At 53.2% G+C, this 141,483-nt stretch overlaps 1 protein-coding gene across 1 annotated transcript; it reads right to left on the reverse strand.

Moving 5' to 3' along the window:
• Positions 1 to 67,952: 67,952 nt before the first annotated feature.
• Positions 67,953 to 118,109, reverse strand: VWA5B1 (von Willebrand factor A domain containing 5B1). Its single transcript, XM_081144470.1, has 23 exons — positions 117,956 to 118,109; positions 117,334 to 117,502; positions 106,191 to 106,355; positions 104,272 to 104,424; positions 102,737 to 103,007; positions 100,733 to 100,878; positions 99,829 to 99,960; positions 99,079 to 99,203; positions 96,224 to 96,400; positions 92,115 to 92,225; positions 90,136 to 90,338; positions 89,566 to 89,680; positions 87,993 to 88,178; positions 84,598 to 84,781; positions 83,648 to 83,838; positions 79,667 to 79,868; positions 78,861 to 79,175; positions 76,587 to 76,724; positions 74,018 to 74,149; positions 71,823 to 71,897; positions 71,118 to 71,187; positions 70,457 to 70,574; positions 67,953 to 69,006 (listed from the first exon to the last, which is right to left on the reverse strand). Exons 3-23 carry the CDS (start codon positions 106,327 to 106,329, stop codon positions 68,500 to 68,502), a joined length of 3,690 nt encoding a protein of 1,229 aa, XP_081000596.1. The 5' UTR covers positions 106,330 to 106,355; positions 117,334 to 117,502; positions 117,956 to 118,109; the 3' UTR covers positions 67,953 to 68,499.
• Positions 118,110 to 141,483: the final 23,374 nt, after the last annotated feature.

Genomic DNA, 141,483 nt, shown 5'->3' on the forward strand with positions numbered 1-141,483 from the left:
GGTCCCTTAGGCTGTAAAGTGGGTGATGCCACTCCGTTGTCTACAAGTGTCCCTGGTGAAGTCCTGGGAGTGAGTTGTGCAGCACCCTCCCTGTTCCCTAAACAGTTACGGGATCGATGGCAGTTACAGGGCGGATGAGGGTGTGGTCTATACTGCAGGCCTCCTTTTTTTCTAAGTCTCTATAAACCTGCTACGCCCTGGCCACGCTGCTCCTTCCAGGATGTGAGCCTTTTTATGCCTCTGCACTACTGCATGTGCCGTTCTCTCAGCCTCTCGCCCCTTTCCATCCAGCCAAATCCGCCCCCCCCGGGTTTCAGCTGACGCACACCTCCTCCAGGAAGCCTTTCCTGATTCCCCGCGACCTGAATTAGGTGCCTCACTCAGGCGCCTGCAGCCCTGTTGCTTCCCTCTGTCCAAGCACTCGTCCCACTGTGTGTCCTGGCTGGTCTGCCCTCCTCCATCGGACTGTGTGTATCTTGGGAAGCACTGGGGCTCTCTTACTGTCTCCACTTCCCCAGGGCTGCACCCAGATGCCTGGCAGGCAGCCGCGCCTCAGGGAATGCTATCGAATTAATGTAATGATAATAACCATCTCTTGCGTATGTAGGGCTCTTTTCCAGTTTCAAAAGCCTTTTTATGACGGTCGTCGTAGGATCCTAAGAGAACTTTTCATCGGAGGCAGGCAGGGTTTGCGTGGTGTTTCCGTTTTGCAGGGAAGAAGACAAGCTGGAGATGAGGCGTGTTCCCCGGAGGCCGTGGGACAGGCGCTCTGCCGCCGCGGCCTCGCCCGGCGCCGGCCTGGGTGTGTTTGGTCCAGGGTGGGAGCCTCCTCAGAGTTCAGATTCTGGGCTTTCTGTCTTGGGGGGGCATGTGGAGAGTTGGGAGGTAGGAGTCATTGCTTTCTAGTCCTTTGTGCGGTGGCGGTGGGGTGGGTGCGGTAAACCTGCTCTCTGAAGGGAAACAGTGGGAGGCAGTGGCCTTCTTCTGCGAAGGTTCGAAGGTTCGTTCACCGCTGTGCTGGTGATGGTATAGAACCCCGAAACTTCAGGAAAAAAGGTCTCCAAACTAGGGGGTGACTAAGTAAACTAGTCACCGATTAGGATGTTTAGCAACCTCAGCTCTTGCATATATATATATATGTGAGAAAATAAAAAGCTGGAAGAAATGGTCGATGGTGTTTTCTTTGGGATGAGATTAATGGATGATTTTTACTTTCTTTTTTTCTACTTCCCTGAATTCTCTAAATATTTTACAGTGGGGATGTATTACTTTGATTATGATGAGAGGATAAGCTATCCCCCCAAACCACAATAGTAGGGGTCACACTCAGGAACACTTTCCTTTTGGACTCAAGAGGGGTGACCGCAGGGAGCTGGCCCCATCCTTAACCCCAGGACACCCTGAGAACACACCCAGGTCAATATTTTTCTTTTGCCTGAGTGGGCAGCTCCCAGGTAATCTTTTCCCAAACAGATCAGGCTGTCCCTTTCGCCTCTCACCTGCTTGATTATCACTTTATATGATGCCTATTGAAACATATAGCCGAGCTGTTTAAATACCCACAGCCATAAACTGTCTTCACCTGATGACAACGAGAATTCCCCAGGCAGGGAGCATCACCGATGAAACGAAATCATTCTGACCACCCCTGTCATCATCACACGCTCCCTCAATCCGGGAGACAAGGGCATTTACGGTGAAGGAAGCGCCAACTGCTGTGTAAGCGGATATGGATTCTGTCAGTCGCTGGCCAGGCCGGCAGCCTGCCAGGGGAAGCCCGCCAGCGGCCAGCTGGTCGGCAAACGGCTGTGCTGGGCGCACAGTAGGTGTTCAGTAATTACTCCTCGGCAAGTTCAATTGAAATTTTTTCTTAGGTGCTGCCTACAAGCGCGACTCTGTTCTGGGGACTGTCATGTGTCCTGGTGAGAAGATGGGGTGCTAAAGGGTGGTCTTCATTTTTAGGCAGTAGAGGCCCATAGATGCTCTCAGGCCCTTCTACTGAGAACATATGAGCTGGGCTTTTGGGATAGTGGTCCCTGACCTGGGGGTCTATGCTAGATGTCATTGTTTCTCCTAATCCTTCTTGGGATATGGGTTTAAATGACCATGATTAGCATCATTGCAATGTTTTACAACCTCTCACCTATCTATCCTGTTTTCCCATCCATCCATCCATCCATCCACCCATCCATCCACCCATCCATCCATCCATCCATCCATCCATCCATCCATCCATCCATCCATCCATCCGTTTTCCCATCCATCCATCCATCCATCCATCCGTTTTCCCATCCATCCATCCATCCATCCACCCACCCACCCACCCATCCATCCATCCATCCATCCATCCATCCATCCATCCATCCATCCATCCATCCATCCATCCATCCGTTTTCCCATCCATCCATCCACCCATCCATCCATCCATCCATCCATCCATCCATCCATCCATCCATCCACCCACCCACCCACCCATCCATCCATCAGACTCTAAGCTCAGATTGCCTGGTTTTAAATCATTTTGTGATCTGGGAGGCAGACAGATGACCAGACACTGAGGGTCCTGTGGGTACAGAGATGAGGGGTCTGACACCCAACTGGAGCCTCAGAGGAGGCTCCATATTGGGTACCATTATCACTATCACCACGATGACTGGGATTCCTTTGACCAGTGGTGGGGCCCCCATCAAACGGAGTCATCAGCAAAGCTGGCATATTCCAGGGACGGAGACGGGCAGGATGGCTGGGGCCCAGAGACTAGCGGAGAGGCCAAGAAGAATCTGAGATGGCACAGGAGCCAGAACAGGGAGAGAGCTTCGCAGACCATAGTTGGATTTGGTTCTGGTCTCAGCAGGGCAGGGATGTGGCATGATTTAAGCTTTTGAAAGCTGGTTGGATGAGGGACTATGGGGGATGGGAAAGACTGGAAGTGGGCGGGGGGTCCTACAGTGGTCTAAAGAGGAGATGATGGTGGCCAGAAGTGGGGGAGTTAGCTGTGAGAAGAGAAGAGGTGTTTGGATTCTGGGTCTATCTTGTGGATAGAGATAGGATTGAGGTGGGTTTGCGATGAGTGATAGAGAGGTATTAAGGTCCTCAAGAATAACACAGTTATTATCCTGAGCTCCTTTGGTTCTTGCTTCTGGAAAGGCTATACTTTCCCTATGGCTTCCTTGCTAGTGGCCCCAGTCCTCAATGGCTATGACAACCCCTCCCTTGTGTTCCCTCCTGTCTCCTTCAACCCAACATACAGGGCTGCCCCCTTCACCCCCCACCAACATCCTGTGCTTTTAAGATGGGGAAAGGCCAAATGAAATCTATCTCCTCAAAGTCTGGCTCTAATGAGAGGCAGAGAAAAAGGACAATCAAAGCAAGAACCAGCCTGGGGGGAAAAAGAAAATATTTTTATCCACCCACCCTGCAAGTTCCCCTCTGGCTCCGAGAAGCCTCAGAAGATTTCTCTCCGAACGTATGAGTAATACCCGGTAAAAACGCTGTCCTCCGAGCAGAGGGAGAAGACGGAGTGGTTCTGTGTTTGATTAGAATTTATTTCCAACCTGCAGCCTTCCTGGTGCCAACCACCCATGCTTGCTCTCGGCCCCTGCAGAGCTTGGCGGCCAGAGAAGCAAGGTGAGGCAAGAGGACCCAGGGAGGAATAGGGAGTGAGGAGAGGAGAGGCCAAGGGATCTGCAGGCTCCAGAGAACTTCCAAGCGTCATGTTGATGGTGGGGACAGGGAGAAGAGGTGTGTTCTCCACTCACTGCCCACAGAGAAGGGACAGCAGGGTTGCCAGTCTAGCATAATCATGAAAAAGAGCTGGTTGGATTCGCTGGGGTCAGGGGAGGGCCGGTAGACTGGAGCAGGCAGTCAGGCTTGGCTACTTGCTTGCTGTGTGATCTTGGGTAGCTCATGTACCCTCTCTGGGTCTCAGTTTCCTCATACGGCTTCGACAGGCTTTTAAAGACTTTGGTGGCTATGAGTTTAGACAATTTCCACATGCCTGTCTGGGAGCCAGTTTGGTTCTCAGTGAGTTGGGTTGGGGGAGGTTCCCCATATGTCAGGCTGAGGAGTGATGTGGGGCAGAGGGGAGGGGCCATGGCAATACTGGAGTATTAAGACTTTGGGGCAAGGACTCTCTTCTTTTTGGGGGGTCATTTCTAGAGGACTTGGGTAAATCACACCAAGTGACTTCATTCATTCATTTATTCATTCATTCATGATTCATCACAGGCTGCATGCCTGATGTTGTGCTGGGTTAGGTGAACAAGACCTGGTCCCTGACCTCGCAAGGCTCTCAATGTGGATGGTGCAGTGTGCTGCTGAGGCCCCCGCTTCAGGACCGAGGCACTCACCCTCCAGTTTCCAGGAGTGTTGCCTGCCGAGAGCTCACTGCTGAGAGCCTCCTTGGGATTGCCCTGAGCCCAAGGCAAGGTCACAGCCCCCTGGCTTCAGTGTGGGAGAACTTGAAGGGCGATCCTGCCCCAGAGCTCCAGATTGTAGCAACTTCAGAGCAGGTCAGCGTCTCCTTCTGCCTAATCCTACTTCCTGCACCCCTCACAGGTACTTTCCCAAGAGCCCCCCGATGAAACTCCTGCATCCAGACCTTCATCCAACAGGCTGTTTATCAGAAGTCTGCCCGAGGACAGCCCTTTGCCCACACTATCTCCTATAGAACTCCCAACAGCCCTTTGAGGGACACACCATGGTTAAACCATTTTACACACAAGGAAACTGGAGTAAAGAGATTAGCTCTCTGCTTGCAGCCTCACAGGGTAGTAAATGGCAGAACTTGGACTTGAACACATGGTACCTGACTCCACAACCGAGCTTGTAACCACCCTCTGGAGCCTGGCCCATCACCAGCAGTCAGCAAAGGGCAGTAAGTAGTCGTAACTTTCCTGCCCGGAGAGTTGGGCTGCGGATGGCTCTGGGCCGTTGCCATTTTCTCTAAGACCTCGCATCCCCTCGCCCTCTCCCCATCTGGCCTGCAGCCGAGATAGTAGCAGCAGCCGCAGTCCTCGTGAGCCTCCCCTGCAGCGAGCAGGGAAAGCAACACCTCCCTCGGCCGGCCACCCACTCTCCAGCTGCCATGCCACACCATTGCTACTGCTGCCAGGGTGGGTGTCTGCCTGTGTGCCACCTCACATGTGGTTGGTGCCCCTGGGGGAACTGCAGGCAGAAGAGATTTGGAATTAGATTTCGCCTTACCCCAAATCTGAGACCCTGGAGGCCGAGGCTCTGGCTGGGCCAGGACCTGTGATAAGCAGTTTGAACAGAGACCTGGCTTGAGTCCCAGTATGAGACCCCCGCCCCCCCAGGCCAAAGACTCAGGAGGGGTTCCTGCACTCCCCTGGGCTTCGGTTCCCCAGCCAGTGGTGGGCAGTGGACCTCTAAGGGCCCTTCAGAGAGCATGTAACGTAGCTCACATCCATGTGGATGGCCCACCCCCTCTGAATTTCCAGAAAGCCATCTCCTCAGTCACTGGGGAAGAGCTTTACGATCTGCCAGCACCTCCGCAGACATGGTCACGTCTGAACCCCTCAGCACGGCTGTGAGGTCGGGTGATCGATCGCTCTCCCAGGTCAGATGGTGAATGGAGGCTCAGAGACCCAAGGGACTTTGCCTCAGGCCATTCAATCTTTGAAATCTCTTGAAATCCCTTCATTTTAAACTACAAATAAAAATGTCTGTTGCTAAATATCAGAACTGAGAGCTTAGAAATCATCTTGAGGGATCCTTCTGTTTGACAGGTGGCACCCTGAGGCCTGATATCCCTCCCAATCCCTGGTGGCGCAATGACCGGTGGCAGAACCAGGACCAAGTCTAGGGCTCACTCAATTACTCTTGGTTGGGTGTTTTTCAGATTTCATGCCATGAGTTATTTCCCATTTAAGACTAAAACCTAAACCGCCAATGGGAAGGCCGATGCCACCCGAGCTTGTGGGCATCTGGTCCGTTTCTGACCTGTTCGCGGGAGATGACTGGGCCTGTCTCACCTTGTAACAGCTGCGGGCGGGCGCGGTGGAGACGGCTTCGTGTATTTATTTTCCTATCACGGTAGCACAGGCGGCCCAGGGAGGAGGTGACGCTGAGGAGCAGGGACAAAGAAATGTGTGTGTTCTGGCAAATTTGGGGAATTAACTCTGAGGTTGTTCCAAGGAGAAAATGATGTTTTGAATCAGGAGTTGTTATACATCTGAGCTCACTGCCTTTTAAAGAACACCTCGTTTACTTAAGTGTTCTGTGTACAGATTTATTTATGCCCGGTTCAGCTTCAAGAAGGACCCGAGTGGCTGGTTATTTAATTAGATTGTGAGTTCCTTGAGGGCTGGAACTACCTTCATTATCTCTCCTCTTCTGACCGGCTAAGTAACTCCTGCTTAACCCCACTGCGTTTCCCCCAGCTGGATTCTATGCCTCTCTCTGCTGCAGCAATCTGTTTCTGTGTCTTTGTTTTCCACTGAATTGTGAGTTCATTGTTGACTGGGATGATGTATGGCACATTTCAGTATCCCACCTAACTACCTACCCATCCATCCATCCAACAACCAAATATCCATCCAGCCATCCATGATCCATCCAGCTCCACAATAATCTATTTATGCAAGTATCCATCATCCATCCATCCATCCATCCATCCAACCACCTATCGATCCATCTGAAAACCAGGAATTGAAGCCGAGACACATCGGTGTGCGGGCTGGCCCTCTAACCACTGAGCACACTGGCCAGGGCCCTTGGAAGCCTTCTTGACCAAACGCAGCTGACTGCTGGGCTTCTCCGGGCCCTCCCCCGCGCTCCCTACATCCCCACACTCTTTATCTTGGATTTCCATAATCTGTTTCCTGTCTTCCCCACTGGGCTGGAACTCCCTGGGGCCAGCACCCTGCTTAATTTATCTCTGCGGGAATGTGGGGAACGCTTGCGAAACAGATGAAGTTAGGAGAGAGTCCGCACCCCCGCACGGCCGGCAGTAGCTCGGAGGGAGAGGTCGGCTGGCCCGGGAAGCTTCTTGACTTGGATCTTGGAGGAAGGAGCGATAAATGAGCTCTTACTGAGCAGACTCTGTGCTGGGCACTATTCTAAGCACTTTGCACAAAAACTCTGTGAGGTGGGCGCCAGAATTCTCCCCATTTTACAGACAAGGGAATAGAGGTGAAGCAGCGTACCCGATGCACAATTATTAGAGGCAGAGTTTTGCCAGACTTGTGTGTGTGTGTGTGTGTGTGTGTGTGTGTGTGTGCATGGCCCATGGAGGGGGTCAGAAGTGTTCCAGGCCAGAGCAGCTGGTAAACCTGAAACCTTTTTGTAGGTGAGCCTGGGCAACCCAGTTTCCTGAGGAGTTTTTGGGGACGATGTGTTGTTGGTCACCCCCGAGGGTGACAGGTGGGTGGATAGCTGTTGGGAGATGTGGACTTGGGGAGCCGCAGGCTGACGTTAGAGCCCACTGATGCTCTCTGGAGTGCAGGTTGGCCAGAGGCTAATTAACAAGCTCTGCGAGCTGGGAGCAACCCAAGCAACCCAAGAAGAGAGTGTCTCAGGGAAGGGAGAGCACAGAAGAACATAGCACAACGTCTCGAGGAAGGAAGGACATGGCTGTCTTTGGAGAAGATTCTCTGATGCCTTGGCTGGTGTCTCCACGTGAGGAAATGCCAGGGATGCTTCCTGTTGGTTGTCCCCTGGCCGTTTCCAATCCAATCCCTCCAAAGAATGCAAAGGACTAAGCTTTCTAGGGAGGAAAGTCGCCCTCCCCCCTCCCTTCTAGCCTTCCCGAGAGGATGATGGAAAATCCAACTGGGAGAGGGCAGGAGGAAGGCAAGAGGGATGAAGTCATGGAGAACCGGAGGCTGTTCCCACTGGAGTCAATTGCTCTGCATGGTTTTTAATTCTTCCTAAGACAGGCAGGTGATGCCTGCTCCAGCTGGCTGGGTGCTGGGGCTCCTTGGTCCTCGGGGGCCTGTGGCTCTGATCCAGTTTGTGGCTCTGCCCAGCAGCTGGTGAGGTAGGACCGCAGCAGAAAGAGGACAGGGAAGGCAGGGACAGTGGGAGCCCCGAACCCCATCCAGGGCCAGGGCCTGCTGAGTGGGTGTTGGGTGGGGCCCCAGGAACAGCCCTGATGAGGGGCGTGGCCAAGTCCCAACTGCTCCCAGCTGGACTTTAGTCACTGCGTCAACAAAAGCCTGGCATCCAAAAGGTCCAGACTCACCCCAAGTAGACTCAAAGCAAGGGCATGGCTTGCCCAAGGGAAAGTGGTAAAGCTGGCTCTTAAACCCGGGGATCCCCTTTTTCCTTGCTTGGTCACGTCATTAGGTATAATTTATATACAATAAAACGGGCCAATTTCAAGTGTACAATTTAATGAATTGTGGCAAATGTGCACAGTTGTGTTACCATGACCGCGGTAGTGACACAGAACGCTTTCATCACCCTCATGGTCCCCCCCCCCCCCCCCCCCCCCCCCCCCGGCCCAGGGAGCCACTGATCTGCTTTCTGCGACCGCAGTTCTGCTCTTTGTAGAATTTCACACGGATGGCGTCATATGGTCGTGTCTTTTGTGCCTGGTCTCTTCCGCTTGGCACAGTTATTTCGGGACTCATCCGTGGTGTTGCTCGTGCCAGTAGTTCATTCCCTAGCGTTGCTGCAGCGCATTCCAGCCTATGGAGGCATCGCATTTTGTCCATCCGCCCGTTTGCGTCGTCATCAGCAATGCCCGAGGGTTCCAGTTCCTCCGCGTCCTCGCCAACCCTTCGGCCCAGGCCTCCCGCCCCCAGACCCAGGCAGTGCCGAGACGGGGAATTCAAGAGGGCTGGTGGGCTGCTGATCTCTGTGAAGATCTTGGGCTATCAGAGTAACAAGAACCGTCAAGGGCAGTTAAGCTCTGCGTTGCCGTTTACAAATGGAAAAAACAGAGGCCCAGAAGGGAAGGGACCTATACTTGTCCCAGAGGGATTTGGTGCTGGTAGGGCTGGGAGAGGGCAGTGGAGTGGGGTGGGATTAGGAGCGGGGATTTTGGAGTTGGATGAGCCCCAGATTCTAGCCTTGGCTTGCTTAACCAACAGCGTCTCTGAGCCTCCACTCTTCCTTCTGTAAAATGGGGACAAAAACAACTCCATTGTTTTTGGGGTTAGACTGGGAGGATTAAGTGCCTGGAGACTGATAAATTCAAAGGACATTTATTTAGCACCTACTATGTGCAAGGCACTGTTCTTGGTGCAGGGGATATAGCGGAGAATGGGAGAAACAGTCTATGCTCTTGGAGCTTACAGGCAGCCGGGGGAGATGTTATAAATATGGAAATGACACCAATAGTTATAAATTGTGACAAATGCTATTTTGAAGGGGCCAAATTCTCACGCGCTTAGGACCGGGTGATCAGAGAGTGTGTCCAAAGAGACGATATTTAAGGTGGGACCTGAATGATGGGAGGTGGAGGTGGTGGAGTTCGGGGAGTAGGACTAGCATATGCAAAGGTGCAGAGCTTGGAAAGTTCTGACCGTGTTTCAGGCACGGAGAGGGCAGTGCCACCCTGGTACAGAGATCGGGCAAGAGTGCTATGGGGGCACAGAGAGCTGGCCGGGGGCTTGGTTGTGCTGGGCCTTGCAGGGGCCTGGATTTTACATGAAGAGCAGATTTATTTTAGACCCAGTGAGTGCTGGCTGTTATTTATTCTTCCCCTTATTTTCCATCACTCAGGGGTCTCAATTCCCAGTTCAAGCCTCTTTCCAAAAACCGAAAGTGGGCAGGTGCAAGGCTGGGGTCTGTAGCCAGCTGAGCCTGGGCCCACACCCGGACCTCACCAGCAGGCCTGGCAAGCTGGGTGGCACCAGCTGGTGGGGTGGGGGTGAGGGGGAGACCATCTGCTGTTCCCTATTGTCCATCAGCCCATTGTCTGGTCCACGCCCTCTGCTCTGAGGACAAGGGTGACAATGGGGGAATGTGATCTTCGGGGCTCTTGTTTCCTGGCCTGGCTCCTCACCCCCACGATGACACCAGGAGAATGCCCTCCTGGGGCGGAGGCAGGGGCTCTGCCAAGCGGGAGGCAGCACCGCACGGATCCTTCATCATCTCCCTGGCAACCGCAGCTGCCAAATTGTCAGTTGGAGGGTTTTTTTTTAGCATCCGGGTGGGGGTTTTCTTCTTGCATCCCCCCGAAGGGTGGGGTGCTCTTGGCAAAGGATCTGCTTGCCGCTTCCTGAGGACCCCTGCTCCTGGCCTGGGGTCCATGGGTGCCCCAGGCCACAGGGAGCCAGTGCAGGAAGCAGCCAAGTCAGACCAAGCACATGCTGAAGATGCCAGCAAGACCGAGGCACCAAAATAAACTCCAATGATATTTGAGAGGAAGCTTCAACGTTGTCATCATTTCAAAAATCAGAACGTTGTTAAACTTCTTTGTGCTCATTTTATGTTTTAGCGTTATTTTTACTTGGGCTTAACACAGTGTGGGGGAGCAGCAGGGCACTATCTTCTTTTCATTGCTTTGAATCTTGAAAAGTCTGGACCCAGCCCTGAGGGGGCATGAAGGGAGGGGTGCAGACCCCTGGACAGCGACCCTCTCATGCCTCTGGTGGACAGATTCAAGCCACACAGGGCACCTCTCAGAGCTGGCTTGTTAGCAGCCTGCTCTCTGGTGGTTCAGAAGCCAAAGGGGCCAGAGAGTGATAATAATGGCTGATGTTTATTGAGCATTTACTATGTGCCAGTAATTGCCTTACATATGTAACTAATTTAATCTTCACAACAAATCCAGGAGGTGAAGGCTATCATCATCATCACTCCCGTTTTATAGATTGGAGCACTGGGTGCAGAGACGGTAAATTTATTGCCCAAAGCCACACAGCTGTCGGGTGACCGAACTGGGATTTGAACCTGGGCGGCTGAGCTCTGTGCTCTTATGCTCTGATTCTCAATCTCTCTCTCTCATTCTCTCTGTCCCTCTCCCCCACTCCCCCCACTACTCTGATTCCTGGTGGGGCTCGTGCCCAGCTCCTTTTTGGGGAGGTGAGCCCCACCCCCGCCTCACACCAGGCCAGAACTCTGGGGAGATAACACTAACGAACCGAGGCCCCTCTGCAGGCTGCCTCGCTGCCTTGGCATAGCTTGCACTTGGGAGCTAGACTGAGCGTCCTGGGTTTGTATCCCTGCTCTGATACCTATTGGCTAGGTGGCCTTGGGTAAGACACGTCACCTCTCTGAACCATACTCTCCCCTTCTGTAATCTGGGGTAACAATCATACCTTCTGCATCGGGTTGGTGTGAGCATTAAATGAGTTAGTATACGTCAGGCACCTAGAACAATCTGTGCCCCTTAGAATGCGCTCACCAAATGCTAAGGATGATTGTTATGACTGCCTCTGCCCTCCCGTTAGGGTGACATGGAGATTGAATAATGGGTGAAAGCACTTTGTACTCGGAAGATATGACACAAATGTCAGGGCTCGGTGTGACTCATAAATACGAAGTGTTCAGTCTGGATGGGGGGGGGCTCAGATGAGATCCATCCTTCCTGGGCGCTAATTGCCAAGTGCCAGCTCAGTAGGATGGTGGTGAGGGCACAGGCGGCTCAGAGGCAAGGGAAGCTGCCAGCCTGCCCTGCTCCCTGAGCTGAAGGAAGAGCCTTGGGCCAGGCCCATGGCAGGTTCCTTTCCCTCTCTGGGCCTCAGGCTCCTCATCTGAAGAATGGGTGATTGGAGATGGGCTGATTTCTACGCCCCCCACTCCTGCTCTGATTTTCTATGACTGATAGAATAAGGGGATGTGTAAAAATGAAAGCAGGAAATAGACACACGGTGTGGTTGATCAATTGCAAAAAATGTACCCAGCTCTTCCCTTTTCTCTGTAATCGCGCCATTCACAAAATGACTTTGCAGCTTCTCCCTGCAATAGGTGGAGTCTGCTTCTCCAGCCACGAGTCCGGCTGTCCTGGTGATTTGCTTTGACTGATGCAAAGTGGAGGGGGTGGCAATGCGCAAGTTCCAAGTTTAGGCCTTAAGAGGGCTGCAGCTTCCTCTCCCTCCTTCTCTGTCTCCTCGCTTCCCTCCCTCCTTTCTTCCCTCCCTCTCTCTCATATTCTCTCCCTCACTGTGACCCTTGTGACTAAGGCTAGTCAGCTGGAGGATGAGAGGCATGTGGCCCAGCCCCTCCCATCATCCCAGGCGAGAGTGAGGCCGTCCTAGGCTCTCCAGCCCCCAGCCCACCTGCCAGGTGTCAGCAGACACTTAACAAGAGAAACTGAGATCAGCTGCAACTGAGAAACTGAGCCTGGTTCAGAGCAGCAGAAGCACCCGGCTGACCTGCAGACTGGTAAGAGAAAATAAATGTTTATTATTGCTTGTCATCGAGGTTTTGTGGTTGTTACGCAGCATCGCCAAGTCAGTAGATAACTGATACACACGGGCAGTGGAAAAAAGCATGACTTTGCTCCTCTGTATGCCCTCTGCTGGGCCCGTTGCTGTCCTTGGGGCCAGGCAGGGGGGTTTAGTGGAATGGTGGAAAGCTTAAGTTCTGGATAAAGACTGCTTTGCTTCTGAAACAGTTTCTCCACTTTCTAGCTGTGTGACTTTGGGCAAGTTGCTTAACAGAGAGGCCCTGTTTTCTCTAAAATCTAGATAATCCTGGACTCCACCTCTGGGGTTGTATGCGGATAAAGTGAGTTAATACATGGAAAACATTTAGAAAAACCAGGCCCATGGTGTGGTTTTCATGGGTTTAAGGTCTGAAGTCAAATAAATGTGAGCTGGAATCCTGGTTCTACCATTTCCTGGGGTGTGACCTTGGCTCCTTTTTAAGCTGCCATGTCCTGATCCGTAAATGGTGGGTCCCATAAAGGAACTTGTGTGTATAAAAGGCTTGACCCGGGGCCTGACCCAGATGGTGCCTGAGAGATCTCAGCTGGGGTGGGGCCTCGCCCAACAGATCTCCCCTTTCCCTTTGCCCCCTCCACCCAGCTGCATCTGGTGATGCGGAATCAACCTCAGAACTGGATGTCCCTTGGAGGCCAGTTCCAGTTCAGCTTCCTTGGATTAAAGATGGGGAAACTAAGGCCCAGAGTGGAACCTGCCCAAGGCCACTCAGAGTCAGTGGCTGGAACCTGCACGTTCTGACCTCTAGCCTGGTGCTCCTTCCATGATGCTGGGATGCTCATGGCCTCAAGAAGTATGTGAGTTCTGGGCTTAGTAGCTCAAGAGCAGACCCTGCACCCTGTTTGGTACAGGAATCTCCCTGGGTGGAGAAGCCTCTCATTGCTCTTTCCCATGAGCCCATCCAGTGCTGCTATTGCAGAGGTCCCAGAGAGATGGGACCCTGACCATGGAGCCAACCACCTAGTAGGGTCAGGGCAGCAGGCTAAGATTATTTCCCTGGTTATCCATGGGGAAACCGAGGCTGAGGATGGGCCAGGCTCTGCCCAGGATGTCCATTTAGGTAGAGGCAGAGCCAGGCCTAGAACCCAGGCCTCCTGTCCCCAACTTGGGGCTTTCTGCTCAGCTCTTTCCCCCACCACCTGGACTCCTGTGGGTGTAACTGGGAGAGAAGACAGGAGTCAGGCGGGGTGGAGCCTGGCTGAGGGAGCCTCTTTGGGGCTGTCCTCCAGCCCCATTTCTGTCCCTGGTGATCATAGGGCTGCTGGCCTGGCTGTGGCCCAGACATTCCCTCCCAGGCCCTCTTGGGAATGGATCCCTGACCTTATTGTCTGTGTGTGTGTATGTGTCGGGGGGGCCCCAGCCTGCCCCTGTGGACCATCCTCCATGTCTTAGCTTGTCTCCAGGGTTCCCTGCCTCTTTCTGTCCCTTCCATGGGCTGGCCCTACACTGTGTGTGTGTGTGCCGCTGTCTGTGTGTGTACACATGTTCATTCTGTGTGCTCACTGGAGGTAGGTGTGTGGGCATGTTCACATAAGTTCCTACTGGGCCCTCTTCTGCCCATTGTGTGGGCCTCCTATGTGTGAGTTGTGTGCATAAGTCGTGCACAGCGTGTGTGCATGCCCTGGTGGATAAGGGAGCCCCTGGGGCAGGTCCAGGTTGTGCTCACACCTTGAGCACCTACTGTATACATTGTATGCACTGCCTGTGAACTCTGTGTGCACTTTGCATGTATGTGCACGTAGTGTGTGTGCACATAGTATGTGTGCACGTGGTATGTATGCCTGTTGTATGTGTGCACATTGTAGTCACACCACTTACCATGCACGTTGTGAATGCACATGGTGGTCAGCCTGAGAACCAGGGTTGGCTCTGAGAGTGGACCGGGGAAGGCTTCAAGGTTCAGCGTTGTGTGCATGTCTCGCCTGGTCCTGCTAGATCCTGCTTCTGTGGTGCCTGCTCCCACAGCTCAGACTGCCCCAGGGAGTGGGAATGCTTGTCGGGAGCTGGAGGCAGGTAGATCTCTTCGGGCTGGGTCCTGACATGGATGCTGGTGCCAACGAGAGACCTCAGCACCTGCCTCTCTTCCTGGTAGAGATGGGGGAGGCAGGTCCTGGGGGCCTCTTTTGGCCAATCTGCCCTTTGATTTTTGGCCCCCAGATCTTTTGCCTCCGGAACTCCTACTGTCTTTGAGGGTCCGACACATAATAGGTCCTTGAACCTCCAAGCAGGGAGTTGTGGGTTCTCGGAAGGCCCTCGGTTGCACCTGACCTCCTCTAGCTAGAGTGAGGAGCTGGGAAGCCTGGAGCGCAGGGCTGTTGGCATTCAGGTCCTGGGCCCTGACCACTGCCCCCCTCCCCCCGCCAGGGCACCTCCACAGACTTCTGAGGCCACCTGATTGGGTTGGGGGAGGGAATATTAACATCTGAACTTGCATCTATTCATCCATGTGCCCCTGTGTAATCTAGGCATAAAACACAGCACAGTCTCCTCACCCCCATTCCAGGGCTGCTATGGCAACGCAGAAGTTGGCTTGCCATCTGCTGCCTATAGGGACCTCAGGCCTTTGCCATGGTAGGAATTAGTGAGAGGAGGCACCTGACCTGTTCTGGAACAGCCATTGGCCACATCTGGCACCTCCTAGCCCTGGAGTGTTTAGAGACGATGCAGCATGGAGTCCCTCCAGCTGCTGGAGAAGACTGGACATTGAGAGAGCCCATGGTTCTCTCTGGGGCTAACCTTTGCTAGTAACATCCTCTCTCAGGAAGGGTCAGAGGCTCATTCACACTAGAGTGTACATGACTAACATCTTCTGGAAGGGCAGTGGGTTTGGGGGGTGTGTGGAAACTTGAACTTTAATCGAAATTAAAAGGTTAAATTATCAAGTTATTAACAGGGAGATTAGGCATGGGAAGGAGGTGTAGGGCTAAGAAACAATTTAAAACTCAGTTGTTGAGGTGGCTGGAGGTACAGTTGGGCAACTGCAAATCTAACTTGACCTTGGGTGCTGATGGCAGATGGGGAGGATCTCAGCCTCATCTGGCCTCCATCTCTGAGGCCTTTGCCACTGTTGGGAGCTGAGCTTTTCCTACTGGGCTCAGAGATTCCCCTACCCCCACTCCTGGCTCCTGTACATTTGTTTTCTTTGGATAAATGTTCTCTCTTGGATGCTCTATGCTTAGTGTGAAAAGAGCAGTAGGGAGGAGGAGAGAGTCGGGATTCCAGTAGAGGAGTGAAATGGGGGGAGGCTAGGATGGCATGTGGGGGGAGAGGAGGGAGGGAGGAAGAGAAGGAAGGGCTGAAGGGAAGTGTAAATGAGACCAGTTGCAGGGTCTGTTTGAATTACTGATCTGTCACCAGAGGGTGCGTGAGTGTGGGTGAGTGACTTCCCCCCCCGTGTCTCAGTTTCCTGATCTGTAAAATGGGTGCAATAAATTCCCAGCGTGGTTGTGAGGATTGGGGAAGATGCATGTGAAGGCCTGACATTGTGAGAGCACAGGATGATGCATGGAGAGGCCTGGCATGGTAGGAACATAGGAAGATGCATGCAGAAGCCTGGCATGGTGAGAGCACAGGAAGATGCATGCAGAGGCCTAGCCTTGTGAGCACTAGGGAAGGTGCATGTGCAGGCCTAGCATGTTAGGAACACAGGAAGATGCATGTAGAGGCCTAGCATGTTAGGAACACAGGAAGATGCATGAGGAGGCCTGGCATGGTGAGAACACAGGTCATGGCACCCCTCTTGCCCTCTGCCATGGATTCTGTGTCAGAGATGGAGGTTTCTAGACCTGACCCTAAGTCCTCACTCTTAGAATCAACTCCTGCTGGCTTGGGTACCACTGTCTGCCTGAGCGAGGACCACCTCCCGCAGGCCCTGGGCAGGTCCCACAGGCCTTCTGCTCACCAGGCAACAGGTCCACAGGCTGGGAGTAACCCACATAAATTGAGGTCAGTGTACTGTGTGGAGCCGGGATGCCGGAGGCCTCCACCTCAGGGGCCGCTAGCCCAATCCCAGGCCCAGGAACTGGGGCAGACGGGAGTTAAACAGGGGAGTCATTCTCAAGGGGGAAGCCCACCTCCTCCCCACGCCCAGCATCCCAGCGTCGAGCCCAGCAAGCCCTGATAGCACCCAGCTTGGCTTAGCAGAGACGAGAAAGGGTACAGACAGGAGGAGGAAAGGGGGGGGACAGGGCAGGATATCAAACCCTCTCCACCAACGAGCTCCTTTCTGTGAATTTCTAGCATCTGCAAATTTATTTCTGCCAGCAATTTACCTTTTCTGCAAGCCAGAGAAATCTGTTCTTGTTTATGAGTCACTGCTTTTTCGGAAAGACTAGAAAAAGAAGCATCTGCAGTGGGGAATCGGGCAGGGGGGTGAAGGTCAGGGGCAGGGCCGGTGAAAATGACCCCGGGCATAAAGTCTAATGTGCTCTCACTCCATTCAGCCAGGGGCGATTGTTTTGTTGGCTGGGGGCACATGGCTTTATTGAAATGCACAAAGTACCCTTCTTGATAAAGCAGACATTTCGTAAAGAAAGCTTAAAAGTGAAATCTCTAGCCCTGGCCTGTGTGGCTTGGTTGGTTGGAGAGTCGTCCCATACTCCAAAAGGTGGCCCAAAAGGTGGCGGGTGTGAGTCCTGGTCAGGGCACACGTGCAGGCTGTGGGTGTGCTCCTCAGTCGGGGTGCATACGGGAGGTGACTGATCCATGTTTCTCTCTCACATCAATGTTTTATTTTTCTCTATCTCTCCCCTTCTTCCTTCCTCTCTCTCTAAAATCAATAAAAATAAAAAAAAGTGAAATCTCTACTTGACATGATGTAACTAACAAACAGGAAAATAAGCTGTCAGTAGAAGCCTGTTAGAAAATGTCGAGCCAAGTTAGACGGGCCTGGGAAGGGGTTTAGCATTAGATCCACAGCTGAGGGCCGCCTCTGGGAAGTGAGGCTGGGCCACTAGCCTGTCCTCTGTGAGGGACGCTGCCACTAGGAGACTCCCTGGGCTCCTTCAGGGCTGCCCCCCTCCCCTCTGGGTTCCTCCCCTGGGAGCTTGTTGGAAATGCAGAGTCATAGGCCCCACCCAGACCTGCCGGCTCAGAACCTGCCCTGTAACATGGTGCCCAGGTCTGAGCACATTGCAGCTCTAGAAGCGCCATATGAACCAACCTCCAGGGTGGTTGAGAGGGTTAAATGGGGTTAAGGTATAGAAAGCACTTAGGCAGCACCTGGTCCGCTGTTATTATTACTGGCATCACGGTGTGTTTAGGATGTGCGCTCATTCAGATTCTTAATCTGTGTAAATAAATGAGTGCAGGGAGGACCAGCTACATAATTGGCAGGATCCAGTGTAAAATGAACTGTGGGCCTCTTGTTAAAAAATTAGATGGCAGACAGAGCCTGAAACCAAGCGCTGGCCCTTCTTAGCTTGGGGCCTGTGTGCCGCCAGGTCCCAGGAGGAAGCAGCTCTGAGCACAGGCCTGTGGACATGAACGTGTGTGTGTTTTTGAGGTCCTGATGATTCCAGGGTTCTTGTCTTTGGCTCATCCTTTTGATTTTGCAGACGAGGAGAGCCTGGGTGAAGGGTGCCAGAGCTGGGACTGAACGCGTCTCCCATTTCCAGGCTCCCTCTCCACCCACGGCGCGGGCACGTGTGCCGGAGCCCGCCCGGGTGCCAGCGACTTAGGGGAATCGTCAAGGACTCGCAGCTGAGAAATGTTCTCACGTTTGCACACTGCGGAGAGACGGTGGAGTATGTTCCCCCGTGAATCGTGGGCATCCATTCCCAGGGAGCTCTCGCTGCTCAGGAGAAGGGGTGTGAAATTTAATTTGCACTAATTATCCCAAAGTGAGAGGAGCGGGAAATGAGCTGGCGCTGCACATTGCACATTCGGCCCCTTCCAGCAGCTCCGGGTCCCCAGGTTGCAGTTTATTTATGTGCAAGAGGTGGTGGTGGTGGGGGGTGCTTTTACCATGGCAACCACAGCTGCTGGGATTTTGGGGTAGCTGGGCTGGGACCCAGGATGGGGGAGGGGAGGGAGTGAATGAGGGCTGGGGTAGGCCCAAGGCTTGTGGGTCCCTGTGATCTTGAGCTGCCATGTGCAGAGCTCCACTGTCTGGGGGGGTGGGGATCAGTGGGGGGAAGGAGAGGGAAGGCACTCCATCCTAGCCCGGTTTTAGCTGGGTGAGGCCTTTGGTGGGAGAGGTCAGCAGCTCGATCCAGGAGACCGATGGACTGTCTCAGTCCAGAGGGAGAGAACTGTTTCTTCAGTTTCAACCTATGCAGGGGTGTCCCTCTGAGGTCCCCAGGACCTAGTCTGCGCTGGAGGGCAGAAACCCAGAGGCAGCTGGCAGAGGAGGGGGTAAAGGAGGGACTCTGGGGCCAAGGACAGAATGCCTTGCCTGTCTCTTCTTGCTCCTGTCCGACCCCTTCCTCAGCTCTAACGTTCTCCCCCCATCTCCTCCGCTCACCCTTCCCTCTCCCTGCTCCCTTCCCTCTTTGCCCTTAGACTCTCTTTCCTGCCACCACTAGAGGGAGCCGAGGCACCGTGGCCATCCCTGATGTGTCAGCCTGGGGCCCCTTGGGGAGCCTGGAAGGGTGGGGCAGGGCAGGGCAGGGCAGGAGGCCCCACAGCACTGGGTCTTCTGCAGAGCTGGGCCAGTTCTAGCCCGTTAGGAGCCTGGGGCAGGTCTGGACTGACCTCAAGGGCAGAGAGTGTCACAATGACCTACCCCAACAACCTCAAGAGGAGGCGGCTCTCTTGGACCTGGAAGGAAGGAGCCTGAGTTTCCATCGGGGTCCCTCTTACCTCCTCTAGCAAGTCACATGGTCACCTCCCCAAGCTATAGCTTCCTCTTCTGTAAAATGGGGCGACCCACCCACCTTGTGAGGATTGGATAGAATAACATACAGGAACCTACACAGAGTAGACACCCAAATGGGAATTTCCTTTGCCTTAGTAGGTCAGCCAGTCAAACAATGTTTCCTGAGCACCTACTATGTGCTAGGGCCTCTGCTAGGCTCTGAAGGACAACCGGGAACAAGGTAGACACAGGGCTTATCATCATGAAGCTTTCAACCTGCCAAGGATGAAATGATGATATATAATTGAAGTTATTTTTAAATCGTAAATTCCGAAGTCATTATAAATGTGTGTAATGTGTTACAAAGGAAAAGCTCGGGGTGCCCTGGAATGCAGGGTGGGGTGTTGCCACGGGCAGCAGGAGGGCGCTGGCACTAACTCCCCTGTTAGTGAAGGAGCAGCAGGAAAAGGCGTCATGGGTGAAGCTTTGGCTAGAGAGCTGGCTCTGCCACAGTCCTGCTGTGTGACCCTGAGCAAGTCCCTTCTCTTTGAGGGTGTCGACTCCCCTTCGTGCAGTAAGGGCTAAATGATACTGAGGCTTCTTCCAGAATAGGAGGTCGGTGCTGATTCTTTCTGCTGCGGGTTTGATGTGGGGCGAGGCCCACAGGTAGCCCAGGCCCGCGTTCAACATCGGGGCGGCCCCAGAGGGGAGCAGTGATGGGCTGAGCCGCGACTGGGCTGCTAGGGGCTCTGGGGGGGCTGCACTCGCCTGTTTTGAGCCACCACCCCGCCTGCAGCTCCAGTGCCCAAGCTTGTTGAGCCGTTCCTTTGAGTTAGAGCCTTCCCGGTTCATGATTAATCCGGGCTTCTCACTGCAGCCCACCCAGAGCAGAAACTGAGAATCCAGCGTCGGGGAGTAGGCCGGGCTCAGACGTGGTCTCAGCTGCCCATCGAGGAAGGGGGTCCTTTAGAATGCCCCTGAGTCTCGGGGGTTCTCCCCTGAGCCGGGGGTCCAGATCTGTGAGGCAGTGGGCAGGGTCGGGCCAACCCTGGTGTCCCCACTTGTTTCCTCTCTGGGACCAGACTCCAGCCCTTGGCCAAGTGCACAAACTTCTGATTCTGTGGGAGCGAATCTAAGGTACCTACCTGGTCAGCATCCCTTCCTCCCCTCTCCTCCTCCCCTGCCTACAGACACCCTTTCTCCCCCAAATTGAGGTGCTTTAGGCCTCAAGACCAGAGGTTTTATTTTTAAGTCCTAAAAGTTTTCATTTTCATCAAAGTTATACATGCACATAGTTAAAAAAATTAAACAGTTCTACAAGGTTTATTATAAAGGTCAGCTGTCCCCTGACCTCACTCCATTTCCCTGACCCCAGGAAGGCAACCCCTTTGATTTCTGTTTCTAAATAACATGCTTGTATTGCAGCTTCTGAAATGTTCACTTTTTTGGTTAGTTATTTGACTTTTTTGGGGTAACAGTTTTATTAAGATATAATTCAGATATCCTCCAATTCACCCATTGAAAGTGTACAATTAGTGACTGTTAGTATATCCACATAGTTGTGTGACTATCAATCAATTTTAGAGCATTTTCATTGCCTCAAAAAATCCTGTATTCTTTAGCCATTCCTATTCCGCCATTGCCCACAGCCCTGGGTAACCACAGAGAGACTTTTCTGTCTCTGTGTATTTGCCTATTTTGGATATTTTATATAAATGGATCATGTAGTATGTGGTTTTTTTGTGTTCGAGGTTCATCCCTGTTGTAGCCTGTGTGGATCCTTCATTCCTTTTTTATGGCCGAATAATATTCCATTGGACAGATATGCCGCATGTGGTCTCTCCATCAGTGGATGGGCATTTGGGCTGTTTTCACCTTTTGTCTGTTGTGAATCAGGCTGCCGGGAACGTTTATGTCAATGTTTTTGCATGGCCGTGTTTTCATTTCTCTTGGATGTAGGATACCTAAGGGTGAAACGGCTGGGTCATAGGGTAACTTTTTGTTTAGACTTTTGAGGAACTGGGAGAACATTCTCTGCAGAGGCTGTCCCATTTTACATTCCCACTGACCAGCATGGTTTTCTTGAGTTATTTGAAAATATTTATAATAGCTGCTTAGAATTCTTTGTTAAGGCTGCCATCTGGTCCCTCTCACAGGCGGTTCTGCTGCTTGCTATTTTTCTTGTGTGTGGGCCAAAATTTCTTGTTTCTATGCATGTCTTGTACATGCTTTTGTTGGAAATTGGACTTCTGAAACAATGTACGGTAGCAATTCTGGCCTCCTTGGTGGACACAGCTTTTGAGATCATTGTTTGAGATTTGTTCTGGCCCTGAGAGGGCTCTGCTTGTCTGTCTCCTTCCCTGCTTCTCTCTGATAAACTAGTCCTTTCATGGTTCACCTTGTATCTCAAATGAATCTACCAGTCTCCTCTAAATAATTTTTCACCAAAGCCTCTATTTGGGAGAGCACTCTCAGTCTTTAACTTCCTCAAATTATGTTGTAAATGAATTTAGTTCTTTTGAGACACTTTTACAAGAAATGTTTTTATTGATTTCTTTTAGAGAGAGAGGAAGGGAGAGGGAGAGACAGAAACATCAATGAGAGAGAAACATCAATCGACTGCCTCCTGCACGCCAGCTACTGGGGATCGAGCCTGCAACCAGGCCATGTAACCTGACCGGGAATCGAACCCGAGGCCTCTTGGTTGCATGGGTTGATGCGCAGCCACTGAGCAACACCAGCCAGGGCTTTTGAGACACTTTTTGGGAACTCTCTCTTCTGTGGTCTGTCTCTCCCCTTGGGCCAGGTCTCAGCCAGGGCTCTGGCACCGGGAGGGGGGACAATGGCACTCTCCTCTCTGCGTGACAGCCCTGCTGTAGGAGCTGGGCACTTGGCGGAGTGCGCGCTGGCTGCAGCCTCCGGTCTTCTCAGCCTGCTTCTCTTGGCAACTCTGCTTTATGAATGAATCAGGGTGAGGGTGATGGGGGCCCCAGTATTTCTCAGCATGCCACATACAAGGTGGAGCCTCCCTCCCACTGGTGGGGGGCTGGGAAGAAAGGAACGCCATCTCTAAGCTGCACTGGCCCCCAGAACTTAGTCTCTGTAGCAGTAAACTGAGGCAGGATGAGAAATACTGATGTCCTGCCCTCCCTGGGAGCTAGGGGCAGAGAGCCCTGTGCTGTTGGCTGCCCCCATCTGATACTGGGGTGCCGTCATTCTGAGCTGGGAGGGGAGTGGGAGGAAGCGGACCACAGTTCAAATGCTGTTCTTACGGAGGTTTGTTAGGTTTTCTTGAATAAATGTTTCTTCATTTGCTGTATGCCCTTAGGACTATTTTCAGAGACTTTAAATGGTTGTTTTAAAAGAATTTTCAGCAGTTCCACCGGGGGCAGATCTGCAGAGCCACTCACGTTGCCTCTGCAGAGTGGAGCTCCAGCTCTTCGACTTGCCACTAAGGGAGATTAGGATTTAGCTCTGTGCTCCCTCCCCCACGCTTACCTCGCTCTTTCCAATCTCCTAGCCTTCCGATAGTGCTATGATATTTTCCCCTTCTCTGTGTTTTTGTTTTCTCCGGAATTTCTAATCATCTTTTAAACAATGTATCTTTGTTTGCTTGTCCTTACAACTAAGTCAACGCCAAGCTCTCGGCCAGTAGTGTGACTCTCCTGTCAAGGCATTTCAATGCATCAGTTTTCTATCAATTTCATCTTCCCGAAGACTTTTTCCAGAGCCTCTGACCTGCTGCAGGTTGCACTGGCTGCTTTCTGCACCTGGGGCACAGGTGTCATCCCGGAATCCTTCAGGATCAGCCGAGAGGATTCCGCTGGCTGTCCGCTGTGCAGGGTCTTCAGCTTCCCGCAACCCCTTTCTTCTGCCTCTTTCTTGGCTTCTTCCTTTGTTTTGCTGGAGCACGTCCTTCAGTGGTTCCTGAGGAAACACCCTTGGGTTGTCTGTTTTTTGAGACTTTGCACACCTGAATGTGTCTTTACTCTGTCTCTCCCTCGATGAGCTGTTTGTCTAGGTATAGAATTTCAGGTTGGAAATTATTTCTCTTCAGAAAATTTGAAGGCTTTGCGCTATTGCCCCCTGGCTTTCAGTGAGAAGGAAGCTACTCTCATGCCTTATCTTTTCAATCTGGAAGCGCAGAGCATCTTCTCTTGGTTCCCAGGGTGGTGACATTTCATGATGATGTGTCTTAGTGTGGGTCTATTTTTATTTATTGTGCTCCTCTGGGAGTCCTTAAAATCTAGAAAGCTATTCTTTGGGTCTGTAAAGGTTTTTTCTTTTTTGAATTATTTTAATTGATGATCCACTCCCTACATTTTTTATACTCTTTCTGGAATTCTCATTATCTGAAAAAGGAACTCCTGGAAAAGTCCTATTTTTTTTTTTTTTTTTTTAATTTCTCCCTGATTTTCCTTATCTGTCACTTTGGAAAAGCCAACCCTTATCTTCCGATTTTTCCTTTTAAATTTCTGCTATTACAGTTTTTAATTTTTAAAAGCTTTTTTATTTTGTGCTGTGTGTCTCTCTTTGGAAAATAAGACTCTTATTTAATTTCATGTTTGCATATCTTATGTTACCTCTCTGAGGATGTTGGCAGGTTTCTTTTTTCCTTGCTGTTCTTTGTTATCTACAAGTTGGTGTTTCCTGTTTATTTCTCTCTTTCAGGTCAGAGGCATTGTTTCATGTCTGGTAAGCTCAGTGATCTGTGCATATTTACAAACAGGAAAGTGGGAGCTGTTTGGGAGCCCTGAGCACACGGGTGGTTCTGGGGGCTTGTGCTTCTTTGCAGGGTGACCTGGCAGGGCTGTTTGGTGGAAATTTCCAAGGTTGGTATCTCTAGGGTTTCTCTAGGTGTCTTCTCCTTGATCCACCATGGTTCTCAGACGAAGCTCTTCCAGTTGTCCGCCTGGAGGGGGTGAGTCTGGCTGTCAGTGTCCTGAGCACAGGGTGATGGGTGGCTGGGGCCTGGACTCCAGCCTGCTCCCTGTCATCAGTAGGGGGCGTCTCCTGGACCGTGCCTGGTGCTGCCTAGTCTACAGGTGTCTGAGATCTGGGGTGGGAAGAGCTTAGTAAACAGCTCCAAGAATCCTCTTTATTCGAACTGCCCTTCACCCCAACTTCCAGAGGTACCTGATATGGCAAATCCTTGAGTTTTGGGGGGGATTCATTTTCCTGAGTCATTTTCCTCCATTATCCAGTTATTTTCCAGCTCCTGAAATTTTGTGGTTCCCTCCCCACTCTCCCTATCCTTCTGGACCCATACCTCAAACATCGAAAGAAACCCCTTTACTATTGTTTTCGCATCCATGCAGCGTGGGGAGCCGAAGCAGCTGTGTGCGCGCGGCCTGCCGTCTTCTCTTCTCGCCGCCTTCTCCATCCCAGCCCACGAAGATCCACGCTTCCAGTTGCTGGGGTCAAAACTGGAGCTCCTCTCTTCTGTGCCCCACATCTAATCTCAGCAAATCTTGTGAGCTCTAACTTCAAAACAGATCCAGAACTCGCGCCCCCCACTGCTACCGCCCCCCACGCCGTCTCCCACCAGGACACCGCAAGAGCCTCCGCGCTGGCTGCCCTCTCTGACTTCGGCTCCCGATGGCCTGCTCTCAGCAGGGCAGCTGTCACATTGGTCAGGTCCCATCACTCCTCCCCCTAAAGCTCTCCTGTGGCTCCCATTCCACTCTGATTCGAGCCCAGACCTTAACAAGGCCAGCAAGTGATGAAGCCCAAACACCTTTCCAGCCACACTGGCCGCCTGGCCGCCTCTCAGCACCCGGCCAGCTCCCTTCCCGCCTGTCCCCTCTGCCTGGACACCGCTTCCTCCAGATGCCTGCAGGGCTCCCTCCCTCCCTTCCTTCAGGTTACCGGTGAGCCGTGAGCCTTCCCGGGCCCCCTCCACCCCCCTTATCCCACTTGGTCTTGCTCTAGAGCAACTCTCGAGAGTGGACATATTTTAGCCCCTTGTTGAGTGATTCGTAGCTTATCTGCTCTCTAGAATGGATGCGCTTGAGGGCAGGGACTTAGGCTTATTTGGTTCAGAGCTGTATCCCCAGCACCTAGAACAATGCCTAGCTCAACACATTTGTGTCCATGAATGAGTGACTGACTGACTGACTGAACGAGTGCTTGCTCAGCCCTAGCCCTGCTCTGGGACTGACTCTGTTCTGGGCAGGGGATTTAAGGAGCTCTGGGTCTATAGCCCTTCATTCATTCATTCATCCACTTATCCATCCATGCATTATTATTATTGTTGTGAATATTAATATTCTACAGCTAGAAAGTGGCGGGGGTGGGGTGGGGGATTAGCCCTGGCCTGTCTGCTTCCAAAGCCCTGGCTCCGGAGCAGGCATGCTGCTAAGGCAGACCCTCCACAGGGCCAGGGAAGTAAGACTAAGACCCAGTTCCTTGCCCAGGAGTAAGAAGTTAGAACAGAGCCTGGCCCCAGGCTGCCTATGCTCATGAGATTGCCCCTGCTGGATGGATAGTCTCTTAAGAGGGTCCTTCAAGGTCCTACTCCAATGATGCCACCTCAGGGAAGCCCCCTAGGACTGCCCAGGGCAGAGTCAGCTGCTCCTTGCCTGCTCTGTCGGAGCTGTGAACATCCTTCTATCGGTGTGAGCACGAGAATGCTTCTGAGTTCTCTGTTCACCTCTAGTTGTGAGCTCTCCTGGGACAGGGACCGGGTCTTGTTCAGCTCAGTGTCTCAGGAGCCCAGGGCAAAGCCTGCAGCTGGGAGGAACTAAAGGAGCGGTTGAATGGAATGAATGATGCAGACTGGGGGCGTGGTTCAAATGGGGGCCCGAACTGGAAGACAAGCTCTGCCACCTACCAGCTGTGTGACCAGGGGAAGTTCCTCAACTTCATCTAAAAAATGAGAAAAATAGCCCCCCCATTCTGAGAGGACTCTGAGTTAATGAATGCAATTGCTTTGCACAGTGCCTGGCACAAAGTAGTCAGGTGGTAGAAATAAATCTCTGTTCTTAGGAGCCAGGCAGCCCCGCTCCAACCCACTGGCTGTGCACTCCCCCAACGGCAGGTGCCTCTACCTGACTTCCTCCTGGTGCCCCGGGCAGCTGGTTGAGATCCTGGGCCACCAGCTTGGCCTGCTGCCATTCAGAGATTAGCCTGCCTACGCTTAGTGTTTGCTCCAAACAGCCTGGCCCTGACACAGCCTGTCCTTGTTCGCTGGCCAAACTGCACACATCATCACAGGGGCACCTGAGGCCTGCCCTGGGGGCAGTGACGGGGCGGCAGAAATCAGATGAGGAGCAGTGCCCAGGACACCCCAAAACCAGGGCCACTGCAGGAGCAAAGGTGGCAGGGGTGATGGGGCAGAGACATAAGGGAGAGGAGGAGGGCTGATCCCGGGGCCGGCCTTGAGGATTTGGGGAACTCTGTACTTTTGTTGTGTTTTTAAAAATCAAAAAGCGTTTTTCTCTAACCAAGGCATGCAGATTTCAAATGCCAGCCTTCTTTGGCAGGTCACCAACTCCACCTAAAAGCAGGGTCCTTAAACTTTAAAAAAATATATATATCTTTATTGATTTCAGGAGAGGAAAGGAGAGGGGGAGAGAGAGAGAAACATCAATGATGAGAGAGTCACTGATCGGCTGCCTAACCCGCAACCCAGGCATGTGCCCTGTCCGGGAATCGAACCCCGATCGCCTGGGTCCTAGGTCGATGCTCAACCGCTGAGCCACGCCCAGCTGGGCAGCGTCCTTAAACTTTTAAGGAAAGGACCCTACAATTCCTTCTTTAATGTCTTGAGACGTGGGGCTGGAGCCAGGAGTGGGGACTCTGGGCCTAACAGACGTTCCCAATTGTGCATCTCTCCGTTACTGTGGTTAATTGTTAAACGCCTGACTTCCCTCCAACATGTCAGGGCCAGGTCTACTCAACTTTGTAGCCCTTTTGTGTCCAGCGAGATGCTTGCACGTATATACAGTTATGATAGTTATGTTTTAACAAGCACTTACACCGCTCCTGCAGTAGGTTTCACTATTCTGCCCGTTTTTGGATGAAGAAACAGGTTCAGAGAGGTTAAGGGGCCCGGCCAAGGTCACACAGTTGGAGGTGGCACGGCTGAGACCTGACCCCTTCTGAACCACATGGAGGAAGTTTGTTGAGTGACTGACAGTGATGACGTGCGGTGGTGGGTGGATGTGTCAACAGGAAAGGGTTTGAACAGCTCTGCCAGCTGCAGCTGTTTTTCAGGGACAGGAAGGGAGAGGGTTGGGGTAAGGCTTGGAGATCTATCAGAGATCCGGACTTTCTGGTGGGACCTGAGCCGCTCAGGCTGCCCGCGGTCTCCTCTTTGAATGGTAGGATCTGGTCTCTCAGGCGAAGGGCTCTCTAGCCCCGTGGTGGGGAAGCACCCTTTTCAGGGCCCAGCAGCCTGGGTGACTACAGAGCTCCTGCCCCTCCTCACTTCCTTGCTTTGTCGTCTCTCTCCCCAGCAATCCTGTGGAAGGAGCAGAGTTAGCCTGTGCCCCTTTATGTATTTGGTGAATGAATAATATAATTATGCCATTCTGGCCCTAGGGGGGTTTGATATGAGCTCATATTTCCGTCTCCTCTCCTGTTTCTCCCTGGCATATTTGTCAAAGCTAAGAGACCAACATTGGCACCTGACTATTAACTCAAGTCCAGCCTTCATTGGGGTTTCACCAGTTTTTCCACTTACATCCTTTCCTGGTTCCAGTCCAGGGCCCCCATGGCATGTAGTCATCACATCCCCTGGCCTGTGGCCATTTCTCGGTCTTTGCTTGGCTTTCAGGACCTTGAGAGTGTTAAGGAGGAATGGCTGGGTATTTTGTAGACTGTCCCTTCGTTTGGGTTTGTCTGACATTCTTTTTTTTTAAAAAAATATATCTTTATTGATTTCAGAGAGAGGAAAGGAGAGGGAGAGAGAGAGATAGAAACATCAGTGATGAGAGAGTCATTGATCGGCTGCAGCCTGCAACCCGGGCATGTGCCCTGACTGGAAATTGAACCCTGATCGCCTGGATCCTAGGTCGACGCTCAACCACTGAGCCACGCCCGGCCGGGCATGGGTTTGTCTGACATTCTTTCCGTGAGGAGACGGGGGCTTTGGAAAGCATGACACGGGTACAGTGCCCTTCTCATCACCTCGTGACGGGGGTACACGACTCCCACACGACATCGCTGGCGACGTGAACCCTGACTACTTAATTATGGTGCTTTTTTGCCAGGTCTCTCCTCCATGAAGGTGGAGAGCTGGCATTTAAGTGCTTAATATACTGAACACCGCTGTGGGTGTTAGCTCATTTAAGTCTTACAACCACCCTGGGAGGAAGATACTCTTACCAAGTCCATTTTAAGATGAGGAAACGAGGGCCCAGAGAGTTAAAGTAACCTGTGCGAGGTCAGGTAGTGGGTGCATCCTGATCCCAGCAGCCTGGCCTTGGAACCCGCGTTTTAATCACTGCATATGTCCGTCCTGGTCTAAGCATGCTCACTGGCCACCCGGAGTCCCACATGGCCTCTTCCTGTTTCCCCTCTGACCTCATCTGCTACCCCACGCCCTTCCGTCACTCTGCCCCAGCCACACTGGCCTCCTCGCTGCCCCCTGAACATGTCAGTCACACCCGCACCCCAGGGCCTTTGTGCATGCTTCTCCTGCGTTCAGAGTGCTCTGTCAGTCAGGTGGTTTTCCGGATTCGTCTCCCCCCCTTCAGGCCTTTGCAGAAAGGTTCTCTTCTCTGTGTGGCCTCCCCTGATCATCTTATTTAAATCTCCAACCCCACCTCCCAGCACTCTCTAGCCTCTCGTTTATTTTTTCCATAAAGTTTATCAGCGTCTGATACTGTTTATTTTGCTTATTTGTTGGTTGGTTATCTGTCTCCATCAACTAGAACGTGAGTCCCACGAGGAGAGATTTAGATCTGTCTGGTTCACAGCCAAACGTTTCTCCAGAGCCGGGCACAGGGCAGGTATTCTGGGGACAGCTGTGCACGGAGGCCCGGGCTTCTTGAACCCAGGATTCCTCCATCATCAGATCCTTGGTGAGAAGGTCCAGAGACAGAATCAGGTGACACACCATTGGAGACCTGCAGCTGACATTGATTCACGTATCAGCACCGCTTGAAACTGGGCTATTTGGCGGATTAGGGATTCCCTTACCCGTCCGATCCCTCGGCCCTGACATGTAAGCTCCAAGAGGTCTGTTTTGTTTGTTCTTGTGAACAAAATACACTTAATACCTTGCCTTGTACACACTAAAGGCTCAGTAGATGTTTGTTAGAAAACAACAGCTTTAAAAAGAGCCACTAGTGACATGGTTTCCTCTAAAATAATCTACAAATTATCCTCACGGTCAGTTCCTACAGACCCTTTCTCAAGGGCATCATAGACAATAGAGAGGTAACCTTGGCCTTGGGAATATGCCTTTAACCAAATTGCTCTCTCCTTTACACACACACACACTCTTACACTCACAGTGATCGTGGTGGAGCAACAGCATGTGTTTACATACAAATATCTTAGTGGCCTGACTGAGCAAAAGGAACAAACAGAAATCAGGTGATGCTCTGCAGGGGGAGTAGTGAAAATATTATGCAATTTAATGTATTTATACACAAACAGTTTGCTCTGATCGGAGGCTCTGGGCAAACTGGAGTGAGTCTGGTGGTGAGAGTGGGGAGTAAAAAAATAGAGATTCCAGCCCCACTGTCTGAGGAGGTCACGTGGAAAATGGGCTCTAGGTGCTTTTACAAGGCGATATTTATTTGGGGCCTACTGTGTGCCAGGAGGGGTCGGGCTGCTCTTCTGCAGGCGAGGTACAGGGGGCGGACTGAACGACCTCTCAGACACCTCCCAGGAGTCCCCCTTCCCCAGAAGCCCTCCCAGGCCCTTGGTTTCTGGGTCAGGTGCCCCAAGGTGGCTGCCCAGGGAGCGAGCCTGTGTCACTGTGAGCTGTCACCCTGGCCAGAGTGGCTGCACCACAGACAGAGGCCCAGGACTGCGTAGGAGGGAGGGGGAGGAAAGCAGGCGTGTCAGCCCGGGCTCTGGAAATGAAATGCCTTTTAATTTCATCGTCTGCTTTTCTTTTTCCCCTCTGTGATGCTGCCTGGTGCCAGGAGGCCCTTGGCCACCGGACGCGAATTTAACAAATGCAATAAAGCCTTCACTTGGCCGGCTGCTCGCGCCCTGGAGCTTGGCCGGCCTGGGAGACATGACCTCACCTGTGCCGAGGGCGGGACGGGGGAGGGCCAGGAGCGGGTCAGCCGGGTGGCTGGGACAAGCAGAGGCCGGGACACCTGCGCCGCTCACGAGGGGTGGCAGATGGTGCCTGGGGCAGTGTCCCGAGACACGAGTGAGGGCCTCAGCTCTGCAACTGACTCTTTGTTGGACCTCAGGCAATCCCTGGACATGCTGATCTTGGTGTTTCTCCTGTGAAATGGCAGGATTAGATTAGGTCAGTGGTTTATACATTTTTTAAAGCAGTGAAATCCAATTTCCTGAAGTGGAAAAGGCTGTGGGAGTCTTACCTTGAATGGCCCTGGCCCTTGGTCAGGACTCCCCTGACCTGTGTGTGTGTGTGCGTGTGAAATGGCAGGCTTGTTTCTGCCTCAGGACCTTTGCACTGGCTTTTCCTGTTGCATGAATATCCTTCCCCTAGAATGATCTGTGCAGAGCTGACCCTTCCTTTGTCTTTCAGGAGTCAGCTGAGATGTTCCTTCCTCAGAGAGCCTCCTCTGAGCCTGTCTAATGACGTCCTGCACCCCAGCCCTACTCTGCTGTGTCCTCAGCACTTAGCATCCTTCATGTGGTCTTATCTCTGTTAGCATGTTATGATGTGTTTCCCCCACCAGCTGACAAGTTTCATGAGGATAGTTTTGCCTCTATTCATGGCAGTGAGCCACAGGGGTGGTACTCAATAAACATCTGATGGCTGGATGAATGAATAAGTTCATGACTGTCTAAGACAAAGGGAGGTGAGCTTGCTCTGGGTTGTAACAGATATGGAGGGCTGCGTACCCCACTGGCGTTTCCATCCCTCCTGACCTCCCCTCCCATGATCTTTGAACCCCTCTCAATCCCCCCACTCCCGTTGGGGTGCCACAAAGCCCAGTTTGAAAACCTTCTGGACTAGATGATCTCGAAGGCTCCTAGCCATTCTGACAACCCACAGCCAACTCTGAAACAGCCAGGAAGTGCTGGGGCTCCAGAGCAGGGCAAGGTGTGGATGGGTTCCAGCCACTCCCGAGGAGTGGTCCTTAAACTGGCTTGGAGATTTAGAGATGCTGCCAAGAGCCTTTGAGGAGGAAGCAGAGTCCCTGGAGGTGGGGGGGGGGGGATTTTCCAGACAACCGTGAGCCAAACAGGTTGGCAGAGGTCAGGGGAGATTAACAGGAAATGCTGGACATGGCCGGCTATCAGAGGGCCTCGAACGCTAAGGTGAGTTGGTTGTGCCTGACTTGTGACGTGGCATAGGGGGTGGCGCTGACGCTCAGCAGGACGGTAGAATCCTCAGGGCCTTGTGTGGGGTGATAAAGGGAAGAGGGGAGAAATGGAGGCAGGGGCCTGGGGAGGAGGCTGAGAGGTGGGGAGGCCTGGACCCAGGCAGTGGGGATGGAGGGAGGGATGGGGTTCAGGAGAGAGGGAACTGAGAATAGAGCCTATTGGGCAGTGAATTTGTGTGGTAGGAAAAGAAGAGGGAAGAGACTAGGACAGCGCTGGAGTTTCCCACTGGCTCATGGGGGTGGTCCAGGCGTTGTTCTGATGACTGTGTTGGCCGGGATCGGGGGGCTGGGCTCCCCGCTGCCCCACCCAGGCCAGCAGGGCAAGGCTCCACAACTCAGCTGCTCGCTACCTCCGGCTGCGAGTTTGGGGTGGCCCTCCCTGCAGGCCCAGGATTAACGAGCTGATGGCCACCCAGGGGCCTTGGCCGAGGGTGGGATGACTCAGTGCCAAGTCATCCTCACTGCAGAGAACAAGACGCGCTGTGGAAGGCGGGGGGCGGGTCAGGCCGGGGGAGCCACCTTGACTACAGGCTGGCATGTGGTGGGCACGTCTGTGATGGCCTGCATTTCCTGAGGTATGAGGGCAAGGTCTTCATCTTCTCAACCCTGCAGGTTGTCCCCGGGTCCTCTTTTCCAACACAGTCCTCCCAGTTAGACAGAAGACCAGTTCCTGGGCAGAGTCAGCTCATTTAAGGACATGTTCTATGTCGGGCATGCTTTAGAGTTCGGGGGTGCTACCTGGAGACTGTGCCCAGAGAACCAGAAATGGAGGGTATTCTTGGGGTATCTAGTGTGCTTTGGATCTTGGGGAAAATATTTTGGAGTTTAAGGACAGATTTCGGAATTCCAGGCTTGTTCGGGAACTCTGGGCTCTGTTTCAGAATTCTCAAGAAGCCTGGGGTGTGTTCTGGGTTTCTGGACGTATTTCAGAACCCTGGGGCTCGCTGGAGTGCTGGGCCGGCTCCCCGTCATTCACCTCCGTGGACCTGTCTTATCGGATGTGATCTGCAGCTACACATGGTTACGGGGAGGCAGTTGCTATGGCAACGGTAACCACGGGTGTATCAGCTCCCAGAATTTACTGGGAGCCTGTGACATTTTCGCTGGTAGAGGACCGCAGTTAGCTTCGAGGGCCCGAGGAGCAGGGATCCCTGCCAAGCCTGTCTTTGTGCCTTTCTTCCCCGTAACCTCACATGGACTCCTTCTTGGCCGGGGATCTGGCTGCCCCACACTCCCTTGGACAAGTGAATATTTAAAAGCAGCCAAAAAGTGTATTCAAATCTTATAACTTCCGCCTGCCTTGCTCCATTTAAATGCATCGGCATCTTCGGTTTGCCCCATTTATCTGCCAGGAAAGTGAAGGGTAATTCCAGGAGCAGAGAATAAGTGCTTTTCCCGAGTTGCTTTAATCTCCTAAGTGGGGTAAGAAGGGGGGGCTGGGCTGCTTGCTCTATAGACTTGGCCCCTCAGACAAGTCTCAGGATCCTAAAATGCTGGAGTGCATCTGCTGAGACTGTGGTCCAGGGAGGGGAAGTGACAGCAGACATGTGGCAGAGGCAGACTGAAAGCCAGCTGGGCTCTCCCCCCGGGGGCTGTGTTCTCCCCAGTAGGGCACAGCCCTCTGCCGGCAGCTCCTCCCTGGGACTACATGAGCAGCTTTCCTGCCTGAGCCCCTGGTTCTGTCTACAAAATCACAAGCTGTCATGTGCGGACGATCCTTGAGAATCACCTGGGCTCTAAAGATGGGGAAACTGAAGCCAGTAGACATCCCTCAGGTGGTTAGTGACTGTCAGGCTCCCAGTTCCCAGCCCAGAGTCCTTGCTGTCACATTCACCTTCCACCTGTATGATTCATGCATCTATCCACCCATTCATCCATCCATCCATCACCCATCCATCCATCATCATCCATCCATCATCATCCATCCATCATCATCCATCCATCCATCCATCCATCCATCCATCCATCCATCCATCCATCCAAGAAGACATTAAGTACCTGCTGAATGCCCTGTACCACCTTGGGCTGAACATGGTAGGAAGTTCATGGTTGGGCCCCCTTCCTATGATCTGGGCAACCTGGTCCACCCCACCTCCCTCATCTCCCTTCTGTGAAACAGACATTCTCCCATCCAGAACAACACATGCCCATTCCTGCCTCTGCCCCGATGCCAACACACCAAGCTCCTTCTTCTCTGCCTTTTTGTGTCTGTTGTTCCCTTGCCGGGAATGCCCCCATACCTCCCAATTTATCCAAACCCTATTCGCCCTTTAAGGCCTGTGAAAAAGCTCCCCATCCCCTACAAAGCGCTTTCTCACCACCCCAGGCCAGCTGAGGTGACCCTTTGATGAGGAACTGCCCAGATGAGCCCCTATTTTCTGCTTTTCGGTTTTGTGCCAGTTTACTCCATAAGAGTAGGCCCCATGCTATTTTATTACTAGACATATCACACTGGTGATATATTACATTTGGGCAGTGACATGATGTAAAAAAAAATGCCATGAGATGTGGAATCAGACAAGGGGTCAAGCCTTAGTTTTACAGATGAAATGCTGTGTGATCTGGAGCAAGTTACTGAACCTTTCTGAACTGCAGAGGTGTGCGCTTTGGATTCATGAGACGACGCCTTTGAAAACTCTAAAGTGCGAAATAAACAGGAGAAGCCTTGTTCATTTCAGGAACTATTTTCCTCTGTGCTATGTGGGCTTATGGTCTTGAATAATTGCTGATAGCCTCGGGCGCAGACACCCTCCTCCTCTCCATTCCTCAGCCCCCAGGGGAGAGGCTTCCTCAGGGCAATCTCCCAAGAGGGATCTTGCTAAACAGCCTTTTGTTTTTAGTCTGTTCTCTCCAAGTAACATCCATGGCGGTGATGGAATAGGTAGGAATTTTTCCCCTCCAAGATAACTTATCTCAATTGACTGAGGGTGGGCCGTGGCCTGGACAGGCCTTTGAGGATTTCCCAAAGGGCCATGGCTTCCTTGGGGACAGCTTCCTGTCTGGGAACGTGGGAAGCACTTGGCACCGGACTCGCTCTCTGTGGGCTCCTGACTTTAATCTTCATGGTGTTTCTCTTTCCTGAACTTTGCTACCACACTCCCTGGGGGCCTGTGGGAGGAGGTTTATGCCTTGAGCACTTTTTTCCTTGCTGATTGATCTATGTTTTCCAGACAGATCTTTCCCTCACAGTGGTTCCGGGACAGAAACTCAGCCAGGTCGTTCTTCACCTCAACCTGCATCAACACACACATATGTGTCACATATGTGTCACACACGTGTCAGCCTGAGGCCTGCATCTGCATATGCCCACCGCATATACCCAGATGTGCACAGGAAGGCACATATTCAGGATGGGCATGCCCTGGCCTCGCCCGTCCCGGCAGGTACACAGCGCGTGTCCGTGTCCCCAGCCTCTGCTTCTGTCTTTCCCACTCGTAGCGGTGCCCACTCAGCTCTACGTGAGTTGTAGATTTACACGTGTGGTGGCACAGACAGGGGCGCTCTGTCATGGGCGTGCATTCACTGTGCACACAGGTTTGTACACTCACATGTACCTATCTGTGTAAACATGTAGACTCGCGTGCATCCACATGCCACCAAGACAGTAACAGCTGACGGTTACACACCTGCGTTGAGGCTGTTCATTCACTGAGCCCTTACAATGCCAATATGATACGTATGACAGTATTATCCCCATTTTCACGGAGGTGGAAACTGAGGCTCAGGGAGGTTAGGTAACTTGCCTGAGTTCCCACAGCTAGGGCATAGGAGGGCTGGGGTTAGAACCCAGGCGGTGGGCTCCAAAGCCCCACTCATAACCATACCTCTTGCTTGGGAATACAAGTCTGAACTGCAGGCATTGCAAGGGTTAAGCCAGCCCCTAACCCAGGCCTTTCCTTCTCACAGGAGTGTGAGTACAGGGCAGTTTTGCCCACGAACAGGAGGTGTGTGTGCACGCCTGCCCCGAGAGCATTTTAGCTCTTCAGGGGGCCAGCGCCCTGCGGCTCCTGCGTCGGCCTCTCTGCCACTGACCACCCCCCCCCCATTCTAGCTCTTTTCTCAAAGCCTGAGTCCCTAGGCCCAGCTGGGCCCACCAGGCAGGGAGTGAAAAGCCAGGCCACTCCCCGCCCCCTGCTCTGGGTCTTTCCAGGGAGTCAGGCAGCTCCTTGAGCCTCTGCCCCACCGTTCTCCCAGTCCTACCCTCATCTCCTCTTGTTGAGATCACTTTTGAGGACAGATTCCTTCCCCAGGAAGCCATCCGGGACCAGGCTGATGGGGTTTGGGGTCCCTTCCCTGAGCACCTACAGTGTGGCTTGGGATCTCCCTGGATCCTACTTCTGGCTCAGCTACTTCTCAGCTGTGTGACTTCGGGCAAGTTTCTTAACCTCTCTGAGCCTTAGTTTGCTCATCTGTAAAATGAGGATAATTCCGCCTACCCACGAAAAGGGCTAGAATGGCACCTAGAGCTTGGCCACTGTCACCATCATCACTCTTGTCTGGGCTTTGCTGGCATGCTGTGCCTGGTTTTTGTCAGCCTCCCCTGGCAGGTGGCATGCTCTATAAGGGCGGGACCATGACTTATTTCTCCTCTCCCAGGGCCTGGCTTGGTCCCTGGTGCATTTTTGATGCTGCTCGATGTTGATTGAACGTCTGAATAAAGGAGCCCAGTTCGTTCCCCAGGGGCACCAGTTCCCTCCATGGTGGGATAACCCCATCTCTCTGTCTTAAGGGGTGGGGGTGAGGCCTCCTGCTCTATGCCAGGGATGCAAAGTAGGGCAGGCGTCCCCAGGGGGGTTGCCATGGCAACAGGGATGGCTCTGCTCAGAGGCAGACACTCGCAGGGTTGGTTGGGAGGCATGGCGGTGTTGCCTGCCTAACGTAGGGAGGCAGGCTGTTGAAATGGCTTTTGAGCCTCAGTGATCAACTGTAAAATGAAGGTTGAGCTCCCAGCCTGTGATTAGGGTTGTATTTCAGGGGATCTAGACGGGAAAGGCTGTTGAGGGCTGCAGAGGGCCGCGCCAGTCTTGCCTGCTTTACGACCATCCAACCCACTGGCACCAAAACATCACAAGGGAAAGGACACCGCTTTACTCACTGCTGTGCTCCCAGCCCCTAAAACAGTGCCTGGCACCTAGTAGCCACCACTAACCATTTGCCAAATGAAGAATTGGTCAAATAAGAAGGTGGGGACACCCAACATCTAGAATTGTACCAGCCCCTGCTTCTGAGCTGTGGTCTACATTAGAGACCCCTTGATGCCACCTCTGACCTGCCTAGATCCCCCCTGCACACACACTCACACCAGGCCCCTGAGCGCCACCTCCTGCCCTAGTTTGAACTCTGAGGGCGGGCAGGGTCCCATGTGACCTTGGGAATATTGTCCTAGACTGGGATTCTCGGACGGGGCTGATGGCAGAAGCTCAGGGGGTGGGGGTGGGGGTGGTCATGGTGGGTATGAATAATACAAGTTCCCAGGCCCCTTCCCAGTCCTTTTAATCCGACTCTCTGGGGTGCATCCCAGCATTTGGGGTTGTAACCAGGTCCAGGGGGATTCTGGCGAGTGGCCAGGTTTGGGGACTCCTGCTCAGGACACAGCTGCCTGCAGTTGGAGGGGCTTAAAGGAGTCTCCCCAGCCAACCAGGGTCTGGTGCTTCCTGTGTGCTTGGGGAGACTGAGGTCCAGAGAGGGGCGTGCCTGGGCCCGGGGGGACCCTGGCGCTCCTTTGCCCTCGCCTCTCTGCTTCGGCTTCTCTCTCAGCGCTCAGGCGCCCACCCGGCCTGGCTGCTCCTGGGGGTTGACCGTGCGGCCCTGCACCTGCGCATCTGGTCATGACCTTGAGCGGCAGAGGAGAGGCAAGGCTACTGCCTCAGACAGGCCTGAGTTTGCGGCCCTTTTTGGCTTTTTGGGCAAGTGCCTCAGCCCCCTGAGCATCAGTCTCTTCCTCTGAAACATGGACCCAGCACCGCCCATGTCAAGGGGGAAGTGGCTTGGTGAGGAAGCTGAGTGTGGACTTGGCCGGCAGGGAGGACTGGCTTGAATCCTGGCTCCACTGGGTTGGCAGCGGTGTGACCCCAGGCACGTGGCTTCACCTCTCTGAGCTCTGGCGTCCTCGCGGAGGTCACTGTGTGGAGGACTGTGTGTGCGGGTGCCCATGCGGCACATAGCAGGGGGCTCAACTAGAATGAATGCCCTTTTAAAGAAAGGCAGGAAGGTGGGGGTGGTCCAGATGGCCAGCCGGGGCCACCCCAGCTTTGCCTCTGTACCCACAGGGTAGTCCAGAGCTGGGGCAGTGGAGGGGAGAGGTGTTTGTTTGAACAGCCAGAGATGCTGAGAGGCCCCTGGTGCCTGTCCGTTAGCCGGTTCCTGCTGAGTCGGAGGGAGCTGGAGGCTGCGGAAGCGATGAGCCATCGCAGCTGTGCGGTGCTTTCTCCGCCGAAAAGCAGTTTCCAACTCGTTACCTTAATGCATCCTCACAATAACCCTGGTAATTGTTAGCTCAGGGATCAGGCTTCCTGTTTCAGATGGGGAGATGAGAGCCCAGAGAGGTCAGCTGGCTCTGCCAAGGTCACACAGCACAGCAGCAGCCAGAGACAGGGAAGGTGGTGGGTGCCTGTCTTTCTAAACGATGGAGACAAGCTGTGGGGCATCCCTCCTGACTTTTTGCTAGCTGCTTGCTGCAGTGCTCTGATCCCAGATGTCTGAGTTCAAATCCTGTCTCTGCCGCTTGCTAAATGCTTTGAGGAAGTCACTAACCTGTCAGTGTGGGTTTCTCATCTGTCCAATGGGAAGGATAATAGTACCTATCCCACAGGGTTGTTTGGGGGAGTTGCCCAGTTAGTATGTGTAAAGCATGTGCCTAACCCATGGTAGGTTCTCTGTCTTATGTGTAGCTTTGCTATTATCTGATGATATGTGCCCTAAAGTCACATCACCGGTCTGGGCCTCAGTCTTTTCATCTGCCAAATGGGCACTTATTTTGTGCCAGACATTGTACTAGGCCCCTGAAAGTCAGGATTTCATTCAACCTTAGCAGCACCCCTGGACGCAAGTCCTTTTAGTCCCATTCTTCAGACAAGGAAGCCAAGATGCAGAGAAGCGAATGGACGTCTGGGGGCCGGTGCCTGCTGGGGGCTGGGGCAGCAGGAGGAGGAATCCCCCTCCCCTGGTCCCCTCTGCAGACAGTGACCTCCGTCTGTGCCCTGCCTGGGTGTGGGGCTCCAGTCCTGCCTGGGCCTTTCCGCTTTCCACTTCCTGGGGCCAGAGGGGAGGCTGGCAGGCTCTGGGCCATGGCGGGAAGGCCATTAGCTGGCCCTGGAACCCGAGGGCTGATAATTACCCTATTTCCATATGGAGGCAGCTCCCGGTCTCTCCCCACGCTCCAGTCTGCTCCCGGAGCTCCCATTCGGGAAGGAAGCAGCAGCAGGTTATGTAATGGGGAGTGGGTTATGTAAGGATGTAGCAGGCCCTGGTGAGACGGGGGGAACAGAGCGGCCCCCCAGCCTCCAGCAGAAGCCTCTGGAGCAGCGCCAGGCTCCTGCTCCCACTGCTCAGCTGCCCACCTGGGACTGGAAGCCGCAGCCGGGACCAGGGCGGGAGTGTGGAGGGCGAGGCGGTGGAAGGAGGCCGCGCTGGTGGGGGGCAGAGTCCTAGCTCTCTCGTGAATCGGACAAATCCCTTCCCCTCTCGGGCCTCAGTTTCCCTTTCTGGAAAACTGAGGAGGGGTGGCTTGGGTCATCTCTAGGCGCCCTCCCATTTCCAGGGGTGCTGTTTCTAGCACCCAGGTTCCTAGGTTCTGAGTCTCCTGCTATTGCCAGCTTGCTGAGGAGAGCGCGTGCCCGCCCCGGGCCCTGGGCCTGTTTGTCTAACAGGACAGCGAGCCCCGCTGTCAGCCTCGGTGGTGCCAGCTGTGTCTGGACTTTTTGGCTTCTGGAGAGTGGAGCCAGGACATCTCATCCCTCCTCCTCTGCTCCCTGATTGAGTCCTAGCTCAGACCAGCCATACCGCTTTACAATAACAGTGACAACGTGACAACTACCATCCATTGGCTGAGCCTTCTTCATGCATCATCTCACCTAAATCTCACAAGAGCCCTATGAAGTGTGTACTTTTATCATCTCTATTTTACAAATAGGGTCTGAGGTTCAGAGAGGGCAAGTGACCTGCCCAAACTCACACAGCCAGTCTGTGGCCAAGCCAGGATCTGATTCCAGGCTGTCAGACTCTAGGGCCCATGCCACTGTGAGCCTGCACAGACCTGGCCTGGTTCTCTCCGGAGACCAGAGAACTGGGTATGACCAGATGGTGTAAACAGCCCTGTTCTGTGGTCTAGGCTCTGAGGAATGTCCACCCCCCTCACTAGCCACCCCCGGGCCTCTCTGGACTCCCCCCCTTGTTTTCTTTGTGCCACCCACAGTGGCCACATTGGCATCTGTGAAGTGGGCAGCACAGCCTGCAGGCTGTGTGGGCAGTTGGCACCGAGGGTACATGGGCACTTATATTTTTAAATCTGGCTCTGGCCAATCTCTAAAGTCAGCTCAGACAGGGCCAAGGGATTTTTTGTGGACACTGCTGACCCTGAGTGGGAGGGCTGGGGGCAGCAAGGTCCTCAGGAGGTGCACTGAGATAGGGCGACAGGGCCCAGCTCCTGAGATGGGGATGGGACCGTGTTTTTTCTTGTGATGTTGGCTGGAGTTGACTGGTTATTGTCTAGAAGTTTTCTGTGTGCCAGGTTCTTGATCTCTCCTGGTCCTTTGGCTATGGAGAGCAAGTTTGTCTCCCTCCCTCCCTCCCTCCCTCCCTCCCTCCCTCCCTCCCTCCCTCCCTCCCCCCCCCTCCCTCCGTCCCTCCCTCCCTCCCTCCCTCCCTCCCCCTTTCTCTCTCTCCCTCTTTCTTTCTTTAAAATCTCCCAATGGCATTTTCAGGTTGCTGGCTTCTTCAGCACTCAGTCTGAGCTATATAAGACAAAAAACAAATAAAAACCGAAAAAGCTCAAGGAACTCACCGTTGCCCCCCCCCCCCCAGGTCCCTAGCCAGCCAGCCAGCCTGCCTTCTCTCCACCGCTGTCTGCTTACGCTGGTTTTAGCTGTGCCGGCCAAGGTGCTAGGCCGTACCCAGCAGGAGGAACTGGGAGAAGGGCATCTATTCCACTTTGCTTCAGAACCAGAAGTCAACTTGGGTCTCTACTGGGTTTTTAAAAAATAAGTAGATCTATTTTTATCTACTTGGTCAGAAAGAGAAACAAGCCTTGGTTGTTAGAAAGTAAAAAGGGAGAAATCAGTTGCACATGATTTGGCATCTGTCAGATGAAACAGAAAGTGACTGATTGTTTGCAGGGTTTCGATCAGAGGAGCACACCGTGGTTGGCATCCGGGATGTGTGACCAGGAGAGCAAAGCAGCCCGGCACACCCACCCAGCGCGGCGATACTGATGCAGGGAGAGGGTGGTGAGTGGACGAGCTGATTTGGACCTAGGAGAGAACAGCCCTGTGCTACCACCTAGCGGGAGTACAGACAACCCTGAGGTAGGTACCCTCACGAGGGTTGGGTTGGGGGGTCTCAGTGGAATGGGGGAGGGGGACAAGGGGTTGGGCATTTTGTATAAATGTGTAAATCCAGTGTGCATGGAGACGTGGAGGGATGCAGGCCTTTTGTTTCTTCTGCTGACCCTGGTCAGCTTCCTGAAGGCAGTAAGTGGTTGGGCTTATCCCTCTGCCCAACAGAGTACCTGGCACATAGTAAGTGATCAATAAATATTTATTGACTGAATGGACCTGGCACATAAGTGATCAATAAATATTTATTGACTGAATGGACGAATGAATGAGTGCTTATCTGTATCGGCTCACTTATTTCACTGGATGTTGTTGCTGACTGGAGGTTCCGCACTGATGGGGAACCGTTGGAGGCTTGCTGTGGGGAGCCCTCAGGGCAGCAGTGCCTAGGCTGCCAGGCTTAGAGGGGTAGGCCAACTGAGAGGGAAGAGAAGGTCAGGGAGCCAACAGTTTATATACCCACTGACCCATCCATTCACCTCCCCATCTAGGGTTGGGGCCAGATGTTGCAGGTTTTCATGCCTAGAGGGGTGGGCTTGTGAGAAAGAGGTGGGAAGAGGGCTATCATTTCTGCTACCCACCCATCCATCCATCTACCCACCTACCCATCCATCTATCCACCCATCTACCCATCCATCCATGTATCCATCCATCCATCCATCCATCCATCCATCCATCCATCCATCCATCTATCTAGAGTTGGGGCCAGATTGTTCATGGTCATTGAATGCAGCCTCAGGACTGTAGACTGAAAGCTATCTTTTGTGACATCTGTCAAGGAAGGGAGTTAATTTGCATGAACAGTCCAAGGTCATACCGGGAGCTAATTGGGGCTTAACCAAGGCTAGTCTGCAGATCCTGGAGCAAGTGGAGCCTGAGCATTTCAGGAAGAGATCGCTCTACTCCTTTATGCCAGTTTTAAAGAGATGGGGACCAGGTGGGACCCAGCTACTCTCATGAGCAAAACTCCTGGATGATGTTCTTGTTAGCCAGTTTGTGTTGACTCTGGAGTACAGGGCAGCAGGTGGAACGGTCTGGATTGGGGCTGTTCTCAAAAGTTCTTCAAAGGGAAAGTTAGGCTTCCTGGCATCGTTGTTGGGTTCAGGACTGAGTAGTAACAAATTCTTATTGAACGAAGAAATAATCTGAGAGGGGGTGACTTTCAGATGCTCCGGCCTTCAGTAGGGACCCCGCATTCCCTCTGCGTTCCCTACTCCCCATAGGCTGTGCTCGATTTCTCTCTGTGCTCAGCGTCTGCAACATCGTAGATGCCAATAATGTCTATAGAATGAGTGAGTGGACAAATAGATCCATTAGTCCTGCGTGCCCACTGTGTGAGCGGCACTGTCCTAGGAGCTGAGGGTGCAACAGTGGACAAGACAAGTACTGTCATCATGGATCTCAGTTTGGTGCTCAATGTATTTAAAAAACAAAAGTGAGTCATACGTCTTATAGGGCTTCCACTGCTGCCGTTGTTTGCCAAGGGTCTGTGCCATTTGGTGCTTGCAGGTGCCAGTGGGTGATGGTGTCTTGGACCCAAGGCCTGGTGGTTGTTCTGGGGTAAAAAGAATGAAGAAAGGGAAACACCAGCTGAGGAGTCAAAGTTGGTAGAAAACCCTAAGTGCTGTCTATTGAGCTTTTGTTCCATGTCAATGTGTAGGTTACCTCTCGGAGGTCTCCATCCTGGCAGGTGGGCTCTTTTATTTGCTCTGATTTATAGAGGAGGCGGCAGCTGGGACTCACCCAAGGCCTGTGGGGAGAGGGTGGTGGGGGCAGGATTTGAATCCAGGTCTGTGGCTCAAAGCCCAAGTTCTTAACCACTTGGCTTGACTGCCAGGAAGGGTGGAAGGGTGTGACAAGAGGGGTCTGCAGGAGCCGGGATGTGGCCATGGGGAACTTTGGAGAGCTGTCTTGAATGCTCTCACACCCTCTTGGCCTTGACGGTGAAGCTGTCATGGGTGATTTCAGGCTGAGCCACCAAGCCAGGCTCCCTGTTGCCTGCTCCCTGAGGAGGCCATTCTGCAACGCAAACGATGTCTGCCTACTCCCCATACAGATCCTATGCGTTTATACAAGTCACTGAATAAATGTTACATATTGTCGCAATTTCTAAATGCCACCCTGCTGATCTGGGAGCTGCAGGGAGGCCCTGAAGGCTCGGGGAGAGCTGTCAACAGCTCTGGCCCGCTGGGTGCTGCTCGGCTCAGGTAGGCTAGAGCAGCAGTGTGGCTGCTGCCCCCCTGCCACGGGTTCTGCTGCGGCTTTGAGGGTTCACCCAGTCCCAGCTGTTTGTGTAAATCTGCATGGACTCCTCCCCACAGCTGAAAGCCACCCCAGGAATTAGAGGCGACAATCATAATAAGACAATAACCACAGCCACCTCTCCCTGAGCACCTTCCATCGCCCAGAGCTTAATTCTCACAACCACCCCTGGTAGTTGGAACTTGGTCATCCCCCTTTTATGAAGGTGGAAACAGGCTGAGAGGTCACACAACTCACTCAAGGTCACCCTGCTTGTGATTGGCGGAGACTGCCACAAACCCAGTGCTGGCCGATTTAAATTTCCGGCTCTCAGTGTGATGCTGCGCTGCCCCCCACCTGCCGCCTCCCCCTGAGACCCTCGGCGGACAGCTTACTTGGGGGGGCAGCCAGCTGCAGGGGGTCCATGAGAACAAACCCAGGGGCCAACTTTCCATGTGTGCAAACGTCTTAGAGCATGTGTCCATTCGCACCTGTGTCCTTGAGATTTTGCACATGCCACATGCTCGAGGCTTGTACCATGTGTTCTGCATGTTTGCATCCTCGCGTGTGTTTGCCAGGGTGCAGCTGGGTGCTCTCGTGTCCCTGTTCACAGTGATCAGCATAGGTGTGCGTTTGTGCTAACGTACGTGAAGTGAGTACCTAATTTTTAGTGGGTGCTCACTCTGTTCCAGGCACGATTCTAAGTGCTTTCCAGGTATTGACTAATGTCATCCTCACGGCACTCCTAGGAGGCAGGATATCCCCAAATCATGGGTGAGGCTATCGAGGCACAGGGAGGAGGTACCAGGTGCCCAAGCATCCCTTCTTGTAACTACAGAACCTGTTTTCTTTATGCCTGCCCTCCCTCATTTTTGGTCCATGGGGCTTAGGCATTGGTCCCCCACCTGCTCTCCACCTGGGTTGGCCATGGGCCGGGGTGTGGCAAATCCGAGTCCTGGTGACTGGTTCCTAGTGGCCCCCGAGAAGCATCTGAAAGCGTGGCCTGCAGATGGCAGCATCAGATTCCTGGACCCCGGCTCCCGAATCAGGAGCCTGTGTTCACAAGCCCTGCAGGTGACCCTCCTGCACTTAGAGCCTGGACCTTGGGGTCAAACTGCCTGGGTAGGGGCTGCAATTCCAGGCCCATCACTCATCGGCGATGGACAAGTTTTATAAGCTTTCTGGGCCTCCGTCTCCTCATCTGTGAAATGGAAATAATAGTCCCAAGATTTTTGAGAACTAAACAGGTGAATACACACAAAGTGCCCAGAGCTGTCCCTGGCCTGCACCTAGTTGCTGGAGGTCATGTCTCTGTTATTGCTCAGGGTCAGGCATGGGACCCAGTCCTGCCCAATGAGCATCAGTCCTGAGACTTGCTGGCACCCTTAGGAAAAAAGACTTCCTGCTGAGATGGGATGTAAGCCTCGCCATGTGAGGGGAGGGGGAGCTTGCCTGAGAGTAAAGCAACCAGGAAGACAGTAAGGGGGAGAGGGGCTCCTGGGGACCGTTTTAGAGCCCCTGGGCCATGCCTAAAGCCACTGGACTCTTCCATTTCATAAGCAAATACATTTGGTTTTGGCTTTCGACACTTTGAGTTGGTTCCTGTCACTTGCACATGAAGAATCCTGCCAAGTGCCTAATCTGACCCAAACTTTTTCCAGAGAAGTGACTGGAGTGAGTTCAAGTCCAGACAGTGAGTTGGGGGCAAGGCTTGAACTCCTGACTCCCAGTCCGGCTGCTCTTCTGGGCTGTCTCCTGCTGACGAGGTCGCCCTGGGCCTCCCCTCCCAGCCCTGGTCGTGTGGGCTCCCTCTGGGAGGGCAGCTGAGGGCCACCCTTGTGGAAGGTGTCAGCACATTTCTCTGCAGCCTCCCTCCCTGTTTGCCTGAGAGGGGCAGAGGCACCTCCTCCCGGACCCTGGCTCCACCCGGTCGGCCTCATCCTGAGCCTGGGCACGTTAGCCTTGTGGGGACCTTCTGATGAGGCTCCTTGGCCTTTAAATGTCTTCGGTCTGCCAGGCACCCTCTGTCGCTTCCCCTGGGCCTCCTCATTGGCGGAGGCCCCATGCCCCAAGCCTGGAGATGGGTCGAGGTCAGAGGCCAAGGGACCTTGTGAGCAGTGGCATGTCCCTCCCCTCCCTCCCTCCCTCCCTCCCTCCCTCCCTCCCTCCCTCCCTCCCTCCCTCCCTCCCTCCCTCCCTCCCTCCCTCCCTTCCTTCCTTCCTTCCTTCCTTCCTTCCTTCCTTCCTTCCTTCCTTCCTTCCTTCCTTCCAGGTCCCTATAGGTGTGCAGCAGCTCAGCGGCCATTCTGTGCCTCAGCTTCCCCAGCTGCGCACCTCTGGCTCCTGGCTTCTTTCCCCAGCCTGGCCAGGCTCGCTCTGCCTTCTGCCATCGCCCCTATGGTTTTCCCTCGATCTCGCCCAGCTTCCCTTCTCCCATTATCCCCCTTCTGCCCCCAGCCCTCCCAGGTCTCCCCAGTTCAAGTTCTGACCTTCCCAACTCCCAAACTCCTCCAGTTTCTGTGTTTCTCAGTCTCCCTCAGCTACTTCAAATCTCCCAGCTCCCTTTGACCACCCATCTGACCTCTCCCTGTGTCTCCAGGCCTCCCCAGCTCACCCCAAAGTCCCCATGTCACCAGGCTTTCAGCCCTCCCCAGGCTTTCCTGATTTCTCCGTTGTCCCTGAACCTCTGTCCACCCTCTTCCTGCCTCAGGCAGTGGCCCCACACCTGCCTCTTCCTCCCCTCCCTTTCCTCCAGGTGGCCTGCTGCCACTTGGGTACCAGTAGGGTTGCCATGGGAACCACAGAGCTGCTTAGAAAGCTGCCATAGATCTAATCATGGGCTGTGAGATTTCAAGGAATAGCTCACATTAGGGAGGAAAGATCGGTATTGACAGCCGGTTAGGTTGATGTTGAGGGCGGAGGGAGGGGCGCAGGGACCAAGATGCCAGTGAAGGCAGGGCCCAGCCTCAGTGGCATCTGCGGGCAGGAGGCCAGATCCACTCAGCCCACGCTGTCTGCTGTCTCACTGGCCCTCTGACCTTCTGCGATTTTCCTAAAGAAAACACTGATGCTCCATTTATTCCCTCCTCCCCCATCACTCACATTCATTCATTCATTCATTCACTCACAAGCTAGGTCTCCCTTTTGGTCATGTTCAGCCGAGGTCATCCCAGTGCAGTGGGAGAGACAGAGCCTCGGGCAGGGCTCTGCTGGAGGGCACCGACGGGCTGTGGGAGATCCAAGGCAGGTGGGAGGTCCATGCCAATGGGGGACATTGAGGGGGCTGGGGGATGTATTTCACAGGGGGTTCTTGAGCTGAGTCTCAAGGAGGGATAGGAGTGTGTCAGCTGAGGAAAAGGTGAGGGCCTTCTGGCCTCGTCGGTTTTGTGTCTGAAGGGGGCCATGGAGCCTGTTTTTGAGTTCATTTGAGTGAGGCCATGAGGAGCCACTACTGACTGACATTTCCGCAGCTGTGCCAAGGATGGGTAGGCGGGGGTGGATGGGGGTGGGTATGGGGGGCATGGGGGGACCCAAGTCCATAGCACCCAAGTGCCCTGGGGTTGGTGGTCTGTGTTTCAGGAGAGCAGGGGGAGATGTTCCCACCTGCTAACACCCCTCCCTGCTCTTTAGCTGGGTAGAGCCAACGGGGGTTGGGTCAGAGCTTTATGGCCAGAAGGGCCTGACAGCTTGGTCTAGTCTTAGATGGCTCCCCCTGGTACCAGGTTTTCCGTTTCTCTCATCCAAGCCAGAAACTGTTTGTACATCATTTGCATACATTTGCATATGGTGTTGCAGGGCCCAGCATTTCACATGGAAAACACATTCATCTCCCGAGGGTGCTTGCAGCCTGGGTCAGAGCCCAGGTGTGCAGAGCCCAGGCCTATAAAATTCTTCCCTCTTTTGGCCCTTGACCCTCCTCTAGGGCACCCTTTCCTGAGTGCCTTCCGCCCTGTGGAGCTTGGACCCCAAGTCAGGCGGGAACGGTGTCCCAGTCAGGGAGCCTGGAGTCTCCTGGTCCTGGCTCAGCTACACACTTACTGTGTGTCTGGACAAGTCACTTTTCCTCTCAGTGTCTCAACCTGCTTTTATGTGAGTCTAGGGTTTACAGAAGGTCGGGAAGTGGAGGGTGTGTACCTGAAGTATCACATCATTCATTCATTCATTCATTCATTCATTCATTCATTCATTCACTTTCATTCATTGTGTGCTTACAATGTACCAATGCCCTCTGTCCTGAAAGGAACAAAACCAACCATGATCCCTGTCTTCGGGGAGTTTCAGGGAGACTGGCACTAATCAAATGACCACACAAATCAGTGTACAATGGCAACTGTGATAAGTGCTACAAAGAGACATGCATTGTTTCATGGGAGCCTGGAATTAGTCTGGAAAGTCACAGAAAACTTCCTGGAGGAAGTGCCCTTAAGCTGAGATGTTAAGTATAAGATGTTATCTAGGTAAAGAGGGGCTAGAAGAGCCTTCCTGGGAGAAGAAAAAGCGTGTGCAAAGGCCCTGGGGCAGGAAGGAGCAGAGTGAGTGTGCAGAAGGGGGAGGAAGGTGCTGTGTGGGAGTGAGAGGGCTGTGAAGTGAGAATAGAGAGGAAGTTGGGGCCAAGCCCGCAGGACCTTTCTGACCCACTAGGGAAGGTTGCCTTTAAAGCAATGATGCCTTCATCCTAAGAGCAGTGGGAACCATTCAGCTAGGATGTGATATACTCAGGTTTGCATTTGACAGAGTTGGCCTGGACTGTGGTGTGAGGAATGGGTGGGCGAAAGCAGGAAAGGCAGTGGGAGCCTGTGGAATTGCCCAGGCGAGAGAAAGCAAGGGCTCGGTCGGTCCTGAGGGTGGAGATGGACAGACTGGAAGAAGCTGTAGGATCAGCAGGCAGGTGAGGCTGGATGATATATGAGTTTAGGGGGTCGGTGCAGGATGGAGGAGGGGGTGTTGACATTGGCCTCCAGATTTCCCAACAGCCTTTGAGCCATTGGCGAACGTGGTAAACACGGGCTTGGGGGAAGCCCAGGTTTTGGGCAGAGATCAGGACTTGCGTTAAGGCAGTTGAGTTTGCATTGCCTTTGAGGCCTCCTAGTGGCAGCTGGGTAGAAGGGTCTGGAGCTCAGGAAAGAGGTGGACAGGGGTGCTGTGTCCCCCCAGCTCCCAGCCCCAGCCCCCAGCACCATTAGGAGCCCCTCTGCATTCAACACCTTCCAGATGCAACCAACCTCATCTATCTTTAGGTGAGTATTTTGACTTAGTTCTAATTCAAGGGCAGGTGGAATATTGGGGATTGTGATAAATATCTTCCCACATTATGTATGTTAGCCTTGCATCTTCCTTACATGGGGTCACATTTTCCACGCCCCAAGTCAGCACTCACAAAGGAGATCCAGGCTGGTTCCTGAGTGGTGCACACTCAGTAGGGTGTATTTTGGACCCCAAACCTTTTGAGTTCCTTGGCTTTTGTTGACAGTTTGTGGGGTGAGGGAACAGAATACTCAAAATCAGGACAATCTCAGAAAATTGAGGCTGTGTTATTTTCATGCTGTCTAGGAACTGAGAAACCAGAGGGGAGGGAGGGGGAAGGAAGGGCAAAGAAAAGAGGACCTATTATTTAGGAACATCTCCTGGATGCCAGACTTGAGGCTAGTTTTTGCTTCTTAATGGTATCATGCTATTAACTTCTCATAAAAGGGAGGGAGGGGTTAATCAGCCCATTTTACAGAAGAGAAAACAGAGGCTTGGCAGGGTTGATAACCTGCCCCAAGTTGCACAGGTACTTAAAGTTGGAGCTGGCTCATGCTCTTTCCAACACATCAGCCGTATGTGAAAGTGAAGTTTTAATACAGAGCACAGGAAGGATTTGTCTCTCTTAAGACTAGGTGCCCTGAGGGCAAGGAGTCACAGCCCAGCAGGCGCCCGGAGCTCAGCTGTGGGCTCTTTTGGGTTCCTGACAGTTCTGCTCCCCACCCGGTGCTCTGTACGTGGCTCTCTCGCCTCGCTCAGCCATCTGAACTCTCCCTTCACCTTCGGGAACTTTCCTTCCTGCTCCTGTTGCTCTTCTCCCAGTGCCAGGTGCCTGCCCACCCCCACTCCGCTGCTCCCCTCATAAAGCCTCCTTCTGCCCTCTACATCCAGCTCCTGGCCCACCCCTCCTCGACCTTTGTGACCCAGCTCAGGGGGCTCCTCTGAACCCTCCCTGGGTCTCCGGGCAGAGCTGAGTCCTACCGTCTCTCCTGGGCCAGGAGGGTGCCTAAGAGCCCCAAGGCCAGGTTCAAACCCTGACTCCTCCACTTAGCAGCTCTGTGACTTAAGGCAACTTACTCAGCCTCTGCTCCTCTGCAAAGTGGATCCTAACGGTCCTGACTCCACGGGCTTGTGGCAACATTAACTTAATGCGATGACAGATGTAAACCCTCAGCCCAGTGCCTGGCATGCAGTGAGCTCTTAATGAGCAATGCTCACTGTATGGCTCGGGGCCCACTCTTTTGCGAGTATTTATTTATTCACCTGTTTTCCCCACTGGGTGGGAGCTCCTTGGGCCTTTCTCTGATTTCAGAATTCCCAGCACCTATTGCAGGCCCGACACATTAAAGGTGCTTAGGGGACCTTTGCTGAATGATGGGATGGATCCTAGAGTCTTTATTCTATATATTTTGCTTTCCTTCTCTGCACCTAAGTTTTCAAGGTAACAACTGGGTTTCACGCTCAGTCGTGCCCTTCCCAGAACCTGGCCTGCACATAGTAGGTGCTCAACAAAGGTTTGCGACTGATTTCTTCACGCAACCCTTTCCCAGTGAGAGGAACCCAGCCTCTGACCCCCGCATGCATCAGCCGCCTCCTGGGTGTAATGGATACATATTTTTACTGCCCACGTGTCTCACTTCCCTGCCGAGCAATGTCTTAAATGGCTGTTCAGCCGCTCAAATGCACAAATATTCCTTTCAGGATCATCACCTTCACCTTTCGCTGCAGAACATGCCATAGGAGGCATCCCAAGCTCCTGTTGAATGTGGGTGGGTGCTTTCTGCTCCCACCGCAAGGGCAACACTTGAGGCCAAAAGGCCTTGTCAGGGTCCCAAGTGCCTGCTTTGCCAGGTGTTAGCTGGACTCCAAGGGCCGGGGGAGCCGATTCTGGGCTAACCTGAGCCAACTAGGCAGCGCTGTTTTCCCCATCACATCATTGTCTTCATCACTAACACTGCCACCAACATCACCATCACCTTAATGACCACCATCGCCACCAACTGCCACGATCACACTGCCGACCACGCAGCCACCATCACCACCACCAGCACTACCGTAATGAACAATGCTGTTAGTTTTGAACATTTTTAAGAGCTTTGCCTGTGATGGACATCGAGCCGGTCCCTCCCCGAAGCCTTCCCACACACACAATTCTCCCCCTCAGGCCTTGCCCGGCCTCGCTCACTGGACAAGGCCTCATCTTCTGCACGGGGGGGGGGGGGGGGGGGGGGCGCCTCCTCAGGTCAGCCCTGGCTCCTCGGGCCCCCACGGTGCTTAGAGCGAGGGGAGGCAGAGTGTGCCAGAGGACAGAGGACCTGGGCACAGGGCTCAGCACAGAGCAGGAGCAGAGGGAATATCACTCGGACAAACAGATGGAAGAGGACTTTGAAATAGGAACTAATGAGCAAGGGAAGGAATGCTGGAAAGAAGGGGGGGGAGGGAAGGAAAGAGCAGGGAAAAGCAAATGTGAAGGGAAAAGACAGGGGGCAGATGGGTTTCATGCTGTGTCCCCCAGGGAGCCCTGCTTCGCCCACCGGCAGAGCTGACACCTCAGAGCCTGCCCCTCTCCCCTGCCTGCTCCTCTCTGCCTGACACTCTGGCTCCCACAAAATACTCATTGTTCTCTTGCCTGCTCTGCTCCGTCTCTCTCTGTCTCTTAGGTGCCAAAAATGACGGAATTATCAGAGGTAAGGCATGTCTGTCACCAGGCATGGTGGATGGGGGTGCTGCTACTGGCTGATTCACAGAAAGATGCTCCTCTCTCCCTTGGTCGGGTGCAGAGGCCCACCTCGGCCTGCTGTCTCTTCCCCAGAGGAGCCAGAGAAAGTGGCCAAGGCTATTAAAATGCTGTCAGTGCCTGGGGCTGGAGAACTTCTTTTAGAGCAACTGAGGTCAAAGAATCCTTGGCCAGGGGCAGACCCCAGCTCGGGTGCTGGAAGGGCTGAGAAGTGGTTCAGTCTGCACCGAGGCTGAGGGGTGCAAACTCAGCTGGGCATCCTGGAGGAGCCCTATGGGCAAAACTCCTTGAGCAGGATTTCAGGTGGCTGGTATCTTGGGCTGGACATGGGCTGGAAGGACATGGGAGAGTTAAGGCCGTGGGCCAAGAGGCAGAGGACAAGCTTCAGAAAGGCTGCTGAGACCTTGGCCAGCCCAGGTCTGAGATGATGGCCACACAGAATTCAGCTAATAGTTGTTTACTGTGCACTTACTATGTGCCAGGTCACATGCTAGGCGCTCTAGTGGCCTTGTCTCATTCCAGCCCCACAGCAGCCTCTGACTTCACCATCCCCGTGTCAGAAACCTCTGCATGGACAGGTGAAGGAAGCCATTAACCATAGCTAGAAATGTCAGCCAAGGACTGTCAAACCCTGTTATGTCCCTGTCAAGGCCCAGTTTTAAAAAAATAACTTATTAATCTTTCTAGAGTATAATAAAACATGCTAGCTGTAGAAACTTTGGAAGGTAGAATTCAAAAAAGAAAATATAATTTACCCTAAAACAAGCATTTAAAAAAAAAAGCCATTAAAAAAAGAAATCACACAGGCATCTTGTTTGTCCTGTGTAACAGTCAGGCATAAGCAGTTTCCTCAGTGAGGAATGACACTCAGCAAATATCACAGTTATTGTTCTGGTTGGGGAGGCGTCCCCTCATCTTCTCAGCGATTCCCCTATGTTCAGACGTTTGGAGGGACTCCGTGTTTTTCCTGTGACACTGTGAAGCATTTCTCTGTGTTCAAGCATTTTCTATGCTTCAGGTGATTTCCTGAGCAGAGATTTCTGGAAGCGGAATTACTGGACCAAAGGGAGGGCTGCTGGGCAGTGGGGAGGTGGGAAGAGGTCCTGGCAGTCCACCCCGAGGAGGGTTTTTTTTCTAAGGGAGACCAGCTCATGAGGGAGGCTGGCTCCCTTTGGACTAACAGGTTTCTGACTTCTGGCCACAGGAGTTAGATGATCCCCCTCTGACTGTGTTTTCACCCTCTCCCAGGGGCTGGTGGGTAGGTGTTGGGGGACTTCCATGTAGTCACCTAGCTACTGGAGGCATCCACCTATTAGGAGACGTTGGGGATCATCTCATCCAGCACTCCCCACATTCCCACAGGTGTGCGTTTGCAGGTGGGGCAGCTGAGTCCCAGGAAAGACAGGTAACTTGTTGGGGTCCCTTGGCTTGATAGTGACGTCGCTGCTGCTGGAAGCAGGCCCCCCCATTCCCAGTCTATTGCTCTTTCCAAGATAGAGCTGCTTCTCATTTTGATTCCATACCCTGAGAACAATGAATAACAATTGCTGGTATCACGGTTACCATGGCAACATTGGCCCCAAATTCCCTCCCAGGGGTGCTGGGAGTGAGGCTTGTGCTGTGAGAGGCCTCAGGCTCGGGTGGGGCCTGACCTGGATGGGGCTGGAGTCCCTGTATCTCAGGCCAATGGGATGACATCACCCTGAAGCCCTCAAGGAAGCCCCGGGGCTGGGCCCCGAGCAGGGCCTGTCAACAATGCTGCTCCAATTTGGTGCTGATGCTCCCGTGAAGACAGAAGCAGGACCCATGGTTCAGATTATTTTTAAGACCGGAAGATGAGAGGCTCAGCTGAGTCCGGGGACAGACTGAGCAGCTGAAGCAGGGAGGGGCCGCTGGAGAGAAACCTTGTCATGTGGCAGTGGTGGGGGGTGACAGGCATTGGCTTGTTTGGGGAAACAGCACAGAAAAGTGCCTGGAGAGAGACAGCTGGGCCCAGAATGGGGTTCGGGGGATGGATAGAGAGGGCTCCCAAGACACAGCCCTGAGGCTCACAGGCAAAAAGTTGCCACTGTTCTGTCCCCTCCAAAACCAGCAAAAGAGCTAAATTCCCCACAGGCAGAGCGACCAGGCACTTTTGAGAGAGCCAAAGCCCCTGCCCCTGTCCCTGGTGCTGATCCGGGCCCTGCACTGAGCAGTGGTCCTGGGCCCAGACTTGCTGACCCGGCCGCTGGGGAACCTCCTGGGAGAATCCATCCGACGTCATTCCCGGGAGCTGCCTCTGGCGCACTGAGCCCGACCTCCTGAGTCGGCGCCCAGCTCCCCCACTCCTGTAAATCTGCCGAGGGGCGGTTCAGGCCCCCAGGCCCCGGGGGAGTATTTGTGTATCCCAACCCTAGCCCGCTTCTCCCATGGATGGTTTTTGAGTGATATTATTTTTTGAAAAAACTGTAATTTTGGTAGTCACAGGAAACAAGTTATTTTATATGTTTTAGATTAAGGAGCAGACTGGCGGGCTATTATTTTTACAGCAGTAGCAATCGTTTTCCATCTGGGAGCCTGGGGCTGCATATTTCCTCCTGATTCCATATTGAGGTCCTCTGAGGTCCACTCCATTCTCTCCCTCGGCCTGCAGGCCTGGCGGTTCAGGGTGTGCGGGAGTGGGTTTAATTATGTGCATGTGCTTTCTGTCCGCACATCCTACTGCTCCAGGCATGGATGAGATTCCTCTATTGCAGTATTTACTCTTCCAGGCTCTTCTCTTCCCCTCTGGGGCCCCAAGGAACATCCTCAGTGGAGAAATAGTCACACGGGACATTCTGCCAACAAAGATGCCAGTGGGACGGGGCCAGAGAGCTTCAGTAGCTTCTGACAACTCCCTCGGGCCCCGATGCCGTGGGGAGGGTGGATTCAGTTCCTCACAGCCTGCACCACCCTTTTGTCTGATTTCCCAGATGCCAGAGTGGCCGGTTGAGGCTGAGAGGAGGTGTAGAGCAGTGATCACAAGCACAGGCTTTGGAGTCAGACCCAGGTTCAAAGCCTGGCTCTGCCTGGGTGATTTTGGAGAAGTTGCTTCCACTTCCTGGGCCTCAGTTGCCTAATCTGTAAAACGTGGACAGCGCTATCCGTGCTTCAACACGGTTGATGTAGAGATCATTTGAGAAGATGGACGTCAAAGTGTCAACATTGTAAGTTATAATCATACAAGCAAATCTACTTAGATGATGGCAGGAAACTTAAGAAGGGCATTTACATTATAATATGATATTCTTGGTGTCCTGCAAACTTCCACTTCTCTCCCCCTTCCCTGGAAACCAGGTTCTAAGAATGAAGTTGAAGGTAGATGTTTGGGGTCATGGAAGGGCAGGGTTGTGTGTCAAACTTCTGCCCCTTTTAAGGCAAGGCCGCCCAATCCAGAGGGACAGAGGAAGCTGCCCCGGGGGTTGGAGCAGGTCACTGAGTCTTCCAGGCCCCTGGGGTGGAGGCCTGGGCTAGGGTGGGCCTGGAGCTGCTCAGGTCTTAGGGTTGGTCTGAGGGAGCAGAACTGAAGGTCACAAACATCTTTGCCTCTGTGCAGATGGAAAAATGGAGGCCTAATGCGGTCAAGCAACTTCTGAAAGCCACAGAGTTAGTTGGCAGCAAAACCAATGGAAGGAACCAGGTGTCCTTTGCATTGTACCACATGGCCTCCTGGGCACGGTGCGATGAGCCCAGCCATGCCTTTGTCTGGAGCAACAAAGGAAAAAGGTCAAGGGGACATGGGTTTGTTTCTGGGAAGATGGATTGGATTGGTTTTATGTGGCCCCAGGGGCAAGCAGCAAAGTGTAGGTGTTAGGAACTTAGATTCCGACATCAGACAGACTGAAATATGAATTCTGACTGTGCCATTCACCACCCCTGTGAGCTTGGCCTCCTAGAGGCTCAGTCTCTTCCCGGTGTAGTGAGACTAATGAGCAACGCCACCTCAGTGACGTGAGTCCATAAGAGCCAGTGGCAATACATGTGACACGCTTTGCTCCTTTTACAAGTGACTTTAGTCCTGTGTCTGCACATGCTAGGAAGTTGAGCCACAAAGTGGATCACGGCCATTCTGGTATGGCCAGGGGTAGCCGCCGCTGTATGTGCAGACTTCCAGTGATGGAAGGAGCTGCCTGTGTGATGGGGAGCTCCCCATCACGGGAGGTGAGCAAGCCTGGGCAGGGGTGCACGGAGAGGACTCAGGCATCGGCAGAGAAATGGACCCGCGCCTCTGCTGTTCCTTGATGCCCACTCTCCTTCTTCTCAATTCCCTGGCTCCTGCTCACCGGGGCCTCTGTTTTCCAAAGCAGCAAGCAGCCTGCATGGTAATTACTTTTGGACTTATTAAGCGTAATTATCCCCTAATCGCATACAACCAGTAATTACTGTGGCTGTTACCAGGGGCCTACCCATGCAGTACCGCCTGTGGCCTTGGGGTCCAATGCCCAGCTGGGGTCAGAGGTGAAAATGGGGTCCCTGCCATGAGGTTGGGGGGCTCAACTGAGATGGAGCTGCTGCATCCCCCACTGGGTGCTCCTTCAGCTTGGGCACCAGGCTGGTGGAGTTGCACTCGCCAGCCCCAGGGCCACTGGGGGCTCCAACCAGTCAGTGCCCTTCCAAGCGCTCCCCACCGTGTGACACTTGCCCATGCTGGCCCCTCCTCCTGGGACTCTCTCTCCTTCTTCCCTCCGGCCAACTACCCTCCTTTCTTCCCCTAATGTTTTTGAGTCTCTTTTACGCTCCTGACACTGTCCTAGGTACTGGAGCTATGGCGCTGTGGGGGCCGGGGGACAAAAGTCAACCTTCCACGGGACTTACTGCTCCTTGAGAGAGAGACAAAGAAGAATAGAAGGCAGGGCGAGTCGGGTGAAGAGGATTTCTTCGGGGTGGGGTGAGAGAGGAAATTCAGTTTCCTAGGATGGCCGTGGCTGGCCTGGTGGAGAGTGGGACACTTGGACAGAGACTTGAAGGAGCTGATGGGCTAAACTTTGGTGTTAAGGGGGAAAGTGCACCAGGCAGAGGAAGCAGTGCAAAGCCCTGGAGGTGGGGACAGGCCCCACGTGTCCGAGCAGGGGGGAGGCCAGGCCCCGGGAGCAGAGGGAGGGAGGGGGAGAAGTGGGGGAGGACGGCAGCCGGAGGGGAGGGGAGGGGAGGGGAGGGGAGGGGAGGGGAGGGGAGGGGAGGGGAGGGGAGGGGAGGGGAGTAGATTGCTATGGCCTGGTGGGCCATTTTAAGGATGGTGGTTTTTCATCTGAATGAAAACCAGATGCGGCCTAATCCGACTTGTATTTTTATATCTCAACTCTGTCGATAGAGACACTGTGGCGGTGGGGCTGGGGGGGGGGGGAGACCAATGAGGAGGAGCTGTTGCAACAATCCAGGTGAGAAATGATGGGGGTGCAGGCTGTACCACGTGGGGGCCATGGAGCTGGGAGGAATGGAAGGATTCCAGAAGCATTTTCAAGGTGGAGAGGACAGGGTGTGTGAGAGAGAGGGGCTTCGAGAATGACTCCGGGGGGTTTGGCTTCAATCACTGGAAGGAGGGAGCTGCCACCTGCTGAACTGGGAAGACTGTGGGTGAAGCCGACTTGGTGGGGGGCCGGCAGGTGTTTGGTTGGGGCACACGAAGGTGGTCTTAGACCTCCAAGAGAGGTGTTAGTCTGTGGTCCAGAGGGGACAGGTCTGGCGGGAGTGGGCATGTGCCAGCCCTCCACAATGGGTGGCACTTAAAGCCTCCAGGTTGGATGTGCTCGCCCCTGAGTGAGGAGAGGTGAGAAAAGGCCCACCAGGGTCTGAGATGGGGAGGGCCACGAGGAGAAGCCACCGGGGAAGACTGAGAAGGAGCATCGCTTCCAGGGCTTTCCTGCGACGCTCCCTCCCCTGGGCTCCTGCTCTGGCCCCCTCCCCAGCCCCTGGCGCAGGGAATCTCCCCGAGGCGCAGGCACTTGCCAATCTCCCAGCATCTCAAACGAACCAGCCCGTGGGCCCCGTGCCGCGCCTGCTGCCCGCGTAATGCGCTCTAATATTTATTTACATGCTTTTCAGACTATTATTTATTAAGGTATCGCTGCCAACTGTGCGCGAGCTAATTGCTCTTAAGTGCCCGCTCCCGGTTCCCACCGCAACGCCTTTGTGGAGGCGGAGCCCTGCGGCTCCAAACGGGGAAACGGGGGACCGGGCCCTCGGGGGTGCCAGGCGCGCGGGTGGGGGCGCGGAGGGCGTTGGGAGCGCGCACTTGGCGAGTCCAGGGTGCCAGGCGCGTGGGATGGTGGCCGCCAAGTTAGGGACTGGGAAGGCGGGCCAGGAGCAGAATTGGGAGCCTCGGAGCCTGGAGAGGGTCCCCCAGTGTGCAGGGCAGTGCTGAGAAGCGGGGTGGGGGGTGGGGGGATGGGAGGGTGTGTGTGGGGGTGTCTTGGAACAGACCCAGCTCTAGAGCACGAGGGGCGGTGCCTGGGGCGCAATTTGGAATCTCGGACGGAGGTGGGGGTACCCGAGCACCAGGGTCCGTGCAGGGGGACCACGGGGGGGGTGTCTTTGAGCAGGTGGGGGACCCCAAGCACAAGGCCGTGTGGGAGTGAGGTTCGGACGGGCCCACGCTCGGGCCTCGGGCGTCTCGCCGGCTGTGGGCGGACACCGCGTGGATCCGAGGGGGGCCGCGCCCCCCCCACCTGCGTAGGCGCCCCGCTTCCGCGTGTCTCTGGACGTCAGCAGCGGCCACGCGAGCCCGAGGGAGCGGTTTAATTGGCAGGGTTTTGGGTTAGGACAGATGTGGCTTCGCTGGGTTTGGAGGCGGGGTGGGGGCGGAGGGAGGGTGCAGGGGTGCGGGGGGGGTGCAGGGGTGCGGGGTGGGGGCGGAGGGAGGGTGCAGGGGTGCGGGGCGGGGGGTGGGGGGTGGGGGCGGAGGGAGGGTGCAGGGGTGCGGGGGGGGTGCAGGGGTGCGGGGTGGGGGCGGAGGGAGGGTGCAGGGGTGCGGGGCGGGGGGTGGGGGGTGGGGGCGGAGGGAGGGTGCAGGGGTGCGGGGGGGGTGCAGGGGTGCGGGGTGGGGGCGGAGGGAGGGTGCAGGGGTGCGGGGCAGTGGACTGAGACCCCGCCCCCCTGCTGGGTGCCCCTGGAGACCAGAGACAAAGGCAGGGGCGGGCGATGGCTGGGAGAGTGAAGCAGATGAAGCGGCGCAGAAAATACAGCTGGGCAAAGACAGGGAGATGGAGACTGGAGAGGCAGTCGGGACAGGGGACCCCGGGCTGGCTCGTGCCCACTGCCAGGCGGAGGCCTCCCCCTGCTCCCGGGGGCAGCGCGGCCCCATCCCAGGCAGCAGGCTTGGTTTCCAGAAGGAGCTAACATCTATTTAATTTTATTACGGTGCCGTAGGTACAGTGCCTGCCCACTCCCAGGCCTTTTTGGTGTCACCCTGAAATTTCTTGACTGGGAATTGCAGCTTAATAAAAGCCAGGGCACTGTGCCCCACCCCTCCCACCCCACCGCAAAGACTGACTGGAAGCTGGCTGTGCAGGGGCCTCCGGGGTCCCCCCTGTGAGCTTCCTGGGCCAAGCGCGTTTCTAAGGGTGAGCACATCGAGGTAGGCATGGTGACTTTCCAGACGGGCAAAGCAGGGCTCGGAGAGGTGGAGTGACTTGCCCAGCTAGTGGCAGCAGACGCCAGCCCAGAAACTCACACTTTTTCCACTACCCGGGGCCAAACCTCTGATTGATGTGGCTGTAATTTCATCAGGCCTCTGGCCCCAGGGGACGTTGTGGTGGTGGCCTGGGAGCTTTCTGGAACGGGATCCTGCCGATCTGCCTGGTTGGTGGTTGCTGAAGGCTCCAGGGGCCCAGAGCTTATTTGTCTGCAGTGGACCAGATGTGGCCATGCTGGAATCTGCTGTCTCAACGCTGGGGGCCTACGGCCCAAGGGAAGGTCCCGTGTCTCCAGCTGGCACAACCTCATGGGGGCTGGGGGCATGGTGTGGGCAATCCGCATTCATCCTGGAATGTTCTGGAATCAGGGTGTTAAACTTACCAACCTCAGAACTAGAGGGAACCTTGGCAGTTATCCAGCCCACCTCCCCCAGTTAACAAATGGGGAAACTGGGCCCAGAGAGGGCCGGGGACTTGCCCAGGGGCACACAGGCTGTGCGCCTGAAGTGACCCGTGTCTTCGCTGAATGACTGTTGGGAGGTGTGGCAGTCTCCCCAGCCGTGTCTGCTTCTTTCAGTGTCGGGGAATCTGGGTTTTACTGCAGAGTGGGGAGGCCAGCAAGATGTGCTTCCGGTTCCCCGCCTTGCTCCTGGCTCTTGCTCCCTAGTGCTCTCTGCTGCCCTAGGCCGCAGCTCCCCCCAGCCTAAGTGTCTAGCTTGTGGGTATCACCCCTCTGAAATCCCGTCTCTAGCCTTCACCCACACAAGGGCATTTTCAGAGGGGCCTTTCTGAAGACACTGCCTTAGAGTAGCTCTAACATGGGATCTTTAGGCGCAACGAGGGCAGGTTTGGGGGGACCTGAGTGACTTTGGTCCAGGCCCTATGCCTCCCTGGGCCTCAGTATCGCTATCTGTGAGATGGAGATGGGGTGGACATCTGGGTTTCTAAGCACCCTTTCCAGTCCTGACATCTCAAGACTGCCCACAGTGGGAGCAGCTGGGACCTGGGTCCCCAGGCCGGGGCCATCTGCTGCTTCCCCTCCAGGCGGCAGGAGTAGGGGCGGGTAATGGGAAAAGCGCAGTGGAGAAACTGCCAACACCTGTAGCCCCACTGAAGGCCTGTGATTCATGAGAGAGGCGGGCGGGAAGATGGGTCACAGATTCTTCAGCGTCTTCAGGCCCTGGCTGTCTTCCTGGGGAGGGACAGAAAGAGTTGGGCTATATTTACCTTCTGGGGATGGTGTGGGGAGGAGGGGACTTAGTGGGCAAGGGGCCGGTGAACTGGATGTCCCACAGCTGAGCATGGACAGCTCAGGAACAAATGCTCCTTCCCTTCCTCCCCTGTCCCTTCCCCTACCCTTTCTATACTTGGTCCAGTCAGTCTGGCCTAGGTACCCACACACGGTAGGTGTCAGGTGAGCTCACAGATAGAGTGAGTGAATGAAGGAAGGAAGGAAGAAGGTAGGTAGGTCTTGGAGTTCAGAGACCTGGCCCAAGAGTTGGGCAGACCTGGGCTTGGATTCTGCCCCCACCAGTCTCTGGCTGGGTGACCTTGAGCAGATTACTTAATGTCCCCAAACTTCATTTCCTCATCTGTAACACTACAGTGATACATCATAGAGTGTGAGGAGTGTGACCTGAGTCAGTGGAAAGACCGTAGAATCATATCTGACACTTAGGACTCCCCAAATTATAACTTCTGATGATTTGCACTAAAGATAGAATGATTGGGTCAGCCCCTAACCTTGCCCTTCAGCATACATTTACCGAGCATCTGGGATGGGTCAAGCACTGCTGAGGGCCCAGACGCAATTGAGGCCCAGTCTCTGCTCTCAGGTTGCGTGTAGTTTGATGGCGACACAGCCTTGAAATACCACTGAAAGTGCTCATAACAGCCATTACCGAGAGCACAAAGGGCTGTGGGAGAGGTCCGGTCTGCCCTGAGCTGCAGGTCAGGGAAGGCTTCCTGGAGGAGGTGGGCTCCACACTAAGCTTTGAAAGAGTTTGCCCTCGGTAAAAATTCACCACGGGCAGAGAAAACATGGCAAAGACATGAATGGCTTGCTTGGGGGACACTCAGAGTCCAGTCCCTGCTGCTATGTCACTGTCGGCCCGTCTTCTCTGACTGCCGTGGCATGAACAGCGTCCTCCCCGCGCTGTGACTCCCTTTCCCCCAACACTGCTTCATTTTGCTGCCCTCTCACCTCTCGTCCGGATAAATATTTACTCGATTGTGTGTTTCTGGTTTAGCTCTCTCTCCCAGAACACCGGCCCCACAAGTGCAGTGTGACAGGTTCAACTGTGTCTCCTGCCAGATTCATATGTTGAAGCCCTAACCCCCAATACCTCAGGATGTGACTATTTTGGGAGACAGGATCTGTACAGAGGTAATCAGGCTAAAGTGAGGTCATTTTAACCCGACCCGATATGACTGGCATCCTTCTAGAAAGGGGAAAGTTGAAGACAGACGCAGAGGCTGGGAGGGTGCCGTGAGACTGTGGTTATGCGGCTGCAAGCCGAGGAACCACCAGAAGCTAGGTGTGCGGCTTGGCACAGATCCTCTCTCACGGCCCTCGGGAGGAACCGGCCCTGGTGACACCCTGACCTTGGACTTCTGGCCTCCACAGCTGTTAGACAACACAGTTCTGGTGTTTAAACTCCCGGTCTGTGGTACTTTGTTATGGGAGCCTGAGCAAGCTAAGATAGGCACAGATTTTGTTTTTTATATTCCCGTCTAGAACAGGGCCCAGTATTTAGTACGGAGCACAGTTCACAGTTCTTGAATGAATGAACCTTGGGTGTGACATGCAGGAAGTGAAGGAAGTGAGAGCAAAAACCAAAATGAATAAGATGGTGAAGGTTTTGAATGCCAGGGTGAGGGTTTGGGCTTTCCCTCCACAGGCAGTGGGGAGCCGCTGAGGGTGTTTCAGAGGCTCCCTCCGGCTTCACTGCACAGGCTGGACTCGAAGGGGCCAAGTTGGAGGCAGGGAGGAATAGGGCAGGATTGAACTATTGTACAGGTAGAGGTGACGAGGGCCACTTCTCAGGTGACAGTGCAGATGGAGTGGAGGACCTGCAGAGGAGGCCAAAGGTGTGCAGACAAGGGGGTCTGGTGTCTTCAGTCTCTTCCAAGTCTTACCAGCTGCCTTTCTTTTCTTCTTTTCCCAAAGATCTTTTGTCTGATCCTTTGATCTTTTGCCTGATAAATCCCATCTTTCTCATGTCCAGTGTGCAAAGTTCATGGGACTTTGGGGGTATTGCAGATCTCTCCTTGAGGGAGTGGGGGAAGAGGGCTGTTCCCAAACTGCTCACTGTCTAAGGACAGGGTCCTAAAACAGATGCTAATGGAGCTACACTCAAGAGAGCGCACAGTTCAAATGGAGACAGAGCCCTGTTTGGGGAAGCCCTGGTCTGAGGGAGGTGATAAGATCTGTGCCACGGGAGAGTCCTCCACGCCTGATTGGGAGCTCCTATAAGAAGCTGCTGCTGAGAGGAGGCCTGGGAAGGCTTCCTGAAAGAAGTGGGCTTACATGAAGTTTGGAGAAGGAGGGGATACTAATATGGTGGAGAGGAGGAGGAGTGGGCAGAGCAGGAAAGGACCCAGGGGCCACCTTCTCCTTCCCAGTCCCAGGTGAGCTACCCTGGTGCCTGGACACACAGGTGACCAGCACAGCCTTTCAGTGGGCTAACTAGCCATCACGAACCACCCACTTTTAGCAAAGAAAAAAAACCCTGTTGACAGGGGACAGGAATAGCTTCTTCATTCCTGCTGCTCCTTTCCCCCCAAACATCTCAGCAGGCCCTGGGCCTGGAAGGCAATGCACACCCACAGCGCCCTCTGCTGGACATTGTCAGAACAGCACTGCAGGCTCGGCGCCGAGGCATTTGTGCAAGCAGCTCCTGGGGTCCTGCTCTGGGGAAGCCCGTTCCTGAAGCCAGGAATGAAGCACAGACAGGAACCGGGTCAGCGCCTGGGAGGGTTCATATCTGCAGCCTGGAGGATCTTGTAGCTTATGAGTAGTATAGGGATGGTTAGTTCTGCTTGGGTGCCTAAGGGAGTCATTGTAGTCAACTCCCCTGCCCCCAGACATCATCGGGGGCTTAGGAGCTGGGGTAACACTCTCCTGAGTATCCAGCCCCTCCACCCCTGGACTAGGAGAGGATGCCTCTCAGCAGATTACCTGTGTCTCATGATATCATGGAGGATGTGTGTCCCTTACTTCTGCCAGTCATGGATCTAGGGTGGCTGGACTTTGGGTGGGTGGTCTGGATGCTTCCAGGAAAGATTCATGGTTGGGAGATTCTAGGTGATGCTCAGATAGGGACCACGACAACTGCTGCTGGATGGCAGAGCAAGAGAGTTGCAGAGCCAGGCTGGGACTCAGCTTCACACGGGGGTTTCAGACCAGGATAAAGATTAATTGAGCCAAGGGAGCCCAGGTTTCCCAGGGGGCCGGCAGTGCCTTGGCAGAGACTGGCAACCATAGGACAGAGAGCTCAGGAGACCCAGAGACCCAATCCAACGGGCTCACTTCATTCTCTCCTTCTAGAGAGTTCCTGGAAAGAACCTAAGGGCTCTGAGTCCCTGCTTTTCACAGTGTGAGGGGCTAGGACCCTTATTGCCATCCCAGCAGGACACACACACACACACACACACACACACACACGACTTTTCCAGTATGCACAGTGGGAGGAGAGAGCAGAGAAGCTCATTTCTTACAAAGGTGGAGGCAATGCCGGCTCGTATATCAGTGAGGTGCTGACGGCACTCGGGTCCCCCAGCAGCGGAGCGCCGTGGTGGGGGTCAGGGAAAGGGCTTGTCTACTTCAGTGAAAGCCTTTCCCCAGCGAAGATCACCCGTGGGGGCCAAGCTGCGAACAGCATTTCCCTGTGACCTGTTTAGTCTCAGCCCGTCGGTTCCGACGGATTCCTATTAGGGCTGGTAGCACTTCGCGGCAATGACTTTGGCCTCGGGGGGGTTCCCTGTTTCAGTCACTGTTCTTCCTGAAGGCTGCAGAGGGCTGGCTGGTTTTGAGGAAACAAGGTAGGCTGCTGACGGCTTCCCAAAGGAGCCTTGTGTTTGATTTCGGGATCCGCGTGTGTGGGTTCGGAAACAAATCGGTGACTGGTGATGATTTTTACATCAACATGTTTTGTGATCACTAATTGCTTCTGAGAAAAATCAGAAATGTGGAAAGCAGCACCACCGAGACATTGTAACAGGTGCTGCCAGGGCCTTGCTTGGTCCCCGCAGCTCGTCCCCCCTCTGTGCGCGGGTGGCCACCTGCCAGCCCCAGCCCTGCTCTGCCTGGCAGCTTTCTTTAGTGGCAGGAGCCTGCCTTGCCGGGAGCAGGCCAGAAGTGCCATGGAATTAATGGCCCGGGGTGACCTTCACCCAGTGACCCAGTGGAGCTGGTGCACCCTCCACCATTCCTTCCCTATGAGTCCACTCTGCTGCCGGGGTTCCCCAGGGATGAAGGCGCACGCCCATGGCAATAACCTGCTTAGCAACACTTCCTTTATGGGTGTCCTTCAGGTCACTATCCCACTGCCTCGCTTGCCCAAGAGCATTTCCTGGGGTCACAAAAAATACACGATTTGCACCAAATCCTTATGTCAGGCTCTGCTTCTGGGGAACCACTGTGACCAACTTGTCCCAATTTTCCTTGGATTGCCCCAGTTTTCAAACTGGAAAGTCCCACATCCTGGGACCTCCCTACCTCAGTCCCAGGCAAACTGGGGCAGTTGATCACCAAGTCAGGCCACACAGGCAAGCAGATCACTGGACCGCTAGTTCGAAGGTCAAGTATCAGCTTTGAGAACAAAAGAGCAGACACACATATAATTTTGCCGTATCACCAGGTTCAAGTTTTTATGAGCTAAAAGCCTATATGAGAACAGTAGCCACCACTTACAAATAAGCCATTCCTTGGAGGACGGACACTCGTGCAGCCCCAGGGCATGATTTGCTAGTTATTGGTGCACTTTAGATGGCTGATGTCCAGGACTCCCACGATGTCTACCAAACTGGCTACTGGACAAAGAGGCGAAGTGTATTCCAAGAACAAGAAGTGTCACAGGCACTGTGGGGACATTGCGGGGGAGCAGGCAAGGGGACAGGGCAGCACATTATAGGCACTTGAGGCTCCGAGGGGGACAAGCACCGGCCATGCCACCGGAGCCAAAGCCACCTGGGCAAAGAGTGAAACTGCACTGCTTGCGTCACCACAGTTGACCACACAGGGACGAGGCGCTTTGCCTTGGGAAGCGGCAGTAAGCTCAGGACCACTGGCTCCGAGCCAGGAGGTTTGCAGCATGAACAGGAGAAACCTCACCTTGTTGGGTAACCTGGAGACGGTGCTGTTCAGAGGCTAAGGTCCCCAGGCTGGGGGCCAGCGAGTATGGGGGTTCAGGGAGCCCCACAGTAGGGGCTGGGGCCTGGCCACGAGATGCTGCCTGGATCCTGACCTCAGGGCAGACCTCTGCCGGGCAGATAATCCAGCTGCAAAACCCTGCCCACCCCCCTGCCTGGCTATTTTTACACTGGCGTGGGGCGCCCTGCAGATCGGGAACTCGCCCGTTCTTTCTTTGTTGGCTTCTCTAGTCCCTGCTAGATGGGTGGGGAGAAAAGCCCTCCCAAATGCCAAGGCAACGGACACACAGCCAAGAGAAGGGTGGCACTACCCTTCCCTTCCCCTTCCCAGGTCACTAAGGATGTGCAATGTGTGTGTGTCTGGGGGCCACTAGGAGACAGTCCAATATGCTGTAGTGAGGGGCAGCATTTGGACCAGGCAATGGCAGTGCTGAGGGTCCCACAGGTTCCCACCAGGCAGGGGCACAGGGCAGCCCGTCGCCAGGGTGGGCTGCACGCGGATTGGGGGAGACCGCTTTTCCCAGTTCCTCTCAATGAGAGTCCCTGCCAGGGAAGAGAAGGGAGACAGTAGCCAAGAGAGGAAGAAACGGCCTTCAAATAAGGGTCAGGATTGAGGCGAAACCTCCGGCAGCCTTTTCTGACAGCGGTTCAGGGGAGCCAGCTGGGAGGCAGGAAGGGGAAGCCTTGCTTTCTCCACCGCCCGAAGACCCACCAGCATAGTCTGCGCCCCACCCCTTCGTCGGTCACAGCAGCGGAGGATGGTGATGGCATTTGTTTTGTCCACAGGCCAGGGACAGTTGGGAAAACACACGTGCCGCTGGAAGCCGGTGCGGCTCATTTCCAAGACCAGCATCAGTCTGCCTAAGTGCGGGGCCCAGTTCCTCCAGGATCGAGCTGATCTCAGCAGAGGGGCCTCCGAGGGAGGCTGGTCGTGTTAGAGGAGGAGAGAGGCCCAGGAAGCACAGGTGACTTGTTCAAGGTCACCCAGACGATCAGAGCAAGTCCACGGTCACTAAGAAGAAAATAGCGCAGAGGCAGAGAATCTGGGGCAGCCAGAGTAGGGGGAAGCCTCCAGCTCCAGGGCACCCAGCAAGGGGGTGCCACTTGCTCAAACTAGTGCCAGGTGTGTGAGCCATCGGCCTGACAATCTTTCCATTAATGAGGGGCCAAGAGGGATTGCCATGGCCCTCCCTCCTTGCTTGGGCTGGGGCTGGGGCTGCATAGCTGCAGAAGTGTTATTTTGGTGGGGGGAGGGGGGTATAGGGAGGTGACAAGGCTGTCCTCACACCTGCTAGAAGCCTGGAGCAAGAGAGCCTAATGCCCTTATGCGTCTTGGTGGTGCTGACTTTGAGCCAACACCCCCCGCTGGCATCCTGTCCTGCCTGGGGTTGTGGTAGCCACTGACTTGGTGACTGCCTGGTGGGTTCCTGCCCGGAGGGCGAGAACAGAACAGTCAGCAGCTGAGGGGATTTTATATTGTCTCCAGCCCTGTCCCCTCCCTTGGGGAGGGAGCCCCAGCTTTTTGTGAGAGCCTCAGAGGAACTGGTGCAGAGGCGCCCCTGGGAGATTCTACAGCTGAGCAGGTGGTCAGGGAGGGCTCTGGGGGGGTGTGGGGTGTGGGGGGCAGGGTACCACTTCCACTTGGGGATGCCTTTTCTCCAGACTGGGGGTGTTCTGCTGGACCCCTTCCTTCCCTCAGCTCCTGCTGAACCCTGGGCACTTCTTGAGTCTTACTGAAGCTGAGACTTGCGCCAGAGTCCACAGTCCTCCACAGGCCAGTTTGATGTGTGGGACCCTCCAGATCTCCCAGGAGGGGGAAGTTTGTGCCAGGGCCACAGGGCCCAATGGGACTACTTGATGAGGCAAGATTAAGGCCTTGGAGAGAGAGGGGCGTGAGTGCAGATTCAGCCTGGGGTGCCTCGCTGGTGGGCTTCCTTGGTGAGGTCCAGACCTGCCTCCAGGGGAGTCTGTGGGGCAGAGACCACTGGACAGCAGACAGGAGGGACTCTGAGGCTATAACACAGATGTCACCACATGGTGTCACGAGGTGGGCCTGAGAGAGGGAAGTCCCCGGGACCTGTCTGCCTCGGAGCCGAGTCCTTCATTTCATTGAATATATTTCAAGTCTCCCGGCTGAAGCTGCTGCCCCAGGTGCACTGCAGCCAGGCACGGTTCCCTGTTGCAGAGAAGGCCCCTCGCTCAGTGTGACATGGCTGGACAGTGCCCCCCTGCCCCAGAATGCAGCTGACCCAGGGAGCCTCTCCAGCCCCTCAGCACAAGTGGATGGAGTCTGCAGCTCGCAGTTCTTGAAACTGCGCAAATTATTTAAGGTGTCGTCTGGTTTCTCCACTGACTTCTACGGCTACATCTATTCTTTTTGGGACTATTTTTGCACAGCCAGCCGCGTAATTCCAACACCTCGGCTTGCAGGGTGTCTCCCACTTGTCCTGCTCACACCCTCCTCTTAGGCAGGAAGTTACACATAATCCGCAACCAATACTAAATACACAAAGGGCTTCGAGGCCAGAGCAAAGGGCCCTGGTGACTCTTCTATAAAGTGCTGGGAAAGATGGTTCTCCAGTTGGTTTGGAAGCAGGATTTGGGGGTTCTGGACTGTCAGTATGGAGACAATGCAGCAGGCAGAGGTAGTTTCCCGGGCCCGGCCGCAAGCTCGTACACCTGGTTACGTGTAGTTTTGGGGTTCGCTCATCTCCCCTTTGATTTGAGGGGCATTGCCCACATGGTGCTCATCCAGAGGGAACCCAGGCTTAAGTATGTTTCCTCTCCACCCCCAGCGGCAGTAACCCCCCAGCAGTCCGCATGTCCAGGCAGAAAGGGGCTTTTGACCTTCTGGGTAGGGAAACTGAGGCCCAGACAGGGGACATGGTCTGGCCTTAAGTTGCACAGCTAGGTGGTAGCAAAGTTAGGATTGAATTCAGGTCTCTCGATGGCTGGTCTAGGGCTCTTTGTAACAACCACTCTATTGGCTACAGTTTCCAAAGCTCCCCCACCGGGCACACAGGGTCCCTCCCTGTCCTCCCCTGTCCCAGCCTCCCTCTCCCGCACTACACGTAATTCGGGTTGTAGCAGAGCATATTGAACTCCAGGCTTTCGTCCCAGTGCCGCAGGAGCACAAACAGCTGGAGGGCGGCGGCCTTGAGCGTGTCCCTCGAGCGACCCTCGGGCACCTCCTGCTGCTCCAGCCACGAGTTGGCCTTGGCGGCCACCAGCTCCCACTCAACGAAGTAGGACGCCGAGCTGTGCTCCAGCCACGCCAGCGCCACCACCGTGGCCCACAGCTTCCCTGTGTGTTCTGTCACAGCTCTGAGCTCCCAGCCTGGCTTGTCCTCTCCCAGAGGCTCCTCAGAGAAGGTGTCACAGGAGGGGTGCCAAGGCGACGGGCTGGGGCACAGCTGGGGACTGGGGGTCTTAGACTCAGGCTGGCGGGCAGTGAGGGACACTCGATGGCAGGTGAAGGGTGAGGTCCACTTGAGCTTGTCCATAGGGATATGGATGGCCTCGCAGAAGGCTTGGTTGAGCAGGAAGGCTCCGGAGGCCAGCTGCAGAGACACCTGTGTATGGGGGAGCCCCTCAGTGGGCCTCAGACTTTTTAGCCTGTGGAGCCCCAGGCCGTGCAAAAGTCTGGGTCCACAGAGGCCACCATTCATCTTCCCCAGCTTGCCTCGCCTTCCTGGGGGATCTGCAGGGTACCCAGGCCCACTGAGCATCTCCACCCCTCATCCCACCGGCCTTCAGACTGATCACTCTGCAAGCCCAACCCAACAGCTTCACTCCAAACCTGCCCCTTGTTCTGGGCAGCTGGGCCCATCTCGGCCACTGGGACCATCCCCTGCCACCAAGTAGGCTCTGGGCAGCTCACCTCCCGCTTCTGCCCTCCATGCCAGTCAGTTTCCAAGCTCCAAGGTCTGCTTTTGAAACACCTCTGCCACCCAGCATCTGCCTCCTGTCGTCCCTCCCTCTACTGTCCTCGCCGTCCCCACCCCGTCCACCTTCCCTGCATCCTGAGGGGTCTTTGCAAGATCATCGCACTCTCTGGAGGCCATCAGTTCAGTGGCTTCAATTTTCTCTTAGAATAAGTCCAAACTATGATTTCCAAAGCGCTGGTTCCTCCTTGGCTTTTCCCCCTCAAACCCCGTTCTCCAGCCACCTCTCTCCCTCTCCTCTCTAGGCCTCAGCTCAGCCATTTCATTCTTCAGGCAGCCAGGCTCCATTCCTCTCGTGGAGCAGGTGCCCCCTCCCGCCTTGGTCTGCCCACCAAACCCGAGCTCCTATCACAGAGCCCACGGAGCCGACATGCCTGGTTCCTTGCCTGTGTCCCCACTAGACACTTAGTGCCCTGGGCTCAGGGACTTTGTTCATCTAGCTCAAAGCTGTCTCCCAGGGTCCAGCACTGCGCCTGGCTAACGGATCCTTGCTGAGCCAGTGCCTGCACAGTGCTCTGTTGCCTGGATCTCTGGAAAGTTTCTGTGTGCCCGGGTATGCAAGGACCGGAGCTGGCAGTGAAGCTCCAACCGTGTCCCTCCTCCCAGCGCCCTCTGCCCCCCACGCCCCACTGGTCCCAGATGCTCAGGGCCACGCTCCCTTGCTCCTTGGTTCAGAGATTCCCACTCCACACCTGGGCCCCTCACCCTGCCACAGCGTGCTGGGGGTCTGCAAAGCCACTCGCTAAACATGTGCATGTCCCTGGGTGTGAATTTTACTCCTGAGAGTCATTCCAAGGCTTATTTTTATGTATTGGAAGACAGGCACACATAGATGGTGGCACAGAATGTAAAATTCCCTTGAATTTTTAAAAAGCAGATTGCAAAGAATTTTCATGATACTGATGCTGGCTTCTAGCCATACTCCTAGACCCTGGGCGGGGGACTCGTGCAGACCCCTCCACCCTGCTGACTGTGTGGGTGCAAAGGTCTAGGTTTTCTTCCCTTCGCCCAGGGGCGGGGTGGGAGGAGGCTCCCAGGAAGGCCCGTCTGTGGAGTGGCTGGGGCCTGGGGCACTCACCAGTGGGACGTAGTCAAGGCTCTGGCTCCCTGGCGTCGACTCTGGAGCCTTCGTCAGCGGCCTGCCCAGGAAGCCCTTGGCTGCTCGAGTCAGCAGCCTGGACTTTTTGAAAGTCAGCCTGTGTGGGTAGAGCCGGGGAAGAGTGGCCACAGCCATCCCACTGGTGTCCCTGGTCATCCCACCCCCCAGTGCTCACTCAGCAGCCTCTGAAAGTCAGGTGGGGATCTGACAGGTGGCTTCTTCCGATCTCTTCATTTGATAGCTGGGGAAACTGAGGCCCGGGGGGGTGCATTTCCCCTAAGTCCCTCAGTGAGTTAGCAGTAACCAGGACGAGGCCCAGACTAGCATTCTTTTCATGGCCCTCTTTTGATAGCCTGTTTTCGTTCAGCCCAGTGGTCAGAGTGTCTCAGGCTGGCCCTCCCAGGGGGTTGCATTTGCAAACAGACCACGCTGTGGGAGAGGAGCCACAAAGGTGGGGTTTTCTGCAGAGGGACACCTGGGAGACAGTGATACCTGTGGATGGGGGGCCTTCTTGGCACCGTTGGGATTGCTCATTTTTGTCTGAATGTCAGGCCAGGCCTGCCTTTGGCCTTCCAAGCCGGGGACAGCCCCTGGGAGACGGGTGGTGGTAGAGTGTACTCGCAGTGGGAATCCCACGTACCTGGATCCGAACAGGGTCTCAGAAGCCTTCAAGGAAGAGACGGTGTTGGTAGCCAGACTGTGCAGGGGACCTGGAGAGACACACAGTGACAGCCGTTGCCTGACAGAGGACCCGGTTTAACACTCACTGCCCAGCTGGGGAAACCGAGCCCCAGGAGGGGAGGGGCTTGCCTGTATCCCTAGGGATCTGAGATGAACATTAGGCTGCAGGGCTGTTTCTGACCCAGTTGGTATGGGGAGGCATGAAATATATGGGTCCATGTGTAAGAAACAGGCCTCCAAGTTCCCCTGGCTGGTGACCCCAGGGCTTCTTCTGGAAGGTTACCTGTGGGGGCAGTGACAGCTTCATATCAAACCCCCTTGTCCCCAAGTGGGGACATCAAGTTTCCTTCCCTGGCACATTGCTGGAGGATTCTAGGCAGAGTGAGGTGGTGGAATGGTCCCTCAGCTAGGAATTGGGAGGCCTGATTCTAGGCCTGGCTCTGTCACCGATTTGCTGTGTGGCCTTGGGCAAGTCACTTTACCTCTCTGAGTCTCAGTTTCCTTTTCTTTAAATTGGGGATATTCCTATTTACCTCTCACAGGGTTGCTTTGAGGAATAAATGAACCACTGAGGACCTTGTTGGGCCAAGACACACTCCTGGCCCAAGGGTCAATCCCTAGCACTGTCTTCATTGAGGAGAGAGCCGGCTGACCGTCCACTTACCCTCAGAAGCAGCGTACTTCCCGCGGCCGGGGGACGTGGTCTCGCTGGAGGGCTCAGGGGGGCTTTCCTCGCCATCTACAACAGAGCAAAGCCAGTGAGGCCCAGCTCCCCTGGCTCTCCCTCTCTCACCTCCCACCCTCCCAGGAGAGTGATGGCTGAATCCACAAGACCTGGGAGGGGCTGGGAGAGCAAGGTCAGGATTCCACCCTATTTGAATGGGCCTTCGTCTTCCAAAGATACAACCATGGCTCCACCACAGGAGTCAGGATGCCTGTGTTCGAAACCCAGCTCCCTCATTGACTGGCTGTGTGACCCTGGCAAAGTTACTTCCTTCATGAGTTTTGACTGCAACTTAAAGATAATAGTACTTGTCTCACAGTGTTGTAAGGGTTCAATGAAATAATACACAGAGAGTGCTTGGCTCATAGTAAGTGCTCAATAAAACTCTGAGCTACAGACCCACCAGGGAAGCAGGAGCAGGTCAGGGGCCGAGGGTGGGAGTTGGGGATGGGGGGAGAAGTGGGCATGAGGCACCAGGTCTGTGCTCGCTGAGGAGAGGCTAGTGCCAGCTCTCTAGGAGGCACCAGAACATGGCACTGACTTGTCAGAGGGCTCTGATCCTCAGTTTCCTTATCTATAAAATGGGGGTAATAATTGCACATAGTTTTTTCAAAATGTGTAACTGGGGTGTTATTCTTAGGATTATTATTTCAAGAGATGGAGAGTTATGGGCAATGTGCTACAAAAGAACAAACCGAATTATGGAAGGAGCTTCATGCACAAATATGTCCATCAGAGCCTCTGGTCCCCTGTGAGACCATCAGCAGCTCTGTGAGGGCCAAGGAGCTCTGTTTATCATTGGGTGCTTGGGGTGGGGTGGGGCAACCTGGGAGTGAACTAGGGACTAAATGCCTCAGGCAAATAGCATGGTGGTTAACACTCTGGGCTCTGGAGCCAGACACTGCCTGAATTCAAGCCTGGGCTCTACCATGTATCAGCTGTGTGATCTTGAGTAAGTCACTTAACCTCTCTGGGCCTCAGTTTTCTCATCTCTTAATGGGGACAATAAGAGATGATTACGAGGAGCCATGGATAATTGGGACAGTGCCCGGCACACAGGAAACTCTTAGTACCTGGGGAGGGAAACTCTTAGTACCTTGGGATAGAATAACAGCCTAGAAGTCACAGACACTTGGGTCTGACTCAGAGGACAATTGAAAAGAAGGGATTTGTGATTTTGATGGAAGCTGTGGGCCACGGAGAGTTGAACTACAGAGAAAGGAAGAAATGTTCTCTAGACCGAAGGCTCAGCATGGCTCAGGGATAGAGCAGGTTCCCCAGCTTTGGAGGCTCTGAAGGAACCAAAGAGCTGGCAGAACTCACATTTTAGAGTTCCTCCACCCCCTCACACACTGCTCCTCTTTCAAGCCATCAATGTCTGTGAAAACTTTCTAGTGACGGGATCTGGGCGTCTGGGCTTGTGGCCAGGTGGGACCTCTAATGTCCTCCCTGCGCTCAGAAGGTAGGAGATCCTCACTGCCCACGGGGGCATGAGGCAAGGGCTTAGGACGAGTGCAGCAGTAAGGCTGCCTTTAGAGGGATAGAAAGACATGTAGACATTCAGGACACAGAGTTAAAACCGTCCTGTGAATTAGTGCAGAGTCACTAAAAGGCCAAGTCATGGGTCCTCAGGGACCCAAGCTGCGGGCACAGTGCAGTCAGGTGCAGGCGGAATCCCGAACGAAGCAGACGGAAGGGCCCAAAGAGAGGGACCTGCCTCTTTGCTCTTCACGCTCCCCCTGGTTAGTAGGTGTCCTGGAACTTGGTGCCTGGGAGGACTCAGGGGCTGAAGGAAGGGAGCCGGCTCCCGCAGGCTCTCAGCAGCGCGGTGTGAAGGGAGGCAAGCTTGGGCCATGCTTGGGTTAAGACAGATACCAGGTCCCCGAACCTCCCAGACTGTGGCTACAGATGCTAGGAGGATGGGTGGGAGGGACAGACGTCCTGAATAAGCATGTCGTTCAGGACGACAATGCCCAGCGAGTGAGAGAAAGGCACCCCTCTGCCCATCTCAGGCCTCGCCCTGGCCCTGCAAGGGCCCACAGCGCAGACTCAGAGTGAGGCCTCCAGGGTCTTGGACATGAGGGTGCCATGACTCAGGACCTCAAGCTCCAGGACACACCCCAGGTGGCTCTTACTTAGGTTCTGAAATTTGCCAGGTCCTGCTGCCGAGTCCTCCCCGAGCATGCTCTGCGACCGTCTGAAGCCAGTAGAGCTGCCCCTCCACTGTGGGGTCAGGACCCGAGAGCTGGCCATCCGGAGCGCAGCACCTTCATGAGGACAAGAGAAGGGGTCAGGGGGGTACAGTAGTGCCAGTCCTTTGCCTCCTCCCCAAGGCTGGCAGGAAGGGTTCTGACTTCAGTCTGTCAATCATCCAAAGACAGGAAGGCATTGCCCAAGGTGAGACCATAAACTTTGGAGCCAGAATAACCTGAGTTTGAACCCCAGCCTCATCTTTTAGTAGCTGGATGGGCTGCTAACCACTCTGAGCCTCAGTTTCCGTATTTGGGAAATGGGACTAATACCTACCTTGCCAGGTAAATACTGCTAATGACATAATGTTCAGAAAGCACCAATGTTTTCCAGGTAATTAAAAGGCTGGTTTTCTCAGGAACGCCCCATTGCCCTTTCCCAGTTTGCTGTCTCAGAGACCCAGGGCCCACTCCCCCTGCCACAGGCAGGTCCCTGAAGTCCCAGGGCATCACCAAGGGGGGATGGATGGAAGAGAGATGAAGCTGGGATTCACAGCACCCAAGCGTGTTTTGGGAACCCCACTCTAGGAGAACACTAGTCTGTTAGTTACCCTTTAAAAAACAAAGAGTTCTATTGGGAAGTAAATTTTGAAGATGCTGCATACTACATAGTCCATCCTCTGAGCCTGCGGATGTACAGTGACATCCTGAAGGCCCCGAGAAGAAGAAAGCTTCTGCGCTTGATTTAGGTCAGTGGTTCCTAAATGTTTCCTCCTGATCTGGTATTTCCTAATTTTAAAAAATGATTTAAAATTGATTTTGAGAGAGAGAGAGAAACATCGATCAATCAGCTGCTTCCTGCAAGACCCCTACTGGGGGACCCAGCCCACAACCCCGGCATGTGCCCTGACAGGGAATCAAACCAGCAGCCTTTCAGTGCCCAACCAACCGAGCCACACCGGCCAGGGCTGGTATTTCCTATTTTTGTGCTGAATGGCCATTAATGGGACAGGGAACTAGGGTTCTAGTTTCCTGGAACATGCTTTGGGAAGTGCTGATCCAGACCTTAGGGATGGGGGGACTTGTGTTAAGAGAGATGCCAGGTCTCCGAACCTCCCAGACTGTGGCTACAGATGCTAGGAGGGTGGGTGGGAGGGACAGACGTCCTGAATAAGCATGTCCTTCAGGACGACAGTGCCCAGCGAGTGAGAAGGGCCAGTGGAGCAACAGCCTGGCTGCTGGCCAGAGCCCGAAATGAGAACAATGATGATTATAAACAAAAAGAGTGCGGGGCACAGGAAAAATGACGAAAGGCACATTTTGTTTCCAAACACAATTCTTTCAGGAGGTCCGCCAAAAAAAAAAAAAAAAAGAAAGAAATTACAAAGGACAGGAAAATGTAATTCAGGGAAGGAAGAGTACATATAGTTCACAAACACGTGAAAAGCATCTCACAAAAAAACTGAAAACTAAAGAAATTCCCCAAAGAGAGTGTTTCGTCACCTATCAGACTGGCAGGCTTTAGAGAGAGAAACCACAGGCAGGATGTCGGGGTGGCCATCGGAATAACCTCTGGGGCCGGGCCAGTTTGGTAACATGCAGCACTTCTAAATGGGCGATCCTGATGTGCGATCTTACTTCTGAGAGTTAATTAACCCTGAACAGATAACCAGACGGGTGCGCAAAGATATTCTTGGCAGCATCTACGATAATCTAAAAGGGAATAAACTGAAGGTCTAATAACGGGGGCTGCGTCAATCGGTTCTGATATACCTTAGGGGGCAGCGGAGAGGGGCAAGGTGAGCACAGGCTCTGGAGCCAGGTCCCGGGGGTTCAAAGCCTGTCTCCCCCCCTTACTGCTGTGTGACCTTGGACAAGTTACTTAACCCCCTCTGCCTCTGTTTCACCGTCTTTAAAATGGGGGTAACAGTATGTGCCTTCCAGAGCTGTTCTGAGGATTGAATGATTATATGACGCCTTGCAACACTGTCTAGTTGACTATTACGATGATGGCGTTTTTCTGCAGCGGAAGAGGCTGCAGCTGTTAAAATGATGACACAGAGTCACGTTCATGGAAAGATCTTTCCTATACCCGTATTTCGTAAGGTATAGCACACCTTGGTCTGGCAAAGTTCGGTTTTTTGATTTCTCTACATGTAGATATCCACAGAGAGCAGTCTGGAAGGATGGTCCCACCAGGAGGTAATTAGTACTCATTTCTGGATGACTGTCACTTCCAGTCACTTATGTTTATTTTCTGTCTTTCTATATTTTGGAATTTTCTACAATCCTAACTGGAAAAACTCAGTGAAGTCATGTTTATTTGGTAGGAATAAGGGAGTGGAACGGTTTCACAGCCTTCTGCAGAGCAGCGGGATGCAGCTCGTGTGCCCCATGGTGGACAAACCGTCCACCGAGGGGCAGCGCTTTTTGCTTCTAGGCCCTTCCTTGCACCCCTCCCTGCAGCTCCAGCCCATAGGAGGGGGGTGGCTGCCTGGCTGCCCATCTGCCTTACCGGAGCTGGGGTAGGCCACCACGGTGGGCAGGTACTGCTTGAGGCTCACGTCCACAGGCACGTAGGCGGTGTACTTGCTGATGACGTTGCAGGCCTTGCTGGTGTGCACGGCGTTCACCTGGTAGCGGCGGCTGGACCCTGCGGAGGGGAAGCTGGGGTCACCGTGTGGACTCAGAAAGTTCTCTCTGACACAGAAGCTCTGGAAGCCAGAAGGAAGGCTAGACCAGTGGTCCCCATCGTTAGGATTAAACAAGTCCTTCAAATCAACTTGCCGATTACAGACATAAAAAAAACACCCCAAGATTATTATCCTCCATTATCATTTCATAAAATAAGGACATTTTAATGTAAAAGAGGTAAGATATCTAAGCATAAAAAAGATAGTTACTTCCCTTAAATAACTAGTGTTATTAAAACAACCAAAGCCCTCTGTGTTGTCTGTATTTTCTAGTTTCAGTTTGTAGCTGTCTGATGAGACTCTTGCTGCAGGACTTCATAGCCTCCTGGCTGAGTGCGGACCACTGGTCAGGCCCATTGGACAATTTTGCAGAGAAGCTTGGAAACCAGAGAGGGAGAGTGGCGAGCACAGGGTCACACAGCGAGTTAGTAATGGACCTGAGATGGGGACTTAGGATGGTCTCATCCCAAAGCCCAAGCTCTTCCCACTAACAGGTTAGCAGCCTCTGTGGCTTGCCACCTCCAAAAGGCTGTGTGGGAGCCAAGGACACGAAGAATGGACACGTGTTGTAAACTGTAAGGTGAAGTGCTCATGGGGGAAATTAACATATTATACAATGTTAAAATAAAAACCAAACAGAGACCAGCCTTGAAAATTCCCTGAGCAGACAAAACCAGTTTAGTTATACAAACAAAGTTTAATTTAGCTCATTTTGCAACACTGACTTGACCTGGGTCATTTTTTGCTTCTGCCTCTGGAACTTGAACTGTTTCCCAAGGTTAATAGAAAATAACCACTGAAGATTCTAATATCACAACCAGTCACCACGAGGAACTAACTGTCACTGCTTCCTCACTCTGTAAGCTGCGTCTGATAACATATCCCTGAGCCTCATTCCATGTGTTGCTTTGGGTGCTCTCGATTTGCAAACGGTCTTTTTGGTGTGTGCACAATAAACTTTTACTAACTACTACTTCAGTGATTCATTGGTTTTACTTCTGTTATTTCTGAAATGTTCACAACAATACAAATAATATAAAATATAAACCACATTATATAAACATTAAAGCATAGACTATAATAAATAATAGAAATATTCTCTATTTATATCTATATCTAGCAATTCTTCAAGTGAACTCCATCAGGATCCCAGGAGTCACTTTTTAAGTAAAGTTTGCCCCAATTACTGAACTAATTTTAAATGAGCTCCCCCACCATCCTCATTAAACAATCCCTTGAATCCCTGTATTTCTTTTTAATAGCACTTAGGCCTAATGCAGTCAGTTAACTGTGTGTAGACTTATTTGATCAGTGTCTGCTTTCCTGCTGGTCTGTGTCCAGCACTGCTAAGGAAGGGCAGGGATGTGGTGCCGGGCTCAGCCCCAAGCCTGGCCCCCAGCTGACCCGCACTCAGTAAGAGGCGCTGATGAGTGAGGGAGCGGACCCACTAGGTCTAGGGGTTCCGTGGGAAGGTTGGGGTGGCCCCAGAGGAGCAGGGCAGGGGGAATAGAGCTGTTCTCATTTTTCTGTCTCAGAAGGCGTTGTAGGGAGAAGCCTTGGAAGAGAGGAGGGGTGGGGGACCGGTAGCAGAGGGGAGGGGAGGAGGGAGGGGAGGGGAGGGGAGGAGAGGAGAGGACAGGTAACGGGGTCGGGGTCGGAGAGCTGGAGGAGCCCGGGGCTGGTGGGAGGAGACAGGCTCCTGGAGGCCTGGGGACAGGGGCAGATCCGGGAGGGGATGGAGCCCCAGGCTGTGTGTGTGCGTTGTAGGAAGGGAGGGCTGGGGGTGAGGGGAGGCACCTGGGGGCGGTGTTGCGTTGGGGAGGCGGAGCGTGGGGCGAAGGCGGGGCTGCAGGGAGAAGGGGGGCCTGGAGCGGGGGGAGGAGAGCGATCAGGAGGGTGGGGTTAGTGGGATGGAGCATTGGGCGGAGCTTGCGGAGGGCGGAGCTTGAGGAAGGTGGGCTTGCGGAGGGCGGAGCTTGCGGAGGAGGGTGGGGCTTTCGGAGGGCGGGGCTTTCGGAGGGCGGAGCTTGCAGAGGGCGGGGCTTTAGGAGGGCGGGCTCGGGGCGGGGGAGGGCTGCGGGACCCCGCGCGCTCACCTTGCTCGATCTCGCCCTCGCGCTGCGCCAGCTGCTCGAAGTCGCGGATGATGGCGCGGGCCGCCAGGTGGTGGAAGGTCTCGTTCCAAAGGTCGGGGTCGCTCGTGCCGCCCGGCTCGGGGCCGGGGGGCCCCAGCTCGAAGCTCACCTCCCATTGCAAACGCTGGCTGTCGCGCAGGCCCTTGATTACGGCCTTGCCCAGCACGGGGTCTGGGGTGGCTGCCCCGTCGGTGCTGGCCTGCTCCTCCAGCTGGGCCGGGGGCTCCCAGTCCGACGACGTCTTCGTCTCGAAAGAGGAGGGGTGATGGGGTGGCTCTGTGGGTGGAGGGACAAAAGGGCAGTGCTCTGAACTGGGGGACAGAGAGCCAGCCCCCAGGGGACATCATCCCTTCCCCAGAGCACAGACACCCCTAAGCAACTACAGCACAGTACCCCCACCCCACCCCCAAGGAACTTGAAACTCCTTCCCTAAAACAGGTGGGGTGGCCTGGGCTTGTCCCCAAGAGTGGGACAGACCACCTCCCAGGAAGCCAGCCCCCGAGGGGGTCAGGTAGGATGGGGGTGGGGCACTTCTCAGGAGAATGCGCCACAGGGAGGACATCTGGAGGGACACAGGCAGCCCAAGGGCCAGGTTGGTTGGGAAAGAGTGGGGTTGGTGAGGTCCTCCGGGAGAGAGGCCACAGCAGACTGTCCCCAGCCCCCAAAGGGCACAGGCATCTGTCCTCCCCGCCTGTCATCTGAAGTCAGGCCTCAGCCAAGGAGTCCTCCCTGTCCCCAGTCAGATCCTGGACCCTGAGGACACTTACCCAGGTCCCCAGGGCTGTGGCAGTTGGAGGCAGGCTTCAGGCTGGACCCAAGATCCAGCTCTCTTACGGGGCTCCAGGTCTGGGGCTCCTGGCCAGAGGGCAGGAAGGGCTGGCAGCCTTGCGGCAGCAGAGAGGGCCTGCGGGCCCCTGGGCCCCGGAGTTTGGGGCCCTGGCACAGGTCCAGGCCACTGTTCAGGAAGGGCTAGGAGGGCAAGAGGAAGAGGAGGGTGCTGGCCCCCTTCCCTCTGCCCCAACCACAGCTCTTTCCCTGGGCATCCCTGCTCCCCCTGCAGTACCCAAGGACAAATGGCCCGCTCTCCAGGACCCATGAGAAACATCAGCGTGAATGATCCCAAACCATGGATTAAGTCCAAACCACGGGAAACCATGGAAAATCACATACCATGGATAATCTAAACGGACTGGTTTTTGCCCTAAAGTTTAAAACTTTGGTGTGTGTTTAAAATTAACCTTTTCCTTATGTTTTCTCATATGTCATGCTTAAAAGGTCTTTCCCACTATAAAAAAAAAAAAAATTCCTGTAGAGTTTTTTGGTTTGTTTAAATCTTTGATTCACATGAAATCTATTTTTGTGTAAGGAAATAGGAACCAGCCTTTTCCTTGGTTTTCCGAATTGTCCACATCCCAGCACCGTTTATTGAATGCGGTTCATTTCCGGAGTCTCCAGGGCTTATCACTTCCCCGCCCCTATGGGGAAGAAGCTCTCATGCTAATTGGGCTTTCTTTCTGGACTTTTTGTTCTGTTTTGTGGATTTAATCTATCTATTCTTGTGCTGGTATTAAAAAAAACCCGGAAGGCAAGGGATAAACTGGGAAATATATTTGCAGTGTGCATGACAAAGCTCATTTTCAAGAAAATGCTCTTATAAATCACTGGTGGGGGTGGAGATGAATTCAATCAAGTAATGGGTTAAGGGCATTTGCAGGCAGTTTACAGAAAAAGTATCCAATAAACCAAGGGAAAAAATGCTCAGCTTCTCGAACGTTGCTCTAAATGAAGATGAATTACAGCTCTGGCGGGGGGCTAGGTGGTTTGAAGTGTCATCCCCTGCACCAAAAGGTGGTGGCGGCGGGTTTGATCCCTGGTTAGGGCACATACCTAGGTTTCGGGTTCGATCCCCGGTTGGGGCTTGTATGGGAGGCAACCTATTGATGTTTCCCTCTCACACCTATGTTTCTCTCTCTCTCTCTCTCTCCCTTCCTTTCTCTAAAATCAATAAAAATATATCCTCGGGTGAGAATAATAAAATAAAATGAATTACGATCTTTTTTCCATCTTCCAGACTGGCAAATATATAAATGTGTGACGACACACAGTGTGGTCAGTGTGGCGATGGGGCCTCCCGTGGACTGTTGGTGGGAGCGTGCGCTCTGACGGGCACCTGTGGGAGGACACTGTGGCCACATGCTGCCTGTCAGCATTCACACGGCACAGGCTCCTTGGACACAGCGATTCCACTTTTAGAAATTGAATCCTGAGGAAGTACACAAGGGGGCAAATACTTGTGTACACGCACTGCATATCTGTTGCAGTATTGTTTGTTAAAACAGAAGATTTTGTGCAAATCTGGAGACAATCCAAATGTGCTTCAAAAAGGGCTGCCAAATAAGTTATGGTACATCCATCTGTTGGGACACCACACAACACTGCAGAGAAAGAGGCAGCTTTTAAAAAACTAATATGGGAAGATGTCCAAGATAAAGCTTATTTTAAAAAATTGCAACTGTTCTGTATCCTGATTGTAGAAATGGTCACATGACTATTCAGAACTCACAGAGCTGTTCACCAAGGACAGTAATTTTACTGTATATAAAAAGTGGAGTAAGAGGACATTAGAAAAGTAATTTGGAGAGAAGTTCGTATATGTGATGATTTAAAACATCTACGTGTGTTGCGTATGAGTGTGTGTATGTGTGTGTGTAGTATTTCTGGAAGGAAACACTCAAAACCAAGTGGGTTGGGGCCCTGGGAAGGGTACTTTTTATTTTATACTTTACTGAACTGTTCGAGGGTTTGTATTGCAAACTCCAAGTGTGTATTATTTTTGGATTTAAAGAATATTAAATTAGTGTCTCTGGGAACATATGCATTGCCTGGCAGGAGATGGGGCGCAAGGGTGCTCGCTAGGTATAACAGATAGAACAAGGTTTCCCAGGCTTTTAGGCCAGCAGCTAACCAGGGGTTCCTTTTCATCTCTACCAAGCATTTATTGGGAAGGGACTGTCCCTCCCCATTAGATAGGGGCTCCTTGGGGCAGGGGCTGAGGTGCTCCTTCCTGTCTCCTCTGGGCCTGAGGTCCTGGGATGGGACAAGGGTGTGGGAGAAGACAGGGACTGGTTACTCTTAGGATGGCCTCAGTGGGAGCTGGTACTCAGCCAGGGCTGCTGCTTCCCAGGGGATCCCTAACCCCACCTCCCTCATCAGAGACTGGTATTCCTTCCACCTTTGCCCCACCATCACCACCACACTGAGAAACAGAAGCTGCTACAGTTTCCATGGCAATAGATTAGTCTCAGGTTCGGCCCTTGAGCCAGCCAGAGGCTGGGGGGAGTGTGTACATGTATGCGTGCGTCTGTGTGTGCGTTCACACAAATGTGTTGGGGGGAATCAGACTGGGGAAGAAGCCAAGCAGGGGATGGGGCAGAAATAAGCGAAGATGGACCAGAAGCAAGTAGGAGAGAAGTTAAACTGCCTAGAGCTCTCACCAAGTAGAGCTACATTTAAAGAACACCTACTGTGTGCCAGGCACTGCACCAGGCATTTGGTGTCTTACCACCCGATGCCTGCAAGAGTCCTCCACTTACAGTTGGCTCCCAATAAATATCTGTTGATGTCTGTTGGCTCAACCATCTGCACAAGCTAGTCTCCCCATTTCATAGGTGAAGAAATTGGGGCTCAGAGAGGTTAAGTAACATGTTTGAGGAGCAGAGTCTGCCTGACTCCAAGGCCAGTGTCTTCCAACTGCATCCCTGGCTAAGGGCAGAGAAAGACCTCGGGGACAAGGTGGCAGTATCCCTGCCCCTGGGAGTGTGGGGCTGTGTGTCTGTGGGGGCCGGGAGGGACGGAGGTGGTGGGTGGGAGTGGGGAGTGACAGGCTGCTTCACAGAACCACAGACTCGCCCTGACAAGGCTACGTAAAGCCCCTTCTTAAGAAAATGGGATAAGGCGCGCAGATAACACCAGACACCAGTTTGGTTTAGGACAGTCTCTCAAGCTCGTGACTTTGCCTCCCTCCCCACAGTGTCTCTCAAGCTGGTGACTTTGCCGCCCTCCCCCGGGGACATTTGACAAAGTCTGCAGACATTTTCAGTCGTCATGACTGGGGGTGGTGTTGTTACTGGCATTCATTTGATAGAAGCCAGGGATGCTGTCAAATTCCTACAATACAGAAAGTAGCCCCACAACAGAGTTACCGTGTCCTTAGCGCTGAGACCGAGAAACTAATCTAGCCGGACAGTGGCTCTAACTCCGAGGTGCCCTCTGCCCTGGGTGGGTGTACAACCCCTGGGATTTGCAGAAGGTGCGGGTGATGGGGAGGGAAGCAAGGGCTTCTCAGGAAGAGGGTCCTGGGTTTTAATCTCCTGACAAGCTGTGTGATCCTGGATAAGTCGCTTTGCCTCTCTGGCCCTTAATTTCCATATCTGTACAGCATTGGGGTGGCAGCCCCCACACTCCCTCCTTTCCCAGGGGTGTTATAAAATCAAATGAGAGAGTAGATGGGGGTGCCTCTTGCCAACTTGGAAGTGCCGTGTGCAGAGAACAGGCGATGTCATTGGCCAATAGGTATCATTGTTAGGAAGGTGGTGCTGGGGGCCTGGCAGACGAAGGTCCAGAAAAAGAAGAGGTGACTCACTTCTCAGTGTAAGTGGTGGACAGGCTCTATCCTTCAGGTTGAAGCAGGAGACACAGCCCACCCCTTCCCATAGGCCCCCCCACCCCAACCTGCCCTGCCCGGGCACCTGCAAATCAATCTGCCGCCACGGGGCATCTGGGCTGGGCTGGTTGGTGAGGTCCTGCAGCTTAGCTTTTCGCAGTGGGTATCTCCTGGCAGCCATCGTGGGGTCGCTGGCCGCGGTGGCCCTTGGGGAGGGCTTGTGGTTGGTGATCTGGTTGGTGCTATATGCCCGCCGTCGCTGGGAGAGGTCCACACCTGGACAGGGGTGGTGGTCGGGGGGCCACCAGTGGAGGAGGGCAGTGGGCAAAGAGCGAGGGGCTTGCACCCCCTGTCATGTGTGGACACTTCTTGAGTACTCCACCGCTCGCCTACTGAAATACGTTCGGTGCCTCACCTTTCCTGGCATTCAAGGCCCTGCCTGCCTGGGCCCTAATCTGTCACCCGCTGCTCTCCTTTCTGCTCCCTTTTCAAGGTTCCGTGTGCTCCAAGCATAGCAGCTGGGTAACCCGTCATGGATGTACCAGGCGTCTCACCTCCACGCCTTTGCTCAGGCAGTGTCTGCTGCCTAGGACCTCCGGGGGCCCATGTCACTCTGCTTTCTATCAGAATTAAGGCCAAGTGTGTCTCTTTCCCTAGACAGGGAGCTATTGAAGAACAGGTGCCATGCTGGAGCCACCTTTGGTCCCCACACTCTGCTCAGTACTGAGTCCTGGTAGGTGATCAGTGAATACCCTCCGAGTGGGAACTGACACCATAAAGTGGCTTTGGACGCACACGGGTCTAGACTTTTTATCTGTACTCTACCTCTTTCAAGTCCCATGAGCTTAGCCAAGTCGCTTGAGGTCCCTGGCTCGGTTTCCACATCTGTAAAATAGGTAGTACCCACCTCTGCAGCTGCTAACTACTCAGTGAGATTGTTTGTGTAAAGTGCTTAGCGTATAGTAAGTGCTCAGTAAAATGTGTCAATCACGGCTTCTGGAGAAGTGAGTGAAGTGCCAGGGGCGGCAGACTTACCCGGGCTGGTGGTGCAGTCCCCGCTGGATAGTGGGCCTTCTTTGGCCTGCCTCAGGTTGAGGGGCGCCCCCAGGCTCTTGGCACAGTCTGTACTGTCTGAGCCAGGCCCCTCATCCTGTGAATGGTAGAAGACAGAGCTGCCGGACTCCTGAGAGTGCAGCATGCTGTATCGCCGCCTCTTGTCCTGGAGGAAGGGACAGGAAAGGCCAGGAGTGAGGGTAGGGGTCAGGAGGGACGGCCACAGAGCAGCAGGCAGTGTGAGGCGAGGCGGTGGAGACCCCGCCTTGCAAGAGCTGGAATAATACAGACTTGTTTTCCTTGCTTGGGGAATGTAGGCAGCCTTCTGTTTAAGAGGTGGTGAATGGGAAAGACTTCATATCACTTATATTGTTTATATTTTTAATTATCTTCTTTATTAAAAATATTAAAAATGTAATTCTCAGTGTCACTGCTGTCTCCAAATAGGTCACCAAAATTAACAGAATCAACCATCTGTTCCTTCTACTCCATTCTCCATAATAGAAACATATATATAAAACATAAAGGCTTTGGGGGTCATTTTTGTTTTACAAAAACTGGACCACGTTATTTATATTGAGCAGTATCTTGAATTTTGCATGTGAAACATTTTGGAAATCCCACATGTCAACTACTCTTTTAAACAGTCGCCTTCACAATATCCTCCCACTCCTATTGTTAAGCATTCACTTTGTGGCTATATTTATATTTAATGTCCGATCAGTCAAAAAGCCAGTGCGTCATTCATTGACAGATAAAAGCTAATGGCAGAGAATACAAAACACACACAGAGAAAATGCTGTTAATTGTCGTTCCTTTAACAGAAACTCAGACCTGATCAGACAACCAAAGTATAAATCACCTGGTGTAGGGAAAAGGACAAGTAGCATAGGAAAAGAGGAGTAGAACATCACTTTTAAAAAATCAGTTCAATTAAAATAAATATGTGAGACCATAGTGTCTTATGGTACATATTATTGTTGATCTACTAAATAATACTTTGGGAGCTCTGGGGAGGGTATGTGGGCCTTTGGACTAGAGAAAGAAGTATATGAAGGGCTGGAATTTAAAAATAAAATAGAAACCTAGCTTCCCCCTCTTAATAATTAAGTTTGTTTGATGAGAAATTCATATTTTTGTTATGAAATTATTTGTAATCATGCCTTTCACAATATTTTCCTGCTTCATGTGACATCAAACAACATTTTGGGGGGGGGCCATCAATACATGACCATATATTTTGTTTGTTTGTTTTTTTCATTGATCCCCTCCATCCTGCACCCCCCCCCCCCAGGCCTCCACCACACATTGTCTGTGTCCCTGGGTCATGCATACATGCATATAAGTTCTTAGGTTAATCTCTCCCCACCCACCCACCCCGCCTTCCCCCTGAGATCCCTCAGTCTGTTCCATGCTTCCACGTCTCTGGATCTATTTTGTTCATCGGTTTATTTTGTTCATTAGATTCCACATATGAGTAAGACCATGTGACGACACTTGCCTTTCTCTGACTGGCTCATTTCACTTAGCATAATACTCTCCAGGTCCCACCATGCTGTCTTATAGGGTGAGGGATCCTTCATTTTTACAGCTGCATAGTATTTCATGGTGTAAAAGTCCGAGAAGGTGCTTGATATGATCTGCATCTTCTTGAACATGTAGAGAGTTGTTTTGTGCCCTAACATGTGGTCTATCTCTGAGACTGTCCCATATGCACTGAGGAGAATGCCTATTCTGCAGCTTTGGGGTGAAATGTTCTGTTAATGTCAGTTAAATCCATCTGATCTAGTGTGTCATTTAGAGTCACTGTTTCCTTGTTGATTTTTTGTCTGAAAGATCTATCCGGTAGTCAGTGGGGTGTTAAATTCCTCTACTGTGACAGTATTACTGTCTCTCTCTCCTTTAAAGTCCTCCAGAAGTGTTTTGTTTTCTTTTGTTTTGTTTCTCAGTCTGCGTGAGTCTTTTGTTCTGAGGTGGGTTGTGGCCATATATTTTTGCCATTGTAAAAAATGCTGCAATAAATCCTTGGACGTGACTCCATTATATCACTTTTCTTTCTCTATGTTAGATCCTTAGAAGGGATTTCTGGGTTGAAAAGTTATGTCTTCCTAATTTCCTTAGGTATTTCTAGATTACTTTCCAGGAGGGCAAGTGCTGTTTACACGACAGTGTATAAGGGTTCCCTTTACCCAACAGCCCTGCTAGTAGCAGAGAAAACACTGCCAGTCTCATGGGTAAGGAAAGAAGGGAATGGTGGTCCCTTCAAGCGGTGGGTCTGTTGGTGACCTGCTGCCTCCCACACCTCCAAGAAGAGCCTGGACAGTGCAGTGACTTGACCAGAATTTTGTAGAGCACTTTCTCCCTGGAGTTGAACATAACATTCTAAATATAACATAACATCCACTCTCCATAACACACTAACCATTACTGACAATGGTTCTTAAGAGATTTCATAACGTCCTAAAATCTGGAAATTTTATGTAAAATGTTAACTTCTTTTGAAAGATGAGAAACACATTTAACACAGGTCCCGCATTCCTGCATTGCCACAATTTGTTAGAGCTGAGTAAGGGCTGCCCAATTTCAACAGGGAGTGAACTATCCAGTTTGCCATGCTCCTCACCACTCCTTATTGCCTCTCTATGAACTCAGTGATAACTGCTATCCCTCATGGCATTTGCCCCTTTTATTTTTACAGCAAATCCATTTCACTCATTTTATATCTGCCCAGTCCCTCTAGGCATTAGTTTGTGACTCTTGCTTAAAAGCAAAACAAGTTGATATATCTTTTGAGGGGCAGTGGAGAGACTCACTAAAAAGAGAAAATGAGTGAAGAAATAGCTTCTCAGGCACTCTCACGCGTTTTAGCATAAATTCCACCCCACCCCCCGAGAAGTTCCCCACTTTATCCCACTTCTGCCACTACATAGAAACAATTACCTGTGTAAGTAAATAAAACACAAACTCATTTAAGGAGCTACAACCTGACTAGAGTGTTCGGGGAAAGAAACCTGAGTAGTTGTTCTGAACTAAATTGTTCATCAAAAGCACTTTGGGGAGATCATATGAAATGAAGGTCCCTGGGCCTTACCTTGGAGACTTGAATTCAGGGACCTAGGTTGGAGCTGGGACTCTGCATTTTAAACATGTTCCCACATCCCTCTGCAGAAAGGCATCTTGAGAACCACACAGTGAGCTGATAGCATTTACCCAGGCACTTACGAGGACTGAATGCCCACGGCCTGGCAGCTATACCTCCCAACCGCAAACCCAGATCCAACTCATTCCTTCCTGCCGTGATCAGTCCTTCCAGCTAGGATGATTTATGGGCATGTTTCTGGACCCCCACTGACCCCTGGCATTTCTAAGATACTTACAAATCTGGAATTGGAGGTGTATAAGGAGGCGTCACACACAATGCCATATCCCACCAGCCGTTCTCCAGGGAAGAGGGTGCTGGTGCTGACAGGTGAGACCAGCACTTCGGTGGTCTCAGGGAAGACCCACTCCACAGTCACATCACTCAGAACTGGGGCCATGGCCTTCTTCAGGGATTTGACCATCTGTTGGGCAAAATCAGAACACAGGTAGGGGAGATATGTGAGTAGGGGTATGTCCAGGTGAGCAGCACCAAGACCAGGTGGGTATGACCACGCGGGGAAGTGAGCAGGGAAGACGTGACAAGAGGCCTTGGGGTGGCTTGCCCACCAGTGAACATGCTACTTCTTGGGCTCCTAGGATGTCAGAGTTGGCACATTTTTTGTCACCTCTCAAAGAAGATTTTCTACAAATGAGAGAATCTAAGACTCAAAGGAGTGTTGTGGCTAGTCCAGGGCACATAATAAGTGTGTGTCAAAGGCATGGACCACATAGTGATCTTGAACAAGTCAATTTGCTTTCCTGCGCCTCATTTCGCCCACTTGTTAAACTGAGTCAGTCCTTCTCAACTCTAGATGTAGTTGGGAGGATTATCTGAGATACTGGATTTGAAGTATATGCCACTTGATAGGTGTTCAGTAAATGACAGCTATAGTTTGGCACCACGTAGGCTGATTTCCTCAAATGTACTGCAAGGCTGGAGAAAAGTGATTCTGGGGTTGTTGGAGCCAAAGAGGTGCACTCTCCAAGCTCCCTTTAAGAGAGACAGTTAGGTGACAGTCTCCGGGTGCAATGTCCCAGCTTCTGAACCTAAACCATGCCTCTCCCTGAAGCCCCCAGGCAATGACTGAGCATGGCAGGGATTCCAGTGCCTGGCATTTCAGCCCAACACAGACCACCTGATGGGCAATCTTTGCTTCCCATTGGCTCTGCTGAGACCTTGCCAGACCTGCATCCAATCTGAGGCTCTCCCTGCCCGAAGCTTCTCCCTCCCTTTCCCTTCACAGGTGTTGCCTCTGCATCCTGGCTGGAGCATTCTCCTTCCCGTTTCCTCCTCTTGTCTCTTTCCCAGACATTAGCCTCCAATAAATTCTTGCACTTATAACTCCAGTTCTGTCTCTGGTTCCTGGACTGACTCAGGGATTTTCCAGGGGTTGGATTATTTGTGCCACTTGTGCAGGAAATGGAGAGAAGACTATAATCCTCTTGATTTCTGAGCCCTTTAGATCCTTCTGAGCCACCATTTGTCACCATCAGGAATGTGGCCAGAAATGACCCCAAACACAACTCCAAAAGCATCGAGGCAGTGACTCTTCCAGAATCTGATCCTGCCCAGCCAGTGTGTGGAGCATGAGGTCGAGGAGGCTGGAGACCAGGGATTTAGTGTCCTGTAGGAGCTTCTGGAGTTGCCTATTTTGTGGCTTCCACCGCTCTGATTCTCACTGGGATACAGTGTGGCCTAGTGGAGAGCTCAAATTTGGGGTGAAACCCTAGCTCCACCCCTGAATTGTGCATGACCAATCTGGGCCTCTGAGGGTCCAGCAGCAGAGGGACTGGGGCCTTTCCACCTACCTTGGGTTGCAGCCGCTCCCCCTCCTCCAGGAACTCAGCACTACCCTTGGACACAGTTGCCAGCCCCTTCACCAGCCTGTGGCAGACGTTGGGTCCAATTCCGAAGCTATAGCACCTGGAGGAAGAGAGGAGAGAGGCTGCTACTTCCCATCCTCTCTACCATCTCTGTCCCCTGATGGGGAAAGGGACAGAGCGTGACCCAGCAGAGCTCTTTCACAGCTGGCCCAGCTTCAGGCTAAGGGCAGGGGAAGAGGGGCCATCAATGGGTCTTTACATTCACATACAGCCCATGATGTCCACCCCAATTCAGAGCCAAAGCAGCTAGAAGGACTCTTTCTTCCTAAGCTGCTCATTGGGAGCTGTATACAGAAGTGTGGGCATCTCATCCCTCCTGAACTTTTGAGGGGAAAAGGCAAACCTTGAAGCCAGCCACACCACCCTGGAAGCAAAGCATTATAGGGTTCTTTCCTGTCCTTCTGGCATTTTCCACATGGCCCGGGTTCTGGAAACCCCAGCTCAGCCCAGGGCCGCCCAGGATAACCATGTCCCAGGCCTTCAGCCTGTGCCCACCTGGTGGAGAAGGCGTGGTTTCGCACCAGCTCCAGCACCTTCCCCGTGTTGTTGATCACCCCGTCTGTGATCACGAAGAGAAGCCGCGGGTGGCCTCGGTGCACTGGCTGCCGGATGACCCACTTGAGCGGGGAGAGGATGTTGGTGCCACCCATGTCAGCCCGTATCCTCTGAATGTTATCACAGGCTGTGGCCAAGGTCTCCTGCAGGAAAGGCACAAGGCAGGGGAGATAGTTCCCAGGGTCAATGTAGGATGGGGAGGCTCTGAGCCCCTTGTGGGAGGAGTCCTTTTGTTTCCCTAGGCCAGCCATTTTCAACCTTTTTCATCTTGTGGCACACGTCAACTAATTACTAAAATGCTGCCACACACCAAAAAATATATTTTTTGCCAATCTAACAGCAACAAAAAGGTATCATTTCAATTCAGTCACACCAGATGGCTGTGGTGTTGGCTGTTGTCATTTTTTAATTTGACAATCTCAGGGAAAAGAGTGCCCTGGGCTAAATAGTCAGGTATTGCATGTTTTTAAAAGTCTTGTGGCACACTGGGTGAAAATCGCTGCCCTGGGTAACAGTTCAACCTCATTTGAGTTGAGTCCTGTTCCCAATTTCATCTCTGCCCCACATACAGGAAGAATAGGTGGCCACTTGTTTGGCATGGTTCTGTCCAATTACACCCCCGCCAATGCCTGACACGCTACCAGCTGCCGATGTATTAACTTGTCATTGTCCTTTCTGGCCAAGGATTATTGGCATTGGATGAATGTCACTGCAGCAAGGACAGGTTCTCACTGGACATCAGATGTCCTGCTCCTGTCTCAGGAAGATGCTCTTCCAACATCCGTGCATGGAGTGGTAGCACATGTCAAAAGCCTTAAAATGTATGTGTACCTTTGAACCAGCAAGACTAGAAATTTACCCCAAAGGAATCATGAAGGATGCATGTGAAGTCTTTGATACAAAGATGAAAAGTAGCAAAAAAATGGAACCGACTTCAGTGCCCAACTGTAGGGTTTAATTATATAAGTCACTGGTCTGTCTGTAGTGAAATACCAGGCAGCCATTAGAATTACATTGCAGATTTATACTTACTGGCAGGCAAATGCACTCATGATAGGCTGTTGTGTTAGAAAGTAGTTTCCGGAAGACCTAATCCTGTCTTTATTGAAAATGTGTGTCAATGCACAGAACGAAATCTGGAGGGATTTATTCTAAGCTCTTAACATTGTGTTTCCTTTTCTTTTTCTCACTGATGTGATCATGCGAGATTTAAAATTTTTTCTTTTTGATTATCTAGCTTTAAAAATTGTGGCATAATCAAAGTGTGTTGTTTTTGTATTTTAAAAACCCATAAGCTATTTTTAATTGAAAAGTAACCCCTAAGTCCGTTTCCCTCCCTCCCTCCCTCCCTCCCTCCCTCCCTCCCTCCCTCCCTCCCTCCCTCCCTCCCTCCTTCCCTCCCTCCCTCCCTTTCCTCCAACTCCTAGACCTGGGTAAGATGCTACAATTTTGAACATGCTGCTGGGGCCACGGTCCTGTTGTTTAAAATTGTACCTTGGGCCTTGTGAGCCCCATTCTTAGCCCACTCACCCACCTATTCACCCTGTTACCCCTCTCTATTCACTTCTTCGGCTCCACCTTGCAGAACCTATTGTCCTCCTAAGACAGAGGCTTCAGTGAGTGGCAGGCCTGGGATAGGCATTCTCTTTCTACCCATCCCTGTCACCTCGCCCTCTGTGCACACCCTTACTTGGCCCAACAGAGTCTTTATTTTAAAGAGGAAGATGATAGAAGGCTGAGCTGTCAGAAAACTGCCTAAACAGAGTTAGCCTCTCTTTTGTTCTTAGCTCCTGGGTATCGTTTTGGCCCTACATGGGTGGACAGACAGCTTTTGAGCAGGCCTCTTTCGAAACCCTTCCTTCCTCTCCTCTGTTCCTCACCACCCGCCCCCTCCTGGCCCCAGCCTTGTCCTTCCTTACCTCATTGTAGGTCTGACTGGAAGGGAAGAGGGTCTTAAATGTGGATCCGAACCCAATGACATTGAAGAGGCAGGCTGGCATGAGGCTCTTAAGGGCCACCAGCACAGCATCCTGGCAGGCAAGAAAGGGAGTTTCAGGATTTGGAAAGGAGCTGTGACTTCTGCCACCACACACCACCATTATTATCCCAGCACGGAGTCTGTCTCCAAACAGGCCTTCGCACCACCACCCCCATCTGCACCCAACATCGCCTTTCCCCCCAGATCCAGAAATTTGCTGATGCTGAGCTGAGGCTGGACCAAAGCCATCTCATAAAATTTCTCATCCATGTAGCAAGTCTGACTTTTCAAAGCCATTCTATTGGGGCTTGCCAGTTACATCTCACCTCCTGCTGGCCCTGCGCGGTAGGGAGAGCAGGGAGCACCCACTCCTTTCCGCCAAAACAAAAACTGATGTCTAAGGGAGGCATGTGGCCTGGTCCAGGTCACACTGGTGATAGGACAGGCTTCTGGCTCTCATCCAGGGCCTTTTGCAGCAGAATTCGCCCCTGGGACACTCTCTTTAGGTCATATTTGTTGAGTGCTCAGGATGTACTTTACCGTTATTACCTCATCTAATCTTCAAAGTGACCCTTGGAGCAGGCACGATATTACCCCCATTTCATACAAGAGAACACTGAGGCACAGAAAGGCGAGTGACTCGTTGGTGAGCATTGAGATAGTAAATAGTGGAGCCAGGACTTAGACATGTCTCTTTGCCTCCAAAGCCTGTGAACATTAGAATCTTAACCTATTTATGCAACACCAGGAGACCTTGATAAAGCTGTATTGGAAAAAATAATGACAAAGAAGAAAAATGGCAATGACAGGAGGGAGAATGATGATACTGATGATGATCCCAGGCAGTGATAAATATAAAGCAATTTCTATATGTCAGGCACTGTAATAAACACCTTATAATAATTATCTAATCTCTATAAGAGCGGTTAGGAAGATTCACTTTGACGTTAAACACGTCTGGGTTTAAACCTCACCTCCACCCTTCCTAACTTGACCTTGGGCTAGTTATGTCACTCCTCTGAGCCCCAGCCTGGCATATCATAAACAGTCAGTAAGTGGCTACTGTTATCCACCCAATGAGATGCATATTAATGCCAATACCTTTACTTGACAGATAAGGAAACTGAGGCTCAGAGGATTAAGGAATTGCGCTGGGTCACAAAACCTAAGAACAGGGACTGAGGCTTTCAAAACATAGCCCCGAGACCTCCATTCCTGTTGGCTCTGCCTTGGCACAGCACCCAGGAGGGGGAGGGCTCTCCCTCGTGCCCACATAGTTTATTGACGGCAGCCTCGGGACCTCAGCGTGGCTCTCAGGGAAGCAAACAGTTCCACTCTGGAATCTAGAAAGTAAACAGCTGTAAGTGGATTCTGGCAACTTCCACGCCAGAAGGACCTGCATGCAGCCCCTCTCCCACCCCCTCTGTAAACATTAACATTAAACGTCCCCCTTCGTCTTTGTTGCTTGTGTCAGTACATTTTGTTTCTCTGTGAGAGAAGTCCCTATCTGCTGATTCTTTCATTAGCCACTACCTTATATTCCTGCTAGCAGGAGATGCTGCTGATCCATACAGATTGTCTCTGCTCACACCTATTAGAATTTTCAGAGCCATGTTTTTGGCAGCAAGTGGCAGCTGAAGAATGAAAGCAGCTGCAGGAAATTAAATTGGTTGAACTTTCCCCTCCGGCAAGGCTGTTTGGATTTCTATTCTCTCCTGCCTCCCTAAGTCCAGTTTTTCCTAAAATCTCAACCTAATGGGCCACAATTAGTGACGTGAGCAACCCCCCAATGGCCTCATTGTCAGTGGGGAAAGGGATGTGTGGCCTGAGCGATTCCTGTGCTTTTTTTCTTAAAGGGGCATGTGTAGCAGAATGAGTTGTACCAATGCAAAGCCATTTGTGAAAGGGTAACCTTGAGGTCAGTGAGCTGAGCTGGAAAAGAGAGCCAGAGAGACTCCAAGGCGAAGGCACTGTGAGAGGAGCCCTGGAGGAAATTGTGGTCAGAGAATTCTGGAATGTCAATGTTGGAAAGGTCTTCAGCTCAGGAAATGGATTTCCATATAAACCAACTCCCTTCAACTGGTGGTAACAGACTGGAACACTGAGATGAGAAGACTGTAGAGACTGAGTCCAGACTCAGCATGAAAAGGAATGTCATGGTCAATTATTTGTCTGCCCGCCTGGGCTTGGGAGAAGGGAACAGAGGGGCGTAGGACATAGGTTTGCCCTTCCTGTATTAATTTCCACTTCTCATTTTATAGAAAGTATAAACGAAGCCCAGAGTTGAGAATCAATTTGTCCAAAGCCACATAGCAAGTCAGTGGCAGAACTGATCCTGGAACCCAGGCATTTCTCTTTTACTAAGCCACGCGGCAGAAATGGCATAATCAGAAAAGAGAGCTGTTCTTCGAGAAAGAGCATGTATAAGTCTCTACCAGCAATGTAAGGAAAGGGAGCACTGAAGCAGGATCTGGAAGGCGTAGGCGCCCTCAGTAGCGCTGTGACGCTGGGAAAAACAGCCTCTCGGGGGCTCAGTTTCCTTACCTGAAAATAGGGAGGGAACATGGACTGAGTGCTCCCTAAGGGATGTCTAATGACCCCATGATAGTGAGAGTAACTGTGGAGACGTCTTAGAAGCTGGTCCAGCTGTGGGATGGAATGCACACGGGCGCGGAGCTGCACTTCAGCACCCAGAGCCGTGGACAGCTCCCCCTGCCAATATTAATTTCTGACGGCGGGCAGAGGCGGGGAGAAGGCACCCACTGGTCCTACATCCCAGGGTCAAGAGGCCTCACACAGGAACTTGGGTCGCATATATAGGATTGCTCTCTCATGCCTCCAGACACAACCCAGTCATAGCAAGACTGAGGAGCTAGCTGGTGTCACAGGTCCCACCTCACCTCTTTCCTCCTTGCTTCTCCTGTTGCCCTGGAAACAAGAGTTTTTGCTCAAGGCACAAACTAGGGAAGGAGTGAAATTTCAGGTGACAAAAGAGCCCTCTCCCTTCTTGGACCATGTTCTCTTAGACCATGATCTTTTACCCAGTTCAATGAACCACGACTGAGGGCTTTTTATGCCTAAACACAGAGCTAGTCCCCATGGGGAGAGACAGATGAACAAAGATCTGGTCCTTTGCTTTAATGAGTTCATAACTCCAGAGGAGGAGGCAGACATCTGCACAGCTAGAAATACAAGGGAGCGTTGGATAATGCAGAAATTGAGGAGAACATCTCCCGAGGGGGAGGAGATGCCTCTGGGTGTCTGGGGGAGGTTGATTACTCTGTCTTCTGCACCCATCAGGACGCTCCACAGCAGCGAGACCACGCTCCCGGCGTGACTGGTTAGCAGGCTTGTGCCCCTCGCTTGACTGAGTTCCTTGAGGGCAGGAAGTGAGTTTACAACCTGCTGTCTTTCCAGACGGCCAAGCACAGAATTTTGCACATATTAGGCATTTCAGGAAAAACAATGAACCAATTCTTTTCTACTGGATTCTACACATTCCTGGAAGCCAGGGGTCATGTCCAGTGAGTCTCTGATGTCAGGGCATAGGGACAGTCAGACAGACATGGGTTTAGTCTTAGACCACACTTGCTGTGTGACTTGGGTAGGTTGCTGAAACTCTCAGGGTGGGATTTCCCCTTGGGGAAATGGTGACATAGGAACCACCTCATAGGATTACTGTCCGGATCCAGCACCCAGCTGGACCCCCCGTACTCGGTACCTACGGGGGTGTTTCAGCCCGAGCATGCACTCGGCAAAGCTTGCAGAATGCCAAGGAAAGAAGTCGATAACTTCACCCCTTGTAAATGGACAACAGTTCTACCTCTGCTCACACCACTTGAGGGGGTTATTTTGGGAGCGCATTGAGTGTGGGTGTCTCTGTTCAGACTGATTTTTAAAAGTTGTTCCTTTTAGTCATGGAGAGCCATTTGGGAAAGTGGTTCAGGTGTGGAAGAGGGGGCTTCTTGGAACCAAAAGGGCTGGTTGGGGGGAGCACAGATGATTGACCCTGGGGCGCTAGGCCCCGGGGAGGGGTCCCCTGACCGGTACCTTCACACGGTGGATGTTGGTCCCACTCATGCTGCCGCTCCTGTCAATGAGGAAGATGAACTCGCCGTAGGTCTTTCTCAGGTTCGGCTGGACAGACTGGAGGTCGGGACAGAAGTTGAGCATGATGACAGAGTGGTGGGGGATGTCCTTGTGGAGGCGTTTCCGGATGATTTCTGTCTGGAGGGGAAAGAAAAACTCTCACTTGGGTGTTCAGGGGGTCCAGCGCCACTCGCGTGGTCTCCCGTTCCTCAGCACGTAGTGCCAAGATCCCACTCACGCTCTGAGCGACAGGCGTCCCGGTTGCTGTACCTGGCTCCTCCGGTTTTCTCACCCCACACATCCACTCCTTCGGCAAAGGACTGCCAGTGCTGCAGCTAAAATACATCCTCAACGTGCCCTCTTTTCTGTCTCCACTGCCACCACCCAGGTTCGGGACACTGTCATCTCTCGCCTGGGACCTTGCAATAGCCTCTCACTGGCCTCTTTCCTCCCATTTTTCTTCCCCGTGGTCTGTTCTGCGTAGAGCAGGGAGCGTGATTACTCTTGCCATCCTCTTGCCGAGGCAATGGCCTCCCCTCCTACCTTATGAAGCCCCCCAGGACCTGACCCCTGCCGGCCTGTCCACCTCGTCGCTGCCCACCCTGCTCCCTGCACTTCACCCACACCAGCTGCCTTCCTGTTTCCCAAACATATCACCATTGTGCCCCTTCCAGTTCTCCACCGTCCACCAGGTCTCATTCTCAGGCAGCTTTTTCTAGACGCCCGGCTAAACAGCCCTCAGGCCTGTCACTCATTCCCACGTCCCCCAGCCCTCCCCCTCGGCCCTCCAAGCCCACCTTGCCCACTTGTTTACTTCTTGTGGGTGTCCCTGCGCTAGAATGCAGGCTCCCTGCGGTCCAGGATGGGCCATTTTCAATGTGGATTCCCCAGTGCCTAGAACGAAGCCTCCAAGCCACTGGGCACTTAGCGTTTGTTGAATGAATAAATGAGAGACTGAATCTGGGAGGGCCTGTCTGCCACCCACCTGTGTGTGCATGTTTTCTTGGTTTGTTTTCAGTCTCCCTGTCTTTATTTGTCTCCGCCTCTCACTGCATCATCATCTCTTCCACATGGTGTCTTTCTCTGTGCCATTTGCTCCCTCTTTGCTAAATCACAGTTTTGACAGCTTGTCCCGCCCACTCTTCCTGATTGACGGTCGCCCTCTGGATGCCGCCTCCCTCCCTGGCGAAGGATCACGCGCCCCCTCCCTCATAGAGTTCCTTGCGGAAAGCCACCACCCAGCCTGGCTCTTTTGATGACAGAGCCCAAGGCAGGTACGGCCACATCTGCCAGGGAGAAGAGCCCGATGCTTGCCTCTCAGAGAGCGGGGCCCTGGCTCCGGTCCTCTAATGGCTCCTCAAGCTGCCCTGATCTAATTACAACAAACTCATCACTTAGCAGCTTCTCCCTGGAGCTCCTGAGAATACAGGGCATTTGCATAACCAACCCAAGGTGGCAAATGATTCTCATTTGCTTCAGTGCTCCCAGAGCGAACTGATTTAAGGCTTGGTGGGGAGGGGACCCAGCCCCAGCCTTTGAGGCCCATTGTGCCCCCCCCCCGCCCACGCTGTCCACATGCGGTGCTTCTCAGAGCTCAGTGGTACACCTGGCACTGCCACCCCCACTCTGAGAGCCTGGCTCCGCCTCTTCTCCCAATAGACTCAGCTGGGTGAGGGGGCACCTCGGGGAGAGCAGGTGTTTCCAGTGGGGTATCTACGATGGCGATAGGATGGGCATTGAGCCATCTGCACCTCCCCTTTGCCACCCCTCCCACCCCTACCAAGCAGGTGCTCCCAGTGGGGTCTCTAACGGTCGGGGTGAGCAGCAAGCTGTCTACACGATCCTGTACACCCCTCAGTTGCCACCGTCCTCTGCCAGCCAGGCCAGCGCCCCTGCCCCTCGGATTGAGTCTAAGTCCTAGCTTCGTTGCCACCACAGCCAACCCCCGAGAGAATGGACTGCCCCTGCTCCTCCCCCTGCCCCTGGCCCTGCCCCTGGCCCTGCCCCTGCCCCTGCCCCTGGCCCTAGCCCTGCCCCTGCCCCTGCCCCCAGCCACAGTCAGTCTGGGTGCTAAACCTGTTTCCTCCTCCAGATGCGGGAGAGGGTAGGAAGAAGCGGGCTGTCATTCTTAGCCCATCTTGGCACCCAGGGCCCTGCTTGGCGTGCAGGGTAGCGAGCAGGAGACAGGCTGCAGGAAAATCTGCGGCTGCCGCTCTGCCCCCTGGCATTTCTTCCCCGCGCGCCCCGGTGCTGAGAGCCTCTATTCTTAGCTTCGTGGGGGACAGGGCGGGCAGGGGGAAGGACCTTTGTCAGGCTCTCCCGCTCTGCCTTCACTGTCTATGCAATAGCCAGCAAGGACCCAGAGGAAGGAACAGCAAGAGACCCATTTAACAGGTGGGGAAACAGAGGCCCGAGAGTAAAGAAGGAGCTGGGAGTACACAGCTGTAGGTTCCTGGGTGTCACTTGGGGGTAAAGTAGCCTGGGGAGAACCAAGCTTGTTTCTGCCATCAGCCTAGAATTTTGCCTGGCTTGGCTCCTTGGTACCTTGGGTTCCTGGCTTAGGCACTAGAAGGTGACCTGGCAGGATGCGTGAGGACAGCGCCAGGGTGGCTGCTGCACCTGGAAGTCCATTTGCCTCTGCCCCGCAGTGCCCGGCCCACCAAGGGAAACATTGACGAGGATCTGTCACCAGCTTGCTGCGTGACCTCAGGCAAGTCCCCTCCGCCCAGGTTCAGAACCCCCATTGGTCCAGTGAAGACCAAGTCCCCAGTGCCACCCAGGCCTGCCACCCCTGACTCTCCTTCAGTCACACTCACCTTCCGCTCCGCGCCACAGTCCTTTTTCATCCCTTTAATGAATTCGGTCTTTCCCTTCAAGTGCTGCTCAAATTCTCCTGCGGTCATGTCCCCTTTCTCCACCAGGACGTGTGGCATGTGGGGCTCTGCAGAGATGAGATCAACTCTTGGCACTCGTCCAAGTGTGAGGGTGATGCCAGGGGCCCGGGTCTGGGGGCAAGATCTTCATAGTGAGGGGCTCCTAGTAGGAAGAGGGGCACAGGAGCCCTGGCTGCCCAAAGCAGTGTGGGGCCGTGGGAAGACTCCTTAGCTAGGAGGCAGAAGCACCTAGTGGCCATGGCTGGCCCACTGGCCCTCTCTGGGCCTCAGTTTATCCATCTGTAAAATGGGAGTGGGACTGACGGCTCTGATCTTTTCAGGTCCTGACCTTCTAGGAATCTTAAAGAGACAAAGGACTTGCTCCCTGGGTGTTCAGAGCTGCCAGGGCCTCACTGAGCTTGGGTTTCAAAGATCTTCGGCTCAGCTGGCCTGGGGACAAAGTGCCCCAGTGGGTGGACGAGACCCTGGAGCCTCTGGAGCTAGAACCGGGGCAGGAGACACTCAATTCCACCAGCTTGAGGCAAGTTTCCTAGGAGGCTGGTCTCCTCTCCTCTGCCACGCACCCCTCTCCTTTCCCTGGCTGACGGCTGGGCAAAGGGCCACCTGTCTGTGCCCCGCCGGGTCAGCACCTCCTCCGTCCCCGCAGCCCAGGGCCCTCCTGGAGCACAGTACCGCTGGGGTGGATGAGGAGCTCCACGGGCCGGTCGAAGGTGTGCCTGTTGGCCAAGGTGATAATTATGCTCTTGGCGGAGCACGCGGACGGGGCAGCGTCGGCTCGAATCTCGTGGGTGGGACTCTCTACCCCTGAGTGGCACAGAAAGGTGGGAGAGGCTCAGGAGCCCTGAGAGACAGGGGCTTGGTGGGAGACGCTGAGATGCGAGCCAGAGATGACACTCCAGCTGCATCAGGGGCTCCCGACCTGCTCCTATGTAACCATAGACAGGTCTCCTCAATTTCCCCATAGAGCCAGAGAGAGAAAATGCTGGACGCTCCATCAGCGAACACTCCACAGAACGCCTCTCAGGCCGGAATGTCATGCTGCTCTGACAACACATTCGTTGACAGGCAGCCACATTTTCTTAAAACCTTGAGTGGGTTGGAGACAGAACTAGGAGAACAATGGCTCCCAATGCCGCCTGCACGTTGGGACTTTTAAAATACCCAACACCCAAGACATATCCCAGACCAAGAGCCCCAGAAGCTCGGGCGGGAGCTGGGTGGCAGGATTCTGGGAGATCCCTGGTGACTCTGCTGCGCAGGTGGGAACCAAGAAGCAACCTCTGGGAGGGGACCAGCAATCACCAGGCTCTCGGGGACATTTCCCAAGGAAGTTGTGGAGATGGGGTGGGGACAGCCTTGGAACCCATCCTTAGGAGGCACTTGTCTTTGGGCTGTATGTTGGGGAGCAGGAAATAAGGATCCATATAGCTCCATACTCCAGGATGTCATCCATCTGGGCCTGTCACCTTCCCCTCCCTCCCCTTCTTTATCCCTGGCAGCTTTGGGCCTACAGCCCTCCCCACCAGGGGGCCTTGAGTCCCTCTGGTGTTTGCCTGGGTCTGGGCAGCTCCCTCACCTGCAAGTGGGCACGGCCCCCGGATCTCCAGCTGGAAGCAGAACTCATATTCCATGGGGTTGGACACCTCGGTGTCCAGGAGAGTCGCCAGGAACAACTTGTTCCAGGAGTCCGGGGCCCGGGTGCTGAAGCAATGCCTGTTTCTGCTGGGAAGGGGACCGAGAGGAGGGGGAGGGGGGAAGGAGAGAAGGGGGGTAGCCAGGACCAAAGTGGAAGGGGGGTGCAGCGTGAGAGGACATGGAGAGGATGGTGAGTCCCAGGCAGTCCTGGCTCCTCGGCAGCCCGGCCCTAAAGGGGGCTGCGTCCTCCTGCCCAGACCCTTACTCTCCCATTCGGCCTGATCCCAGGAGAGTCTGGACTCAGACCCAGGCACCGCCACCTGGGCCAGGCTCGGTGCTCCACAGCGTTAGCGCACTGTTCTCACCAGGACCCCCAGAAGAAAGCAGCAGGACCCTCGTCTCCCCCACCTCCCACATGGGGAAACCGAGGCTCGGCCAAAGGTGCCACAGTCGGGACTGTGCAGAGCAGGCGCCCTCACCCAGTCTGTCTGGCTCCTGTTCGACTACATCACACCCCGTCTTGACTCCCTGCTCGTCTGGGAGCTGGGAGCCCTCGCACAAGCCTTGGTTTTCTCACCCATTGAATGGGGGTGAGAATGCCACAGCTGCTTTTCGTGGCCGCTTAGCAAAGTGTTTGTCCCCTGCGTAGTGCTCAAGTTTCTGGCTCCCTTTCTGTGTCGTCCCCTGTCCCTACCCTATGATCTGGTCCCTCCCCACCAGCGTGCCCTCTAAGGTCTTCGATGTATGCCCTTAATATGCACATGTTGGTGGTGGCATTTGGTTGCAAATGTATTTTAAACTGAAAAGGTTACATCCTATTATGGGGGCACCTGTTACGTCATGTGTTTTATACTGTACTTGTTTGTTCCTGCCCCCACCCCCTGTCCACAGGCACCACCACCATGAAGATCCTCATCTGTTTCCCTTTTCAAACTTCTGAAGGGATTTCTCTGGGATCCCTGGATCATGGGGCATACACTGAGTAGGGATTTGCTGCAGGCCTCTCCCACGAGCACCTCTGCTAACTCTAGCTGCCGGGATGGGCAGGAATAAGCTTACTGGGGTCACCTCAGGGGCATCAGGGCCCCTTGGGCCTCTAGTTCCTTGATCTGCCAAAGTCTTGGATGTCCCCAGCTCCGCCAGGTCCTGCCTCTCAAATTCACAAGGCGCGGTGCCTGTGGCAGTGCTTACAAAGGTAACATACAAGCTGGTGTCCCTAGGTCTGAGACTGGCTTGTGCCTTCAGCTTCCCTATTGTGACGAGTGTCCTCACCCTAGGCTCCAAGGTCCTACACAGTCTGACTTCACATCGGCCCTCTACCTCTCTCCCTCACTCTCCCACCTGCTACGGCCCGCCTGCTGCTCACACCCCCGAGCCTGCGACCTCAGTGCCTTCGCCTCTGCTCCTCTCTCCTGCAGGAATGCTCCTTTCTGTGCCTTCATCCCTCAGCTGTCAGCTGAAATATCACTCCTCAGGGGAGCCTGGCCTGGCCCCAGGACCCCCGGCTTGGGTCCCTCTTTTATACCCTTAGCCCAATGAATGTCTCCTTCATTGTATTTTCACATAATTAATTATGCATGCAAGTACACAGATAGTTCCACATTCGTGCCGTTATTAATTGGATAATGATCTTTCCCACCAAGTTCTAAAAGGGCAGGACCCGTGATGATTTTGGATCCCTAACACTCAGCTCAGTGTCTTAAGCGCATTAGGGAAGGAAGCATGGAAATTCTAACGCCAAGCTGTCCAAGTTCCAGAACTCCTGGCCAGTGCTCTAAAGTGAGCAGGGGAGGAGCGGTCACTCAGGGGGTGGTGGCCTCTAGTGCTGAGCCTCCCCTCCGTCTCTATCTCCATCACCCCGCACACCCTGACTTCACCCGACAGACTCCCTGATGTCCACCTGAGACCTGACCTTTGCCCCCTTGTCCGGCCAGGGGCTCCTTACCCCTGTGCCTGTTGGTTGGAGGGGCTAGCATGCTCTGTGCAGAACTGGGGTACGGTCGGGGCGCAGACAGCAGGCAGCAGGACCCGCACGGCCCCGCTGGGCAGCGTGGGCAGCTCCGAGGAGGTGCTGATGAAGACCTTGACGTTCTCCATCGGGGCGATGGTCCCCAGGTTGACCACGAACAGGATCCGCTCCAAATCTTCATCCAAGGCCACCTTTCCCAGCGCGCAGGAAGCAGGGATGATGGACACCCCCTCTCGCAGGATGTTTCCTAAGTGCCAGGCCTGGAGTCAGCAGCTGCGCATGTGTTACCTCTAACTCCCCCCCCCCCCCAGCTTGCTGTGCCCTAGGTCTGAGTAGCCCACTTGGCTGATGGGGAAACAGGCTCAGCGGAGGGGTGTGACTTGGCCAAGTTCCTCAGCAAATAACTAACTTGTTGAACCAGGATCTGAACCTGTGTGGGTCTGAGCCAGGCCTGTGTACTTGTACCCTGCTGGGACTGGGAGAGTTGGACCCACAAGACCCCCACAGAGGGTCTCCTCTCCACCCGCAGACTACATCCCATGAGAATTGCATTCAGGCATCCCCGCCTTTGGGATCCATGGTTTTGCTCTTGCTCAGTCCTTTCATCTGAAAGGCCTATCCCCTGTCCCTACTTAGGCAGTCTTACGCATCCATCCAACCCCTCCACGAATACATCCCTGGACCCCAATCTGTACCCTTGTTCCCCTCCTCTGACATTATCCAGATCTCTTTTGGCCCAGCCACTTTCCACCTGTTCTCACGGTTTCTTCTAGGCACAACCTAGCTATTCTTCCAGGCTGTGAGTGGTCACAACAGCTGGAGGGCGATTTTGCACCTTACACATGGTACATGTTCATTAAAATATTCTCGAATGTCTTAATGATCAGATGAACAAACATCACTTAGATTATAGATCCAACAGTAAGGACCTCTTACATAATATGACACAGTCTGAATTCAAGCCCTGAATCTGCCACCAACATGCTGCGTGACCTTGGGCCAGTCACTCACCCTCTCTGAGCCTCAGCATCTTCAATAACAGGCATAAGTAGCCACTATTTGAATACTTAGTGGGTACCAGGGACTGTGATGAGTGCTCTGCATACATGCTCTCTGTTGAGCTTTGGGTGTGCATAATTATTAACTTCATTTTATGGATAATATTAATTTCTTATCTAAGCTTACACCACCTGCAAGCACCAGAATAGGGAGTCGGATGCTGGTGCGACTCATTCCATAACTCACTCCATAACCTCTGAGCTTAACTGTCCTAGAGAAATATCTTTAAAACCCTTTTGTTGCCTCCTTTAATCCTCACCATGCTTTCGAGATGAGAACAGGAGAGAGTACCTCTATTTTACAGACAGTAAGGTTAGGTTCAGAGAGGTTAATCATTGGCCCAAAGGCACACAGGATTCCTGACTCCTAGTTTAGTGCTCTTTCTATCCTATCTTATTGCTGCCCTTTCAGTCTGCCTGAGACTTCACCAGGCCCAGGCCCTGCCTCCTTACCTGTGACAGTTGCTCCTCGAGTGTGAGTGGCATTGAAGTGTCCACTTTCCATCTTGGCTTTGTCCTTGATCTGTACTGTTACGACCCGGTCAGCAATGACTGCCTCAAAGCCGATCACCGTGGTGTACTCATCCAGTGGGTACACGAAGAGGCCTGCCCGAGCAGGGCGCAGCATCACGGGGTGCCCCAGCCCCACCCTGCACCCCCCACCCCTGGGAAGGAACCCAAGCCTAGGTCTGCCAGGTATTAGGATGGTGCTCACTGCCACTCAGAGGAGGCCAGCGAGCACTTGGGCTGGGACCTCATGGCTCTGTGGCCAGGCGGGGTTAAGTAGAGCAGCAGGCACTCTGTGAGCAGTGGGGCTGCTGGGAAAGGGACAGCGGCTCCCCTGTCCCAGCCAACTCTTACTCTGCAGGCATGTGAGGCCACAGTGGTCAGGGCTTCTGACTTTTCGATAGAATAGAAATCTGGATTTTATGTGACCCGTTTTGTGGGCCTAATAAAACACACGTGTGTGGCGAATTTGCTACCCGTGGCTCCCAGGAGCTGGGACGTTGGAGGAAGTAAAGTTGGGTTTGAATCTGGGCCCTGCCACGCCTCCTAGCCTGGTGACCTTGGAAAAGGCATTTAGCTTCTCTAAGTCTCGCAGCCCCATCTGTAAAATGGGGATAAAAAAGCCCAACTCGACGGGTCATCATGAAAACTGAAAAAATAGCCACTGTTTTTAAAGCTATGTGCCCACATTTTTCTGCCTTAGTGCTTCTCAGACTTTAAGAGAACACAGATCACCTGGGGTCTTGTTAAAGGCAGACTCTAACTCAGTAGTTCCGGGGCAGGGCCTAGATCAGCATTTCTAAGTAGCTCCCCAGTGATGCCCATGGCTCAGGGACCACACAGAGGATCAAGGTTGCATCTCATTTAATCTGCCCACCAACACTGCGGCAGCAAGACGCTGGGCCCATAGCGAGCCCTCCACAAACCCCTGCTTCCTGTCTCCCCGAGCCTCAGTTTTCTCATCTATAAAATGGGGGGACCGGGTCTTTATGCATTTAGAAAGCCATGAGACTGTTCCAGAGTTATTCAGTCATTTAGTCTCCTGGGTCCCCAGTGGGTCCCATTTAAAGCCACCCTCTCTAAGATTTCTTAACCAGAGGAACAGGGTCATTAGCTCTGCCCAGGAGATTTTGGAGGGAAAGAAGGTTTTCCCACAGGTTTCTTTTGGGAACTGAAATGGCTTAAGAACCAGGGCGGGCTGGGGGCTGGTGCCCATAACAGGAAGCTTGGGGGTTAGAAGGCCCCAATCAGCTGTGGATGAGAGGGAATCCTGGCCCCAACCAGCCTCTCTGTAACTCCCTTTCTTAAGTGGAAAGAGAGGACTTTGATTTACAAATGACTCCTGCAGGCAGACATCCGTCCACAGCCCTGGCTGCCCGGCCCAGTGATTCATACTCGCAGACTGTATTCCACACTGTCCTTCCGCTCGCATTACCACATCTGCTCCTCTGCAAACCCTGGCGTCCAGACAGGCAGAGGAGTGTCCTCATTCTGAAAAGGAAAGTGGCTTCTCCAAAGTCACAGGGACAAGAGCCACAGTTGGGGCTGGAAACTCCTGGCTTCCACTGAGCCTCGAGGCCTCTCCCACTGTGAGACTCCCTGGAGAAAGTGGAGTCCCGGCCATTTGACACAGGTGGGCATGCCTTGTGGAACCTAAATAGTGCTGGGACAGTTGGCAGGGCTGAGCCCAAACCTGGGCTCAAATCCTGACCGGACTGGCTACCAGCTTCAAGGCCCGTTGGGTGGAAATGGTATCCCCATTTTACAGGTGAGGAAACTGAGACTCAGAGAGGTACCAGGACTTGCCCAATGTCCATCAGCTACCCTGTTGGGGTGGGGATTCAAAGCGGAGGAGGGGTCCTTACCCTGGAAAGGCTGGGCCTCCAGGTTGCCGTAGGTGAGGGACGCAGTCAGACCCAGGGCATATCCACTGACGAAGGAGGTGACATCGGAAGCGGTGAGGGGCAGGGCTGCCCCTGTCATCTGGTTCAGCAGACCGGGCATCCCGCTGGCTACTCAGCCTTCAGGGTCTGCAGGAGACAGGAAGGGTGGAAAGTGAGGAGAGGCCCATCGCCTCCCAGCCCAGTTCCCTCACTTTAGACCCACAGGCAGCCGGGGTGTCACTCTCTTCTTTTTCCCCAAGCCCTTCTGGTTAATGACCCACAATAATGCTGGACTAGAAGTGGGAATTCTGTTTCTTTCCATTCACAGTAGAGAAACTGAGGCCTGAAGACATAGAGACCAAATTCCCCAAGGTGGCCGGGGGCCCCGTGTGGTCTGGGCCTGCTGTCCCTTCCAGCTCACCAGTTACCATGTTCCCAATCACATTTTGTGGGTCTCCCCGGCTTCCATTCCATCCCTCCCATGTGTCCTGCTCTCCCTCCTTTGTACGTGTCATTCGTTACCTGGAAGTCTCACCCCACGACCCACTGTCAAACTAGTAACCTCCTACTGGTGTCATCTCAGGGTCCCCCTGGCAGGGACCACCCCTGCTCAGCATCCTTTGTCTGCCTCTCAGTTTCTTTCAGTCAGTTTCTCTCCGTCGGGCATTTCCATGAGTTTGTGGGGGTACGTTTGTTTCTGTGGGGCTGCCTGTGGTGCCCTTTAGAATCCGTGCGCCTGGAGGGCATGGCCATGCCTGTCTTTGCTCCCCACTGTGCCCTCAGCGCTGGTTAAGTAATAAAAGAAAGGACAACCGTCATCATTCCAACATAAAGACTTCCGAGCCCTTCTTAGGGCGACACATTGATTACCTGGTGGGCTCCTGAGACTCTCCTGGGTAACCCCGCCCTTGAGGGTGGGGTGAGGGTGGGAGGTGAAGTCAAAGGTGTGGAATATGCATCCGAGGTCAGGCGCTCCCTGGGTTTTCTCTGAGCGGGCTGGTGGCCTGTTGCCATTTACTTGCAAGGCTGTTCCATGAGTGCTGACTACTCTGCCTTTTCTCAAAGGAGGGAATTCTTCCCTCCAGGTCCTCCTCACGCCCTGTCCCGCTGGGATCCTCGGTGCTCCCGCCCCTCTGCCAGGCCGGCGTGTCCTTAATTAGGTTCCCCTGGTGGCTCCAGCCCAGGCAGCTCTCAGCCCCCGCTTGTCTCCCACAGGCTGACGGAGGCGGCAGGTAAGGAGCCAGTGGGGGGCTGCTGGAACCCCAGCTGCCTTCGCCCAGAGCTCTCTGTCCTGTTAGCTGCAGCAAAGCCTGGCTACTCCCAGGGGTCAGGACAAGAGGGTGGGGTTCATTTCCTGAGCTGAGCCCCCCACTCTCCCTCCCTCCTGGCCAGAATGCTGACTGGGAAACGCAGCTGCAGGCAACAAGCACCCGGATGTGGGGTGAACCTGGGCTTCAGGTTCAGTCCATCTTGGGGTGGAGTCTTGCCAAGGGCATCTTATCCAACCCAGTCTTCTCCTCCTGCCCCTGGTGCCCACCCCAGGCTTCCTGGGGGCGCCCCTCACCTGGGGAGTGGTGCTTGGATGAGCAATGCTGATAACACAGGGCAAACTCACTCAGAACTGGCTCCCTAACAGTATCAGCCCCCTTGGAAGGCATAAACTTGAAATTCTTTGGGGCCCAATTAATGCATATTTTCATCAATTCATCCAGCATTGATAAGCACTGACTGCATTCCAAACCCTAAATTTGCCACTGGGGATGGGGAGATGAGGCACAGCTCTGTCCTTAAGGGGCTTACCGTCTAGCCGCAGAGCAGGTTAGGGACTGGGGCAAGAACTGTAAGAGCAGCTGAAATTTACTGAGCATTGAAAATGTGCCAGGCAAATATATTATCTCATTTAATCCTCATGCCAATCTTATCAGGTGCATTAGTATCTTGCAGATGAGGTCTCAAAAGAGATGTATTTGGTTTGCTCATGAATTTGGGGTGTCTGAAGCACACAGGGGCACAATGAGAGTTTGTGTAGGGCTTTCTCCTGGGAGGAGCCCAGGGCCATCCCTGTGACAGTTGGGGACCAGAGCAAATAATGTTGAGCATTCGCCCTCCAACCATCCTAGCCTGGGCCTCGAGTGGGCACCAGACCACAGGAAACACCTGGGAAGGAATGGACAGGGAAGAAGCCACCAACGTTATGTCCAGGACAGTGTGAGAAGTGAGGGCTAGGCCACAGGAACGGTGTGAGCGGGTCCGAGGGGGTGATATGGGCTGAATTTAGTGCATCAGGGTCAATGTGTTCCCTTCCCCACCTCCTTCCCCTAATCTGCCATATAACTTGTCTTCACCCAGGTCCTTGACTTACATGACGCTGAATCTGGAAAATTGGCTAGAGGGATGAGAAAAAACTGAAAGGGGGCTGAATGAGTTGGGAGAAAGGACAGGTTGGGGCATGGGGATGGAGGGGCTGCTAGAGGCCTTAGAATAGCCACAGGGAGAATTGGGGAGAAAAGAGGATTTTTAAGAAGGGGTGCCCTGAGTTACAAATTGCACCCCATTTGATATTCTTTAATAGTCAGAAAGAAAGCTTTGAATGAGTGGGGTGTCGGACTGTTTCTTTGAATAAAATGTGCTGAGCCTGAGCCCTGAGAGTGCTACCCAGGTTCTAGGAGGTTCCCATGTTAAATACCAAGACTGTTTCTTAATGGTCTAGAACTTACAAATCCCAAATAATTGCTGTCCTTCAGACAGGCCTCTTTGGAGCCAAATTTAGATTTGAATCCTAGTGGATAATTTATTGCCTCGATCATCCTGAGTGAGTCATTTAATCCCTGAATGCTAGTCCCCTCATCTATAAAACTGAGTAAGTGCAGGGGCCACTGGATTCCATCTCACAGGCACCATGAAGACTAAATTGAATAAAATGTATAAAGTATCCAGTACAATGCCTAGCACATAGTAGGTGTTCAATAAATATTTAAAAAGTAAAATAAATGAAGGAATGAATGTCAGCAGCCTCCCTGAACAGGTCAGGTTCTTTCCCATCCTTGAGCCTTTTTATGGGATTGTTGCCTTCCTCTCTGTTGTACAGTCCTGTTCACCATTCAAGGCTCAGTTCCACTGTCACCTCCTCCATGAAGCCTCCCCTGATACCCCAGTCCATCAGATGTGGCTTCCTCGGGCTTCCACAGCCTCTGAGCACTTGTCTATCACATTCCACATTCCACATCATGAAGCACTGTAACTGCCCGTCTGCAATGGCTTGTCTCCCCCACCACCCAGGGCTGTGAGATCTGTAAGAAGAGCAGGCACATCTCCCTCTTTTTGGCCCGTGTCCCAGCTTCCTGAACAGGGCAGCTCAGAGGAGGAACTCTTAACAGGGCACCTACCAGATTCTAATGTTTTATAATCATTACCAATGCTCATACCCACTTTCGCTTGACAGATGGGGAAACTGACATGCAGAGAAGCCCGAGTCCAGTATTACACAGCTGGCGAGCAGTCAGGCTGGCCGAGGCAGGGAGCAGCCTTCCCCCAAAGCCTGTCCTTTCCCTTCCCAGATGCCTCCCAGTCCATGCTGAGCACAGGAGAGAGTGATGGAGGGGAGGAGGGAAGGGAGGAGGGAAGGTGAGGCGGAGGGAGAACCAGGAGCCTGGTGAAAGGGGGGGCTGTGAGTCTTAGGGACTTGGGGCTTCTCCTGGCTCCGATGCCTCTCAAGCTGCTGCTGTGATCCCGACTGTGCCCTGAGCTCAGCCAGCCCCTGCCTGCCCCGCAGCTCCATAAGATGTCACTGGGGAGGGAGGCCTGTGGCCTGGGGCCGAGTTTGGGCCCTGCAACAGCCTGGGGTGCAGTGTTCTAGGCTGACAACAGGTACCTGCAGCAGGTACGGTGTGACTTGTTTAGATGCAATAAAGGGCGTGCAAGGAAAGGAGCAGGAAAGGAGAGTGTTGGGGCCCTGCCTGTCGTGGGGAATGCCTGCCTCAGGCCTCCAGGGTCACAGAGGGGGGCCTCCTTCCTCTTTCCCTTGCCAGGGAATATTCAGAAAGAGATTGCACAGGGATAAACTTGCGTGGTCCCTGTACCTAGAGTACTGCCTGGGGTCAGAGTCCCTGGATGGCCACTTCCTGGTGGCGTTGGGTCAATTGGGCTCTGCTACTTGCATATTGTGTGACCTTGAGCAAATTACTTAACTTCTTTGTGCCTTAGCGTCTGCATCTATAAAATGGGATCATGATGGTGCCCACCTAGGAAACTGGCGGGATAAAGGAGAGAGTGCCTGTCGGGTGAGTGGGCAGGAGCCGGGCAGATCCTGATGGAGCTGAGGGCTTCTCTTCTCTGCCTTCTTCCATGGGCCCTCCCCGAAAGGGCCACTTCCTGGGCGCGTGACCCCCGTGCAGGCTGCCAAGCCAGCAGAGCTGGGAAGATCCTTGGTTCTCTACCAAAGCGCCCATGTCAGTAACCCCTGAGTCTGCCCTTGGAGATGGAATCTGCCCCGTCCTCCATCCCCAGTTCAACGTTGTTCCAGGGACAGTATGGCAGACCTCCTTCCTCCACTGGAAAGCCATTGCGGGGGCCTCACCCTGTCCAGGCTCCCCTAGATTGTGGCCACAGAGGTAGGGGGCTGAGTGGGCTCAGCCAGGCCTGGGCCAGACGCAGGCTGAGCCCACCGAGCAATTCTGGCCCACTTACCTGCTGCTCTGCCCACTTACCTGGGGCTGGTGGTCCCCATCCTTTCCTCTGTCACCGGCCCTGCTAGAAATCCATGCTGTCATGCCCCTGCTGGAAGCCTGTCCTTCAAGCACCATTCATCACAGACCTGCACCAACACCCCCATCAAAGTGGGGCAGGACCTCTGGATCCGGTCTGATGGTCTGATTGTTCTAAGCTTCTAGAATTCTGGGGTTCTCACATTCTGGTCTCCTTCCTCTCAATCTCTTTACCTTGGGCCCATACCCAGCTGACACAGGTAACAAATCCATGCTCCTGACACCCCACCTGCACCCCATGCTCAGTCAGTCAAGACTGCCTGTTCTCTCTCCAGACAAGCCTGACTTTCCATATCTCTTTTGATGCTCCTGGCTCTGCCAGGAACGCCACCCCTACCCCCATCCTTTAAGGCCCAGCTCAAATGCCACCAGCTCCATGAAGCCTTCTCAAGAGTCTCGTGCTGGATCCGATTGCCCCCGCTAGTACAGTTGGCACCTCTCAGGTCAGCCATCTCAACATCCATGCGTTGCGTGCCCATTCAACAGATGTGTATGGAGCAACCACTGTGTGCCAGACACTGTGCTAGGCTGGGCCACAGAGGTGAACAAGATGGACAGGACCCTGCACCGAGGCCTTGGGTCGCTCCTTTTCTGCACCCACCCAGCTAGGAGGCTGTCAGCTCCTCAGATTCCAGGCCAGAACTCAGTTTCTTCCACGTCTGGTCCATAGCTGATGCTCAACAGTGAACTGAATGGATGAATGGCATGAGCTCACTTGTTGAATGAATGAATGAGTGAATGAATGAGTGAATGAGTGAGTGAGCGGGTGAATGAAGGAACGAGGGGGATGGAAAGTGGCAGGGATGGGAACGGGCCTTGGCTATGGGCTCAGTTAGAGAATCTAGTAGTGGGGCAAGTCCCTCTATTTCAGCCCGAAGCCTGTGGGATTCCATCCCCGACAGCTGCAGTCTTTTTGGTGGGGAGTCAGGGGATGATCAGCACAGGAAGTGCCCAGGCTTCTCAGTGCTTAGTGTGTCTACACGGCCCGAGAGCCCTGGAGGCGGCCGGTGGGGACATCAAGGGCAGTCAGCCCTGCGGGTGGCAGGGAGGCCCAAGCCACCCCTGGCTTCGGAGGCCTCAGCCGAGAGGCTGGGCCTGGACCTCCGGAGGAGGGAGAAAGAGGCACATCCAAATGTGGAGCCTCCAGGTAATGAAGGGCTGTCTGTGGGGCTCCTCCGGTCTACAGAGTCTCTGATGTAGAACACTAAGGAGTAGGCGTTTAAAATACACAGAAAGGGCGCTGGCTGACAGGGGGACAGATATGGGTTCCCTGGGGGGCAATGCGGTTCCAACGCTGGAGTCCCTGCACACTGAGGGTCCCTCAGAAATGAGCCTCCCATTGCTGGGAAAATTGGACTCCATTTACCCAAATTCAGTTTACACCCACCTTTTCCAGGGGCACCTCTGCGAGATGAGCTCCCTGCTGAGCTGCCAGCATCTCCTGTGGCCTCATTGAAAGGCACTAAATGGATTCTCTATGTGGCTGGGCTCTAACCACTGAGCAAACCCGGCTACCTGTGTTTTTGGCTTTCCCTATGGCCACCCACAGCCCCAGACCTGCCACCTGGTCACCTAGGGACCCCTTTTCCCATGGTGCCCAGCCTAGGTGTTGGCTGAAGAGTATAGTCATTGCTTTAGCTTCCCTCCGAGGTCCCAGGGGAATTTGTGCCACGCTGTGAGGCTGCTCCCTACCACATGCTGTCCCCTTAGATGGCACGGAGAGGCTGTGTGGGCTGAGGGCACTGGGCATGGAGTCAAGGCTCCCAGGCCCGAGTGCCAGCTCTGCCGCTGACTCCATGTGCGCCCCAGGCTGGAACCCGGCTGTCACACTCCCAGCACCCACCTCTGAGGACTGGCACACAGGCGGGCCTGTGGGCTGTAAGAACTGGTGGGCAGCTGACTTTGTGTCTGTCTTTGCCAGCACTACTGAAGGTGTAGGGTCCGGGCAAAAACTATAAAAGCTGGTAATTGGCCATGTCTCGTTACCTGGTGATTGTGGAGACGTGTCCACAAGGAGCTTCTGTTTACTTGGACCTAGGAGTCCCTGTGTTATGTGACAACATGCGCGACCCGCTTTGGATGTGTGGCATGAGCAAGAATTAGAACATTGCTGCTTCTTACTGTAACATAACCTAATCTAACTTGGCTGGTAAAACCGTGGATGTTTGGGTGTCTGAGCAAAGATGTTGGTCCCAGGGGCAGAAGCTACAATATTGGGAAGGGAGTAAGGGGTGGGGGGGGGAGAGATTGGCCAGTGGGTCCACTAGAATATAAGCTCCATGAAGGCAGAGATTTTTGTATATTTTGTTGGTAGTTGGATCCCCAGCGCCTACAGGAGCGCCTGGCTCAGCAGGTACTCATTAAATGTCGAATAAATGAATGAATGGAGCAAGAGACTTGCAAAGCGAAAGTGCGTGACTTTGGAAGGCGCCCCACAGTCATGCGCTCCTTCATTCATTTATTCTCCTGTAATCTCTGCCAGTGTCAAACCCTGACCACATATGCTCTCCGTGGCCATCCCCGATAACTGGGCCAGGAACAGTCCGTTCCAAGTGCATCCACTTACGGCAGGGGCCAAAACTTCATAGGAAATAGTGAGTGAAAAAAGGTTTCCAACTGGGATTTTATTCTGAAAAAGGAAACTGAAAATATGAAAATGGAATCTCATATTGGGCCAAAATAAGATTATAATTACAACCATGTGTGAAAACTTCCAGTGATCAAAGGACAAAGCAAGTACTGATTGGGTTGGGGAGGGGGATACTTTTTTGAACAAAATTATATGCTGGTGGAATATGACATTTTCCATTTCATATTTCAGTCATAGCACCATGACTAGCCTTTCTTATTATAAACCCATTGTTGCTAATTTTCTCCTCTATTGTTCATCAGCCTACCTCTGCCGATTAAGGTTCTCATTTGTCTATGACTTCGTGGGGCATCCGAAGAGTCCTCCAATGTCCCCTTTGACTGGCTTTATTAAATCCCACAATTTTCACAAGATTTCCGTTTCACCATCCAATTCTTAGGCATTGCATGGTCAGCTGCCGACCCCACCCAACCACCAAAGAGAACCTGCTGGACATAGATGTTCAGTGATCGGCGGGGATCGATGCTGGCATTGGGCAAGGAGAGATATTACTTTTAAGTGGTCAGTTCATTAATGTTCTTCTATTATGGTAACTTTTTTTTTTAACCTACAACCTCACATCTGTGGGGCCTGAGATAATGACGACTCAGATCCCTGCATGGGGTCTGAACAAGGAATGAGGGATCCACAGTAAAGCAGGTAGACTCCTCCCATGCCCTCCAGCCACTCTCACCCATGGCTCCATCCTAGGCTTTGCTGGGAGCACCCACACCAGCTGCCTGTCCTGACTCCGTGTCCTTCACTGTCTCCAGGGTGGCACCCATGGAAGGAACCACTGAGCAGTGTCCTAGGCCCAGCAGTTTGATCCCTAGTGTGGTTATAGGAAGAGCTACTGAGCTCACTTGGGACCCTTGTCTCAGAAACATTCACAACACATCACCTAGCTAAAAGTTTTCAAACTGGGGACTCGGATCCTTCCAGATCCCAGTGAGGACCCAAGAGGTGAAATTTCAACTCCTCAGGTTTGTCAATTTGTCCTCTCGAGGTCCCAATCTGATCACCTGCTGCTCTGCTCCAGGGCTGTCAATAGCCTTAACTGAAGCCCAGCTCCTTCATGTCAAATCCAGCCTTCCCGATGATCACCCCAACCCCCCTCCCTGCAGCTTGATCCCATATTGCTCCGCCACTCTTACCCTTGCTCCTGACAAACCAGAAGAGTCATTTGCTATGTGACCTTACACCTAGCTCGTTGAGCTCTCCAGGACTCAGTTACATCATCTATAAAATGGGGATTAAGTATAATACTATGGGTGAGATACCTGGTAAGGGGATGTCACAAGGCAGGGAAGACACTGGTCTCCTCACTCTAGCTGCCCCTTCCTTCTCTGTTTCTTTTGTAGGCATATCCCTCAGGGCCAGGACTAAAGTAGACAAGTGATTGGTCTTTGTAGGCAAAAATCCCTCAAGGTCCAATATCAGGTCTTCCCCTCTTTCCCAAAGTGGTTGACCCCTGCCCTGCTCCAATGTATGAGCAGACCACTCAGCTGTCTATCCCCAGGCTGGCCCTGGCCTGGGTGCCTCGCGCTCATATGATCTTCCTGAGCATTCGCCTCTCGGCTGGCTTGATGATCTAGACCCAAGAGCTCTTCTCAGGGGTGCTAGTTTCCATAATCATGGGTAATTGATTAATGTTGGTCTCCCCACTTGAGACTGCAAGCTCCTTGAAGACAGAGCCCCAGTCACCAGCACAGGGCCTGGAAGTAAGTGGGCACCCAGTGACTGAACGATTTTCATTCCTTTCCCTCTTTTCACTCTAGCTTGTCTGGTTCATTCAAACTGACTTACATGATACCAGCTGACCAAAACCCCCTGCACCTCCCAACCCGGCCTGTACTCACACCTCCAGCCACATATAAACCTTCCCGCCACTGCTTCCTCCAAGTCCCCATTCTAACATCACCTCCTCCAGGAAGCCTTCTTAGCCCCGCACTGAACACTCCTGATCCCAAGCTCCTCTCCAAGAGGGTTGCATGGGTCAGCCATACTGCTGGGTGAATAACCTAGAGAGCACGGGCTAGGGGAAGGTTCCAGCTAGGAGTGCCCAAGGGGCACATTGTCTTAAAGGAGATTAGCGAGATGAAAGGACTTGCTCACTCCTGGTGACCTGGAGCCATACTTTGCCAACTGATCCTACTGGGCTGCTCCCAACCCCCCATGGAAGTCTTTTGACTTCTTATGTATGGTAACTCTTTGCTTGGCAAGAGCCAAGCCCTCTTCCCAGTCAGGTTGGACTGGGGAGGCCTGTGAGACCACAAGAAAGCTAAGTCAGCTTGGTCATTGGTTCCCCAGGTCATGTAGTTGGAGGGAATCAGCCAGGAGATGCTAAGAGAGACCCATTCACCCAGCAGACAGGACAACTTGAACCTGAGCAGAAGCCCAAGGCCAGGGTCCTAGAGGAGCCCCTGGGTGCCTCTTCCACTGTCCCTGTTCCCCCAGGATCATCCCTTTCCCTGTGGAGCCACAATCAGTACCATATGTGTGGTAAGGAGAGGCCACCAGTTGGTACAGATGCTCACTCAGAGCTGAGCACAATGAGAGAGACCAGGAGGGACAGAAATGCTCCTCTTCGCTCTGGGCCCAGGACAACGTCAATAGCAGCCCATTCCACCAGGCAGCAAACCAATGGCCAATGGCTGGAGTCCCTCTGGGAGCTTCATCTGGGCGGGATTTGATGCTTAGAACCCCAGCCACCCCCAACCAAGGAGCCTTGGCCTTTCTCATGACAGGAAAGCAGTGGAGCCTGCAGACCACTCGTCAGGGCACAGTGCCCACCTCACCTTGGGCTCTGGATCATCACCTGGGTGGGTCTGGACTGGAAACAGCCAAAGCACTGTCCCTGGAGAGCGATGCTAAGGCTGGGTGACGACGGGACTGCACGTGACTACCACCTCAGGCCTAGGGATCCTGCCCAGTCACCTCTGGGTCAAGTTTAATCTACAATTACCTGCATAGGTGCATGTGTGCGCTCGCACGGGTGCACACACACACGTGACCCACCCTTTAAAATCCCCGCACACCAGCAGACACAGGGCATCCCACATGTAAGTCCATGCACCCCTAAACATGTAAGTACATTTACACACGCTCCCTCCTTACCAACTCATGTAGCTCCCTCCATGTGCGTCACTACCCTCCAGGGTCACACCCCTACGCACACAGGCCGTGCACTTTTCAAGCACACCCCCCCACACCCAGCACATGTGCTCAGCGACACCCCCTCCTGCCCAGCTAACCAAGGCAGCCCCTGTGCCCTCCGCCCGCCACCCCTGAGCAGGAGGCCTGGGCTCACTCTGCCCTCTGAGCCTCTGCCCAGCTGCCTGTCCTGGAACAGGCTCCGCGCGGGGCCGGCAGGAGAGGGAGGGTGCTCTGCCTCCCCTAAGTCTTCTTCCAGAAAGGAAAGAAAGAACCGGGAGTAGGGACAGAGGCAGGAAGGTGCCTGTTGCTCTTGGGGGTGGGGGAAGGAGAGCAGGGCTTCCCCCCAGCCCCTGCCCCCCAGGCTGTCTGCTGCGGTCGGCGGGTGCGCTGCGGGGTGGGGTGCGGAGGGAGCCGAGGGCGATCAACTGTTGCAGCTGCTGCAGGAGGTGTTATGACGGGACTTCCAGCCGGGGCTTGACATGGCAGCAGATGCCACTGCTGCACTCGGGTAGTCCCCCTGCGCCCACCCATCTCCCACTGCCGGGGGACCCCTGTTCCCTCCTGGAGCCCTTCTTACCTGGCAGGAGCCACAGGAGCCCCGGGGACTGGGGGCTCTGAGAAGACGCGCTCCACTGGCGGCAGGCGGCGGCTTTGAGGACAGTCACACGCCGGGCACCTGGAGGGCAGCCGGCGCGATCTTGTCAGCTAGGGGTGAGCAGCCCACAGAGTCCTGCCGGCCCGGGGCCCTGGAGGACAGACACGAGGTTGGGGACTGGGAGATGGTGGAAACAGGTGGCAGGGATGGGGGGAGGGGGAGGCAGAGACAGAGACAGAGAGGAGAGAGACAGAGAGAGACACAAGGAGAAGGAGACGCAGAACAATTCACACACAGAAAAGACAGAGAGAGAGAGAGAGAGACAGAGAGAGAGGAGGGGGAAGAGAGGGAGAGGGAACTGGAGCAGCAACATGTGGTCGTGTCATCTCTCACTTCTAATGCTGGAACACCCTTAGCCACCTCCTGCTGATCCACCTCTCCATACGTGCACGCACACAATGTACACACCCTCATGCACACGCACACACTCACACTCACACACCGAGGCACACAGATTCACCATACACACAACCTTCACGCGCACACACACGGGACAGCCCAGCTGCCAGCCTCTCATCCTCACACAAGCGGGACAAACCCTTACCTTGCCCCAGGAGCAACATGTGTCTGAGCAAATACTCCCTCTGACCCCAGTGCCAGCAGTTGCCTCCCTTACCCAGGGCTGCTGGAGGGGGCACCTAGGGCTAGGCTCCAGTGCCCAAGCCTGGCAGCGGCTTCATCAGTGTCCACATTGCAATGGCTGTTTGGGTGGCCTGCAGGAAGCAGAGCCATTTGTTTTGTCAGAGCGTAACCATGACAATCACCCCATGCGCACACCGCTGGTGCTACTCCCCCCTCCCCCCGCCCCTTCCCCTCTCCAGAGCACGGGAGAAAGCCGGAGGCCACTTAGCAGCCTCGGCTGAATCCCGCTGGGGCTGGTGGAAAGGACCTGGCCAGTGCTAACAGGTCTGCCGGCTGCTCCTCTCTGGGGAATGGAGCTGCCTCCAGCTGATTCAGCACAGTGCAGGGCCCCTCTGCAGGGGACCGGAGCAGAGCTGGCCTCTACATCTCCTAGTGTCCCGGCAAGTCCATTTCAGGGCCAAATGATACGATGTCAATCCATTCCCACCTCACCCACCCACCCACCCCTGGCCATGATGCAGCCAAGCAGACAGCTCTGGTTGCCATGGTGGGCATGGGCAGACTATCTGCTGAGACCTTTGGTCATGCCCGTCCAGCCTTAGAATCCTCCAGCCATCACCTCCTGCCCCTGGTCATGCCAAAGCCACCAGGCTTTTAGGTGCAGCTCTGGGAAGCATCAGACTAGAGGTCTGGCCTCTGGGCACAAACTTAGACAGCCCACAGAGCCAGAGGTTCATCATGATCAAGGACAAGTAAATCTAGAAGCCAAGAGGTCAGCCAGGTGGGGCTGTGAAACCTCACTTTGGAGTCTAGAGTTAAAGGGTCCACAGTTGAGAGGATAGATGCCCCAGCAGCACAGGACAGAGCTAGTGATCACACACCTACGTATCTCATTTAAACTTTATACAAACCCCAAGGAGAGGGGCTTTACCCCTATTTTATAGAGAAACTGTAGATTTGAGAGGTGGAGTGACTTGCCCAAGGCCACGCAGCAAGGAGGTGACAGAGCAGGGATTCCAACTCATGCCTGTCAGATTCCCAAGCCTGGGAAGTTTCCATTCCACCTGTTTAGTCTTTTATATCTGTCACCATTAGGACCCCTGAGAGCTGTAAGTCCCACCAGGCCTTCATTAAACATCGACCTGAAAGCCCGGGTGTTTCCCCTCATTGCAGGAGTGAGCCAGCTGAGGGGGGAGGCCCAGCAAGAGAATTTTGGAGAATGGCCTGGAGGGAGAGATCTGGGGGGGCGGGAACTGCTGGAGAGGGGGAATGGAGCATGGGTGGAGAGGGAAGGGAGCTCGCCTGTGGGCAAGTGGACTTCTCCGGCTTGGCTGTTTTGCCCGGATTGCCTCTGAATGCTTGCTGGGGTGTGGGGTCAGTCATAAACAGAAAATGATGGTTTGGGGCATGGAATGCTGACTTTGTCATAATGAGGACTTACCAAGATACAAGGCAAAATTCACTTCAGTTAATATTTATGGTCACCCACAGTGAGCAGGCTTTGGGTCCAGTGCTTAGAGTAGGTGATGCGAGCGAGACTCAGAGTCCAGGCGCTTGGCCACGTGGGAAGGGGCACGAGGATTCCCAACCAGCTTTTGTTCCACTGGACAGTCTCCTATTGCCTTCCACAGTCACTGTCTCATTTAATCCTCGCGATCACCCAGTGCAGTCGGCACAATCAGTCCTGCTCCAGATGGGTGGGAACTGAAGCTGAGAGGTGAGGGACATGACTGGCCCCTGGAGTGGCTTTGAGACACTTTTCAGCTCAGAGGGTCCCGGTGTCCTGCAGGTCAGGGACTGGGGCTTAAGGACACGGGCACTTAGCATTCCAAGCCTTCCCTCAGGCTCCCAAAGCTCCAATCTCAGCCCCCATGAAGTTCCAAGAGCTCTGGCCCCCAGTTAGCTCCCCATCCACTGGCCATCCTTTCAACTCAGCCATCCCGAGCCTGAGCTTGCATTTCAGGACCCTGGTTCTCTGGGTATCAAGGTGGCTACAAGACCAAGAAGAAGAAATGAGGGGTGGCAGGAAAGAGAGGATCTGAGACGTGTGCCGTGGGACAGAGAGGGGGCGGCCAGCTTGGAGGCATGTTCCAGGGCTGCCTCCGAGTGAGCCTTCACGGTCTCCTTAATCCAGTGTGTTAGTTTCCCAGGGCTGCGGTAGCAAATGACCACAGGCCGGGTGGCTTAAAAGAGCAGACATTTGTCCTCTTACAACGCTGGAGGCTGGAAGTGTGGCATCAAGGTGCCTGCAGGGCTGGGGTCCCTGCGAAGGTTCCCAGGGAGCATCCTGGCTGCCCCTTCCACCTGGTGGCAGCCAGCACTCCTTGGTGCTCCTCGCTTACAGACACATCACTCCCATCTCCGCCTCTGTTTTCACACGGCCATCTTCCCTGCGCAGCTCTGGGTCTTGGCGTGTCTGTCACCAAATCTCCCTTCCCTTTCTCTTATGAAAACACCACTTGTGGTTAATTAAAGCCCACCCCAGCCCAGCATGACCTCACCGTACTAGATTACATTTGCACAGACAATACTCCAAAGGTCACATTCACACACCTGGGGTTGGGATTTGAGTGTATGTTCTGGGGGGACACGGTTCAACCTATTCAAAAGAAAATAAACGGGGATATGGGACAGGCATGGCTCCAAGAGGCCAGGCCTTTGGATTTCTAGAAAATTGGAGAAGAGATGGAAAGCAAGTGGTGGTTAAATGTGGACTCGGGCGCAGGACTGCCTGCGTTTAAGCTCTGACTCTGTCATTTCTTGGCTGTGTGGCTTTGGGGAAATTACTTAACCTCTCTGTGCCTCAGTCTCCAAGCTCTAAAATGAGGATGACTTGGAGTGTTGTTATGATAATCGAATGAGTTAGTATTTGCAAAGCACTTAAGGTAGCATGGCACCTAGTAAGCATCGTATGAGTGTTTGTTAAACATTCAATGATTCCTGGACCAGTGTTTCTGTTTTATAGGTGTGAACACTGCGGTTGAGAAAGGGGAGGCGACATCCCCCAAGTCACCCAGCTGGGCCATCAGCTTACTGGCCACTTCTGCTTCCTTCCCCCAGGGTTGCCCTCCGGGGAGATGAAAACTCCTTCCTCATTGCTGCAGCAGTTGGAGAAATCAGGTGGATAGTCTGGAGGGGCAGCAAGAAGGAGAGATGCCTGCAGAGGGGAGGGGAGGTCCCAGCGAGGAGGGAAGTAGTAGATTCCTCCCGCCCCCAAACACACACCTCTTTCCCCACCCACCCCTCTGTTTGCAGGGCTGGAAGCAGTTGCCAACTGTTTCTGCCCACATGGCAGGAAACAAGTCAGAAATGTGTAATCGACACAGTCTGAGTGAAAAGGGAGAGCCAGTCTTCCAGCGACTCAGGCTGGGGGGCCCAGGGAAGGGCTGGGGGCCCAGGGAAGGCCTGGGTGGGGTTCAGGGCTGGGGTGGGGTTGGCTCTTTCCTCAGAGCATCCTGAGCGGGTGACCAGCCTGCACAGACATTGCATCTGAGACGACCCCTGTCTCAGGTGTATAATTCCTGGTGTAACCCAGGTTTCAGTTCAACAAATATTTGTGTCTCCCCTGTTTATTGAAAATATAAATCCTAGCTAGCCACTTGGAATTATTATTATACCCACTTCACAGATTAGGAAAACTGATGGTCAGAAAAGCTAAGGGACTTACCCAAGTCTCCTGGCTTAGAAGCAGAGCCAGAGTAGGAGCCCAGATAGTTCCTGGCACAGGGAGGGGCTTGACCCCTGCTTGCTGAGCTGAGTGGGTTCTGCCTCCACCCCCAGAGCATGTCCCCCGCAGCCTGCGCCTCTGCAGGAGGTGGGCTGCCCGGAGTGTGCAGGTGACTGCTGCCAGGGGCCAGTGTGGACGGAGATGGCTGCCTTGCCATCAGGTGCCTGTTTCTTATTCATGATCTGTTGCCATACGTGGTGCCTTGGTACAAACAAACAGGCAGCGACGGCTCCTGGCTTCAAAGCCTTGGGGGGTCAGGAGCGCAGCCTGGCCGGGGGCCCGGAGCAGCTCAGCCGGGGGCGGGGGGGGGGCTGCGGCAGAAGCGGGCGTCTCGGAACAGTTGGCAGCTCGAGAGCAACTGGAAAGAGGCAAGGGACGGCTGCTCAGGGGACAAAGACAGGCTGAGTCCCTGAAGCTATTAATCTTGTGTCTCACTCTTCCAGCTCTTTAAAAATAGACACATTGCGAAGCGGGAAAGAGGAAAACAAATAGATTCTCTCAGGGGCGGCCGGGAGCGCGTCTGTATGTTTCTTGCTCCGTCTCTCAGGCTTTGGGGATCGTGCCTTTCTGGTCCCTGAAGTCTGCAGGCCAGCCTGGGACACCGAGTGTTCCCACGCAAACGCGATTCCATGTCACCCTCCAAACAGCGCCGGGTGTTCGGTGGTGTTTTGTTTTAAGCCAACAAATACCCGAGTGAAGACGGACGCTAACCTACCCTCACGATCCCACATTCTGCATTCGTCGGACCTCTCAAGAGTTGGTCTCATGAAGCTCAAAGGGGAGAACTTGAGTGATACGACTCAAGAGTCACTAGGGCGGGGTTGGTATATTGGATCGGGAAGCCAGGGAGGCTTCCCTGAGGAGGCGGCATCTGAGCTGAAGCATGAGGGAGGAATCGGGCTGTTTAAAAAATGGGGCAGAGAAGTCGGAGACAGAGCAGCAGGTGCAAACATGGGAAGGGCTGCTGTGGGCTCAGGAAGAGAAAGGAGACGCCGCCGGCCGGCCGGGTAAAGTGACAGTGGCCCACGCCGAGGAGAGGGGCAGGCAGGAGGCCGCAAGGAGCAGTGCAGGTGACTGTGGAGCTGGAATTTTACTCTGAGAGCCATGGACAGTCCCTGAAAGGTTACAATGGGGGAGAGAGATGCTTTTGTTTACATGTTATTAGATGAATCTGACCACTGGGTAGCAAATGAATTAGAGGGGGGTGAGCTGGGAGAATGCTCTTGGGGATGCTCTCTCGGTAACAGAGGTAAAAGATGGCGGGGATGGTGGTGACGGAGATCAGTGGATAGATTGGGGGGGGGAATCAAGGGTGCTTCCTAGATTATGGGTTTATGTAATTAGGTGGGTGACAGTCCCATTCGTAGAGGGAGGGAAGGCCGGGGAGGACCAGGTTGGTGCTGGCGTTGATGGGAAGCTAGACGTCTGTTTTGGACATGTGAGTTTATGGCAGGTCATGTATCTGGGTAGAGTTCAGAGTTAGATACGAGTTTGGAGGTCAGGTGACAGAACTGAAGATCAAACTTAGGAGTCATAAAGCTACAGATGATAACTAATACCATGCAACAGGACCTTCTGTGACCAACTGCAAATTCCATGAAAGCAGGGACCATACCTGCCATTGACATTGGCTCTGTGCTCCCAGCAACTACAATCTAGCACACAGAAGGTATTCGGTAAGTCATTATTGAAGACTGAAAGGAGGAGATGCAAAGAAAGCCAAAGATACGATCTCTCTTCAAGGAGCTTATGTTATCTGAGGCCAGCCAGAAGCAAAGCCAGTCTCAAATGGGGCAAATAGCTGTGTAACCAGCTTAGAATCTGGGGCCATCCGAGAGCCAGGGTGACATTTCCCTTAGTTTCACAGAGCCTGCCTTGGTGAGTGGTTTAAATCAATGGGCTGAATACACTTGTCAGAGGGTTTGTACACCATTTGGTTTTGCTTTCCTGGAGCGTGCTGTGATTGTCTTATTGCACTGTAGTCCTTTACCTGGGAGATGTCCTTACCACCCTCCTCCAAACACCCCTCCATCCACAAAACTGTGACCTTTGCGAGGGGGGGTTTTTATCTTCATAATGCCGGAGGCTGGCTGGGTGCTGGGCATGACAGATAGCAGAGAACTGATGCCCATAATAGATAATAGAAGCTCAGCGGGTTTATTGAATAAATGAATTCTTAGCTATTTATTGAAGCCAGTTCTCTAAGAATCCCTCTTAGGTAATGTTTCTTGGAATGACTGTCTATGGCTTAATAGCAATATAACTACATTTGGGAGTTTTAAACTCAGCAGATGGAGGCTGAGTGATCTGGAGTGTCTCAACCTCTCTCTTTTAAGCTTAGCCCTGGTCTGCAATGCCTGATTTCCCACTGTCTGTGGCATGTATGAATTTATAGGTGCTCACTGGGCAGCATGGTGCTTCTGGCTAAGCTGGGGCTAATGCAGAGCACTTAGGAAGTCTCAGGAATGCTTGGGGAAGGAAAACTGTATGCAGAAGGCTTTGGGCACCAATGTCCAGGGCCAGAGGGGGAAATTTTGTAAAGTGCCTGGCTGAGAAAGGCATTGAAACCAAGAGTATGTGTTATTTTTATAATAAAAAACAAGGTGTCCATGTTCAGTTCATCAGCAAGCATGGGCGATTCACTTTCCAACATCTTTCTCAAATCCACCCGCCTCTCACCATCCCCCTGCTCCCTCAGCACCCTTACCTTGAACCCTGCAGCAGCCTCCTCATTCTTCCCGCTGCTTCCACCCTTGCTTTGCCTGGTAGAGTGACCTTTTAAAAACACAGTTAATTCACATCTCTGCCCCGCTTAAAACACATCACACTTAAAATCCAAACTTCTCACTTTGGTCCTGAATGACCTGGCCAAGCCTCCCTCCCCAACCTCACCTCTTACCTCTCTCTCCCCCCCTCCTGTGTTCCAGTCACTCACCCTCCTCTCACTTCTTTCCACCTGGAATGCGCTGTCCCTCGCTTTTGGCAAGATGGCTCTTAGGTCTTGGCATAACCATCACCTCCTCAAGGAAGTCCTTCCTGCTCCCAAGGTACCTGCTCCCAAGGTACCTCCTTCTATTAGCTTCTGTAATTGAAAAGCATCCTGTTTTATTTCCTTCTCACAATTTTAAATTTCTCTGTCATTTGTTGATATTTGTTCTCACCCACTGGACCACAGACTCCACAAAGGACAAAAACCATGTCACACTTATTCCCTAGTGTACCTCCAGAACTTAGCACAGTGCCTGGCACATAGTAGATGCTCAACAAATAGCTGTTGCGTGAACAAAAATCTCCCCATTCTGCATGGATTCTAGCATGGCTCCGACACAGTGAGGACAGATGGGAAGAGGAGCTATTTTGGCATCTTGAGGCTTTAACTTGGGGAGCACTGAACCTCGTGGCAGCACCCTCACATAAGAAGCAGTTTGAGCACCCACAAAATTCGCACCCAGCCCTTGGTAGCAAACACAAAGTTGTCTAGTATGTACTTATCTAAAGGACAACTCCTGCCCCCAGGACTTCCAGAAACACTTAAAGGAGGGGACTTTGTAGGCCGTACCCACTTGGTGGAGGCACCAGCCTGCAGGTTTCGCGCATTCATGCTAATGACACTTGCTAACAGTTGCTCACCTTCATTTTGGCCCTTTGCTCTTAGTGGTAAATCAGTTTGCATTTGGGCTTCGTACCCTTGTCTGCATTCCTGCCAGTCTTACATCCTGCAGCAGGGAATCAGGCTCGGCCACCCTTCTACAGTTGGCTCTGATAGAGGCGGAGGGTCTTCATGAAACGACATGACTTACTTCCAGGGGAAATGCCTTGGTCTCAGCCCTTGGAGCAGAAACAAGGCGCTTGGCAGATCGCTCTCAACAGGCTGCCAGTCCCATTTACTAAGTATCCGCATAAGAACATAACAACTTAGCAGTGCCCGGTTTACACTATCCACAGTGATGCTCACTGTGAACCCTGAGAAAGGAGGTACGTACTAAGAAGGGCCCCCGATGGCTAACGGGGCTCAAATGAAAAAACAAAAGCAAACAAGCAAAAAACAGAGCCTAGGAGGCATTTTTGCACAGGGGCCTTTCATGCAAACTGCACTTTCCCGAGAAGCCTGCACCTACCTACCTGTCCTGCAGGGAACTGCCTGCCTGCACTGAGTTTCCTCCAGCCGGGCCAGCCTTTAAAAAAGGGGCTCCCGGAATCCTGTTTCCACCAATAGGACCGAGTCCTTCCCTGTTCAACACGAGCTGGCAGCTATATCCCCACCGATATCTTCATGGGCCAATCAGAGCAGCTTACTTCTGACCAATCAGGGTAGTGCCTTTTGGGCTAATCATACTGTGAGGATTTGGAGTCCTCATTTGCATGAGGATGGGCCAATCAGGGGCCAGGGGCGGGGACTTCTGTCTATATAAACCAGCTCCCCGCAGGCCCTGGGAGTGGGTTTTCCTCTCCTCTAAAGACTGGGAGGTGTTTCCTGCAGACCTGAAACACTGTCACTAGAGCAGAAGGGAGCAGACCAGTGTGGAGCAGAGCTGTCTAGTCAAGAGGGGCCTGGCTCCAGAGCTGCCTGCACCTAGAAATGTCCCATAGTCATGCTATTTTCATAGCCGTGCTGTATCACAATTGAGCTGTTTTTGCATTGAATAAAGTTTTTTCTTCCCTCCACTACCCCAAATTGGGAATTTTTGCTGGCGCTGAATTGGCGCCAAGGACCATCAGCTGACATAATGAAAACAGCTATGGTTTGGCTAGTGCTCTCCATGTTCCAGGGAGTTTCCACCTGTCAACAGAACTGGTCCTCAGCACAGTCCTGCAAGATATCTTTATCATGATCCTATTTTGTAAATGAGGATGACAGGATGATAGGACTCAGAGAGGCAAAAGGAACTGAAATGCAGAACCAAGATTTGAACCCAGGTACCTGCCTATCTCCTCAGCACCACGCTCCCTTTCCCTACCTGCATGGGAGATTTCCATGACTGGTTTAATTGTGGCTCTGCTCCCACCAAGGAGCCTTGCCCTTGTGGTGACAGCCACTGCAGACATGTGAACAAGCCTATCAGCAGGGTGAACTGATCTGTGGCTCCACCGGGATCTCAGGCGATTCATTGCCATGACGCATTCCCAGCAACTTTGAAGATGGTTTTTCTCCCTCAAAGACTTTGTCCTTCTGAGGCTGGATCACAGGCTCAGTCCCAAGAGAATGGAGAAGTCTGATCTGGCATCCCCAGGAGCCAGGCTGTTGCCATGGCATCTGACTTAGCTCCTCGGAGGCTGGACCCAGGCAGCACGGTCCAGATAAGCAGCAGATTATGCCAGGCTAGTGGCAGTGTTACCAAGGGGATGCTCTGACGCTGTGAACACCGCAGATGAGCCAATGGGAAGCAGGGACAGGGGTTCGGAAGGACCTCTCCTTCCTAGGGACTGGTCCTCCACTCCTTAAAAATCCCTTCCTGTTGATGACTCCCCAAAGTGCCTAGCACTGTGCCTGGCATATAGTGTACATGCGTTCACTCAGCAGATGTTACTGAGCACACCTATGTGTGCTGGGGATGCAAGGAGAGCACAAACAACACACACAGCGCTGACCCTTGCGGAGCTTACATTTTAGTGGAAGAGGGAGCTGCTAATTAATGTAAAAGAGCAACTATGACAAATTCCACCAAGAGAGGTACTTGGTGCTTTCCCGACATCTGGGAATTTGACCTAATCAGGGAGGTGAGGAAGTCCACTTGAGTTGAGATCCGAATGAGTACGTGTTAATTGGGGGGGGGAGGGGGAGGAAGAGCAGAGGGAACAGCATGTGCAAAGGCTGTGTGGTGGGGACACACTGGACAGGATGGGGCCCAGACCGTGCTAGGGAATCTAGCTTTCATCTCGAGGACAATAGGAAGCCATTGGAAAGCTTTAAAGCCTGAGCTGACACGGTCAGATCCGTTTTGAAATGATTACATAGCTGCTAGGCCAAGATTTGGAGGGAAGGCTCTGAGTGGCTATTGAGGGATTAGAGGTGCTGGAAAAGGTACTCAATGAATAGTTTGAAACTCTTTTCCAAATCTGTCCTCTGGCTCCCTTCCCTACTGCCAGCACCATGGTTCAGGCACCTTCATCTCCTCCGCACAGTTCTAACCAGCCCCAAACTGGACTCCTGGCCTCTGCTCTTTCCCAGCTGTCATCTGCCTGGTGACGGCTGTCAGAGCTCCTGATTAAAACCCCAAGTCTAAGTGTGTTCTCCATGGACTGCGTGCTGGTTCTCTGTGTCTTCCTTCCTTCAGTCTGAAATGAGGGGCTCTCCTGTTGCAGTTACATCCCCCCACCTCTCCTCCCCAGGCTCCCCTCCAGCTTCTGGAACATAGTGTGACTTTTATCTCCAGGCACGCTCTCTGCCTGGGATGCTCTCTTTTCCTTCCAGCCCCAGCAGTTCTGCTTCATCCCCCTTGATGGCCCCAGCCTGGTGTCTTTCCTGTACATTGGTTCAGATCCTGACTTCTTTCCAGGCTGCCTCTTTAGGTGAGAAAGAGAGAATTGATGTCTTTTGGAGCATCAACGCAGACCAGGCTCTTAAAGATACATAAATTCATTTAATCCTGGTAACGATTGTCATGTAAAGAAAATATTATTATTTACAGTTTAAAGAGGAGAAAACCAAGGCTCAGAGAAGGAAAATAACTTGCTCAAGGTTATACTGCAAGTTAGTGGCAGAATTGGGGTCTGTCTGCCTAAAAAATCCACTCTCTCCACCATGGCAGCTGCCTCTCTCTGAGCAGGGTTGGGATAAGGGGATGTCATTTGGCCTCCTGGAGTTCATTGCACCTGGGAAAGAAAGGAAGCAGAAAACAATCCAACTAAATAAAGGCAAACCCCTTGCTCCCTCTGTATCTGCTCCTTGCTTGAGGTCCCTCTGTCTCAATGATATTAATACTGGATGTTTATATGTCATAAGCATTTATATGTTGTACACCGTTTATATGTTATAAATAACATTAATATATTATTGTGCATGTATATGTGTCAGGCTCTGTGCAAAATTGCTTAGCTAGCATTATCTCAATAAAACTTTACAAGAACCCAGCATGGAAGATCCCATGATTATGCCCCCTTGTGAAGAGGAAACTGAGTCCTAAGCCCTTGTCTACCACGAGAGAGGCTGGCCTAGGTTGGCCCCTAAAGCCCACAGCCCCTGCCTCTATGAACTATGCCTTTCACATGTACAAGGAGTGGTTTACCCTGGGTCTCAAGGTCATTAGGGGCTCAACTACTTTTGTGGTCCTTATAGCTTTTCCTAGAGCCTAAGCCCCACTGCTCGCCCAGCTCAGCATCTTCTCATGCTTATGGAGTTCTCTGGCAGAAAGGAGGCAATTTTCATTTCAGTTCACTGTACTTCATATATTCATCCATCCATCCACCTGTCCATTCAACAAACATTGATTAGTACCTACTGTGTGCTATGCCCTACTCTGTGTGGGGACTATGCCAGATCAAAAAGGCATGGCCCTCAAGGAATCCGCAGGCCAGTGCTATTTCCTGCCCATCAAAGTTATCAGTGACAATTCAGGGCCCAGTTAGAAAATCTGATTTCTGGAAGGGCCCAGTGACTCATCGAAGGTTGGCAGCCTGTTTCCATGCCCAGAAAGTCTTTACTTTTTTCACCTCCGGGAAGGGCTGGGGCAGATGCTGAAGTCGATAGGAAAAGAAATTAGCTCAGCTGCTGCTTGCCCTTCATGAACATCAATGATTAGGAAACATCTTGCAAAGTCTGGGCGGTGTCATTATGGTCGGATTTCCCCTGGCCCAGGCAGCTTGCTGAGGTTTTTCAAGAGGCAGATTGTCACAGCTCCTCTGTCTGTGTCAGCTCAGGAGGCATCTCTCAACATCTCGCTCTTCCTGTTGACACTTGTGCCAGCAGGGTGGCTGCGAGGCAAGCTCTGCCTTCCTGAGAAAGCTGCTGGAACAGCTGGCGTTTCTTCCATCCCTTCTGTGGACCATGCTCCATGTAGGTGATAGCATCACTCCCCACGGTGATCCTGGAATGTAGGCGCTATTATCCTCACTTTACAGATGAAAACATTGAGGTTCATTGAAGGAGGGCAACGTGCCCAAGACCAGACAGTCAGGCAGCAGAGCACTGTGGGGGGAGCCCGGGTCCCTCTGCTGAGAGCCTGCACTGAGCGTCGTATAGCATATATGTATGTTTCTCAGCCAGGCAGCCCTATGCAAACCTGTGATGTCTTCTAAGTGGCCGGTCCCTTCCCTTGCAAGGAGTAAGGTCCTCTGAGTGCCTCAGAGAAGCATAGAGAGGGGAAATGGGAGGCCACCAGCTACAGCTCTCCGTTTATATGAAGATAGTGTCTAAAGGTTTGGATGTGGAACCCATTAGCCTGGATAAGATGGTGCTTGGATTTCCAGACTGGCCACAAAATCCCATTTGACCCTTAAATACTTGGAGGATTATTAGTAGAATTTCAACTCTACCCAACTGTCACTTACAACCCTGTTGCTGCAGGAAACTCCCAAGATGTCACCAGCAAGGTTTCTAGTCTTCAGTGCCACTCCCCACTGCTGAGCCATGGCCTCAGGCTCCTTCCCGAGGGCAAGGACAGGGGCTTGACGCCTTATGGATGAGGGACAGACCCATCTGGGCACCAGGAACTCTCTTCCTCTGTCTGGGACGGTGCCTGACCACAGCATGTTTTCGGTAGATGTTGACAAAACAAGAGAGAAAGCGAGGGGCAAGGGAACGGTGGGCAGGAAGGGAAGTAAGAAATCAAGAAGAGAAAGAGAGACGGACAGACAGACAGGAAAGCAACAGCTTTGATCACTGCTCAGGTGTTCTGAGTGGGCAGATGCCGCAGGCAAGCCAGCCAGACATGCCTGTGCTATACTTGGCCTCCACCCACGTAATTTTGCTTCCGGCTGCCTGGCCTGCCTCGCCTCAAAGATAAAGAGATCTTCAACGAGCAGGGAGGGCAGTCCATCTGCCCTCCGTCGGGACACACAGCCTGTTACACACGAGCCCCTCCAGGCCCGGCTGCCGATGAGGGGCTGTGAGGGCTGAGGCTGGTGCCTGGCAAATGACTGCTTCCCTTCCTGGGTGTCCATTTGCCCTTTCCTAATGGCAGAGACATTGTCTGGCAGACAGGCATCGCTGGGTGTTGCCATGGTGATGGCTATGATGTCACTCGGTAGTGAATCAAATTGCAAGTCTCAAAGGGGAGCCGCTCGAGGTTGGGAGGGTTGTTAGAAATGGGGAGAGTCTATGCGGCTGGGGAGTTGCAGGGTGGACCTGCACCACGTCCGCCTCCTGCCTCTCCCCTTGCTTTGCCGGCTGAGATGAGGCTCATTCATTCATTCATTCATCCATTCATTCTTACAAATAAATTTTGGAGCTATGTGACAAACGCCGTGCTAGGTGCTGGGGAAACAGCCATGGGGCGAACACAACTGGCCCACAGGACTCTGGCAGGGGTTATGCTCTAGCTCGCGCTGCGTGGATTCTTGGTTTCTTGTCCCTTCTGACAACTGGCTTGTCTGTTTCAGTTCTTCCTGTGACCTGCAAGCTCCCCCATGTGTTCCCAATGAAGTCCTTCTTTGCTTAAGTGAGTCAGTGTGGATTTCTGTTCCGTGCAGTCAGAGATCCCTAATATCAGTCATGGCTACAGAAATTGGACATGTCGCTGTTCGTTATGGTGACAGGAAGAAGTGTTGACTCCAGAAAAGCCTCTCTTCCAGCTGTCCTTTGGAGAGAGGGAGCTGGAACGTGCTCTGTTAAGACAACCTGGAGGCACTGCCTGGCTTTCTCGTTTGCAGCGCCCTGATTGCATGGGGGTAAGGCCGACTTGCCAGTTTGCTCTGAGTTTCTTGTCTGTCCATCCAGGTTGCCTCAGAAGCCGCTGGACTGTGTATGGGCGTCAAATGCTGCAAGGAAACAGAACTTTGAGCAAAGGGAAGACCACTGGTGGCCCTCCTGATGGTAGCCCTGGCAGAGCAGTGGGCCCAGGGTCACTGCCAGAGACTCGGGGAGCACTGATGAGGAAGAGACGGGGTGACTGTGTTTTCTGGAGCAGTGGGAGTAGGGGACACCAGTAACCAGGGGACCTGGGCTCACCAATTCGCAGGCTGGGTGACTTGGGGCGAGTTCCGACGCTCAGTTTCCTCCTCTGTCAAACTGAGAGACATGATAACCCTGCCACCTGAAGCTTATTGAGAGGACTAAGTGCATATACGTCAGAGTTTTCTGGAGTTTGATACACGTGTCACTGGTGTCACGTTAGGTCATTTGAATTGTTACACAAATAAGCAGGTTTTATTTTAATAGCTGTGTGTTCATCCCTACGGACGGCAGCAGGAATCATGGGCACCCCGGGGCTGTAATCCTGTGCATATCACTCTTCGTGAAATAAATTTGTGCATTTACTCAAGACGAGGCCAAGTTAAATTCAGCCACTTTAAAGAAAAATGTTCAGTAAATAATAGGGCGGGTGGGCAAAGAATGCGGGGATCATCAAAGGAACGCAGCTTTAGGCGTGGCGCTTCCAGAGCGGTATCAGGAGGGTGAGCGGGGCCCTGGGACTCAGGCCTGGCGGGCCCTGGGCCCTGTGTGGTCAGAGATCGGAGAGCCCCGTGGAATATTCTGCCTGCCGCGATGGCGAGGAGGTGTGTGAGGCGCCCTCTGAGCAGGGCCTTCTGGGCTGGACTTCTGTCCACTTGCTGCTGCCATAAGGGTGGTGCCTGCTGTGCCCTGGGAAGAGGAGCCCTTGTCCCTCACCCCCGGGGACAAGCCGTGCTGTGGCAGCAGGGGCAGAGGAGGGTGGCCTCCACCGGTTCTCCCTCTGCCCCTGAGCTGGTTCCTTGCTAGATTTCCTCTCTCAAGTGGGGCATTGGCAGGGACCACCGGTTTTGGGGATCAGGCAGGGCTGGGTTTAAATCCTGGCTCTGCCATTCACTCCCCTCCTGCTCTGAGCCTCAGTTTCCTCATCTGTAAAATGGGAGTGATACACATTTTTGAAAAATGTGTTTCCCACCTAATTCCCCCAAAACTTGGAATGGCAGCAGATAGGGATTGTAAAGGCCTAGTGACTCATGCAGCTGCGGGTAGGCAGATGAGACACCCCACTGAACACCGGCCGAGGGCCCCACAGCTACGCATTTCCTTACCCTGTTAATACAAGGCACACTAACACCCCCCCCCACCACCACCACCACGGCCTCAGCTTGTCTGTCTGTGGGAGGGAATGTCCATGGGGAGGCTGGGTGGGACCCTGTCAAAGATCCCTCCCAGCTGGAACACACCCTCTTCCCTATGCTGCTTTATTCTGAACAAACCAGGGAAGCAGGATCGGTTTTATGTCTCATCCCATTTCCCCTTTTCTCCCATCTCTCTCAGGGTAGCGGGTCTATTTTATTTTATTTTTTAATATGTTTTTATTGATTTCAGAGAGAAGAAGGGAGAGGGGGAGAGAGAGATAGAAACATCAATGATGAGAGTCATTGATCGGCTGCCTCCTGCACGCCCCCTGCTGGGGATCGAGCCCGAAACCCGGGCCTGTGCCCTGACCAGAATCAAACCGTGATCTCCTGGATCCTAGGTTGATGCCCAACCAGTGAGCCACGCCAGCTGGGCAGGGTAGTGGATTTAGAATAGCGAGACCTATGTTGGAATCTCAGCCCTGTCACTAACCAGCCTGGTAGCCTCGTGTAAGTTCTTGAATGTCTATGTGCCCCAATTTCTGCATCTCCAAGATGGGACTAAAAATAACAGCTTCTTATGGGCTCTCATGGGGAGCCAGTGAGATGAGGAATGTGAAAGGGTCCGAGAGGGTTCCTAGCACAGAGCAGGCAGCCCTGACACTCTTGTCCCTGCCCTTCCCAGCAGGAACTCAGTGTCTCTTGTGCCAACGTTACATCCCACACCTCCCTTCACCCTCAGTGGCAATTCCAGTGCACTGTGGCTCCTCCCCTCCCCTCCTCTCCCCTTCTCTCCACTCCCCTCCCCTTTTCTTCTCCCCCTCCTTCCCCTCCTCCCCTCCTTCTATCTCTCTTTCTGTTGTGGATCCTGCAGGAGGTGACTGAAGACAGAAAACTACTGCATGTGTGAGTCCAGACCCTTGGCTGGGAGTGGAGCTGGGGCAAGGGGCAGCTGGCTAAGTGACAGCAGCCTGGAAGGAGGGCCTTGGCATCGGCGAATGAACGCAATTAGTACCGATGGGGCCCTGGGTTCCCTCTCCACATGTTAACTCGGCCACTGCACTCCCCTCAATAAGCACTGATGGGCAGTGTTTGAGCCCTGGCCCGAGGTGGGTGGGTAGGAAAAGTAGGGGTGGGTCATAAAGATCAGCAGCAGCAATGACAGCCGTCATTAACTGAGTTCTCAGCATGGTTGTTCTAAGAGCTTTATGTGCATCACTTCATTTAATATTGATCTTTGCTTGTTAAGAGTTTATACTAATAATAAATTATAATTACCATGATTTATACCTACCCTGCTGCAGGCATTGTGTTAAGCACATTTTCTCATTTCCCCAACAACCCTATGAGGCAGGTACCCATTACTATCCCCATTTTACAGTGAGGAAACTGAGGCTCAGTTCCTTGGGCTAGGTCAGTGCTTCTCACACCTGAGTGAACATGGAGCATAGCCGATGGCCTTGTTCCACTCCAGACTACTCAGAGTCGGCAGGTCTGGGAGGCACCCAGACTCTGCATCTCCAACAGGCTCCCGGGTGATGCAATGCTGCTGGCCCATAGACCACACTGGGTGGAGGGGTCCTAAATTACCCTGCTGGAGAGTGGCCTATTGGGGATCTGAACCCACACTGTCACACGGTGAAATAAAATGTGGGCCGACTTTGAAAAGCACCATAATGACAGTAAAAGGGAACGTATGAGAGGACAGAGGAGGGAGGGACTATTTCTGACCAGAGGGTAGACGGGAGGAGGTGGTTTCAGAAGGGTGGTTTCAAGGATGGGTAGGAGTTTGACAGGAATGGAAGGGAAAGGGCATCTCAGGTCATGGGCAAGAACACAGAGAAAGGAGAGTGGGATGTATTTGGGGGATGTGTTAGCTGAAGCACAGGGTATATATTGGACTGAATCGTATCCCCACCCCCACTCAATTCATATGTTGAAGTCCTAACCCATGTGTTCAGAATGTATCTTTGTGTAGAAATAGGCTTGTTGCAGATGTACTTGCCTAAGATCAGGTCATACTGGCGGAGGATGGGCCTCTAATCCAGTATCGCCAGTGTCCTTATAAAAAGAGGAGATTTGAACACTGAGACACATGCACAGGGAGGACACACGTGGAGATTGAAGTTCTGACTCCACTAGCCAAGGGACTGCCAGACACCGGGAGAGGGGCCTGAAATGAATCCTTCCCTTTGAAGGAGCATGGCCCTGGCAACACCTTGATCTTGGACTTCTCACCTCCAGAACTGACTGTGAGACAATGAATCTCTGTTGTTTAAATCACTCAGCATGTGTGTGCTTTGTTACAGCAGCCCCAGCAAACGGATATAGTGCATCTGTTGGGTGCCAGTTGTATGTGTGTTGGCAGATGGCCTCCAGGGAGAGAATGCTCTCTTGTGGCTGGGAAGTATTTCTAAGCACTGATTTAAGTTCCTCTCCTTACCTGAGAAGGTCATAGTGCTGGAAATGGGGCAAGAACTACCAGGTATTGAGTCCTGCTATGTGCCAAAGACTGTGCCAGGCACTCTCCATGCTTTAGTGTCATCCCCACTGCATATTTAGAGGGAAGATCTTGTTATATTCATTGCACAGAGGATGAGACTGAGGGTCAGAGAGTTTAGGTCACTAGCCCAAGGATCCATAGATAGGAAATAGCACAACAGACATTGGGACCCCATGTTATAACTTCTCCCATCCCTTCCACCAGCGTTGAATGCATAAGGATGACAAAGGTGACCCAGAGCCGGGCCACACCTTGAGAAAGGGCAGGAGCCCGAGATCAGGAGGTTGGCCAAGAGATCTGCCTGCAGAATTCTTACCATGTGAGATAGCAGCCCCCTTCTTGTTCAGGCTACTTTTGGTTGGGCCATCTGTTGTTTGCAAAAGCATCCTGGCAGAAGCAGCCATTTAAAACGAACCAGGTCTTTAGGCCTAAGATATGTTGTAAGTGCTGCATATCAACAGGAGCTAATAAGCAATACCCTTGTTTCCCACCCACATTCCGAACCGACTGAGAAATAAGAACCAGAGAAAGGCAGATGGAGCCCCCAAACATCACCTTCGCTAAAGAGAAAGCTGCTATTAGAGAGTGTGGCTCTATCAGCAGGGACACGGGCTGCCTTATGTTGCGCCCAGAATAGGCAGACTCGCCCACCCAGGTGTAAGCAGCCTTGGGCCGCAGCAGGGACTGGAGGAGCCGAGCCGAACCTGGCTCCCCGTGGGCAGTTCACTCCCAAGAGAGAGTGGGGAGGAAGGCCCTGGGCTGCGGTCATCAAGACCCTCTTCTCAGAGTCACCGGTGAGCTGGGTCACTCAGGGGGGAGGGCATGTGTCGGGGAGGAGAGCGGTCCGAGAGTCTAGGTAGGGTTGCTTCTGGAGGGCTCCTTGGGAGTGGGGATGAAATTTTCTTCCAGAAGGGTAAAATTGAAAGAAAAAGATGGGGGGTTGAAGTGTGGGGTGAGAGTGAGAGAGCATGCAAACAGAGTAATTGTATAGTAGTAACTTATTTTTGTTGGAAAAATGGGAGGGAAATGCCTACATGTGTATATGTTTGTATGAACACAGACAAGCAGGGGAGAGTATACCCCAAGGTTGCCCCAAGGGGTGAGGGTGGAGGAGGGAGGGAAAGATGATCAGTGGTGGTTAAGGATGTCGAGGCCACGAGGTACAGATTCTTGCCCGCCCGGAGCCGCCAGTCCTACGGGGAAGCTCAGATGACCTCCTAGGGCCCCGTCTGGAGAATGAGACTGTTACTGGTTTGGGTTGGGACTCAGTCGTGCAGACTATTCATGAGAGACTGAGGGAGTGAGAGAGGGGTTCACGGAGGAGATGAACCCTGAGTGGGAAGCCGAGAGTGCAGACCAGTGGTTTTCAGAGAGTGGTCCCCAGACCCGCAACATCCACATCACCTGGAAACCTTCTAGAAACACGAATTTGTGACCCTGATGCTGCCTAAAATTTGAGAACCACTGATGTAGAAGATGCAGGTTTGGAGTCAGGTCACCTGGGTTTAATCTTGACTCTGGTTCTTAATAACTCTGGGGCCCTGAGAAACTCAAAGAACTTCTGTGAATCTCAAGTTTCTCACTGGGGAAAATAGGAATGTCGTCCTGTTTTATACGATGATTATTATTAGGTATATATGCCAGGCATCATTCTTGATAGTGAAGTCTGGAGTTGAACAGTCATGACCTCTGGCCTCAAGGAGCTATAGCCAGTGGTTTGTAATAAAAGCCAATTTTATTGAGCACCTGCTGTGTGCCAGATATAATGATGAATGCTATGTGTATTGTCTCATTTAGTTCTCAGAACACCCCTAAGAGGTAGGAACAGTTGTTAATGTCTTCTCTTTCCAGAAGACACTGAGCAACCAGGCAAACTACACAGGCCGCTGAGTGTGGACAGCCAGGGGCCAAACACAGGTTGTCCAACACTGGAGCCTGAGAGAGGAAAGCCTGTGTGTTGCTGACCCAGGGGGAAGTCAGCCCAGGGTGAAGACCCCCTTTCCCAGGGAAGAGAGGTCAGTGCTGAGAGAGACCCAGGGAAAGGTGAGTGTTTTCAGGACCCCCTCCTTGGCTGCTTAGAAGTGGGGGTAAATTTCCTATGTCAAAGGATCTGCATTTTCAAATCTTTAAGGCTCAAGATCATTGCCAGAATTCTAGAGTAGCAGGTACTCCCTTCCTTGCTCTCCTGAAAAGTCAAAACATTCAAGGAAGAACTGAGCTGTGGGGGACATCTGAGAATGCCATTGCAACATTTCAAGGCTAATGCCACCGTGTTGAATTATTGGTCGTGTTAACTGGTTAATTTGTTTGTTCTCTCCCCACCTCTACTGCCCCTTGCTGAGTTATCTGCTGTTACCCCATCTCTCCGTCAGCTGCCCTGGGCCAAGTCGTTTCCAACTGGTGGTACCCAAAGGAGACTGCAAGGCAGGAAGACAGAGGGATGGGGTGGGGCCTCTATTCCCCCCCACGCTCTCCTGTGTGGCTACAGTGGGTCTCCCAGTGGCCACTTTTCTCTGTGGCCACAGCCCAGTGGAGCCCCCTCTTCTTTGGCCCCAGCTGTCACCCCCAGCCAGCCCCTTCCCTTCCCTTGTCCTTCAAGGTCTGGAATGATAATGGCTTTTGGCCATTGCTGGCCCCTTGGGTGCCTCACCATCCTTCATAGCTTTCCTCAACCCTGCCCACCTCACAAATCATCTCTTTATTACACCATCTTCCCGGTGACCCTTTTGAGCATCGCGTCTGTTTCCTGGGTGGGACCATTGCCGTTGCAGACACCAGCACCAACGGTGGTGGCACTGACGGAGCGCTGCCCACCTGCGTGGCCCTACTCTAAACGCTCTACTTGCCTTAACCCGATTAACCCTCCCTGCGCAGGAGGCTCTCTCTCGGGCGTTACTCTTGAATGAATGGCAGTTGCGTCTGGCCCATGAGCTGCAGGCACCGTTCCAGGCGCAGGGAACAGAGCCGTAAATGAAAAAGGAGGTTCCTGTAATGGTAACTGACTTTAACGACCAGGCCCTGGAAACTGACGCTGCAGAGGCCTCGGTCAGCGACGGCCTCCTGCTGGGGTTTATTTTTCCTCCCCAGGCTCTTGAGTGCTGGAGCTGTTTCCTGTGCCGCTGGGTCCCTCCCGGCACCCAGCACAGGCCGGGAGGCTGCAGCAAATGCCGCATGAGCTCCCGCAGACTGATGGATTGGCCCACCCCGTGTGGCTGAATGAGTAGATGCTTTCGGAGCAGCTGCTGCCAGGGGAAAATTCCAAATGCAAAATATTAGTATTAATGATCACGATTGCTCCTTTGGCTGCAGGCGCTGTGGCCGCTTAGAAGGAAGAGATAAGGCATCCCTGCCAGAGTAAAAAGACTGATCGATGCTGGTGGAGTTTGTCTTCCGAGAGGAGGCAGCTGTGTGTTATTATTTTCTTTTTAATGATTTCTAGCCTGAAGTTAAAAAAACAACAACAACAACCGACAGCCTGGATTTGAGACCTGGCTAGGCCCAATGCTGTGTGACCTTGGGTGAATTACTTAACCTCTCTGTGCCTCAGTCTTCATTGATTAAATAAGAAGTTAGGGCTAAGTGACATCTATGAATCCTTCTAGCAGTCCTCCAGAGAAGCTGGGGAGTGCGACACCAAGGCCCTAGTTGATTGCCTAGCTGCATCCATGCATCCCTTCTCCTACCAATGGGGCACTCTCAAATGTCAACGCCCTCTGCCTCCTGGGTTCTTCAGGATGTGAGCGGTGAGCGTGTTCTTCTGTTGCTGTGAGAGGCCTGGGCAAGGTGGGGAGAAGGGGCAGAGGTAAGGGCCTGATACAGAGTCCTTTCCTCCTCCCCTCCCTCTTCCTCCCAATCGCTTAATTATAAAAAGTAATCCTTTTAATACAACACCTCGACGAGGGACATGCTATTTTTACCCTTTCTCTGCTGATGAGGACAGGGAGGACTGAGACTTTGAACTCACTTCTCTGAGGTCACACAACTGGAAGTAGCAGTTGACTCTCAGCGCTGGAAAGACCCTTAGACCCGCTGGGTCTCAGCCCTGCCCGCACCTTGGAACCACCCGGGTCCCACCCAGAGGTTTTGAGTCAGTTTGGGTTGTAGCTGAATGCCTGGGTTCTTAAAATCTCTCCCAGATGATTCTAACATGCAGCCAAGTTTGAGGACCACAAATTGTATCTAATTACCTATTTTGCAGATGAGGGGTTTGAGCCTCAGAGAAGGGAAGTGGATTTACCTGAGTTTCTCCATCATGAATGACCCCGCCCCACAGCCCTCCAGGTAGGTGTATGGGAAGTGATGCTGGGACTCCAGGAGCCCGTCCTGCTCTGTGCAGCCCCCTCACAGCCCAGTGTCTCTGAATCTCCCCAGGGCATCACGGGGTGGTCTCCACTCTCCCCGCATCCCTCCATCCAGGCTGGCGTCAGTCAAGCCTTGAGGTAACTTGGGACCCCAAGGAGGGCGCTGAGGCAGAGGAGATGGGAGACCTTGCTGGGGTCAGCCCTGGGGACTGAATTATCCTTCAGCCCAGGCCTTTGTTCTCACTCTCCCCTAGCACGTGATTTTCCTACAGGTTTGAACCGGTGGAGTCAAGGGTCTGATCCACCATGAGTACTGGTGCCGAGGACACTGATCCCAGGCAGGGACAGACTGGGGGCTTGGACTGAAACCAGATCAGAAGAGCAACTACCTAAGATGTGTTTCTGTGGGCCAGGCACTATGAACATTATTTCATTGATGCCTCACAAATGTCAGTGGGGAATATTATAAATCCTATGTTTCAATTATGGAAACAGAGACCTAGAAGGGTTAAATGATTTGCCCAGGGTACGTCAGCTAGTATGTGACAGAATGGAGTGCCACCTCCTCCAGGAAGGCTTCCTTGAACACCAGGCAGGCCAGAACAGAATAGGCTCCAGCATTCTTTATGTTACTTATCTCCCTTTATAAGTAAGTATTTGTCAGTGCTGTTATTTAATGAGGCTCTGTCTCTCCCACTAGACTGTAAGCTCCTAGAGGGGCTGTTTTTGCTCAGTCTTCCCATATCCCCAGCTCTCAGCCTCGGGTCTACCATCTGGCAGACCAGCTACTCAATAAGTGTTGAAAGAAGGAAAAGAAAAATGGTCCCACTGATTCCAAACCCAATCTTTTTATTCATGTACAGTCTGACAGATTTCCCCCAAATTTACATCAACCAGTTGGGAATGGTCTCCAAAACTGGGTTTTTCTAAGAAAGGAGGATGCCCCTGAAAGAGAAAACTCTGGGGTCTTTTCTATAAAAAGGATTTGGTGAATCCCTGGGAATTTTTAACCCAAGAAGAAAAATCTTAAGGATTCCATCACAGTTGTACATCTTTTCTGTGTCTTTATTGGCTCAATGGACCCCAAGAGGCCTGAGCTGAGCAGGGGGAGATCTAGCCATACAATTGGATCATCAAAATTCAGCAAGCATGACTTATGTGCCAGGTTGTAGCATTTAGGATTGCATTCAGCTGCATGCAACAGAAGCCCATCCAGTAGATTAACCAAATTGGGGTTTGATTTTTATATCTGACAACTAGTCCAGAAGAGGGAAGTCCCGGGTCCTCACAAATGCTCAAGGAGGTCCACCAAGGACTTAGGATCCTTCCCGATGCCTGCTCTGCTGTCCCACTGCGATCTTTCATCCTCATGGTCACGAGATGGCTGCTTCACCTCCAGGTGTGGACCCCCAGGTTCCAGGCAGGAAGAGGGGGTGAGGGTAAGTGGAAATGAAGGGCCACAGGCAAAGAGCCAGCTGGGTCTGACCCTTTATCAGGAAAGCAGTGTCTTTTCCAGCAGGTCCCCCTAGAGAATTCAACTTGCATCTCATTGGTCCAAGCCCAGTCACATGGCACCTGAGCTGTAAGGGAGCCTGCAGGGGCGAATATTTTAGATTAAGCATGTTGCCCAGTGGGATTCTGTTGGAAAGGAAATGGGAAGGCTGGACATTGAGTAGACCACTGGCAACATCTGTCCTACAGGCTCCGTGCTAGGCATGCGGAATATAAAGACGAGCGACATATGGTCCCCTCCCACCGTGGGGCATACTGCCTGG

The sequence above is a fragment of the Miniopterus schreibersii genome, assembly GCF_964146895.1.
Source record: "Miniopterus schreibersii genome assembly, chromosome: 8".
In the NCBI taxonomy this organism is placed as follows: Eukaryota; Metazoa; Chordata; class Mammalia; order Chiroptera; family Miniopteridae; genus Miniopterus; species Miniopterus schreibersii.

Excerpts from the sequence above, each read along its gene's own strand:
- VWA5B1 (XM_081144470.1), bottom strand. The coding sequence starts at position 106,329 with ATGCCCGGTCTGCTGAACCAGATGACAGGGGCAGCCCTGCCCCTCACC. Across the intron at positions 83,839-84,597 it reads GGACTGCACCACCAGCCCGG|GTGTGGACCTCTCCCAGCGA; the intron begins GTAAGTCTGCCG and ends ACCCCTGTCCAG. Across the intron at positions 69,007-70,456 it reads GCCTTGACTACGTCCCACTG|GTGTCTCTGCAGCTGGCCTC; the intron begins GTGAGTGCCCCA and ends CCCCATACACAG.